At 41.7% G+C, this 144,179-nt stretch overlaps 1 long non-coding RNA gene across 1 annotated transcript; it reads right to left on the bottom strand.

Annotated features, from left to right (window-relative positions):
* Window positions 1-49,254: 49,254 nt before the first annotated feature.
* LOC144379007 (uncharacterized) lies at window positions 49,255-110,522 on the bottom strand. Its single transcript, XR_013440980.1, has 3 exons — window positions 110,494-110,522; window positions 108,701-108,933; window positions 49,255-49,382 (listed from the first exon to the last, which is right to left on the bottom strand). It is a non-coding gene; the product is annotated as an uncharacterized LOC144379007 (long non-coding RNA).
* Between the last annotated feature and the right edge of the window lie 33,657 nt (window positions 110,523-144,179).

Below are 144,179 nucleotides of genomic sequence, written 5' to 3'. Positions count from 1 at the left end.
GGAGCCCCTGGAAAAGGTAGACGGTTTTCATCCCACACCTTCCAATGTGCCGGGAGGCCTCCCCACTGAAAAGGCACAGCTGATGTCAACAAGCCCGTGCGCCCCAACCCGCACGCCCGCGGAGCTCAGCAACGGGCCCCCCCTTTCCCCTCCGGAATGGGAAGGTTGGAAGGGAACCGCGAGAAGGCAGGACCCACCCCTCGTCCTCGGCCAGCTGAAAAGCTCTAATTTGTGAACCTAGAAAACCCTGGGGCATTGCAATCAAAGCGAGGCTCCACCCTAGCCGTACCTCTGATTCGTTTCCCTTCCAGTGGGCAAGCCGAGAAAAGGGAAAATGAGGACAAATGTGTTCAAAACAGAAACACTGCATAACACTAACTTGGTTTTGGGCAAGGACCAGATTATAGGCCCAACACCTCCGTTTCTGTCCAAGTGGAAAGAGAAACTACAGGGTACAACCTTGATCCAGCTGTGTGAACTCTGGTGCCCAGAGGCTCTGACCAGCTCCAGAAGATCAACATAACCCCAAATTGCTCCTCAGTCCCTAGCTGGCCTTTTGTCTTTTTTTTTTTTTTTAAGTTCTTGAGGGTTCTTTTGGTCCTTTTTGGTAAACTGATTCTTTTTAGGCTGTGGTTATAATTACTGTGGAATGGTCTCTTGAGTTTCCAAATGTATGTTCTTGGTGTGAAATGGTTCCGTGTTAAAGAAGATGGTACATGGGTATGAACTTCTCTTTTAAGGAGCCTCTCGAACCCTTCTCAAGGGACTGAAGTGTAACCAAAGAACGTGAATTGGTGAGGAGCTCACAGGTAGCTAGTTAAGAAGAAAACTCCAGATTTTGACAGCATGCACTTAAGACCAATGTCCTAACATGTTGCCCATCAGATAGTAAAATGGTGATGAGCTGCACATTGTGGGCACTAATTCAAGTCCTAACCCATCTCTGAAAGGAAGCACATTAATTGCCTTGAAGGCCCATCTGAATTCTACAGAACTAAAGAAGTTGAATTGCTGTAAAAGGCAAAACATACCAACATAATTTTTTTTTACACTTTTAGCCAAGTTAAAAAAAAATGGTTGGTACAAAAACTGTATTTCTAAAATATATCTAGGTCTCAAACAGATGTTACGTACCTTTGCTATAATTTGGGTCACACCATTTATTTACAACTCCTACACAAAACCATGTTTTTTCTTCCAATTAAGAGAAAATAAGGTAAAATCTAATTAGGCCAACTCCTAATTCCACACAGTGAAATGTAATTTGGAAATCTGATTCTTTCTTCAGACTCTTCTCCATTTCTAGGACTATCTAAGCATAAATGGGGGATAGGGACAGGAGAGAATCAAGTAAGAGCTGGGAATGCCTAACTCTTATGAACTGCAATTTCCTAAGTAGAGCCAAGGCAATGAGATTTTTTTTTTTTTAAAGATTTATTTGAGAGAGAGAGAGTGCGCGCGCCAGCATGCGTACTCGCATAAGCAGGGGTGGGGGCAGAGAGAGAGGGAGAAGCAGGCTCCCCGCTGAGCAGGAAGTCAAATGCGGGTCTGGATCCCAGGACCCCGGGATCATGACCTGAGCTGAAGGCAGATGCTTAACCAACTGAGCCACCCAGGCGTCCCCAAGCAGTGGGATTTAATAGCTGATTGGGAGCTTGTCAAATAGACCATTCCAGGAATCAAACAGCTTATTTTTTTCAGTTTTGATGGTAGAACTGAACCAAGTTGTGGGAGATGTACCTACACACATGCTCAGAGAGCCCTCCCTCTCCCTGCCCTAGGCGTGGCTCAGTGTTCGCTCACCCCGTCATCACTTACAAGGAATTATTTGCAACCCAACAAGAATACTTATGAACATAATCTGAATTCTGTGTGCCGCCTTTCTGCAAAAGGAGAATACAGAATTCTTGGATCTCAGTGAGCCCCCAGATCAGGAGACATGAACCTGACCCCCTCCCCCACAAAACAAAGATTCCCAAAGAGGTGAGGACCAGGTGTTTCCACATCTTGCTATAGAGTTGCAGTCATGTAGCCTTCATGCGCCAAGAGCCACAGGATTCCTATCTGAAGTTCAAACACTGCTTATCCATTGGATTAGATTCATCAATAAAAATACTTCTGATTGATCTTTTCTAAAATTGACATAGCTGTAAGAGCCATAGGCAGCCAATCAGAAACCTCTATTTAAAGTCAATATTCTTAAAATGAGAGTCAATATTCTTGCTCACTTAAAACTGTGATTCACTCCATCTGACCACAAACCATTTACAGTATCCGCAGCAACTATAAATCCAACCTGCAACAACCAAGCAATCAATTGAGTAGTATCACGTTCTCCTGAATGCAGACAACTTCTTAAGCACCTGGTATTGAATGGGGAAGGTCCTAAGAATTTATATCCTAACCCCGGAAAAAAAACAGTTCTGTGAAGATCAGACCACGCAAAGTACTTTAGGAGAGAAAGGGGAAACGAAACCGAAGTTCTAGACATACAAAGTTAAATAGGATTATTCAAGGAACCGCAAGGTATATGCTCCATCACTCAAGAGTTACTGAAGAATTTCCTACGCTCTAATGGAGTTTCATGTTTGTAAAGGTAGGACGGCTACCTCTTTGCTCCGTCCAGATACAGAGTGGTCCTCTACCCTGTCGGCCTCTTTGCAGGAACAGACTCGGAAATAGTTATCTAGAAGGGCCTGCTCACCTCCATCTCTGGGCCTGTCCAGAGACCTGTGGTTCTTTCAAGAATGGCTAAGTGCCTCTAGCGTACGTTTCTGAGGACAGAAAAACATAAAAGCAATATAGGGGAAGAGCAGAATCATATGCTGCCTCCCTCAATTCCATGTTAACTGAAGCCATCAGACTCTCAGGCACCATTTTAATGTTAACTTTTTTTAAAACTGCTGAAGTACACCACACCTCCGGCTGCTGCCATTTCGGATGGAGTGTTGGGGTTCCCTCGGTTACCCCGTAGCTTCTCCACTTGGCCACAACGTGCCCCGCGTTCATACCATTAACACAAGGAAATCTCAATATTAGTCTGCCCCTCTCATAAAGTTATGGGAAAAAATGAGCACAATCTTAAAAATGCTTACACTGAAAAACGCTGCTGGGAAATGACCATGTTTAAGTCTCTTACAGCGTGATAATGGCTACGAGCACGAAAAGGGATTATTCTTAACCGAAATAGAAAATTAAGGAGCTAAACTCCAGGTAAGACAAAATACAAACCAAGGTGGCAGCATTTCTCTCCCTGAGAAGCACTCATCAATCATTCTGGCTGTCTCGTGATAATGCTCCAGCAAACCCACCAGTGAAATTAGATTCTTGCCAATTCCTATGCATTTTAAAAGAGGACAAATATGTCACACTATGCAAAACATATGATCAGAAAGACATTTAATTTTGAAGCAGGACGATAAACGTCAGCTAATACTTCGGAGTTCAGTGCCTCTGAAACATACCCTTTAGGATGTTCCTGAAATACAGTTTATGCACTCAACCAATTTTCGTTTCTTCTATAGTTTCCATTTGCAAAGGGACTTGAGATGTACCAAAGACATGTGAGTGACATCATGCTTGGGCATGAAACTCAGGGAATAAAAGACACATCAATTAAGAGGAAAGAAAAACAAAAAAAAGATGCAGCAATGCATTTTGCAGGACTTCCCTAGAGAGACAGCCACCACATCATATCAAATCAAAAGCTTTTGCCTATGGGAACTTTTATTACAGCTCCTATCAAAAGGACAGGAAAAAAACAGCTTTCCGGTTTTCACAGGAAAAGAATGATTTCCAAATTACGACTTTTGAGAGCTCAAGAGAAGGAATGACTTATTCGTAGTAAATGTGAAACACATGGTTTTCTCCGAGCGTTTCTGTCTGCCCTGCAGTTATTTCTCTTATATGAAAGAGATAAATTATTAAGATTTAAACACAATACCCCTTAGAAGGTACCGTACATTTCTGTGTAAAGCCTGAGGGTCGAGACTTTAAATCACCGTTCCAAGGGTAAGTAGGAAAACATCACACTCCTCACGCCGGAGACAAGCTGAGCAGTTGCGTCCTACACACCATGGAAACACAAGTTGCGGGGAGACAGCGGCCAACAGGACATCTGCCCCGTGGACCCACTGCTGGAATGTGAAGTGAGCAATGGCCTCCCTGGGAAATATGGGGATCCACCCACCCAACATAGAGTGGGATTCTGCTTTGCCCTTTTGTCATTTTGTTCAGGGTGATTTCTCTCGATCCCAGAGGCTCTTAACCCCCAGCTGCACAGTAAAATCATTTGGAAGATTTAAAAAAAAAAAAAAAGTGAGCTAGTACGCTCGTAGAGGGGAGAACCACTGTCCCATCCCCATCTGATTTCAACCTCACTAATACAGCATTCAACTCTATCGTTTAGACTCTTAATGAAAACTGCCAGGCAAGCTCTCCTTTATCTTTTTTTGAGAAGTGCAAGAGGCTCTCAACGGAATATTAGGACATTTTCCACGGTGTGCCAAGTGTGGTCTCTGTTGCTATGTGCAGAGTGCCCCTAAGGGTGGAAGAAATTCCGCAGCTCACACCCCTAGAGCCTCTGGCTCTCCACCCCACCCCCCTACTGCCTTTCTCACGGGTGCCACAGATTGTCCGGAGGGAAGGTGTGGGATAGAATTTCTCAGGAGGCTCTATCCAATTTCCTAGCAATCTGTAACACAGGAAAGAACTCTCCACAGTCTGTCACTGTGACACAAACCCTTCTCACAGATACCTCCTCGGCCTCACCCTAAACAAACAAACATCCCGCTAAGCAGAGCTAAGCACAATCCCCGAACAATTCCAATAATGTGAATGCAAATGGCAAAGCCGGTGATTGCACCCAATTATCTTTTACTGTTGCAAAAGCTGCCTACCCTGAGCACCCTCGCCCCCCACCACACCTACACACCCACGGCAGCTACTTGCCTTTCTACTGGACCACTTCTTGGGTAATGAACAGGCCCATGGATCTATAGAAGATTAGATTACCAGAACCATAGGAAGATCTAAACCACAAAAAGTCCTTCCTATACTATCAATACAAATTACTGATTTCTAGAAAATCTGCTCATTCACAGATTTAAAAACAAAAACCACCTCTGAGGAAAAAAATGGCTACCTTCAACAATACAGGCAACTTTAATGATAAAAAAAAAAACTGTATGGGTAAAAGGACATTCTAAGTTTAAAAAATTAAATCGCTGTATTGCTACATGAATGTTATCAATAGTATGTTGTTTTGCACATAGCACAATCCTGATATTTACTTATAATTTGGTATTTATAAGTGGGAAGTCCATAAAATAAAGACCCATGTGTAATAGTTGTTTGTTAAATGACTGGTATGTACCAGTCACTGCGTTGTGTGCTTTGCATGTTTTTATTCCAGTTAATTCCTTCAACACAATGGAGAAATCACCAGGGTCTCCATTTTATAGAGGAGTACATGAAGCTTCAATACATAAATCAACACATCCACCATCTGCAAAGCTAGAGGATGGATGAGCTGGGATTTGGACAGAAGTCTGGCTGACTCCAAAGCCTTTAACCATTTTTATAAACTAGTACAGTATAGATCTTCCATAAATAATATCCTGGAATACTACTCCTACAGCCATTTATTTAAAAAAGAAAAAAAAAAGGCAGGGAATCTGAATTCTTTGACTTTTAACCCAAGGAAAGCAAAGCATTCATCATGGAGTCGTGGTGAGAGTTGTGGGTTTGGAATCTTGTCTGATATCAACTGACCAGAGGCAAGTTACTAAAGCTCTGAGCACTTTCATTCTCTTCTGTAAAATGAGAAGGGCAATGTCAACCTCAAGGTTGCTGGGCAGCCTAAATCAAAGGTCTTATTAGACTCAGTGACTGTTAGCTTTCTTCCCTCTCTGAGCCAGTTTCCTACTCTGTCAACTAGGCATAATAAACTCTATCATGCCACTATGACAGAGAGCCTGGGAGGGGAGGGGGGGGGGATTATAAAAATGGAAACACTCTGAAAAGTGATGCTTTTAAAAAGCTGTTTCTGATCATTAGCACTTTTAATGGAGTCCTAAAAGAAATGATAAATTGTCACTTAATTCACATTGAGGAGTTCCTATTTAAGAGAAAGTCTGAATTTGGTTATTTCATAAAGCAAATGATCCTGACTCATCTGTTTTTCAACTCTGAATCTTCTATTTGTCTTGGCTTTGTTTCGGTTTTTGACTCCTGCATTTCCACAAGTCATTATTAAGTACCCATTAAGCACTCAGGCCAATAGGGAATAAAAATATTTGAAAATACGATTCTTACCCTTGAGAAAAGTAGAATATATGGTTGGGTTTTCTTAAAGTAGGCATACATAAGATGTGTGGATTGACCAGCAGATGCTAGTGGTTAGGACTGGGAGTAAGGTAGCACTATTAAAAAGTAACAGAGAGTAGTTGCTTTATGGGAAGGGAACAGCTGTTCTTTGTTTGGTTTTAAAGATTTTATTTGAGCCCAACACAGGGCTTGATCTCACAACCCTAAGATCATGACCTGAGCCAAAATCAAGAGCCTCACAGGTGCCCCATGGTTTTAAAGATTTTCTATTTAAGTAATCTCCACACCTGACATGGGGCTTGAACTCACCACCTCAAGATGAAGAGTCACATTCTCCACCAACTGAGCCAGCCAGGTGCCCCAGGAAGGGAACAGTTCTGCAACTTGACCACAGTGATGGTTGCTCGAATACACAAGGCTGATAACATTTCATAGAAATGCACGCCTCCCTCCAAAAAAGAATGCATCTAAAACCTGGTAAAATGCACAGAGTGCAGTATCTCAGTTAATAGTGTTGTACCAATGTCAATTTCCTGGTTTTGACAACACACTAAGATACTACAAACTAGGGGAATAGGAGTCAAGAGGACAGGAGAACTCTGTACTGTTACTGTAAGTTCTTAGGAGTCACACTATCCAAATAAAAAGTAGTACTTAAGAAAAAAAGCATATGAGGAAGTTCCCTATAAACAGATATGGAAAGAGGTCTAATCTGTATGGGTAAGTATAAAACAGGAAGGTGTTACACAATGTGTATAATATGCTACCTTTTGTGTAAAAGCAGGAAGTATAGAATGGATACTCCTATTTCCTCGTAGAACAGCAGAAAGGGACTATGGAAGGGCCATAGAAGAAACTATAAATAGTGGTTTCCGTGGGGGCTGAAAAGGAGGAACTTGATAGCTGAGGCTCAAACAGGGAAGATTTTTTATATTTGGGGGGTTTTGAACCATGCAAATGTAATACTATTCAAAACAAAGAGACAAATGAAAAGGATAGCGACATAATAAATGATAGTATCAATGCAGAAACCTCTATGTCAGGTTTACTGAAGAGTTTACATACATTATTTTTAATCCTCAAAACAAAGAGCAAGTGATTGATATATCTTGACAAAGGATAAGCCAAGACTCAAAGGTAATTTTAAAATCTTTTGCCTAAACCCATGCTTTTTCTACTTTAATTTAACTCCTTATTCAGGGATCTGCAGAACACAATCTGCTGCTTCTTACCTCAATACCCTTGTTTCTGGCTTTTCCTCTGCCTGAGACCACTCACCTCCCCACCACCACCACCTACTCTGAGGACACCTGGTCAACCTGAAAATCCAAGCTTCTGCCCAGTTAGATTTTCTTCAAACCACTTTCCTCAACAGAATAATTCTCCTGTCTTACCTCTGTATCTCATGCTAAGTTAAACCCATCTTAACCATTATTTCTTAACAGTCTTTAAATCCACAGCATCTAGCAAAATGCCTGACAACTATGACTTTTGCTCACAGAATGTTCCTTCAGCTACAAAGGACTCTTTAATCCTCACCATGAGCATTCAGAAAAAAATAAGATCTCATTAAGAGGGAACGTTCACTTGCTAACAGGTATAAATAATGATTCTTGGATATTTTAGAATAAAAGTGGCTACAAGTACTTCTGAGAACACCAATATCTTAAGAGGGATCGCTCTTCATTTTAACTGGACATAAGTAGGTCTTCCTTACAAACTCTAATACCAAATTTCTGAGTGACATTTATTCCTAATACTTCTGGTAAATTCTTTACAAAGTATAAATTCTCAGAGTAGTAACACTTTCATAAAAATATATTAATTTTTCTTTAATTCCCAACCATGGCCTTTCTGAATTTCCTTTTCCAGGAAATGTGTTTACCTTTAAAAGGGGGAAATAAAAGGCACGGTGTTCAGAAGAAAGCTTGGTCCTTTGTTGCTAAGTGTTTAAAATACTTGGTGATCATTTAATATGGTGTGAGTTTCTAGACAGGCACACAGAACTGACTTTTTCTCCTCAGAATCTGTCCTCCAAAGAATGTTGCCCACATAGCTTATAAATTAAGTATGGCATAGTGGTCATGGTTTCACAACCTGAAGTCAGACGCCTGAGTTCAAGTCTTGGCTCTGACAATTCCTGTCTCCTAGAAGCTCCTTGTAGCTACTATTTATTGAGCATGAATTCTATATTAGGGTTAGGATATTATTAGTAGTTAACGTTCATCCAATCCTTGGCATGGTGGGCATGTTCATCCAATCCTTAGCATGGTGGGTTGTAAGCTCTTTGTGTCATGATTTATTTAAACTTCCCAATATCCCAATGTGTTTGATACCAGTATAACTTGATTTCACAAATGAGACAGATGTTCACTTGACCAAGGACACAGTTCTTTGGGTGGTATGTGCTAGCAGGAGGAGCTGTTATGCTACTTTCCAAGAGATAAACCTCACTCTCTAGGGGGAGACATACAGTCCAAATCCCAGATTATCTTCTGCTTTGAGAATTTTGGTTAACCGGAATTTTGGTTAATTTTGGAAGTCACTTTAATTTTTCCAGATGTCATACAAGATTTCTTCTTAATGAGGATTCTAAAACGTAGGTCTTTATAACATAACAGACTTTGTATAAAAAAAAAAAAAGTCTATCCCAACAGGTATTTACCAGAGAAAGTGTAGTCTAGTATGTTCTAAAAGGATCTTCAGTGCCATGTGTTTATCTGTCCCCATAGGCCTTTGGGGACCTTCATAACATACCCAACATACTAATACTCATGAGGCTACATAACAGGCTTTGTTACAAACAATACTAAAGTCACCTAATCAGTATCAAAACCAGCATTTGGGTATCTTACGCAATTGGAAAAAGACACTTATCATGGGGAAGCAATTCAAAAATATTGATACTCAAACAGATATTTGTACATCCATGTTCTTACTAGCATGATTCATAACAGCCAAAGGTTGGAAGAAACCCATTCATGCTGTTGATAAATGAACAAAATGGCCTATGCAGACAATGGAATATGGTCTTAAAAACTGACACACGCCACAACATGGATGAACCTTGAGAACATTATGCTAATTGAAATAAACCAGTCACCAAAAAAAAAAAAATACTCTGATTCTACTAATCAAATACCTACAAGAGTCAAATTCATAGAAACAGGTAGAATGCTGACTGCCAGCGCCTGAGAAGGCAGAATGGGGAGTTAGTGTTTAACGGGTACGATTCCAGTTTGGGAAGAAAAGTTGTAGAGATGGATAGTGGGGATGGTTGTGCAAGCATGTACTCAGTACCACTCAACTATACATTTCACACAGCTAGAATGGTAAATTTTAGGTTTTACCACAAGATAAAAAATATCAGTACCTACAACACATACAAAAGAAAAGCGGGTAGTTATCAATGAACTTGGGCTGAAGAAACAGTTCATCTAGATAACTGAGCAAAAGAGACCCTCAGGGACTATCAATATAGCCTTAATTCTCTTTAGTAAAAAAAAAAAAAAAAAAGAAAAGAAAAAACAACTCCCCTTTGTTTTAGCTAAATACTTCACCTTCATATGAAAATTAGTCTTCCCAAAAAATTAAAGGGAAAAGCATTCAAACTCTACTCCTATTCCAAGTATCAGTCATGTAATACACACACACATTTGATCACTCTGCTCTCTTCAGCAGAGCCGCGGTAACAAAAATGACAGGACCCAAAGCTACAATCTCAAAATGGAACTTGAGCCATCCATAATCTTTACTGTCAAAGCAATGCCTAATAAACTTCAGTTAGGTTAATCCCATTAAGATCTAACATTGTTATCCTTTTTAAGTGAAAACATTTAATTAGATCACTGGAATGAACGAAGAGGCAGTCTGGTTCTGCCATTTCAGTATCCGTTTCTGAGGTCCTATGGACAGGATCTGAGCATGGATAGGACTATTTGCTTCTGGTACTTTCTCTCTTCCTCTTTGCCTTTCCCTGTAGCCTTACTGAAATTTGATAATACCTACCTACCTACCAAAGAGCTTTCAAGGGGAGAGTAGGAAGATGAGAAGACACTTTCCCCATCACTACCACATCCTCATCCCACACCTTCAGGGACAGAAGCTTTCAGGAAGGAGCCCTTCTGCTACATATCTGACTCTCCATTAATTCTAAACCACTCACAAGCTAACTGGGCAGCCCATCTTTAATCCTAGAAAAGAGTAGGAATATACATTGTAAATTTGATCTCAGGATTGAAGAACAACAGAAAATGATTTCGTGAGCTATAAGACGGGACAGGATGGTTGGAAATCTGGACTGGTTTTGACAAAGCAGGAGGTTTTAGTCTGTCAGGTTACAAATAGTCACTTTTGTAATAAATAGAAAACAAAAGGTAATACGATCTACACTTGTTAAATTTAGGGAGTGCTACAAACCTGAATGATCAAAATCCACTCATGGGAACTGTCTAGCAGATATGTAACTCAATTCATGTGTCTGGATGAAACATTACCTCTACTTAGGAGAGAGTCAACCTCTAGGCATTGGTGTATTCATTTGACTTAGTACCATCTGGAAGGATAAACACAAAAGGTATATTAATTTGAATTATTTTTCCGATTTTTTTTTTAAGATTTTATTTTTATTTACTTGAGATAGAGAGTGAGAGAGCACAAGCAGGGGGGCAGAGGGAGAGGGAGAAGCAGACCCCCACTCCCCCGCTGAGCAGGGCTCGATCCCAGGATGCCGGGATCATAACCTGAGCCAAAGGCAGACGCTCAACCAACTGAGCCACCCAGGTGCCCCTGTTTTTCTGATTTTTCAGATGTTTATTTCATTCTGATTATAGGTTTTGCTAGAATTAAAAACAGGTGGCGTATGAATATTTGGTATTTCTGGCAGCAAATTTGCGTGTCAACAGTAAACATTTTTTAATCACGTAACTCATTGTAATCACATGAAAAATAGTTTTCATTTTTCTCTTGGTGAGAAAAAAAATTTTAGAAGGTCTAAGAATCAGAAATCCTCAAGGCCAACACTTCAACCTGCTATGTAGTGATGAGTCCACAGAACAGTCTGAGCTATACATGTGTATTTTCCTAAAAGGCACGTTAAACCGTTGACCGTGACCGATCAGGTTTTAAATGTCTGATGTCAATTAAGAATAAATTCCTGGGGCGCCTGGGTGGCTCAGATGATGATTCCACGGTCCTGGGATCGAGCCCCGCATCGGGCTTTCTGCTCAGCAGGGAGCCTGCTTCTCCCTCTCCCTCTGTCTCCCCCCTGCTCATGCTCTCTCTCTCTCTCCGTATCTCTGTGTCTCAAATGAATAAATAAAATCTTTAAAAAAAAAAAAAAAAGAATAAATTCCTGAATAATTTTTTTCCCCATTTTGGAAAATGAAATTGGGTCTTATTTCTGCCACATCTACCATCAGCAAGGAGAAAGGGGATGAAATAAAATAAGCACTGGCGTCAAGAAAAAGCTTACCTCCTCCCATTTTTTATTGGAAAAATAAAATTTGTTTTCCAGTAAGATATTTCATTTTTTAAAAAATCTGTTTCTACTCAAAGCTAGAGTTCTATTTATTTTTAAATGAGGCACATGAAACCTCCCAAGTGCAACTCAGATTTACATCTGGCTAATCCTCCAAATGTGACCGACCAAGTTCATGCTGTTTATTTCTGAGTTCTGTGATTTTTGGATAACACGTGTGAGAGATAGCAAATTAACTACTGCTAGTCAGCAGCAAGCCAGAAGATGTCTTGGGAAGCAAGTGGGAGCAAATCCTGCAAGTCAATTTCTAATCACACTTGCCAGAAACTTGGGGGGGAAAGGTGACCAATCCTGCCAAGAAAAATCAGTGGTGGAACTTGTTTCCCTTTTTCCATGGAATATTTCAACACTCCACTAACAAATACAGCTCAATCTTTCCTTTCTGTAACTTCGGGACTGCAAGGAAGGCTCTGGTCTCATTGATAGCCTTAGAAACATTAAAACGGCCCACACTGCAAAACATCAGTCTCTCTGAGTCCCTTTCCTGGAGCAATCTCCACTTACATGAAGGGGGCCTGCAGAGGTTCAGAGAGGGCTGGGGTTACCAGCAGGGTACAGAAACATGCATTCTCCCCTCCCCGCCACCAAGACACCTACAGGTGCATAGAAAAAGCATAGTGGAATCTCCTTACCTAGAACTGGCCAGGAATATTGTGGAACGGGTCAGCCTCCACTGAAAATAGAACTGATGGCTTAAAGAACCACAGTTTGAAAAGCACCTATTCATTTGAAGAGTAAGACCCCCAGGGGTACACTCTTGCCATGTATTTTCATCTTGTTCCTTTTTAAGATTTTATTTGAGAGAGAGAGAGAGAGAGAGAGAGAGAGAGAGCGCGCGCGCGCATGAGCCGGGGGAGGGTGGGAAGGGAGCAGAGGCAGAGGAAAAAGCAGGCTCCCCACTGAGCAGGGAGCCAGGGCTCGATCCCAGGACCTTGGGATCATGGCCTGAGCCAAAGGCAGACGCTTAACCGGCTGAGCCACCCAGGCGCCCCTTCATCTTGTTTCCTACCTCAGTCCCAAACCAAATAGATCACTGGTTCTGAACCATGGCCACCAGTACACTCACCTGGAGAGCCTCTAGGCCAGGCTGATGCTGGGACCAAGCCCGTCCCCTCCCCCCCCAACTCCCAATTCCATTGGAACTGGAGTCTCTTGAGGTCAGGACAGGGGACTGGTGTCTTTCTAAAAGCCTCCCGGGTGAGTCTACTCTGTAGCCAGCAGTTGAGAAACCCAGCTTTTAGAAGTACGCTTCTTAAAAAGTTGATTTCTCTACCAAACACAAAGAAATTACAGCTCTAATTTCAGTCTCCGTCTGTCCTGTCACTGTCTCGAGGACCAGAAAGTCCTGGTCATTGGTGGACTGCTGCTGTCGAGCTGGCTTCCCGATATGGGAGCAGGCTAAGCGGGATGCTCTGTGTGGCTAGAGATGGCAGTGGGCTTAGTACAGGCCTCAGAGGGCAATGAAAGGCTTAGACTCCAACCTGGTCATTAGAAAGCACAAACTCCCATTTCCCTCTCCCCACATCCACACTCAAGACACCAAACGTGTGCGTTTTCCTACACCAAGCAATTCTCCGAACCTTGATGGACATGCAGCAGGCAAATTGCAATTCAATTCTGACACTGTCCCAAGTTGCTCAGACCCCGCAAGGGAGGGGCTCCGGCCCACGAGACTGCTCCCCACCTCAAAACGCCAAATGCAAGTCCAGGTCACTGTCCGTCACTCCGACCGACCAGCTATCTAAATCAGGGGTTCCCCCAACTCTTTCCTTGGGCTCCGTAACTTAACTAGAACCACTAGAAGAACTCAGGAAAACAGTTCACTTACCAGATTACCAGTTTATTACGAAGGCTACAATTCAGGAACCGCCAGAAGGAGCAGGTGCCACGGGCGAGGGGCCAACAGGAGGCCACCTGCCAGGCTTAGCTCCCAATACCTCCAATAATTTGAACCCAGAAGCTCCCCAAACCCCTTCTCCTAGGGTAGGCATAATGAACTAAATGATTGGCTACTGGTGTTTAACTCAACCTCCAGCCCCCTTCTCGCCTCCCTGGAGGTCAGGGGGCGGAGCCTGGAAGTACGAGTCCTCTAATCACACGGTGGTTCCCCTGGCAACCAGCCCCCATAATTAGAGGCTTTCCAAGAGTTGCCTTATTAACAGAAACTCAGGTGTGGTTGAAAGGGGCTTGCTTTGAATAACAAAACATATCACTCCAGAGCTGTTTCAGGAGCTGGGAACAATAACCAGATATTAAAACAAATGATGCTTCTATTAGTCTTAGGAAATTACAGGGGTTTCAGGAGCCCTGGCCGGGAGCCAGGGATGAAGACCAAAATATATATTTTTTATTATATCACAGTGACCCAGGTATAAGTGCACCATCTTGTGTATTTTGAGCATCTTGGATATGCTGCTGTGTTAAACACAAATAAAAATAGGGTGTATAGAGAGTAAAACATGCTGGTTTTCTTTAGACCAGTATTTCCCTTAATTCTACCATGCATTAGAATCACCTAGAGCATCACTCCACGCTCCCTTTGATAGCTCAGCTGGTAGAGCTGAGGACTATAGAGAATCACTCCACCCACAGTGTCTCTGATTCAGTCTGGGGCAGATTAATAGTGCAACTATTTGCATTTCTAACAAGTTCCCAGGTGATGCTGATGCTGCCGACCTCAGGACCACCCCTTGAGAACCACCGCTCCAGACTAAATTGGCGCCTCCAGACATACAAAATACCAGAGATATATTTTTATTTTTTTATTTTTCCGCAGTTTTACAAAGATATAATTAACATACACCACTGTTTACATTTAAGCTGTAGAGCATAATGATTTGACTTCCACATATTGTGAAATGATTGCCACAATAAGTTAAGATCCATCATCTCAGATAGGTACAAAAAAAAAAAGAAGAAGAAAGAAAAAGAGGGGAAAAAAGGTTTTTTCCTTGTGATGAGAACTCTTAGGATCTACTCTCTCAACAACTTTCAAATACACTACACAGCAGTGCTGACCGTGGTCATCCTGTTGTGTGTGACATCCCTAAGATTTGTTATAGTATCTGTGCAGTGGGTCTACTGAACAGACTGGATATTTCATATAAAAGAATTATTGGTGGGGCGCCCGGGTGGCTCAGCCGTTAAGCGTCTGCCTTCGGCTCAGGTCATGATCCCAGGGTCCTGGGATCGAGCCCCGCATCGGGCTCCCTGCTCCGCGGGAAGCCTGCTTCTCCCTCTCCCACGCCCCCTGCTTGTGTTCCCTCTCTCGCTGTGTCTCTCTCTGTCAAATAAATAAATAAAATCTTTTTAAAAAATTAAAAAAAAGAATTATTGGTGGGGCGCCCGGGTGGCTCAGTCTTGGTTAAGCATCTACCTCTTGATTTCGGCTCAGGTCATGATCCTCATGGGTTGTGAGATCAAACCCCGCATCGAGCCCAGAGTCTGGCTCCGTGCTCAACACAGTGTGCTTGAGATTCTTTCTCCCTCTCCATCTGCCCCTCACCCCGGAAATAAATAAATAAATAAATAAATAAATAAATAAAATCTTTTTAAAAAATTATTGTTAACAATTGTCTTAGGTGTGAAAACAGTATTGTATCTATGTTTAAAAAAACAAAGTTCTTATCTTTATGAGTTATGCATTGAAAAAGGTTTTAAGTTGCCATCTGCCTTGTACCCAAACTCTCTCCTCATGGTAGGGTTTACCATTCCCAAGCATGTTTTCTCTCACAACATGCATGTATGAGTAGATAAAAATAAAACCAAAAATATAATAAAGTAATAGCATATATAAGAAACTAAAATAAAAGCAAAAGGAAAACCACCAGAGGGATGGTGGCCATTAGGATGTTTAGGGCAGCCCAAGAAAGAGCAAGAACCAGGCCACAGCCACAAAGCGAATCAGTATGACCCTTTATCTGGAAATCTTCCCCACCCGAAAAGTCTCTTACCTGAGCATGCAGGGTGCTAACGCTTCCGTAGTCCCCTGAGAGTACTAGGAGAGAAAGGGAAACTGAGTCAAAAGTTGTAAGAGTAAACAGAAGGACAAAGCAGAGTGACATTTCAGTACACATTTTGGTCTACCTTGAAGGTTTCTAGAGGAACATTTGGATAGTTGATTGTTTATTAAACACATAAGATTGGCCTTGGACTTGCCTGCTCTGGGGCCATTCTATGCCAGGGACTCACTCCAGAGGGCTAAGCCCTCCTTCTACCTGGAGCAAAAGCTGGAAGCACCCGATAACCTAGTTTTAGCAGCAGCTCTGCTACTCCTATCGTAAGGCAATGCAAACACGGCTCTCCCCCTTTCTGGGGCTAGACTTCATTATCTGAAAAATGAAGGGTTTTAGATGTTCATAGTGCCTACCAAAGCTAACAGTGCATTACTACTCATGAAAAAATACTGGCCCTGGCATGTAATCAGAAGCAAAGAAAGAAAGCTAACACACATATATATGCTAGACCCGATTGTCTATTGCTTATTTCATTTACCCTCTAAAACCATTTTTGTGGGAGCCTGGGTGGCTCAGTCGTTAAGCGTCTGCTTTCAGCTCAGGTCATGGTCCCAGGGTCCTGGGATCGAGCCCCACATCGGGCTCCCTGCTTGGCGGGAAGCCTGCTTCTCCCTCTCCCTCTCCCCCTGCTTGTGTTCCCTCTCTCGCTGTGTCTCTCTCTGTCAAATAAATAAATAAAATCTTTAAAAATAAATGAATAAAAAATAAAACCATTTTTGTAAGGGTAGTCTCGATAGCAACAGAAGGCTCTGGACAGAGAGACCGGCTGAGAGTATACAGTAACTTGCCCAAGGTCATAGAACCAGCACTCGCAGAGCCATAGATCAAAACCAGGAGCAGCTGACCCCAGAAGGACGTTCTTCCCACTACACCATGGGCGGTTTACTGAGCGCCATCCTGTTGCTGGTAGAATCACATCAAAGCCACGGTGACCTCTGACTCCGGGACTTACAAAGACGTGCAAGGTTATATCAAGGGTGAAGTCTGTTTTCTGTGCCCAGACTTATCTTTCTAAAAAATCTGCTATTTTGTAAGAATCTATTTGATTATAGAAATAATTACCCGATATCTGATACAATTAGCTTACGATGTTTCTAATTTTTTTATTCAAAATATTTATACTTTCCTTTCTCTAATATTCTTCATTAAAAAAAAAAGCACAGTTTATAAGAGCAGGTTATGTCTGGATACAACAAGGGGAAGAGGCTTGGAGGTTTTTCCCTCCCTTAAAATTTTTAGAGGCTATCCCCCGCCCAAACTACTTATTTTCTAAGCATCTGGTTCCACAAGCAAAGTTACTGGCAAGTCATGAAAGAACTAACTATTTCACATAGTGGCTCCTTTTTTTTTTCTTTTTAAAGAAAATAAAATTCTAGAGATTAGAAATACACCAGGTTTCCTATTCGGCCAAGACAACAAAACAGCTCCAGTGGATGAACACACTGCATAAAGCAACTATCTGGCTCTCTGGGGCTAAAGGTCATTTTTCACTCCATACAGGGATTCACATAATTGGCTACGCACGTTCGTCCATTGAATCAGGTGGCAAGAGAACCTATTAGATCAGTGGTCTGATGTAGGACACAGCTGCTCTTGCCCCCTCCAGGCTTAAAATAATTCAGCACCATCAACCTCCCCCATTAAGTACAATTAATTTTATGAAACGGAGAAAATAAGCATTTTATTTAAAATGGCTGACACACGCTACGCACAGGAGAAAATGCCAACTGTGCACACGACAGCAGCGTCCCTCAGTTCCCACTGACCTCGAGGTGCTAATGAGGGAGTTCTGCAAAGACTGCATTAAAAAGGATCCTACATTTAGCCAGCCCTGACCCCAATCCAAACTTTTCTCCCACACCACAGCAGGAGGGCCTTACTAATTGGAATGTGCAGAACACGTGGCCCGAAACATGTTTCACTAGCACGCACCCACGGAGCATCCTCAACAACACACACGTGTGCAAACACACACACGCGTGCACACACCACTCCGATTCCTTCGCCTTAAGAAAAAATTTGCACAATAAATGTGGGTTTAAAAATTAAAGCGTGTGTGTGTGTTTTACAAATACACACACACACACACGTGGAAATGGTTTTCGTGAGCACAGATCTCCCCCTAAGACGGGTGGTATTGACCAGACGTAGAAACAACAAAGATCCCGGGTGAAAAGAGACCCTCTAATCACATTAGCTTGTAGTTCTAAAGGAAGATGGTTGCTCTGGATTTCCCTTTATACATAGCAACTTCAAAAAATCCCCATTTTCTTAGTACATCTTTATGTAGGGAAGCCTGCGTGCCTTTGAAGCCTCAACACAAAACAAACAAGAGTCTTTACAAGTCCTGTCTGACCACCCAGGGAGAATCAAATAGTATTTTTTCTCCAGTAGGCCACCCCAGGATACTGCGAATAAAAAGGAAAAGGAGGAACTCATCATGTAACCGGGATGTATTTTTCTAGTGTCGTTATACACTGTTTTAATCTAAATATTATGGTATATTTTTCACTAGCAAAGCCAAAGCAGATCTAATTATTCATTTATTAATAGAAGAAGTTTTGAAAGAGCAGGAAATAGGTTAAAACCACGGAACAGCAGAGAGGAGGCTGGGGGGGGGGGGAGATTAAGGAATTTTCTTCTCAAAATCCCAAGCATCAAGCAGGGATTTTTTTAAAAGTGCTGACGGTGGAGAGGGGGCCGGCTGTTCCTTAGGACAAAAGCCCTGGGATGAAACCTCTCAAGGGCCAGACTGCAGGAGACACCAGGGGAGGGAGTTTCTGGGCACCACACTGAAGAGCTTAGTTACATGCAAGTATTTTAGAATCATGAGAAGGTCTTAGAGTCATAAACATCCTAAAATGCACTCCTCTAATCATGTTGTATCCCTGCACCAAATCTCCATGTGGGTCGAATGAAAACCAGATCCTGTAGCCAGACATTAGGGAAGTCCAACCAGCTTCCCATGCCTGGTTTCTACTGCTACCATTGGGGTCCCATGGTGCTCCAGGCAGGGACCAGGCAGGAGGAGGTCCCTGCTGTTCCTCACGTACGCAGGGCACTTCTACCTGGTCACGCCCGCACAGAGGGTCTTTTCTTCTCCTGAAATGCCCTGCTGGCCTCATCTCCCTCCTGACTCAAACTTTAGGACAGAATGGAAAGACGTTAATAGACCTCCTCCTGAATCACAGCTCTGTCCCTCAACAGCCTGCCTGGTAGCTTCGGGCAAATTACTTAATCCTATTCTTTGCCTCACTTTCTCCATCTGTGAAATGGGGACATGAAAGCCTGTCTCACTGTTAGGAACCAAAATGAACTACAAGGGAGGATGGTAATCAACTGATGCTCATCAACTTCATAAGTCTTATTTCCCTGCACTCACGTAAATGCCCCCTTCGCCCCACTCCAGCCAGTCTTCCTTAACACCCGCAGCCAAAAACATCTCCCTCTTCTCTGAATTCCTATCCCAATCTCACTACAACAGTGTCTGGTACCTGATCACTCTCCACATGCACTATGACTACCCATCTATCGTCATCTCACCCACCAGACTGTGTGCTCTTTGGAGGTAGGACCCATGTTTAATTCATATTTATATTCTTTCCAATGTCTCGTACATAATCAAATATAACCACCTCAGGATTCTAATATTAACAGTTCCCTTTAAATATTCTAGACATAGCCCATTATTCTCTAACTAAGAAAACTGAGTCCATGTGAGATGAATAACCACACTACTAGTAAGTAATAGTACCTCCTCCTACAGGACCAACTTGAATGGGTGGATGGAGAGGTGGGTTAAGGAACAGATAGATGGATGGACAAAGAGACATAGGGACAAACCCACCAGCAATCAGCTACAACATCCAAGATATCGTCAGCAATTCAAACCCTGGGGGATTGCGGACTGACCCACGATTTAACGGCCACCTCACCACTCCTGCTTTCTTCGTCTACTGAACATTTTTAAATGTCATTCCTTTAAGATTCCTCATGAAACCCAGATCGAGAAAATTCACCATGCGAAAGGATTTAAACAGTATTCTCCTTCAACAGGAGGATCTCTTCATTAATTTAATGTATAATCGTGTTCAAAACTTTGCAAATAAACAGCAGCTCACCTTCCCCTTGTGTAGCTCATTCATGCCACCCCTTTTACCAAAAGCCAATACCAGGCGCCAGTCATGTGCTTGTCCCCACAGGAAGCCCACAGGTGGGCCGTCCCTGTGAAGAGCTCCAGCTCCATATCCTCTCTTGTTCTCCTCCAACTCTGCCGTCTCCATCTGTCCCTCCATTTATTCAGTAAAGTGCAGTGGCAGCACGATAAACCCCATCACAGAGACAATGAGAGGGGATTATGGAAAGGCAGATTGCAAAGCACTTGGCAAACACGTCAGTCTGAAGGTTTTGGATCTAGGAGCCCATTTCCCTTCCCTCTCTAAGGTTCAGGAAACGTTGCAAACCTCTCAGATGGCAGGAAGCTCCAACCTAGGATCTGGGATGTAGAAAGAATTTTCCAGAACGCCTGCCTCCGGAGCCACATGAGGGACAGGAGACAGCCCGGGAAACATTCTGGAGCATTGCTGCGCCCCGTTCAAAAATGCCCTCCTCTCTCCATCCCTCTCTGAACTCTTAAACTCACTGGAAGTGCGATGCAGGTAATACACCAAGTGGAAAACTCATGGTGTGAGACAACTGAAGACAACACACACAAAACAAATGGCTGCAGCATTGTGCCAATCACTGTCCTTTCCCTTGTGAGGTTCCAGGGTACTCCAGGGGCATCCAAAGTCATTAACCAAGGCATTGCCTCGTGCACAGGACCCATCTGATGTAACTCTGGCGACAGTTCCAATGGCCACCCCATTGAAGATAGCCCTTCTGGCAACATCTCTATCCCCACACTCTGCTTTCTTTGTTTACAGCATTTATTATCACGTGACATTAAATTGTGCCTTTTCTTTTTTCATTGTCGCCAGTCCCTCCCACCAAAACAAAAGCTTCTTTACGGCAATGACTGTTTTCTTCACTTCCATATTCCCAGTATCCAGAACTGTATCTATATTCCCAGTATCTAGAAAGATGGTGAGTGAATATCTAAGTGGAATGATATCCACTTCCCAGATCAGAAACCTGTTAATGTAGACCCAGTGTTACTAAGTTCCTGACAACATGGTTTCTCTTTTGTTTCAAGTAACACCCGATTCGAACCTGGCTTCTCTCCACCAATACCTGAGGTTAACTCAGGAATAAGGCCAGAGAAGGAAGGAGGTGCTTCTAATTACTCTACTGGGATAGCAGGTGCACAAGAGAGGGTCCTGGGCGAGCTGGAGTGTAGAAGTCACTTTAACCCTGAAGCAAAACCAGATTTGAGGAGGGTCACCACTGAGCACAGTCACTGGACTAGTCCAGATGCAAAGGGCAATAAGGAACCTGCGAGGGATGGTATTTTCTGTCTGTGGATTTACCGGGGGCCCCACCACCATCCAGAGTGTAAGAAAAAGTAACAATCTTCCTAAGAAAGAGTACACTGGGAACGGAGGCAAAAATCAGGTTGGAGGCCTTCGCATTATTAGAAAATATGCTTGTTGATCAATATACAAAGTAAAAAGTTCTTGCTGCACAGAGCTGCAGAAGCAAATGAAAAAGAATTAAAAATACCTAATTTTAGTTAATTAATTAAGAACACCTGAAATCACAGTAATTTTTGCACCCCTAACAAACTATATATACATTGTATTTTTTTTCTTCCTTCCATGATAAATCACCTTTTAGGCAGGGGCACCTGGCTGGCTGGGTCTGCAGAGCATACAACTCTTGGTCTTGGGGTTGTAAATTTAAGCCCCACATGGGGCGTGGAGCCTACTTTAAAATAAATAAACAAACCGTCCTTTAGGCAAAAGCTAGAACTGCATTAACTATTAACTTGGCAATATACAAGTTTTTCTATTCTAAATTACCTTAACTCTTCACAAGCACATCTGTGCGGAGAAGAATTTCAGTGCACCTGCAGCCTGAGAGAAACACACCTTTTTTCTTGCTACTTCGAGAATAACTCAACGACATAACAATTGCATACTGGTTCTGCTCTTCATCCTTTCCGCCAAACTAAGAAATTCTCTCAACAAAATTACTTTAAAGGGACACATTGTATACAATAATGATACATTGCAATGCCATCTAATGTTTATACTGATCCCATAGAGGCAACGGTCTATTTGTATGCTTTTCCACCATAGGTACAAGAAAACCCAATAAGCACACTAGAAAATGTTGTAAGACCTCCCCCTTCTGTACATAAGCAAGCCTCAACTCGCTCACACATAAAAATGCTGATTTGGTAGATGTCCACTGTCCCCGAACCAGTCTCTAGATACAGGAAGGAAAAGAGTGAGATCTTTGCAGCCTAGGAGAGAAGCAAACCTCAATAAGTAGTTGAGGAAGAAAGGGAGAGAGGAGGAGAGGCAGGGGGAAGGGACTGGAGTAAAAGATTAGGCAGGGTGGACAGCCAGCCAAGCCCCGAGAGAATGCAGTCACAAATGACCTTCTGCACCCAAATCACACTGAACGTCTCCGACGCCTCCAAACCAGGAATGAATTTCCTAGCAGGGGGCCAGGACACTTCTGGAGGAGAATCTGAGCCATTTTTCCTCTTTCTTAAAAAACAGCAGTAGAATCTGCCAACCTAGGTCCTGGACTGCCCATCCATCTTCTTCCTCCTTGCCTACAGAGTTCCCCTTCGATCTCTCACGGTAAACAAACCCCTTTACTCCTCACTGGATTCTCAGTTTCAATCATCATCAACAACAACAAAGACATTTGTGAGGGCTTGTCTATGCATGGCCCCTGCTAGACATTGTACAAACCCAAGTTAACAGACTCGGTCCCGCCTTTGAGGCTCTTCCCAAAGAGATTATTGTTTGGTTTTGTACATTTTACCACCAGAAAAACTCCGGGTGCATGTCCTATTAACAGCAGGTCTGTGACTTGGGGTACAAAGAGCAGTACATTTTATAAGTCCCTGTAAATCAAAGTGAGCTCTCTCACACTCAAGCACTGTCCGCCCGTGCAAGCCACAAAATGGATTTCTAAACCGTGAAACCCACTCTTTTTGAGGAATGTCCTCCTTTCTTCTTCTTCCAATGCCTCGGAGTTGTTTTTGCAATCGTGAAATAGCATGGTCTCATTCAGGGCACGGCCAAGCAGAGCTCAATAAATATCTGAACCGTGTCTTACTGACACACATTAAATAATTATATCCCAGGATAATTACGCTGGATATACCCCTTCACCTATGGAAATGTTAAGGTGCAAAAAATATATAAAATGGAAAACAGAAAGGGGGTACTACAATGTCTGCTTTTCAAGGGTAGGGTTGAGTCTTCTTTTCAGTAAATCCATGTTGAAAGTTAAATTTTCTTTAAGGCGCTTCTATGCTCATGTTTTAAGATACCATCAGCTCTGAACTACTTTCGCCCAGAAAATAAAAATTCCTGGGATTTTCTTGTAGGGAAGTTCAAATGGTAGAAGAACATTTGATATTTTCAGTTTTCCTAAAGATCAGAAGGACTTTCAGAATAATGCATTTTTCCCTCAACAAAGGGCATCTGCAAAGCTTAGTCTGCTGAAAAAAATCATTCTGACAGTCTTAATGTATTCTTTTCAGGAAAGCTCTGTTCAGAGAATTCCACAAAAAAAAAAAAAAAAAAAAATCAGTACCCCAGGAAAGCACCAATCTAAATCACTATAGCTTCTTGTAAATAGATGAGGCCAAAGTATTTTCAATATATTCTAGATGTTAGATTGTGGGGAGGGAGGGAAATAAGAATAATAATCTCTAATATTACATACTTTTTACATTCCCTCGATGGACCAATACTAAAACAAATATTTGAACAAGTTGCCAGTCTTTCAAAGAACATCTTTTGGAATCCAGCTGGAAGACAAAAACATCCCTAAGGTAGGAAATATAAAATTGCATCATTGTTGTAACTGAAAACAACAACCCCAACAAGAAAAATTATAGTACGATATTAATATAACAAGGCTCCTCTCATCCAGGACTCAGAATACTTTGCAAACACTCTCTGTTGCTGGGATGATACTACTAGGGAATTCAAATATGAGGAATTTTAATGACTTGTCTCAGGTCACTGGTCATCTCAAGTGGTAGACCAAAATGTAAATACTTGATTGTGGTCTCCTGATTTAAAGACTCAACCACGTAATCTTCAATTAATAATTTAGAGAATCCTATTTCAGAGCCATTTTCAGGGAGACCCATATTAGTCTTTCCACTAAATTCTGATTTTCGCCTTTTTATTCTGTTTCCATTACTTCCATCACAGCCCAGGCAAGGTGTAGGATAACCGGGGTTGCCCCTCAGTGGTCTCCCTAAGAAGCCATCAGTATCTCCCCCCACCTCCTACATCCCAGGCTAGAGCCCAGGATAGTAAGCAAAACTCCCTCATGCACCTGTTTTATCATATCCTGCCCCAGGACAGGAAGCAAGACGTTCCCCCTTGCCTGTCAGAATGTTCAAAGTTCTCGATCAGTGATCTCATACTTTTGTCATTCCTACAACACAAACACACACAGGACCCGGGGACATCCCCGTTCTCCTTGTTCCCTGTTTGTTCGTGCTATAGTGACCTTTGCCCAGAAGGCTACCATCATTTCTAGGGGCCTTGGTTTCCTAAACAGACACCCAGTGAAGAACATATTTGAGTTGAAAGAAACCTTGGAGCCCACTTAGTCCAACCCTGCCACCCTATCCACACAAGCCAGCATGGTTGACGGCCAACTTCTCCTTCACATTTTCAGGAATGAAAAGTTCACTGCTCTGAAGAACAGTGCTCTGTCAGGCATTTTAATTGGGAGAAAACTCTTGTCTGAGCTGAATTCTTGTATGGTCACTGGGACGTCCACCCAACAGGCTTGGGTCTGCACCCCAGACTGATAACAAGTGAACTTGCTCTGCAACAAGATGGCCTTTGCAATGTTTGAAAACAACTGTTATGTTTATCCTTAATCTTCTCAGCTCCAAGTGCGTTTGGCGAGGCCCTTCAATCTTCCTCAGGAGTCCTGGTTATCTAGCTCCTTTGCCATCCCAAAACTCCTCTGATTCGGCGTTGCCTAACGAACCACTCTTGTCATGCATGCCAGAGAAGATGATCCTGTCTGAACAGCATGCTGGGAAGAGAGGCAAGGCCATGGGGCAGGGCTGGGGGGATGGAGCTCTAGCCTAGAAACCGCGTGTGGTTCCCAGATGGAAAGCACTGTGCTGACTTCACTGGTTACTCTTTTTAAAGTCTGGCACCCAAAATTGAACACACTCTGCGCAGATCATCTCCAATCCAATTTATTCCATTAAATGTCCCCCCAGGAGCTAAAGCCAACACTCATTTGTCTTCTTCCTGATCACTAAGTGCATAGTATCTGCTTGAGCAGGCTTTGACATTTGACATCAGGACTTTGGACTCTTCTTTCCTTCGGGATTTTCCTGAATGAGCCTCTAATTTCATGTGTCGGATTCACTTTCGCAGCGTGACTACAACATCACCAGGGGCTGGGTGTCACTGTCATGATCACCACGCCCATAGGTTTGCCATAGAGGACTGGGCACACAGTAGGGCCTCCTACAAACAATGTGCAGAGCTGATACAGCCTCTGGCCAGGAGGGCATGGCTTACGGGCTACGGCCTGGTTCAAAAGATACAAACCGCACCTGAAGAGGAAGTTTATCGTTCTGTCTGTTTATTCAGGCCGAATCTAAACAATGACACAGACTTGCAGACTGGAAAACTTCGTACAAATAAACGCTTCCAGACAGGTCCAGATTGGGAAGGAGGGCCGTGGAATTCCATCTCCTATCTGGGTTATGAGGCCCAGACATTCGTCCCTCAAGTTATAAACACGATTAAATGATGTTGCATCGTTTTCTTTAAAGCTATGTTTGCTTTCAGATTAGACTTTAACATTTAATAAGTTTCCCATCAGAATATGGTCGGAGTGGAGAGTATTTTGATTTAAGCTTTATTTCAAGTATGAAACTCAAGCTGTGCTAGTTAAAACAGGCTCTAGTTATAATTCAGCCTCACAGTAAGGTCAAGACTCTTGGATTCCCCTAATCCTCTTCCTCTAGAGCTGAAATGCCTGGGAATCCAGTGAATTTACATATTCTTCTTTGGCCACGAAGCTAAGTCACAGAGTCCCAGCCAAACTCTTTGTCTCAGGCCTCTGGATTCAGGCTGACTTACTCCTAGACTGTTCGGCCCAAAATTCAACCTTGGGAGGGCAAACTTTAAGGTACCAATCCTGCCATAGGAAGTGCCCTTCTTTCCTGGAGATGAGACCTCCCTCTCCTTCTCTTCCTCTCCCACTGCTCTCGCTGAAGCCTGTACATTTGAAACTCCAACAGATTAATGAGAAGTCGGCACTGGTCCCTCTGGACATGATCCATTTTTATGCGAGCTATGAGAACTTGGACACTTTACAGATCCTGGAGGAATGAAATACGAGGAGAGAAAAGGAAGTTTGACACATGCAGAGAGACTGCTCTCCAGGGTGGGGAGAAGCTAAGAGAGGGGAAAACACTAAGACAGGATGAGTAACACAAACTTAACAGACCCATCGCGCCACCGAACAATAAAGACCAGCTTCTCCACTAAAGTTTGGAAGTAGAGCTGCTACTATGAGCTTGTAATTCCATGCAAAAAAAAGCTCGTGGCTGAGGACGAGGACCTTAGCGCTGGCCCTGCATTCACCTTCCCATTCTCACTGCTGGTCTTGTCTACCCAAGGCAGTTGCAGAAAGAGGGCAAAAGTGATTTTACATGGAAGGTGAGATAGGGTAAAAATAGGTGCAAAACAGACTAAGTTTGCCCTTCTTACTCTTTAGAATCCCAAGCAAGAAAAAAAAAAATTGTGATGATTCTGGGATGACCCTAGGATAAGGGCAGAGGAGGCCGGAGGCAAATTTTCAAAGCAGAGCTACAGGGGAAAATTAAATCCCAACCCTGATTCTACCTCTGAAAAGGACATTTCCATACAAATCTGTTCATTAGAAGCCAACATTATTCTCAAGTGCCACCAATCCAGGAGCTCAGCCCCTACGGAGAAACTATTAATTTTAATTCTATACCAGGACCTTTAAAAGTCTGAAGGGAGGGGCACCTGGCTGGCTCAGTCAGAAGAGCATGCGACCCTTAATCTCAGGGCTGTGAGTTCAAGCCCCAAGTTGGCTGTAGAGATTACTTAAAAATAAATAAATAAACTTAAGAAAAAAGTCTGAAGGGAGGATGATGGCTTAAGGATAGCAGCAAACAACTTAGTTCAGTCTACCTTAATATAAGCAGCAAACAACTAGTAAAGAAAACAAAAAAATCTCCATTCTAATCTACATTAATATCCATTTTTTAAAAATCCGTAAATAAGACAATGAAGGAAATGACAATAATGTCAGATTAACACCTAATTCAGCGCTAGACACTTGATAGATGCTCCGTAAATTATTTCACGAACAACTGACTGACTGACTGCTTACAAACATCAGAATTTACCAACTAAAAACAATAAATTGAAGATTGCCTTCTCATGGGCAAGGAATGTAGAAAAGAGAAATCAGAATGATGTTACTGTTTAAATCTCCAAAAGGACCATGACCAAAGGAAATGAGAATTTAAAAAAAAAAGTAATGAAAGCATTTCGTGATTGACAGTACTTATGCTGCATCTCTTTCAAATTAACTGATTCTGTAATCAGTTGCATCATCCCTATGAAATGAATATGACACAGAAAGACTAAGACATGGTGTGAGCTGAACCAAGACTGTTACGAGGCTAAAGTTCTTTTGAGACAGGGAGTGTAAATGCTATTCAACAATTACAAGAAATACTTTCAATCAGGCTGCCTCAGTATGAACAATTGTCCAAGAGCGTTTTTCTAAATGTACATTAATTCTTACATTTTCTCCACTCTTTACCATGACTAAGATGAGCTCTGTCTTCTTGGCTTTCTACAATCTGTTTTTTGCTGACTATTGTCTTATGGGTAAGGTATAATATTTTTTTCATTATTTTCTAGAGATTTCCTATTTCATGAGTCTATCTTTGTGGGGATATCATTTTATATTTTGAAATAAACCAATCCATTCTAAATTACTTAGCTACAAATGCATGGAAATATCTCAGTTTGGGCAAATACTTGATAGTTTTCTCAGGTTCCTCTATGTAAAAGAAATTACACATTTATCTTCTCACTGACCCATTTTAATTTTTTTTAAGGAATGGGGGTCATGCTATATAAAGGTACTTTGTGCTGCCCAATGATGTGAAGCCAATTGGACTTCAGACAAAAGTATCAGACTTCACTTGAGTTTTAAGCAAAAAAGAACTGTCTCCCAGTAAAAATAATTTGAAAGGTAAGATTAATTCTGTATATCTCTGGAAGGCTTTATTTCTCAAATTACACAAGTGACTACCCTTGGTAAACTAAATAGATTCTATACAGCACATTTCTTCTCTGCAATGCTTGCATTTGACTGCCCAGTAAATCCATTTTGTGAAAACACTTATTCATCTCAACTTTGAGGGCAAAATTCAGGATATGATATATTGTTCTTTATTGCATGAAAAACAATCTTCAAATTACTTTTACCTACTGATGTTTATGTAGACTTGAATAGATGAAACTGACATTTTGGATTCTTCTAGGTAAAATAAAATAAAATAGTATCCTGGGATTCAGACAGACCAAACAATCAAGGTGTTCATATGAGCAAGCAAGGACTGGGTACTCTCTGAAAACAGGACTGTGTCTTCTACCAAACCTTACAGAAGAGGGACTCTGGTTCAACTCAAACTAAAACAGCAAATTAGGTCGTGAATACAAGAGACCTCGGTGGGAAGACTTGCGCAGATCTTAAGGACACCCAAGCATATGCAGGAAGCCTGCTGACTCTGAGAAGCTCGGGAGAGAGGTGGTCCTTCCAAGAATACGCAGAACAGTTAGGGAGGAAACGCCCCACCAGAATATACCCAGAGATGAAGAGCAATGGAACCATCAAAAGCAGATTCCTCTTGAAGGAGAATGGGGGTCAGCCCCAGCTGCAGAAGACTTTAGTACATCCCATGTAATGCTTTGTCTTGTTGCTGTTTGTGGACCAGGAAAGACAATGTATTTTGTTCTTGTGGTGAGCACTGGATGGTATAGGACTTCTCAATCGCTACGTTGTACACCTGAAACTAATGTAATATTGTGCGTCAACTACACTTCAATTAAAAAAAAAAAAGGAATGTATTTTGTCCTTTAAGCGGTGATTTTTAGCTATGGATTTTCTATTTGAAAAATTTTACATGCCGTATCTAATTCGCACACACAAGACCCCCTAGGGATTGTAGGATTCTTTAAATAAATCAAATATTACATACTTTCTCTAACTCTGATTTCATTATGAGAACTGATAAGTTTTGCTGCATTTTTTAAAAGAAACTCCTTGAATAAATTACGGTGCATCCGTTGCATTCCATCAAATGCGATGCTGCCATTCATAGGAACGAGGAAGATGCCGATGTCTGGGCTTGGAATAATGATCATACTCTGTGGACATGTGGGGGGAAAGGCCAGTGGTACAAGAAGTACAGCCACTCAAGTGGAGCCCGGGTGCTTTACCTGGTAAGTAGGTGTAAAACAATGAAAGTCTGGTCGGCTGGCAGGCTGGCTGGCTGGATGGATGGATGGATGAATGGATAAATGGATGGAAAATGTTTATAATGGCTCCTTTATGAATTAAATAACTCGTTCTTGTGTGAACAACTTCAAGTTTCAGATTTGGTCAATAATGAGAGAGAAATACCATGACTACGCACTGCGCTGCAAGCCTTCACGAACAAGTTCAACCTGGGTCTCAGGTCTAAGAGTGCATTTCTCTAGAGCTATCAAAATGAATCTCCAGTTTTGACTTACTTCACTGATTAAAATGACGAAAGTAGAAGACTTAGGTTTGTCATCGTCCTCCCCACCCCCGCTCCTGGCCCCTCTACACTATAACTCTTGGGCAACTTGCCCACACAAACTGATTTTCAGTGTTCCCGAGGAGAATTTATTCAGACGAGCACATTCAAGAAAGAACCAACAAGATTTAGGAAATTTAGTCAAGCTTCTTTCGAGGGATTTAAAATAGTCCTGGTCCCATAGCCCAAATCAACTCAAAAATTACAGTTTTATGTCATCTCTATGATGGACCCTAAAGCAATTCTGAGAAGAAAAGGAAAATAAATAAGCCCTAAGCGAGTTCCTCAGAGTTGGGGTTGGGAAGGGAAATGGACAACCTTTATCACTCTTCCATCGGTCCGAAATTGTAATATGTCTAACGACAACTGTCACAACAGCAGCAAAACTGTTTCCCTTCAATAAAGGTGTTGGCTGTGAATAAATAAAATATTTACAGGGTCTTAAAAATGGATATTATTCCTATTTTTGCGCTCTTGATAGGCAACAATTTTGAGACATTTATTCTTCATTATAGGAACAATAACTACCCATCTGAACAGCTAACACACAATCCTTTGCCAATATTTAGTGAATAAATTATGCTGGATCATTTTACACTAGAATTATGCCAACATCTTTGATCATTCCTTCATGGCGCTCTCTCTTTCATTAAAACAAAATTTTACTTAGAAAAACTCTTGGTTTTAACGTTTACCTATTCTCTGGGAGGTATTTTATTTCTTTTAAGATTTTATTTATTTATTCATGAGAGACAGAGAGAGAGAGAGAGAGGCAGAGGGAGAAGCAGGCTCCCTACGGAACAGGGAGCCCGATGCAGGACTCGATCCCAGGATCCTGGGATCATGACCTGAGCAGAAGGCAAACACTTAACTGACTAAGCCACCCAGGAGCCCAGGTATTTTATTTTAAAACAAGCCCTTTCTTATACTAAAACTGCATTCTGCCAGAATCTATAGTTGTAGTGTTCTCTTGCTTCTAGCTCTTCTGCATCTTACCCATCTTTCAAAGAGCAGCTTAAATTATATCTTACCCCTAACAACGCTCCCTCACCTGAATACTCTTTTTGAAGAATTCCTGTTTCACTATTGTTACCTATTATTTTGATACCTATTAACTCTTTTAAACTTAACTTTAAGGCTTCAAATATCCAAGAACTGTCTGTCTATTGGACTTTATGTTCTATAGCTCCTAGAAGGAGCAACTATGACATACTTTTTTCCCTTTCTCGCCTTAACCACCACATACCAGGCATTCAGCCAATAGTTCTTGAATGAATGAGTGAATGAAAAAAATGAATGATCGCACACCATGCACTTTCAAAATGAGCTTTGGAATTAACCACCCATGTGTTAAGGTGATTTTCCCACAGATGTTCCAAAGCCCCCTTGAATTTTCCAGCTAATTAAAAGGAGCAATGAGTAGAATGTTAAAGTAACAATAAACACAAAAGACCGTTATACGTTACATCTTATTAGAGTACATTTGGAAATATGACTTAATCAAATATAATCTAGTAATGCTAATGTGGTAGGGTAGGCTTTTGGTTTTGTAATTTCAGAGTTCTACATTAGAAGTAATACAACGTAATGTATGTTTAATTATGTATAAAAAAATACACATTTCCTTGAAGTATCACAACAAGTTCCAAACAGGTACTCTTGGCCCAAATAGATGAGAAGCTGGTTTGATTTACCTTGGCTTGAGGAAGGCTACCGTTTTCCAGAGCTTCCCAAAAGGTGGCTGTGAGATCTTACTGGTGTGCTTCCATATTGATCTCCACAGTCCTGGGTTGGCTGGATGGAGGCTGCATGTCCAGAGCCCTGGGAACAGCTGAAGCCCCGGAGCCAGTCATCTTTGGACACATGCAACCTTCTCCATTAACTCTAGCACGTGTGCCTTACAAATATTTCAGGTGTGAGGACACCTGAGTGGCTTAGTCGGCTGGGCGTCTGCCTCCAGCTCAGGTCATGATCCCAGGTCCCGGGATCGAGTCCCACATCAGGCTCCCTGCTCAGTGGGGAGCCTGCTTCTCCCACTGCCTGCCATTCCCCCTGCTTGTGCTCTCTTTCTCTCTCTTTTATAAATAAATAAATAAAATCTTTAAAAAAAACATTCCAGGTGTGCCAGAATGCAGGAAAGCAGGAGAAACAGTCAGGATGACCCCCCTTCTCCGCCACTGGATTGGTGAATACCAGTGCTTTTCCTCCGTTGCACAGATGGTTGAAGGAATCAAAACCCACTATCGTACGAAACAAAAAATCCGCAGATAGGCTGCAAGATAGAGAAACAGGGAGGGAAAAATCGCTATTGGGCTTACAATTTGGGAATATCTTGCATAATAAGTGTATCTGTTGGGGGGAAAATAAGTATTGTCCTAACAGCTGATCCCAAAGTCTGTCCTGGGGAGGCAACTGTCTTTATTTGGGAAAACATCTTTATGGGTCACTTGAGAGCAAGGGAAGACAGGAAAGAAAGAAGATAGTGTGGCTAAACCTCTATGTAAAAATATTGCAGAAATTTGAGGACAAGGAAGAGAGAGATGAGAAGAAAGAGGGGTGTGAAAAGGATCAGTGATTTGCAAAATCCCGGAGTCTGTGGAGAAAGAATGGCCACAAGATATTGAACAACAAGGATGTCTACCATAAATTTTAAGTTCTTGGTATTACTACCAGTCTAAACACCCTCAGTATTACCAAATTTTCATTAAAATCTCTACACTCGGGGCACCTGGGTGGCTCAGTTGTTAAGCGTCTGCCTTTGGCTCAGGTCATGATCCCAGGGTCCTGGGATGGAGCCCCGCATTGGGCTCCCTGTTTAGTGGGAAGTCTGCTTCTCCCTTTCCCATTCCCCCTGCTTGTGTTCCTGCTCTCGCTATCTCTCTGTCGAATAAATAAATAAAATCTTTTTAAAAAATTTAAAAAAAATAAAAATAAAATCTCTACACTCATAATACATTGCTTTTTCTGCAAAAATCATGAGAAAGAGCTTGAAGCTCATGTTTCAATTTGTGCAGAGTGAAGAGAAAGGGACAGCTCTGCAGGTGGAGAAAGGAGATTAAGAGTTCAAATGGAAAAGGAACTCAAGAAAAGAAATAGCCAGACAATCCCTAAAAATTCAAAGAAATCTTGACAGGGGCTGGTGAGGAAAGTGGGTTCAAACTTTGCAAAATCTATGGAGAGAGGATATGAGGACATCTTAAGAGGCAAATCAACAGCTACATTCTGGGAGATACAGAGTAATAGATAAAGATTTGATAAAGATGGTGTGTAATAAGAGATGTGATTGGCAATAAATAATCTTCCTATCATGAATATCAGTGTGCATGTTATTAAAAATAGGTTGAATTTAGTTTCATGTAACCTCCTTTTAAATAGGCTCCCTTAGATCCTCAAATTTAAAAAGTCCTAAAGGCCAGAGGTGACTTTGTTGTATGTGTTTGCTGCAAGGTCACCAATCACTCAGACACTGACCCTCAGAGTTCTATTTAAAAACCCAAACTACTGAGTTTGCATGTCTACCAACATAATGACAAATATCTAGACACTTCTGTTTGTCAAAGCTGCAATATTTCCATAAAATTATCACATGATTAATAAATTCTAAATGGCTTTGCTTTCATGCATATAGGGTTACTATATTGATTTGGTCTCATTATTATGAAGCTACTATTAGTGACCTGTATATTCTGAGCTGTATTTCCCATCATTAGAGTTGTATGTGGCACTGAATTATTCCCATTTTCTCAACAAAAACCATGTGTTCCATGGGGGACATGTGGTAGACTGCTGCCCAAGGATGGAGCCACAGCTCCCTGTCTCATGCAGGATCCCAAGCTATGCCCATCAGACAGGGGCACTGCTGTGTTCTGAATCTTCTTGAAAGCGTGAAGCTGTTCACAAAGACACGCACCGCACCAACTTATTCATCCTGGTTTTCATAGGAACTGGACTTTTTCTTCTGGGTTTTAAACCAAGGTAAACACCAGTCAAGGTATTTTCCAGAATCAAAATGTAGCGCTTGTGTAAAAGGACAACATTTTCACAAAACTGCTTCTTAGTATCTGCATTTTTAGAGTTCTCAAAAAAATATCTTTTGCTGAATTAGTCTATTATCTGATCCAACTAAACTCAACCACAGCTGATGATGTCAAAAGCCAGCAATGAAGCAAAGCTCCACTTCTGCCCTTAATTATGTTTAAAATGAATTTCAGCCTGCAGACTTCATGCCTTCACAGACTATGGAATAATCCACAGGTACCAGAACCACTAGTTCCCAAGTGACACAGAACCACTAGTTCCCAAGTGACGATTATATTTTCATAGTTTAGTAAAAACAAACATACAACATGGGGGGGGATTATATAAATTTATGATTAAAGAAATCAACTGAGATCTGTTTGGAACACATTTTTTTCCTTCTAGAAATCGCTCGTCCTCACATTTGGCAACTCAATGGTGATTTGTAATGCACTGAAACATTTGCAAACTCTTCCCAAAGACAGAAACCCATGTCTTCATGGTGACATGTTCCTTCTTAGATAAACATGTCACAGTTATATTATGCAATGTACTAGATTCCACAGCTTTTCAGTTAGAAAAAAAGAAAAAGAAGTCATATTTAAATCTGGAACGGTAAGCTGACAAATGGAAGCCATCTTGTAAAGTAAAAGAAATAAATAACTTTTGTAGAAAAAAAAAACTACAGAACAGTTAGGCTCAAAACAATAGCTATCGGCAGAAAACATGACAAGACATATAGCAGCTCATTAAAAATTCAGAGGATATTGGGAAAGTCAAATTTAATTTGCCCACCTTCACCAAATATGCTGAAGGACGTTTGACAAACTCAACAACACACAGTTCTATGAAATTTAAAAACTTGCAAGTTCTATCATCCTCAGTCTCTGCTTCTCAATGGAAGCAAGAGACTGAATGCAACTCGTTTTCTAAAAGCTTACCTCCCAGGGATTAAAGGGAATGTAGATAAATAGGGGAAACAAACCATTGGTTAATGGGGCATCAAGGGCTCAAAGCAGCACTTCTGAGTTATGGACATGCCAAAAGGTAGAGAAGAACACTATCTTCATGTTGACCTTGCCACATTCCCCAAGGGTTAGAGCAAGCTAAACTGCTCTGTGACCATCATGCATAGATATTAAGAATTATCAATGACCTTAAATGTTCTTCTGTTCCGGTCCTGTTTCCTGGCAGATACTGCTATTCCTCGTTCAGAGAAAATGCAGACCTACAGCATTTTGGTAACTTTCATTCTCATAAACGCTGCCCACTACCCCCTTCCCCACCACTCAGCCCCCCACACCCAGCCAACTCTAATGCCATCAGCCATTCACATTTGATTCTCATTCATAATGGTCACAGGGTGAAGAAAAGGTTACAGCACCAGAATACAAAAGCTCAGTGTCATTCAACACATATAGCAGCTACTGTGTCTAGGGTATCAAGAGAGAATAAAGAAGCAAAAATGGCCCCTACCCTGACAGAGTGTGGCTGGGAAAATTACAAAGACAAATACACCAAGAATCACTAATGGAGGACAAGTGGAGTAAATAAAGGTGCTCAGGAAACGTGGAACAAAGCCATGGTTGGGATCAGGTGCTTCTGACAAGGGAAGGACTCCCTGGCCAGGGACTGCTGGACAAGCAAGGAAGGGCACCCACTGGGTGAGCAAAGACTTGTGCAAGGGTGGAATTGGGAAACATGGAATTTTCCAGGGCACACGTTAAATAGCTCATGTAATCAGGACATTGTTACAGTTCCTCTAAGCTTCCCAGGCAGCCCCCAAACTGAGCTATGTAGTGCTGACATTGTTATCCATCTGGTATGTCCCACTGCACTTGGAATCAAATACACACACACACACACACACACACACACACACACACACACACCATTCGCCAGCTCATGAAGCCCAAGTCACCAGGCAGGCACCTGCCAGTCCCACTCCCAGCCCCGCGCTTCCTGACTCCACAGCCGGACCCCCTGCTTGGGGTTCCTCACACCAAAATCCTTCCTGACCCAAGGCCTCTGCTCAGCCTGTTCCCCCCACCTCAAATGCCCTTCCCCCATCATCAGAGGACAGACTCCTTCCGTAATTCAGATCTCAGTTTAGAGGAGGCCCCTTCAAAGACCTCCCCCACCAGATCACCCCACCAGCAGCCCCCACACTGCCAACTTCATCTCACCCTGCTTTAATTCTCTGCAGAGCAACACCTGATATTTCTCTTGGTTATTATTCTTATCACTGAAATTAGTACAGCCAAACTTCAGTAGGCACAGATTTTCTACTTACAAACTTGCCTACCTGGCTAAACTTTATTTGTAACCCCCAAATCAATACCCTCCACACTTTCACGTCATTCACAAACAAGCACAGAGCAGTGAGAATTTTGAGTTTCCCAAAGCACGTGTTCCCAGCTGAGGGCCAACAAGGTGAAAGGTGATGCTCTGCCTTCTTAGTTCAGCTCTCACTCACTGTAAACAAGAGTGCTTCCTGCGGTCCATTTAGTGCCCATTTTTTGCATTCTTGTGTGTTTTTGTTGGTGATTTTGCTTTTTAGACTGCCCCCCACATGTGGTGCTGAAGTGCTGTTTGGTGTCCCCCAGTGCAAAAAGACTGGTGTGCTGCCCAAGAACATGTACGCGTGTGATGGGCTCTGTTCTGGCACGAGTTGCAGGGCTGTTGGCCATGAGTTCAACTTTAATGAATCAACAATATATATTAAGTAAGGTGTCTTGAACCAGAAACACACATAAAACAAGGTTATGTGTTGCTGAGTTGAAGAAAATGTTATGAGCAGGGGCTCGCAGGAACCTAATCCTTGTATTTCCCCTAGGAGCAATGGTCCTGCGATTGTTAATTTGGTGTTCATGGGGACTTTAAACAGTATAACTACTGTGTAAAACAAGAACTGAATGCATTTATTTTTAATATGTGTATTTTTGGAGTTCTCCAAAGAAAGACATTTTTCTGAGTAGTCTATTTTGCTCCTGCTAAACCAGATGACAGCTGGTGGTAACACAAGTAGCAGAGAAATGGTTAAAAGTTCTACTTTTGTCCTTAATTAGGTTTCAAACACATTGTTGCATAGAGATGAAGTGGGTTTACACAGCTATGGCATAATTTATTTTCCCCTGCAAGCAGGGACCGTGTCTGTCTTGTTCAGGGCGATGGATCAACCAGGTCTAGCACAAAGTAGGCTCTCATTAAAAGTCTAATGAATGAATGAAATACTCACTTCATGCCAAATAAAAACCCTATTTCTTATACTTACTTCCCTTGCAAAATTATATACCAAGTCTAAGGTACTAAATTCTTGCCCCCACTTAACTTGGATGGGATAAAAAATTTGAATCAACTGGGCACCTGGGTGGCTCAGTCAGCTAAGCGTCAGACTCTTGGTTTCAGCTCAGGTCATGATCTCAGGGATGGAGCCCCACATCCAGCTCCATGCACAACGGGGAGTCTGCTTCTCTCCTTCTCTCTCTCCCTCTCCCTCTGCCCCTCTCCCTGCTCACACACTCTCTCTCTCTAAAATAAATAAATAAAAATTTAAAAATTTTTTAACCAATTATGTTATAATGAGAGGGTCAAGAACTTCAACAACAGAGACCTGGGTTTGGATTCTAATTCTAAACTGCCATGTGTGTGAACTTAGTTTATTTTACCTCTCAGAGCCTCACTTTTCCCGTAGATTAAATAGGGAGAATACCACCTCCAGCACAGGACCGCAATACACAAATGTGATCATGTAAGTGCAAGTTTTAGGATATTGCCTCACACATTACAGATATTGAATAAATAGCATCCCTCCGAGCTTACGTAGAACCATGAGTCATTCCAAGTAGTCTGGCTGGAGTGACAGGAATGAAGTGCTCTTTTGACGTGGAAGAAAAAAAGAGGGTTTGGGCAGCCTCTAGCAGGCACGCCAATTTTGATGTTCACAACTTTGACCGACAATCCTCTCAGCTCTGCCTTCAAAAGAGATGCCTGTCCTCAGGAGTTGGGAGCTCCTCTGAGAAAAGGCACAAAAGTAACACTCATTAAAACCTACCTTTCCTCACACCCACAGCCTACATTTTTTTTCCATTTATTTGCATGTTTTTAATTGTGGCAAAATATATATAACATCAAATTCACCCTTTTAACCATTTTTAAGTACACCCCGTTTCCTACATGCAATCACCAACGGGCTACACGAAATTTGGCTGTCAGAATATTATGAAATTGGACAGAACACATCTACACTTAGATTAATGATCCCTAACCCCTTTCCCACCACTTTCTAATGAATGCCTCACTGGGGAAATAGACATTCTTCTGAAATTTAGCCTGTCTTCCTCATTCTTAAAACTTCAACACTTTCTGATAGCAAAAAGAAAAATTTTTATGAATAGTTTTGTTAAATCAATAATTAGCCACTAAAACATTTTGTGGGTGAGTCTCTATTTTACAAGATCTACCTAGATGTCCTAGTTGCTGAGACTGCAATAAGTCTCTTCCTCTGTCTGTTTCTTTTTGTATATAGTAAGAGAGCTGGGGTGCCTCGCTGGCTCAATCGGTAAAGCATGAGACTCTTAATCTTGGGGTCCTGAGAGCAAATCTCACATTGGGCATGGAGCCTAATATAAAAATAAAATAAAATACATTTATATGGTAAAGGAGTTGGAGGATGTGTAAGACCCATTTCGGATCACACACATTATCATTCTATTATTAAAACCCCAGGAATGATGAATTACCGCACTATCTACACACAGACTAGAACGTCACATCAGGAAGTACAGCTCCTAAAAGTGTATGCTTACGGTATCGCAGATTCCCAAACAAAGCGTATCAAGCAGTATATAACTGTCCCTGAGATAGTTGCAAGAAAAACAAACACCATTTCAGTGACCTCACACAACCTCATTTTATAAACATTCTGAAAACCCCTCTACACTAAACTGTTTAAAGCAGCAAGACTTGGTTTGACTTATAAAGCTTTCTAATGTCATTTCGATTACTTTTTCTTAAGAGTTTTGCTGAATTTATAGGCAGATTAATGTGGGAAAGTTGAGCAACAAGACTCCTTTCATTTGATGAATGAAGTGAGCGATGGGTTTGGGTCTCTTGCCTGGGACCTCTGATGTGAGGATCATTTGATCATGGACCTGTTGAGCTACCCACAGATGTTCCTCTAAATTCCAATCTTAACATATTACCCATCACTTGTCTCACTTGGTCTTCAAAGGTAAGTATCACATTCAATTATTTGGTATTTTCCAGTATATTTGTCTGATTCTATGGCATTTCAAGAGCCACCTTATTAGCAAACAATGTCACCCACTGAATGTGGCTCAGTATTACAAACTCACACTTCATATTTTTCACTATATGAGTGATATCCAAACCCATTCCATCAGAAACACTTTATTCCAGATATCCACCACACAGCTGGTGATTCCAGTACCGAAAAGAATCCTCCACTTGTCCACATGATAGAAATGTCATTAAAATTTTAATATATTGTATTTCTACTTTTATGTATGAGGTATTAAATAGAACAGGAAAAACAAGAAGAAGAAGAAGAGGAGGAGGAGGAGGGGGAGGGGGAGGAGAGAGGAAGAGGATAAGGGGAAGGGGAGAAAGAAGAAAGAAAATAAGAAAACTAGAAAATAAATGAGATGGTGGATTTAAATCCCATCATGTCAATAATTACATTAAATACAAATGAACTAAACATTGCAATTAAAAGTGCATCTAAGAAAAACCTACAAGTAATATCATACTTAATTGTGAAGGACTTAATGCTTTCTTCTGATTTCATCTGTTCACCAAAAGCATTCATAAGAAAGTGAGCCAAGGGGCACCTAGCTGGTTCAGTCGGTAGAGCATGTAACGCTTGATCTTGGGGTTTTAAGTTCGAGCCCTGTGTTGGATGTAGAGATTACTTAAAAATAAAACCTTTTTTAAAAATGAGCTGAAATGTCCACAATAGCCAAACTGTGGAAAGAGCCGAGATGCCCTTCAACAGATGAATGGATAAAGAAGATGTGGTTCATATATACAATGGAATATTATTTAGCCATCAGAAAGGATGAATACCTACCATTTGCATCGACGTGGAAGGAACTGGAGGGGATTATGCTAAGTGAAATAAGTCAAGTAGAGAAAGACAGTTATCATATGGTTTCACTCATATGTGGAACATGAGGAATAGCGTGGAGGACCACAGGAGAAGGGAGGGAAAACTGAATGGGAAGAAATCAGAGATGGAGACAAACCATGAGAGACTCTGGACTTTGGGAAACAAACTGAGGGTTACAGAAGGGAGGGGGGTGGGGGATGGGATGATGGGTATTAAGGAGGGCACATGTGGTGATGAACACTGGGTGTTATATGCAACTAATGAATCGTTGAACACTACATCAAAAACTAATGATGTACTATACGTAGGTTAACTGAACATAATAATAAAAAAAGTGAGCTGAAAAGACAAACTGGGAGAGGCTATCTCTAAAGTACATAAACATTATAGCTAGAATATATAAAGAGCTCCTACAAAGAAAAACTATAGGCCAACAGAAAAAGTGACAAAAGATATACATACGTGTTTTACTGAAGAGAAACACGATGGCCAATAATATATGTAAAGATGCACAATCTCATTAATTCTTCAGGAATGCAAATTAAAACCATAAGAAGCTACTTTATGCTCACCACAAAACCAAAGGTAAATTAACAATGATGCTGAATAATAGCAATATTTATTCACAACTCATGAGTGTGATCTAGTCATTCTACTTGGGAATACATCCCAAAGAAAGACTTGCTCTGTGTACTAGGACCCATGTTCAAGAATGTCCACAACAGTATTAACTTGCAATGACCAAAACTGCAAACAACCAGTCTTACTTAACTTCTCTCAGAAGCAGACCCTGAGGGAAGATGGAGGTCATTTAGAAGGAAAAACAAACAGGAAAACGCTTAGAGGTGTGGACAAGTAATTCATGCAAGGAAAGACAGCCACTAACGGGTATATAATTAAACCAGTCATTATGTGGGTGACTGCAGTATCATCTCATGGGGAAGCTATGGGAACGGGAATCATCTGAGGAGTTGACGTGTTCCTATCCCAAGCTGCTTCCAAGGGCACGTCCGGCCAGCCTCCGGCACTGGGGGCATGGCTTTCTGCTGCGCCTTGGGGAAGAGCCCTCAGGCACAGATGCAGGTAACTGGGTCTGGAAGGTGGTAGGAGCACCAAGAAAGATCCAACGGTCACAGGTGAGGCCCTGACAGAATCTGCTACACAAAGAAACCCAAATACCCGCTGACAGGAACTGGATAAACTGTGGTCTCTTCATTCAAAGTAATACAGTAGTGAAAATAAATGTACTACAACCACACACATCACAAGACATGTAATATGGGGCACCTGGGTGGCTCAGTCGTTAAGTGTCTGCCTTCAGCTCAGGTCATGATCCCGGGGTCCTGGGATCGAGCCCCGTATCAGGCTCCCTGCTCAGCGGGAAGCCTGCTTCTCCCTCTCCCACTCCCCATGCTTGTGTTCCCTCTCTCGTTGTGTCTCTGTCAAATAAGTAAACAAAATCTTTAAAAAAAAAAGTAATATGAGTAATAGGGAAAAGTAAGTGGCAATAGAATACAGTACAGTTCCATTTATTCAAAGATGTAAAACATACAAAAAATATATTATTTAGGAACATACACAGGTGTGGTAGAACTATTAAGGAACACTAGAAAATGACCAACACAGAATCCAGGATACTGAATTATTTAAAATATATTGATACTCCTGACACCAATATGATATTACATGTTAACTAACTAGAGTGTAAATTAAAAATTGATACAAAAACGAAAAGCAAAGAAATAAAATATATTGAGACTTGATGTGTTTATCATAATCATGATAACATGTTTTATTTTGAAAGACAAACTTAACTGAACAGGGGAAAACCGCATCTGGGCACAGTGAGGAGGCATGACTGGGGATTAAAACAGGATGGCTTCCCTTCTGGTAGAGCCGGATGGCGGTGCACAGGTAGGGAGTGAATTACTCCTTATGACAGAAATATATACACTTTCTACCTATAAAATATTTCAGGGGCGCCTGGCCGTCTCAGTCAGTTAGGCATCCAACTCTTGATCTCAGCTCGGGTCTTGATCTCAGGGTCATGAGTTCAAGACCCGTATTGGGCTCCACGCTGGGCATGGAGCCTACTTAAAAAATTTTTTTCAAAAACAATAAAAGTCCAAAATAAAAGATATCAAATGCTCACATAAGTATCTCTGAGTGAAGAACAATGGGTTTTCCTTTCTTCTTTTTATGTTTCTGTATTTTCTATAGTAAATATGCATTCCTTTTATATTAATAAAACAATATAAAGTCAGTCGAGTCCCCATTAAACCCCCCTATTTTCCCAGTCCTAGCTCTACCACCTTATACACACAGCCAATCTAGAGAAGGAGAGAAATCAGCTACTTGATTCCCTATTGTAGTTATTAACTTACACAGAGATCGCTGGTTTGCTAATTCAGCTGCAAATTCACATTTGCCCACAGGCACTGAAGACAAAAAAAAAAAGTGGGCCAATTCTAAAATAAATCATCCAGTGGGCAATCAAAAACTTGATAAAAATTGAAGAGAAGAGAGAATCAGAACACTACAGGTTAAATCCTATTGTAACAAATTTCATATGATTGTTTCTATTCTCTCATGAAAGGATTTTGAGTTGGATTCAGATTATATCAAACAGTGTGTTACATTAAGAGACCCAATATATTTATATTAATCACAATTTTTATTTTGAAAGACAAAACTGAAAAGAAGGCAAAACAACTGATAACATATAAAGCTTCTGAATATGAAAGACCGAAGCTCCAAAACGCTTGAAATAACCAACTTGTGTATTCATCAAATGCCTTGTATACTTTTTGTCGAACCATAAAAACTAAAATCACTTCTTCTGCTCTCAGAGGTTATATCTACCACACAATACTGGTTCCACCATTTGAATGCAAATTTACAATCCGTACCAACCATTCTCTCCAAATTAAAACGGAATAAATGTTCTCCAACTGTTGCGAAAACTCACCACGACGTTCACTGCTAGAATCGAGTGTATTTGTGATACTCGACAACGTATCTGTTCATTCGATTAGCAGAAACGTGTTTTGATGACGCTCTAGTTGTTATGTCTTCCTCTAGGACTCCAAAATCATTAAGGTTTATGTTTTCATAATCTGAGAGGCCTAAGTGAATAGGCTTGAGGGCCCCAGGAGCACTTAAAAGCTAGTTGGGAAGAAAAGTGCCTGCCCAAATGGCTTTTGCAGAGCGGCGGACCGTGAACCTCCTTTGTGAGCTCAGAGCAGCTTGGACTGAAGTGGGCTCCCATAAACTCCTGCTAACCCAAACTGCAATCTCTGCCTCGTCAAGTTTCTGGCCTTGACCCCTGACAGCCCATTCCATTTGCCCTGTTCTTTTAGCGTGACTGCCTATAACAAAGGTTGTGCAGGAATGTCCCGTGACCTACAACGTTTATCTCAATCCAAAGCTCTCTTAACAACCAAGCCTGGGAGCCGCAGGAAGGCTTTTGCTCCAAAGGGGAAACACCGAGGGGAGTGAAGAGAAGAGGCCCTCAGATTTTGAGGCTTGGCAGGGTCCACTTGGTAACTACATATAATTGACAAAAAGCATCATACGTGGCTGTGCTAAGAATCTGAATTCAGAGAAATCCTGCAACCGACAAAGGCTGAGAGATGAAAAGCTGAGTCAGTCACAGAAATAACCAGTGTATTTCTTCTATACCGTTTTGCTGAACCTTGGGTCCATGTATTGCTTTCTGTTTAATAAAAGAAGGAAAGAAAAATATTTTCTGGTTTTCCAATATAAAAAGCCAACTTCAAAGGAGCTTTATAAGTACCAAAAGGTAGTATTGTCACCCAGGCAATTTCAAAAGGCCTTTCAAACCACTCTCAGATAACTAATCTGTTATCTGGCAACTCTTATGAGAAAACATCTTTTAAGAGTCCATAAACAATCATTATCTTCAAACAGCATCCTTAAAAACTAAAATCCCTGGATAACATAGGTTTGTTTTTCATTTTTACCTCCCTCAGACTCTACTTCAGAACACCCTTCTTAACCTTTCTAATTTATAAAAAAAAAAAAATTCTTTAATTCAAAAGCTAACAGAACAGCTATTACAACAGATTGTGTAAAAATTCACCTTGCAGAAATGGGTTTGAAATAAAATCTGTCTTTGAATTTAGAGAAAAGGCAAACAATAAAAGGATATAAGCTTAAATGAGGAAAAATCTTTACATAATCATTTACTTTTCCATTTTAATTAAACTTGAATTTCAAACGATGCTGAGTTTATTAACAAGATAATTCTTTGTAAGGCGCTCCTGAGCAGGCTCTACAAGAATTTTATGGTTTGTCAATATCAAATGGTAGAGAGTGATCTAAGAATTTGGTTAAGTCAATAAAATAAAAGGCAATCACAATACACCCACTCGGTCATCTGAGAACTCCTTTGCAGACAAAAAGCGGGGTTTGGGGGTGGGCAAGTCACTTCCAACATCACCAATTAAATCAAAGCTTCTGCTCTGAATATTCCATTTCCTCCCCAGTGTACCCCGTTCCCCCTTCCCCGATCAACAGACAGCTCCCTTATGCTCAGGATGTATTTTGAGAGATGGAATTTGAACTTTTATAGCTGGAAAATATTTACAGATCACACAAATACTGATCCGTCTCACTGAAATAAATTTTGAATCACCAAAATTCACCGTGTACTAGTTTACTGTGTACCTATTGTGAGTGAGCTCTATTGACTGCATGCTATTCATAAGGCTGTCTTCATGTCCAGGCGAAGACCTTTACTAAAACCCAACGTAAGGAAAAGTCTTGAAACAAATGTCCTATTGAGGTTAAGTGTAAATGAGTGAGTGTGTGCTTGTGTATAGATAAGCAGGAAAAGGGTTGAGGAGAAAGAAGCAGAGTATGTATGTTGAGAGGAAATTCTTCCAAATTCAACATGAGAAAATTGGTAATCCACGGTGCTCTTCAATCTGGTACGAAGTATCGCTTAAGTAAGAAGGCTTATCTTAGAATTCTCCATATTCCTCAATAAAAGATAACTTTAAGAAGACAGAAATTAGGGCGCCTGGGTGGCTCAGTTGGTTAAGCAACTGCCTTCGGCTCAGGTCATGATCCCAGGGTCCTGGGTTCGAGTCCCACATCAGGCTCCTTGCTCGGCAGGGAGCCTGCTTCTCCCTCTCCCTCTGCCTGCCACTCTGCCTACTTGTGCTCTCTCTCTGTCAAACAAATAAATAAAAAATCTTTAAAAAAAAAAAGAAGAAGACAGAAATCAAACAGTCCAAGCATTATAACCCAATTTTTGGTTCCGCAGAGCAGGGCCACGTTTCACGTTTTTCTAGCAATACGTTATTTTAATTTAATACGTATCAAAAAGGAAAGCCAACTAAATGGCGTAACTCAAAAGTCGGATATGTTATACGGAGGAACATTTCTGTCCAATAGGAAAACAGCCCTCCCTGGCTCCTTCTCTTCTGAAATTGCATTGTTATTGACCTCTCCTATGGAGGAAGTTTCCCCATAAAAGGAGGCCAGCATGGCATTCGCCGCATATGTGAACAATTCCCACAGCAGGAGCATTAATGATATCTGGCAACTGCTACCAGCAGTTTTGTACATACCCTCTTACAGAACTGCCATTACTTGTGCTAAAGACTCAGCTGTCACGTCTACATTTTTGTCCAAGATAAGAATCTGCTAGTAGAGTCACCGAAGGGCCATGGCAGAAAAACCAAATGTGGAAAGCACTGAGGGTTGAATAAGCCATTGTCTGTTTTGGAACAAGAGGGCTGTATTCACGATGAAACCCGAGCAAAAACCAGATTAGAACAAAGCCTTAAAATTCAGAAAGGAGTCAAAAGTAGCTGAAAACTCACCCACATTTTTTTAAAACTACAATTTCCATGCTTGGCATCATTGTGTATGTTTCCATTACAACACAAAAATGTGGAGATGATATAAATTTATAAGGGAAGCACTTTGATATAAAAAGAGCTTTGTTGGGTTTTTTTTGTTTTTTTTTTTTTTCAATTTCTCCTAAACATTTAAAGTGCTTTTTGGGGAAACAGAATACCCTTCGTATTTTAAAAACCTCTAGACTGAATTGAAGATTAATCAACCATTTAACCATTCAATTTTATGTTTGGGCCAAAGATCTAAGTCATAGCAAACGAATATCATTATTTTGTACTTCTATCTCTCCATACCTTTTATTCAACAGTTTCACAAATCACCTTATGTAATCCTTACAACAACACCATGAGGCAGGTATGACTGGTCCATCATCCAGATGAGAACACTGGTCTCAGTATAGAAGATATTAGTCATGTTTCTGGCTGATCAGCACCTTTGGAACAGCCTTAATGTGGTTGGCTGATTTTTGGCTTGCTGAGTGCCGCTTTCTGAGTATAGAACTTAGGAAACCCAGTTCTCCAGATTCCTTTGCAGCTAGGGTGACTTCAGTACCACCGATGAGATTCGTCCTTGCAAAACTGGGATTCACATGTGAGTAACGTGAGGAAGGACACGACCTACTGGTATGGATGTGATTTGCTTGTACTGGCCAGGACGGCAATCAGGGTGTCCAGTGTGGGGGGCCAAGTCTTACTGCAAGGCTGAGCCCCCAACACAGAGCAGCCCTGCTCCTGGCAGGAGCTGTAATCAGGAGGATTTCCTGGCAGCAGTGCAAACCACAGCACCTGGTGCTCGGTGAGGCAAAACAGGCAGCAGCCAGTACTCTTTAGCCATTTCTGTTGCTTGCACTTAGGGACCCTGACTCATTTACTGAGGTTGTTGTGCAACACTGATTCTTTCTGGGTAAGTCCTCTCTGGGCAAGTGACTATAAGGGTGAGTCCTAAAGGATGTATAAGATTCAACCAAGCAAAACTATGGGGAAAAGGGGAGGAATGGCATTCTAGGCAGAGGGCCCATCAGTGCAAAGGTCCTGGGGTAGAGAAGAACACCAGTGAGTCATGAATGGGGCTGGGGAGAACTTAATGAAATGATGCCAATAGGTGGGCAGAGGCCAGGGCACCTCTGGCCTTGCATATCAGAAAAAAATTTCCTTATTAAGCCAAATAAATGTAGACATAAGCAACATACATTCAAAATTTCACTCTGAAAAATTTCAGAGTAAGACTAATTAATACTCCAGTTACAGGATAGGCTTTCAAACGTGATAAAATAGTGGTCATCTTTTCCACACTGAAATAGTCCCAGGTTCTTCACCTGTCTAAGTAATATCCCAGCTATATTAGTCTAGCAGTGAACACAATGGATTTGAACTGAAGAAACTTGGATTTGAGCCCTGATGCTAGTTACTCAATCTTAGGGAAATCATTATTATCTGGGAAGGTTGCCCACATCCATAATATACGGAAGAATCTGCGGCCCTCCATATCTCATAGAATTATTGTAAGGTTCAAATGAGCCAGGAGATGTGGGATGTGGGAGCTCTATAGAACACTAGGTATTGTGGGGAGAGAGATCGTGATGATGGTAACAATGGTGATTATTGCTATAGTACGGTTTCCTAAAGCATAAATAGGGATGTCAAGATACTGTAGCTGTCGGGGCGCCTGGGTGACTCATCGGTTAAGCGTTTGCTTAAAAAAGATACTGTAGCTGTCAATATTCCCAAATGGGTCCAGAACTAAATACAATATTTTTAAAGTAATTTGTCATAAGAAAAAAAATGCTGTGTGAGGTGATGGATGTTAACTAAACTTATTGTGGTGATCATTTTGCAACATATGCATCTATCAGATCCTTACGGTGTACACCTTCACAGTATACAATGTTCTGTGCCAGTTACATCTTAATAAAACTGGTGCAAAAACTCAGCAATGTCAACCTTTTAGCATGATGCTCTAACCCCTTTTTGGGCCTCCTAACTAAAGACATACTTTTCTTTTCTTTTTTTTTTAAAGATTGTATTTATTTATTTGACAGAGACAGACACAGCGAGAGAGGGAACACAAGCAGGGGGAGTGGGAGAGGGAGAAGCAGGCTTCCCGCTGAGCAGGGAGCCCGATGCGGGGCTCGATCCCAGGACCCTGGGATCATGACCTGAGCCGAAGGCAGACGCTTAATGACTGAGCCACCCAGGCGCCCCAAGACATACTTTTCAATGAAAAGTCATTCAGAGAGCCACGTTGAAAACAAATGGCCTGATGAGAGTACTTGGATTTATTAAGAGTTTTCTATGTGTCAGATACTGTACTAAGAGCTAATAAAAAAATTTTAAATAAAAGGCGTTTTATCAATGCAAAGCACTTTGTGATTTATCTTTCTAATCCTAAACTATTTCAGGATAAGGTGACATGAATTTTCTGGTTCCCATGGTTTTGACGTCAAATGAACTCACAATCTAGAAGATGTAAATGAATATATTACAGCATGATACATTGTTATAAAAGGTAGACCATCATTTTTAGAAGGACAGAGACCTTGCCTCAGTCATCTCTGTTATCTGCAAAATCTAGCACCAGTGCCTGAAACACAGTAGGCAAGAAATAAATTTTTTTTAAGAAATAAATTTTGGGGGACACCTGCGTGGCTCAGTCAGTTAAGCATCTGCCTCCAGCTCAGGTCATGATCCCAGGGTCCTGGGATCCAGCCTTGTGTGGGCCTCCCTGCTCAGTGGGGAGTCTGCTTCTCCCTACCCTTCTGCCCCTCCACCCCCCAGCTCATGCTCTCTCTCTCTTGCTCTCTCTCAAATAAATAAAATCCTTTAAAAAAAAAGGAAAAAATTTTATGACTACTTGAACACATGTATGATGTATGAATTACCATATAAGAGTACAGAGAATATAAAAATAAATACTTTTATTATGAAATCAAAATATAATTAAATATAAAAATAAATATTTCTATTATAAATATTGAAAATAATAATAATGATAGCTAACATTTATAAATACACTTACATGGTCCTAGACACTATGCTTAATGCTTCACATGGAGTGACTCAGGTAGTTACTAATGCCCGACCACGTGGATGGGAGTGGGGTAAATATAACAGGAAAATTTTGAGTTTTTAAGGATGACTTGGCCATCACAATTAAAACAAGGTATCTTCACGTGCATCTAGCCAAATCCTTCCCCAGTTTGAATGCTAAGGATAACCTGATAAATTACACTGTGAATTCTTAGAAACCCATCTAGTTTGGCTATCTACATGACCAAATCAACACATGAAAATCCATCACATTCTGAAAAAAATTAGTAATAACTTACATGACATTCCACAGCCCACCGCTGAAGGACATTCTAATGTTTTACAACTTTCCCAGTCAGACCGTGAGGAAAGCAATTTTGACCCGAAGTCAAAGAGGTGGGCATGAGTTCCCAGATAGCAAAGTAATCTGTAAGTTAAAAGAGAACGTTGAGCCAATACTCGAAAGTTGAAGTAGAAAGGGGTATTAAGAAATGACAGCATTACTAAGACTTACTGTCAGAAAAGGAAGCACTTCCAAGAACTGTTTAATCCATTAAACTGTTGCCCGACTATTCAAGTATATTCAGAACTTCATTTGATCATGCCCTAATCTTCCCTTACATTTTAATTAAGATTAGTTGGGCATATAAGTGAGTTTTGAGCCTAACATCCTAGGTTGAATAAGAATGGAAAGAATAGAAATAGGTCCATCACAGAAGGAAATGTGGGGAAAGGCAATCCTTGGGGATTCTTTGATCCTCAAGGGGAGGGCACCAGCAAGGTGACTAGGGTTGGTGGCATTAAGAAGTCATCTGGAAACACTTTGCACTTAGACTCTTCCTCAGAAGTGTGCCCATTCAGGGCAAAGCAAAGGATATGCCACGCGGGCAACACTTTAATGTGAACGGTGTTCTTCTCAATTGTCATCTGCAGTCTTATTTCTGCATCCTGGTATCATGCCTTCAAAAAGACAAAAAAAACCTAATGATACGTCTTGACTCACACTCTATCTAGAATATCCATATATTATATTTTGCCTAACTTGCATAACACTTGTCATTCACCACCTTATAATCTTTTCAGTTGCGTTCTTCCCTGTTTATTCTGTCCTTCCCTCAGCCTTGTATACTGTATGTGAATGCGTGTGTGTATAAAGTTATTATACCATGTGTATATACAAGCAGCCTAAACCTGAATCTTATGCTAGTGGTTTAAAGTTAGCGAAACTCAACATGAAGGACCAGATCTGCAGGATACTGCACTAAAATATTTTTCCTACTTTGGTCTCTAAGTTTTCACAATTGTGACTGTTGTCAAATTTTAAATATCCTTAATTTTCCAGGATTTTTTCCCCCCAAAGTCATTATTTCCTCCCACCCTCACAGCACAGGTATAAGTCACAGGCTCCCACACCTGCAAATCAAATCATCCATAGGCTATTGATCTCTAACAATACCTTCAGTTAATATTTATTTTATTCATCAGTTAAGGTGGTAGAGCGGAGGTAGGATGCTCAGAACCCAAGCTCTGCAATCTGCAGAGAAAACGATTTCACATCCATACAATTGCTTCCTGCCAGTGGACAGCGGGAGTACAGCCTTGGGAATTTAAATGACCGATTTACCCAGGGAAAGAAAGCTTATTTTTAGTAAGTGGAGGGGAAAAAAATGTTGACTTAATTTATTTTACTGCCTGTGAATCTACTTTGGAAAGGAGAAGCAGAGTTTGATTAATTAGATTAGCAAATTCAGTAAGTTGTTTATTCAGTTGGGTGAATCAATGTTTCCCTGAATTTACTTTAGCTTTATTTTATGCTTTCAAATCTATCTAGTAGGTAAGATGTTGAAAGCCAAAAGCCTTTCTATCCCACAGCTCTTTCAAATATCTTTTCACATGTTAATTAGATCTCTTTGTGATTGGAGGCAGACATAGTTCACAGCCCCTCCCCCCTCCCCTCCCATCCCCCCAGCCGGCATCGGGCAACACGCATATAGAAGGCAGAAAATTACAGATAATGGAAAACTGACTACATCCCCCTTTTTCATGCGTCTCAGTTTTTAGCATTTCTCCTTTCCTGCTGACTCTAGTTTTAAATGTTATTTCCACCCAGTATTAAAACTTAAATGAAATAAAATAAGAAGCTTTCTCTATTAATGACAGCATATTTTAAGATCGTTAGAAAAGAATTATTAGAGTACACTGCTTTATTTTGTTTTAAATAGTTGCTAAATTTCTCAAATATTTGCTAGTTTTTCTTCCTTCTTTTAACGATCTGTCTTTCTTAGGAAGTTCCTTTCATCTGACTTGCTACACAAAATCATTCCTCATTCATTTGTTACTGAGATTTATAGGAGTACAGCTGTTCAAACAAGGACTTGCCTATGAAAGCCTGAGAAAATTGGGAAATATAATCAAATTAAAATTCCAGCTATACATTCTTTTAACAGAGTGCAGACAATTTTTATATTTTATATTTAAAACATATTAAAATAAAAAGGACAAGCCCGGCAGCCACCATAGACTACATTTTTCCATTAACGACCTGGATGACACGTTCAAAAGGAGAAAAACATTAATTCAGCAACAAATCAAATGTGCCTTTCTAGAAGAGATTTTTTTTTTTTTAATTTAAAAAAAAAATTGAAGATCCAAGAGAATGGGAGCTGGAGATCCTAGCAGTTGGGGACCATTAGAGATTATTTGGCTCAAAGTGACAGGCATAAAATATGAGTGCTGGTGACCTGGACATTAGAGCGTTGAGTGGCTTCTGATAAACACCAGACACCATTGATTTTCAGCTAAAGGTGGAACTGAAGTGCTTTTATTCAAAGGCTGCAAAAATCACCTTCTCCAAGGAAGTATACATCTCTCTCATTCTCTGAAAATGAAACAGATTATAGGATCACAGTCTCCCTCAAATTAATGAGGCATATTCAACTGGCCTTGAAATTCCAAAGTGGAGAGAAAAATCAGAATTGGAGCAGTCACCCTTCTGAATTTATTCCTTCCCTCTCTCCAGTGCATCTGTCCATTGGCTGAGCTAGCCAAGAATGGAAAGGGTTTTTCCATCAGTTTGTATTCATTCTTTTTGAATTACACTGAAAATAATGCCCACCTCCATAGATAAGTACTGTGTTTCCTAGTGATTAGAACAGCACCCTCTTCCCAGAGCTGCTCAAGATCGTGCAATCACCAAGTCCTATTTAGAACCTACCTAACGAAAATCTTCCCACTCCAGCCATTTTACTGCATTCCTACAGCCCCGCCCCTCAGAGGGCTACTGTTCTCTCCCAACCAGATTAAGGCAGAATCTGTCTGGTCTGTCTTCAGGTTCACCCCAGCCACTCTTCACACACAGGCTACCCTGATCTTTCCAGGAAGCAAATCTCTTACTGGCTTTAGGGTGAATCCCCAACACCTGAACGGAGCTCCAAGCACCATCAGGCTCCACACCAGGCTCCCTCCCGCTCCCCCTGCTTCTACCCCACACCTCACAGTACTGCCAGGCTAAGCCGGTTTAATTCTCCTCGCTTGCACACTGGTGCGCACATGCACACACACACACACTCACACTCACCCTGGGCTCTGCCACACCATCCCGGTGCCATCCTTCTCCTCCTTTCCCTTCCTTTGGTTGACTTGCTCTTCATCAATTCTCTACTTAGACATACTTGCTCCAAGAAGTCTTTTATCTAAGTCTGGGGCAGATAACCCACCTGAAACTCTCTCCCGAATTTATCCCATCAGAGCATTTCCCACACTACATTCCAACGCTGTTGCTATTTGTACATCTCTCCCCCAAACGCAAACTCCATTAAGACAAGGGCTGAGTCTACAAAGTTCAACATGCAATTCCCAACACCAGTCCCCAGTGGAGGGCCTGGCACTTTGTTAGTGATCAAGATAAATATCTATTGAATAAATAAATAGATTAATTAATGACAAAGTTTTCACTCACATGGTCCGGGAAGTCTCCATGTAAGTACTGTCCTAGACATGGGCTGCAAAGAGGGCCTCTTTTTCGGAAGTTTCCTAAAATTTAACCTCTTAGCCTAGCACTTAGGTGTTCAATAAATATGTGTTACTGGATGAAGAAACCAACAGGGCAACAATGCTACTAAGTACATGACAAAGTGGAATTGTTTTTACTTTTTTAGGGAGGCTCTGTGCTAGGCCAGGGCTTGAACCCATGATTCTGAGATCAAGACCTGAGCTGAGATCAAGAGTCGGACATTTAACTGACTGAGCCACCCAGGCGCCCCCTGGAGTTGTTTTTATTAAAACTACTCGCCAGACACCGACTAGGGGGCCAGAACATGTCAATCCAGTTATGCCGGTTGTACCAGGTCTAAGTACTTGTCTTACACCACGAAGCACCAAACAACCTAGATTCAGTATTTTGAATATTTGCTGTTGCCCCTATTTTGTTAACACCGCTGGTCCTACTCTTCGGACATCGGTCCCAGGGAAAGCCAACTTAAGAAGGACAGCACTCATAACAATGTTGGTCTTTCTTAGATCCCCAAGTCAAAATGCCAAAATGAGAAACACGTCAAGTTCACCTTTGTTTCTCTTAATTCTAAGCAAACAAATAAATAACCTTATATTCAGGAGGAGCTCCTCACTTTCTAAAATGGTTCTGCGCTAATGTGGCAGCAGTCACCATGCCCTACGCTAAATTTTCGTGGAGCTTCCCTCACAATTTGTTGGAGTGGATGAAATAGCTCCTCTGGCCAATTATGGTCCCCATTACTGTTTACCTCAGGCCAGAACCCAGATCTAGGTGTAGATATTTACTATAAAAAAAAGTGGTAGTCATGGGGCACCTGGGTGGCTCAGTAGCTTGAGCATCCAACTCCTGGTTTTGGCTCAGGTCATGATCTCGGGGTCCTGGGATAGAGCCCTGCATCCAGCTCTGCACTCAGTCAGGAGTCTGCTTGTCCCTCTCCCTCTGCCCCTCCCCCTGCTCACGTTCCGTCCTCTCTCTCTCTCTCTCTCTCTAATAAATAGATAAAATCTTAAAAAAAAAAAAAGTAGTAGTCAGAACCTGCTTTCACCCATTCAAAAGCACCCAGTATGCACAAGAGAAAATCCAAACTACTTTGAATGGCAGCTTTAAAAACCTGGTGCTTTCTTTCCTTACCTCTTTTAGGCCACTAAACACATTAGTTATTGTGATTACTACTCATGTATCTATCTGCCCTACCAACCTGAGAGCTGCTTATAAGCAGAAAACCACTTCTCATTCATATTTTTATCTTAGTGTATAAAATAATACCTAGCATATGATAGTCAATGAATTTAGATTTATTTATTTATTTGAGAAGGAGAGAGAGAATGAGCAGTGGGGAGGGGCAGAGGGAGAGAGGGAGAAGCAGACTCCCTGCTGAGCAGGGAGCCTGATGAGGGGCTCGATCCCAGGACCCGGAGATCATGACCTGAGCCGAAGGCAGACGCTTAACCGACTGAGCCATCCAGGCACACCGATAGTCAATGAATTTAAATTTAATGAAGGAATCTGTTTGATCCCTGCCAACAACTGAAGCCATACAATAAAATTACCAGAATATGACTGTAAGTCCACCCATCATGATTCTATGCATCATAAACATCAATGGAAAACCAAAAATGCAAATACTATAGTTTACTTGCAATGTAGACTTAGGATAAGTTACAAGACTAACTCATCATAATAGCAAATCGATGGCTCAGCCTCTGACAATATAACCTGAATCATTGTTCCAACTTGGTGAGGAGTCATAAACAGGTAAGAAGGGAATGCTTAGAGATTTTAAAGGACACTAGCTATCTGGCCTTTTTAATATTTGCTCAGCAGCTATTTGCTGAATACCAGCAACATGCTTGGCTGCTTTGGTAGTAAAAGGACTACTGAGTTGTGTTAGACAAAGACCCCTGACCTAATTTAAGAGTTTTTCAGTCTGGTATATGAACTAGGGCAACGATAAGGTGTGATTGATAGATGTCATGTGAGTATAAAGAAGGGATTATTGGAATTTACAGGAGGATGAAGTCAAGTTTGTCATTGTTTTGTGGCCTTTTGTTACATATTGCTAGTAGGGTGGACATGTGGTCTAAGGTGACAGTTTGGGCTCCTTGTAGGCCAAGATTTGCACACAGTTTGTTCATTGCAGGACTCTCCAACAGCAGTTCAGGAACTGAGGAGTAAGGGGCCCCTTCCTCCCATGAGGAGAAAGGAGGGCAGAAAGGTCTTGAAGCTTTTCTGGACTTTCCTCCTGTGCTGGGTGGTTTATCGCTCGGAAGTAAGATTCAAGATGAAGCTTCAACCCAAAACTTATCTTCTCCCAGAAGATGTCTAATGAGGATTGGCCTCTACCTACCGCACCCAGAGCCCATACTTAAACATATATGGGAGTTCCTCCAACTTACATCACTAGGATATGGTCCTGCCTTCAAGGATCACTCTGTCCTTCATGCTCAGAGTCCAACGTAGCTGTAAATATTTACCTTTATTCGTTTTCACTGCATTTGTTATTGTAAATCATGTTTAGTGTATGTTCCTAGTTAAAAAAAAAACTAAGCCATGAATTATGCTAATATTTCTCTGGTCCCATTTCTCACCAATCCAACATCCCCATGAAACACACTCTCAAACTCAAGTTCTCTCTCTATAACATGTGGCCCATGGTGCATGTGCATGAAATCTAGAAATCTAGAAATCCGTATCTCCTACTGTCTCAAACAACCTCAAAGGACACCTTTCTCTGAGGACCACACAAATAGCCAGTTCCCAAAGCCAAGTATATTCAAAATGACTTTTGGTCATTCAGAACAAAGAACTCATAACCAAGAGTTCAGGAATGAATCCACCATTGAAATTATTGAAAAAAAAAATCATATGTGAATGTATGGATTTCTTCTTGGAGCAAAGATCCACTGCTTTCAAAAGTTCTCATAATGGGCCAGTGAGGGGGGGCCTGGGTGGCTCAGTTGGTTAAGCATCTGACTTCAGCTCAAGTCATGATCCCAGGATCCTGGGATCAAGCCCCACATTGGGCTCCCTGCTCAGCGGGAGCCTGCTTCTCTCCCTCCTCCCCACTTGTACTCTCCTACTTTCTCTGTCACTATCTGCCTCTCTCTCAAATAAATAAATAAAATGTTTAAAAAAAATAAAATAAAATGAAATGTGATTCAAAGATCCACATTAGCAGGTGAGTGCCAGAGCACAAAGATCCCTTGAGAAGAGGCAGCAAAGAAAAGGAGAAAAAGCACCCAAGTAATATATGCCTGAAAAACTTAAATCATGAAAAGATAAGCAAAAAAAAAGTAGGTCATTGTGACTTGACATTCAGAAATAAGCAGCAACACTTCATTCCTACTGACCTATAAAGCGCCCTGCAGTGGGGGATTTCACCACTACCCTACAAAAGGTTACTGAGCCACCTCAGTGTTTCCGAAACACGACATCATAGCTAGAGAACATGATGCGCCCACCATATCATCTCTTAAAACTAACATTGGGAAACAATATGAAGAACAAAATGACTACATTTCATTCCCAAAACTAACAAGGGGAATTTGTGCCTAACAATAAAGTGGTATGACATTCTGTGGAAAGGAGTGTTTGGGTTTTTAAAAGAAAGTAAACATACAAGGCTAAAATAGGTCTGTTCCTACAACACAATGTATATGGCATAGGGTGTCTCAAAATGGGAATAGGTATGTGAAGGGTCCCTTTTAAATGTGGTCCTGCATTTTGATCTGACAAAACTAGGGGTGATGTATCTGCTTTGGTCGTTCGAGCTTACAGACATCTTTTTCTGAATGGATCCAGAAGGCAGTGTCTCTCTTCTGGTTCCCTTACGGCTGCTAAGATTCAGCCCTCTTTTATCCTGGACACCCAGTACCTTCATTTCTTCACACTCCCTGGTCTCTTCTCAGCTGTTCCACGTGGAGATCTCCGGGTAGCTTCGAGCATATCCAACTTCTCTCTGATTATTTACATTGGTGACAAACTCTTTCTCGCCAACTGTCTAGGGTCACTGCGAGACACTTGATTTGTAACAGCATTCCATTCCCCATCCAATATTTTGGTAGCTCGACAGCTCCCCACTTCAGCTCTTCCAGTGTTAGCACTTCGTTGAGCAGAACTGCATTCTCACATTTGATCTGACATTGCCTTTAACGTCCATATGCTCGCCTTGCTTCCACATGAGTTCTCAAATCCAAAGAACATTAACATCAGCCACAATCCTGCAAAAACGCATGTTGCTTTTTTCAAATCCTGAGCACTTACATCACAGAATGGACACAATCCCGGATCTGGCATGTATTACCAGTGTGACCTCTGAGCAAGTTTCTTATCCTCACCTGAATCTCACTTTCCTCGTCTGTGAAATGGGGAGAATACTGCCTTCCTCACAGGGTTGCAGTTACACAGGACGATGTATGTGAAAGCCTCAGCAGAGGCACCATCCCAAAGCAGGTGCTCACAGCTGTCAGGAATTTATTTATTCTGAAAGCAGAGTGTCTCAATTATCTCTGGATAGGAGTGAACGTTAGCATAAAACTGTTGTGCATTTTTTTTAGGGGAATGGAAATGATTTACATTTTAAGAGCAAGCAAGCATTCCTGTTCAGAAATGTCAAGGTCAGGGCACTCTGCTGGTGCAGTCCTTAAAGCAGGTGACTCCTGATCTTGGGGTTGTGAGTTTGAGCCCCACGTGGGGTGTAGAGATAACTTACAATACAGAAAATAAACAAACAAACAAACACACAAATAAATAAATGTCAAGCTCCTGGTCTGGAGGGACACTGAACTCTTCTGTCTCATTCCTTGTCCCAATTTGTGTTTTCTTCCTTCTCTCTGCAAATGAAAATAGCACACGGGAGACTCTTCTGTAAACAGGACAGCAAAGGCAAAAGCAACTGATAAGACCATATATGAAGTCCTTGGGCAAACTGGTGACAGCGCCCAGCCCCCTTCAACGGGCTGATTAAAGATTTAAACTGTGGCAGCCATGTGGGAGACTCACATGCGGTTTTAAAATATCTGAATTCCATTGTGCTGTTCTTGGTAAAATCCGCACCGACCAAGGGAGCTGACACATTCAATAGAACACATGGGCCTCCATTGTATCTAAAACCCCTCCAGGTATCTTAAGCACCAACCTCAAAATACACAAATAAAAAATAAAACAAAATCCCACTATCTGTCCATGCTCCATCTTGCCAAAAAGAAAAAAATAGATTGTTGGGTTTTGCTTTTTTTTTTTTAGATAGGTCTGTTGGAGGATGATTGTGGACTTATGTAGCCCATTCAGCAGGATTTTTCCACTAAGCTACAAGGCAAAAGATTTATTTTGTCATTGTCCAACACAAACAATTGAAGAAACTCAGCCTAGTGCAAAATCCCCAGGAGAAACAATCTGCAATTTAATTAGTGAATAATGGAAGCAATTTAAATACAATTCCAGGCATTTTTTAAAGTAATATTTGAATAGACATCTGCTTCATCTAGTCAGTGTTTAGGCAAAGCACAATAATCCCTGATCTGATGAGATGCCCAAGGTTATGAACAAGACTGTCTATTGTTAGAGCAAGACCTGTAATTTAAAACAAATGCCACAAATCCACCCTCTCAACACCTACCCCAGCCCCAGCGCCATCAAATAAAGAGATAGGATAGACGGATAAAGAAAGAAAATATTAGTCATAGTCTTTGGAAGTGCAGAATAATGGAAACAGAAAGGATTTCAGGGCAAGAGCACTGAGCTGGAATTCTGACTCCATCGTTACGTCTCCCCTCATACCAGTTCAATTTCTTCCTTTATAAAATGGGAACATGAATGTCTACCTCTCATGAGTTCTGAATGTTAAACGAGAATATGTATAGCAAAACACCATATAAATGTTGGTTGAAGATGGAGAAGTGTTGACGTGGCGAATACAAATCAAAATAGTGTCACATCGGAAGTGCCTGGGTGGTTCTGTCCGTGGGATCAAGTCCCACATCCCGCTCCTTGCTCAGGGAGGAGCCTGCTTCTTCTTCTGTCTGCCACTCCCCCTGCTTGTGCTCTCTCTCTCTCTCTCTGACAAATAAATAAATAAATAAATAAATAAATAAATAAATATCAATCCACATATGATTACAAGCCCAGAAATAACTAGGGACAGTAGCAGGGAGACTGAAAGGAATCCCCAGTAGTCCCAGCTCTGTTACCACCAAGTGGGTTACCCCTTGAAATCACCAGAACCTTCCAGGCTTCAGTCTTTGCATTTGGGAGGTGGCTGGGTAGGACTGGCTGTGAAGTCCCCTCTTGGTTTTAGCTCTCTGTGACTCTTTGCTCTATTCTAAGCTTTGTCAGTGAGGTCGAATAACATGTGCTCTCGAAATTCCTATGTTAAAACCTAATCCCCAGTGGGATGGTATTTGGAAGTGGGGCCTCTGGGAGGTGATTAGGTCATGAGGGTAGAACCTTCTTGAATGGGATTAGTGCCCTTATTAAAGGGACCCCAGAAAGCTCCCTTGCCCCTTCCACCTTCCACCGCAGGGAGACAGATCAAGAAGACAGCCTTCCATGAACCAGGAAGCAGGCCCTCACCAGACACCAAATCAGCCGATGCCTTGATCTTGGACTTGCCAGTCCGCAGAACTGTGAGAAGTAAATTTCTGTTGGTTCAGTCACCTAGTCTACAGTATTTTGTTCTTGTAACCTGAGACGCATGCCCTATGCATTCAAGGAAAAGAAAGAACATGAGGAACAACTATCCACAAAAGGGTGCCAGGGAGATAGCAAAGAGGAACCCCAATGAGCAAGGCGGGGCCCCAACAGCTCCAACAAATACCACCAAAAGGCACCCGTGATAAAGGTATACAGCCCAGGCCCCCCCCAGTGCAACACTAAACAACACAGACAGACTCAGCCTCTGGCTGCAGATGCAAAACTCGAACTCATCCTGCCGCCCGGCGCTGTCTCCACACTCAGCAAAAACCTCACCAGCCATGAGAGCCTGGGTCAGAACCGGCTCTTAGCCCTGGAAACTCTGCGGACGACCTCCTCTCTGGAACCAGAGCTGACAGGGGCACGAATTCAAAGGAATGGGGTGGGGGGGGCGGGCTGCGGCGGGAGAACACACGCTCTAGTAAAGGTCTGAATTACAAAACGATTTCTCATGAATCCACATTTCTTGACATACACTTGAGTTGTAAACGAAGATGCTGAATAACACTGGAATTATTTTGATTCAGTTCAAAATGGGACATCCCATAATACTAAAGAGGACTATTGAATCCTTTACAATCACACAACTGAGACGCTCAAAAGTTGACACTAAACTGAAAGGCTCTTTCATCTTAAACGGGACGCTTTCTAATTTTATATTTCCTTTACGTTAAATTTCAAACTCAGTCGGTAGGAAAGACACTGTTTTAAGTTGGGTGGAACCCCCATCAACGTCTGCATGATCACAAACTTGCAAATTGGTGAAATCATCCTTTATAAAAATTTCAAGGTTTCGGATGAAATGGTCTAATAGTAAAATGTCTCAGACTTTTCACTCCCAGTTTCCTATAAATACCTGTGAAAACATATGAGATGGGGTAAATTTCATCATGGGGAACAAAGACAGGAAGCAGGCATGATCATAATCTGAAGACATTTTCTACCCTCCCACGGATTGTGGCTAGATTCAGAAACACCTTTTTGCAATCTCCCTCCTGAGCTACAACGTGGGCCATGAAAGCGAGGGGTCTTCATAAGCCTTTACAGATGGCACCAGAGCAAGAAACTACACTATCCCAAGAAAATGCAGAGCCTGCCAGATCAGTGACCCACCTTCTCATCCTACACGTCTCCTTTCTTCTCCACACCTAATAATACTATTAGAAACTCCCCAGCAGATTGTTTCCAGAGCTCAAGAACCTACTTCTTGCAAGGAGAGCCACACAAGAGAGAAAAATGGTAGATAAAGGCAAAAGAGCAATCTTATTTCAAACTAAAACATGCTGCCTGGAAGTGGATGTCAGAGGCAAGATGAGGGGCCCAGCAAAAAGCCTTCCTTGAACACTCTTTTTATCTTAGTAGGCCTCAAGAATATTTTGCCTTGGTGCCCAATTTTCAAAGGTGCAATGTCACTGCAAAGAACACCCCATTCCTGCACATAACCTAGGTCTGGACTGAGATGAACATCCATGCATTAGAGAAATAGCATTTACCAAACACATTGCCAGACATCATACACGGAGCTCATCACTATGCAAATCCAGCTGCCCTGCAATATCAGAGAAGAAAGAGGGGACCTGCCAGAGTCCACAGAAAAATGCAAGGGAATTGGGGAATCCCAGACTAAGCCAGGAGAGTGCCGGAGTTCCAATGGGGGACAAGATGAGATGTCAGCGGCCAGATGTGGAAGGAGCAAGGAAAGCCTTTGCTGCCATCATCCCTCCACTGGGCTGAAGATCCTAGGGCAGGCACCTCAGAGACCTTTCCTTCTTGCAAAAACTGCTGGGAGAAGAAAGCATGCGAGGTTATAAGAATTCAGATCTAGCTAGGGGTGCCTGAGTGGTCAGTCGGTTGAGCGGCCAACTCCTGGTTTCAGCTCAAGTCATGATCTCACGGTCATGGGATCGAGCCCCACATGGGGCTCTACGCTCAGCAGAGTCAGCTTCATATTCCTTCTCCCTCTCCCTCTGTTCTCCCAAGCTCACACTCACTCTCTCTCTCTAAAATAAATAAAAATCTTAAAAAAAAAAAGAGAAGGAATTCAGACCTAGCTAAACCTTGACTTTAAGATCTCAAAAGTCCTGACGGGACTACGTTTCAAAGTGCCATGAGGTAGAAAGTGAATAATACCCCATTGTAGAAGATTTAGCCCCAGGAAGAACAGCTACACCAGCAGTTAAATTGTGGAAAGACATCTTCTGAAATGAAGACTGTGGGAAGGCCATGGCTGTCAAGACTAGGCAGAATCACATCTCTGCAGATTCATGTAAATCCTGGAGAAATGCTTCTTGTCCAAGAAAGGATAGGGACTGTAGGGTTCCAAAAACTACTCCATCAAGATATCTGCGCTTGAGCAGTTGTTTGTAAGTGATCGGACACAGAGACACAGAGGTCTAGAGAGAAGCTTTGGAAGCCCCATTTTATGCGCTGATGGAAGAAAGACTTATTGGTGAAGCTCCACCGAGATGATTCTGTGGATGTCCTACCTAATCAATCCAGACTTGAGGCACACTACTAAAGTGCTTCTTAATCTTTGGAGAGATGCCAGACCACTTTAACAATCTGATGAAGGCTGTGGATCTGCCCCCCTGCCCCCCCAAAAAAAGGCCTCCACCCACAAAACTGCACACAGCTTCCTGGGACTCACAGGTTATTCAAAGCTGTGGACACAAAGCTAAACACTGAGGCACCACTCTACTATGTGGTTGTTTGGCTAGAGCTATAGGTTAAGCTAATAACACTCCAGGTCAGTTGTGATGTGTCCTTTGAGAGAGATAAGTATTCTTTCCATCAGTCATCCTGGGAAGAGGTAGATCCTGAAGGAGGAAATAAAGGAAGAAAGGACCTAGGCTGAGAAAGAAATTCGCTTTTTCTCCCTAATTCTAGTGGGATGTTGTCCTGAACCCTCAGGAGTCTAGATTCACTTACAGGTGCCCATGAATGGTGGGGAATGCTGACTTCCACCCCCATGGAAGACAGCTACCACCTGGTGACACTCAACCCAAATATAAACCCTTGCAGATGACCTGGGCCCATGGATCCCCAAAATAATCATATCTCACAACTCTTGGCAAGCTATTCTCTGTGCTCTGATCCTCTCCTGATACCCTAAACTTATAAAAAGTCACAGTATCTGGTTCAGCCTCAATTTAGAAATCTTTGAGGAACTCCGGAAAGGGTCTATATCCAAGCTTGACTAGAGGGGAACAGGGGAGAACAGCCCCTCAGAGAAGAGGCTGGGCGCCTTCTGTTCCCAGGGCAGAGCGTCAAGCCAGAGGGCTGTAGGTTAATCTGTGAACATGGTCCTACCTTCTAGCAGAATGGGGGCCCCTGGAACACAACAGGGCAGCTGGAGGAGAACAAAAAAATAAAGATCACGTTGGAAGGTAAACAGAAAACCAAAAAGCATTAGAATAAATAAATGAACCCAGAAGCTGGATTTTGTGGGGGAAGAATATGGAAACCTAATCAAGAAAAATAGAAAACACAAATGAATTTAAAACAACTATGTGCTTAAAATTTTATCAATTAAGGTTGTCTAATCTATGATTTCATGGTAAAATTTTTTTTCCAGTTTTATCGAGATATAACTAACATCTAACATTGTGTAAATTTAAGATGTACAACATAATGATTTGATACATATATATTGTAAAATGATTCACAATAAAATTTTAAAATCTCAAAACTGATGGGTGTATAGATTTCAATTCTCAAAAGTAAAACAATAACACAGAAGAAATTAAGAAATGGATAAAGTAATTTACACCAACAAAAAGCCTAAATGCGCATTTGGTTTTATTGGCCAATTATTTTAAGTTTCAAGGACCGGTAATTTCCATGCTATATAAGCCGCTTCAGAACATTAAAAAAAAAAAAAGAAATCTCTAAAAAAGACACAAGAGCTGCACATAATTTATACCTATACCTATAAAACAGTGCAAAATGCAACCAGAAATATGAAGGGTAAGACCATGCTTTGGTTCCTCTACGTTGCCTAGTGACCATTATAACTTAATTTGACATTGTGGGATGGAATTTAAAAAAACAAATCTCTACATCCGACCTTAATGTCTACATTTCTTCACCGCTCATGAATCCACCTCATTCTGTAGTGCACTTGAGGATAGAGTAACTGAACCACAACCAGGCCCTGGACACAGCAGCTGACCCCTATCTCTACCACATCCCATCCTTGGACTCTACCTCAGTCTGCTGTGCATATCTGCTTCCAAAGTCTTTGACAAAATGCTTTGCCATTCAATATTTTAAATGTAAATAAACTACTGCATCATGTATTGATTTTATTTCAGATGCAATTTCTCCAATGCCTTAAGAATAGTAAAGTCTGTATTACATGTCATCCTCTTAAAGATCATTTTTGTGGAGAGGAAAAAGTAGTCAAAAGCGTGATGGATTTTCTTCTTCTGATGAATATGGGGAAACTCACCAGTCTAACAACTGCTGTGATAGATCTATATAGCTGAAGCATTCTCAAGTGAAAGAAATAATAATGGGACATCATAACTTGCCACATTGTGGTTATAACAAGGTTTGGATTGGCAGAGGCTAGGCTGGGAAAAACAGCCCAGTGACTGATAACCTGATTTCTGCTTCTTTGTAAGTGACTTGAACTTTCGTTCCCATAAATATTATAAATTCCTCACGAGTTCTATAGGAAAGAATTACAAAATTTAAAGCTACAAAGAATCTTCAATGCATCTCTTGATTTCACAGATCACACAACGGAGGACCAAGAGACTGATGACTTTTATTCTGTCTACTGAATTTATCAGGGCCATAAGAGCTATCTAGTAGTGGTTGTAAAAATGCCTAGAACGTTCCATTTCCTCCATGCTGTCTGCTTTAGACCCCAAAAGAGGAACAACTGGTAAAAGGATCCACAAATAATTCAGTTTCAAAATACAGCAGCATATACACCACAGGCAGGAAACGTACCCTAGTTTCACATGATTAATAATTTAGGGCTCAATTCAGAAAGATTTTAGATCCAAACACTTAAAGAAATCTTTACGGGTTTCTGATGAAGCTGATACAATGAAATAAATTATTTATCCACTCTCACCAGCTCAACATCAATGGGCATTAGAGGCAGAAAGGAAGGTGACGGTTGGACTGGGAAAGGCATGAGCTCACCCTGAACTCCCCCCGGAACTCTCCAGTAATATCTGGGAAGGCCAACAAGCTGATTTCTAAGCATCTGTTCTTGGACCCAGGAGACTGCCTCCTGGCCTCACAGAAAACTACCTAACCTTAGTGAGCCTTCCACTTGCTTCAGAAAGAAGGGACTCTCACAGGACATGTTAAAAGGCAATGCTACTGTAGCTTTACTTCTTACATTTGCAATTCTGGATATTTTGCAATTGCAAACCTCAGTGTCTCACCAATTATTAGATGAGGTAAAAAAAAAAAAAATATCAAGCATGCAGGGCTTTATCACACAAAACCAGTTGAACACAAATGCTGTGAACCAGCTCTTGAACAAATATATCAAAATGCCAGGCCTTATTTAATTCACCTTCATAATTAATAAAGATTCACGGGAAATGTAGAGAAAAGTGAATTGAAAAGCCACAAAAAGGAAAAATCTTATTCAAAAATGATATACTGTGTTTCACAAGAATATTAACTATGTGTTAGTACAATATCTCCCTAAGATTAATAATATTCACTGTATAAATTTAGCAAGTTCATAGTAAATTGCTCTATTTTAAAATACAAATGTATATCCACGAATACTCACGTACACACATGCACACGTCAAAAGAATTAGGTAGACGTTTCTAGAACTCAGAATATGGTTTTCCCATAAAATAAAGAGGAAGCTTCTTTGACGTCATTAAGCACAATCTGTGTGCCACAGATTTTCAACCTAAAGATTTCTATTTATCCTCTTGCCATAACTATTGCCTCTCTCCACCACAGAATTGTGCTAAGCAATGTCGTTTTCATGCACTTTTATCACTTTCTACACACCTGTCAGGGGAGACACCTTTAGGGTCCTCTCAGCCTGCCATTCTTGCTAATACAAATTTTCAGTCTTTCTGGTCACACACTCTTGGTCTGTGCTAGACGCGTAGGAATATGATGAAGTGAGTGACCTTCCTCCCATTGTCTAAGCTGTTCTAATGATAAAAGACCAGAGTGGGTATGTGGGGGAGGTAGAAGGAGAAAGAAAAAGGCAGAAGAAAGAGGGAGAGGCTTGAGAAGAAGAGCAGGAGGCAAAGGAGGGGGAAGGCACGTGGAAAGGGGTGAGTTATTCAAATATAGGAGATGGCAAGAATGGGAATGGGGTTCATCCCAGCAAGAAGAGGGAAGGAAGGGGAGAGAAAAGCAGCCCACACGAGTAGGACTGAGCAGTTCAGAGGGAGGAGGGCCTCCCAGCCAGTCAGGCTGCTGGGGTAGACCAGCACCGTGGGAGAAGGCAGAGAAGGTGCCGGCAAAGAGAGAGGTGTCTAAGACCACACAGGGATTCAGAAGGGTTTTCAGATGTTTCCACAGGAGCAGTGAGGATGAGCTTGAAGGGTGGGGAGAGTGGTTTTAGGTTCTACAGCGAGAAAGGCCTGGGAGTGTCCTAGGGCTGGAAACCACAAGAAAACATTATGAAGGCAAATCAATGGATGAATAGAAAAGACTTGAAGGACATGGGGGTGAGGGAGGGAGTAATGGATGAATACAAGATGGGTCCTATTCTTACTGCTGGAATCAGTTCAATCCATTCCTCCGGGGCAAAACCCAGGGAGTTTTCTTGGTTGTGAAAAGAAGCATAATAATGCATCCTGTAAAAGGAAATGAGCCCTGATCTGCACTTTAGCACCCACTGCACAGAGACGCACTCCCTGAAAGGATGCGGTAAGTGGTCCAAGAGCTGAATTTCCCCATTTCTGCCCTGAGTTCACCAGCCTACAGTCACCGTCACCGTCACCAGCCTAAGATGGAGGAAGGGGAAGCTCAGTACACTCCAGGCCTAGCCTCCAACCCACATCCAAAGCCCAAATCATGATGGAGAGCTGGCCCATGAGGTGGGCTCACCCATCCATCTAGATCCGGTCACCATCAGTCCCAAACCCACACAATCTCGCAAGGTCAAGCAATTTTTACCGCCACTCTTCATTCAATTTAGAACACATGCCCTAAACATTTCCATCTCTTCCCAAGAAAGGCTCCCACACAACTTCTTAAACACAGGCTCTATTTTTTTCTCTAAACTTGAAATGCATTGGCAAAAGGCAAGAACACCCCTCTCCCCCTCCATACACACACATGCACACAAAAAGTGGTGTCTATTAGAAATCAACCAAGGCATTACAAATGCTAGCAGCACACAGAAACATAGGAAATTACCCTCCAGATTTATTTCCTTGGTCAAAAGACCAATTGTGTGTTGGTGAGGATGTGGAGAAAGGGAAACCCTCCTACACTGTTGGTGGGAATGCAAGCTGGTGCAACCACTCTGGAAAACAGTACGGAGGTTCCTCAAAAAGTTGAAAATAGAGCTATCATATGACCCAGCAATTGCACTCCTGGGTATTTACCCCAAAGATACAAATGTAGTGATCCAAAGGGGCACCTGCACCCCAATGTTTATAGCAGCAATGTCCACAATAGCCAAACTATGGAAAGAGCCTAGATGTCCATCAACAGATGAATGGATAAAGATGTGAGATACACACACACACACACACACACACACACACACACACACACACAATGGAATATTATGCAGCCATCAAAAATGAAATCTTGCCATTTGCAATGACATGGATGAAACTAGAGGGTATTATGCTAAGTGAAATAAGTCAATCAGAGAAAGACAATTATCATATGATTTCACTGATATGAGGAATTTGAGAAACAAGACAGAGGATCATAGGGGAAGGGAGGGAAAAATGAAACAAGATGAAACCAGAGAGGGAGACAAACCATAAGAGACTCTTGATCTCAGGAAACAAACTGAGGGTTGCTGGAGTGGAGGGGGGTGGGAGGGATGGGGTGGCTGGGTGATGGACATTGGGGAGGGTACGTGCTCTCGTGAGCACTGTGAATTGTGTAAGACTGATGAATCACAGACCTTTATCCCTGAAACAAATAATACATTGTATGTTAATAAAAAGAAAAAAAAAACAATCTGTGACCTTAAGTCATCCTTGTGTGAAGCCTACCACTCCAACATTTAGGTGAAGTTGAACCTTGAGAATTCTAGACTTTTATTGATGGCCAAACACATCTTTCCTGATATCCACCTAGAAATAAGCCTCTGCTTCTAAAATCCTCTGATATTCCTTCACATGTGATGCTTAAAAAAGGCAATAGGGAAGGAAAGTGAAGACCCAGGACTCTGGGAGCTACATTAACCCCCATGTGGGCAGCAGACTTCTTCCCCAAGCCCCAGGTCCTCCCCTGTAAACTGGTGGCATGGGCTGGCTGAGTCAACACTGAGAAGTGTAGGCAGGTAGAGTTGTTCTTCCATCAAATAACTAGATGGCCTAGTTATTTGGAAGACCACCCCGTTGGGAGAACTCGAACTCCCACTGCTTTTTCCAGACACAGTTTTCCAGCCATCGCCTCTCTGAAATGAAAATGTAACAGCTTGCAACCACTGCAATATCCTTAAGATGTAATAATGGAAAATGAGAGGTTATTGATTGGAGAGGGACAGCAAGTAACCACAATGGTGTCATCAAGTCAGAGAAAGAAAATTAACAGATGCATTCTCCAAGAGGGGGATGTTGCCTCCCTCTACAGATGGCAGAGTTCTGGGCAGGAGTCCCCAGACAGAGCAAGCTGTACGCTTAATACGGGAGACAGTCCCCAAAAGAAGAGTGCACATCCTCTCACTCATTGGGGAATTCCACATGCTAGAGTACACGGCAGCAAGAAACTTATGTGTTCAATCTATTCTGTTCTGCAGTAATACACACACACACACACACATTCTGCGGTGTCTTGCAATTGTGTGTGAGTGAGACAGTTTCCTTTTCTCTTCCAATAAAACACTCAAAGTGTACCATGGAGCCACAATGTTTTTGTTTTTTTTTAATGTGCTTAAGTAAAACAGTGCATTTCTAAAGGAGGAAGTAATAAGAAACGTGGCATGTCATGCCGTCAAGGGGAAGACACTCAAGTTTTACTATATTATAAATGAAGCACCTCTCTGTTCCCCAACTTTGCACCCAAAGAGTAGGAATGTAGTCTTTCCCTACGAGCAGAGGAGTAGGAATGGGGACTACTCCCTTGGTAGGTGTGTTCTGCTAGTAAGCTTGTCATTTCATTAGTTTGGCAAAACATGCGATTTATCGAGCTTTTAGCTAGCTATACGATGCATTAAAGAAGTGCAGTAATATCAAACTTTGAATTCTTAAAAAAAAAAGAACATAAGGGAAGAGAGGAAACAAAACAAGCCGAAATCAGAGGGAGACAAACCATGAGAGACTCTTAATCACAGGAAACAAACTGAGGGCTGCTGGAGGGGAGGTAGGTGGGGGGATGGAGTAACAGGGTGATGGGCATTAAGGAGGCCATGTGATGTAATGAGCACTGGGTGTTATATAAGACTGAGGAATCACTGATCTCCACCTCTGAAACTAATAATACATTCTATGTTAATTAATTGGAATTTAAATCTTAAAAAATTTTAAAAGGACCTTGAGTAGATATGATTACTAAAAATTATCTCATTCCTTTAAAGCAAATTTTAAGTTTCAAGGTTTTCTTCCCAGAATAAAATATGTATCTTTTCTTGACACCAGGCTACTATGTTTGTAGCTATGAAAAATTACTTACAGTTGAGCAGGAACGCAAGAAAATAAAGATTTTTTTTTTTCCCCAGACAAGAGAGCATCATGGCCCAGGCAAGTGTGTATCCAATCATTCCAGAAAGTAGAAAATGGTGGTAGGGATGGACTTTGTTTCAGAGAATTTTTAAATTCTGCTATCTCAGTTCTTCCCCTCCCTGAGAGCTTAGTAGGACCGACCCCATTTGCATCTTCTGGGAGCATAGCCTATAAGAAGCAGCAGGTAGCCACTTGGTTTGTACTAAAGAGCATTTGGTAGAGTCAAGGTGACCTGGGGCTAACCTTGACTCTGGCTTTGGGCCATGGACAGGTTATCCAAACCCCCAAAGGCAGAGTTCCCACATCTATAAAATCTTTCTCACAGGGTTATTCTAAGCAGTAAGTGGAATGAGTGCCTTGCACAACCTGGACAAAAATACAAAATACCTGGCACAGAGAGTAGGCAAAAGAAAAAAAAAAAAAAAAAGTAATTCATAAATGTAGTGTCTTCTCATAAGCACCCTTCCTTTGGAAAAGCATCAGTTAATTCTGTGAGCACTCTCAGGGGTGGGCAGCTACCTTATTCCTACCCACAGCCCCCAAACCCCAGAAAAGTGCCTAACATATAATTGGGGTTCAGTGGAGGTTTGCTGAATTGTGCATAAATGTGTCCGAAATGTCCTGTCTCCAGTTTTCCCATAATGTGCTCAGATCTCTATGACTAAGCCAATCCATTTAAGGTTGAACAACTGGAAAGGTAAGCCAGAAGGATCTGAAGGCCCCTCTGCCACCATGGGGGTTTCCAATGGTCTCCCTGAAGGAGCACTTCCTCTCCTAACTGTGTCCCCAGGCTGGAAATATTTCCTGTACCACCATCCTGGCTTCCAAAAGCGTGGGTGTGCCAGGCCTTGGAAAAAGAGACTAGGTTAACCGAGGCCAATATCAACACGAGCAAATTTAGTGTGCAGAATTAGAGACTACGATATTTTTAAAATACAGAAGAGAGTGTCTGGTGCCAATGAGTAGTTTTAGCCTAGGAGGAAGTGACTATGACCAAAAGCACTTTGCTATCTTTGTCTAACCTAGACGTGGGCAAGTGCCGGCCTTTTGGTCACCCAGGTAGAGTCCTCTTTACGGGCAACTTCAAAAGGCACTTTGAAATGCATTTAAGCACAAAAAGAAAATCCCAACTATGGAAAGTGACTCCAGTACCTTTCCAATAAGACAGACCCCTTTCTGGAAGCAGGCTTCACTCTAGAAAGCAAGTTGTCACTCTCGAGGTGAGGCACTCCACATAACACAGAAAAAGTTGAATGCTCCTCCTGGGAAATGCACATAGCACATAATGCCCTAAAGACTGTCACCAGGCTTTCACTCAACAGCTAGGCATTAAGCAATTACTGTATGCCGGGGATGTTTTAGATAATGGGATACTGCAATACACAAACCCAGCATCTGCCACACCTCACCTCTTCACCCCTGCCCCATTCCATTTTCCACAAAGATGTCTTTTCCTTAAATGGATCCCTCCATCATTCACAATCTGACCTCCCCATATTAGACTCTGGAATGTGCTGTTTGCCAAAGCACAAAAGACGCCCTTCTGTTCACTAAAATATAGTCTGGAATTCTGTGATGAGAAGCTTCCTTCCGGGGCTTTGCCCGGAACCAGGCATGACCTCCCAGGACCACCCCCACACCGGTGGAGGCATGTCCACCTCACCAGCCTGCAGACGCCTCTTTGGCCCCAAGGCTTGACTTTCCCTGTTCTCTCTTTAACCTCTGCCCTTCTTTCTCTTGTGCCAATTGACAAGAATTTCTTCTTTGTATCATCTATACATTCCCAGGTTCCTTTCAATGAGGGTAAACAGCGGAACACGGATGCGCAAAGAGCTCAGGAACCTGAAATGGAGGGGGGACTTTCATTTTTTGCCCCCTCGTTCAACAAACATTTGAAGGTCAGCTCAATTCATTTGGCCACAGCCATGTCATGCTTTAGTAGAAGGCACTGTTTCACAGATAACGCAGAGGTGGCTAGAACACAGTGCATTTCCTGAAATAGCATTAATGGTTGGAGTGACGGCATACTAAGCACTCTAAGAGCATGTACCTCTGGCATCAAAGTAGCTGCTCCATATTACTTTCAAGTAGGCTCCACGCCCAGCTTGGAGCCCAATGCAGGGCTTGAACTCACCACCCTGAGATCCAGACCTGAGCTGAGATCAAGAGCCAGAAGCTTAACTGACTGAGCCGCCCAGGCATCCCGAGTCGCTGTTGTTCATAGCCAGCAGATGAAACACAAAAAACCATGTGGATTATCACAGACGGTAATAAAAAAAACAATGCCCATGCTGACATTACATACCTAAGTTTTGGTAAATAAGCACATATGAACGGGGTATCCGATATCTTAGGCTAGGGATCCTAATAAATTGAAAAATACAAATGCAGAAAGTGTACAACAGTATATTCCCATAAAATGCAAAATTTCTTACCAAAAATACAAATAATATACAGTCTTTAAAATCAATTCCAGAAGTAAAGTGAAGTCAATACCAAAGAAAACTGTTATTCTATCCCATCCGCCTTTTGCAGTCAAATTTGGTCCCAAGTTCTACAAATTCATGACTTGTGCATTATCTTAAACATGTTAGAAAAAATTTTTTTATTATGTTATGTTAATCACCATACATTACATCATTAGTTTTTGATGTAGTGTTCCATGATTCATTGTTTGCATATAACACCCAGTGCTCCATGCAGAACGTGCCCTCCTTAATACCCATCACCAGGCTTACCCATCCCCCCACCCCCCTCCCCTCTAGAACCCTCAGTTTGTTTCTCAGAGTCCATAGTCTCTCATGGTTCATCTCCCCCTCCTATTCCCCCCCCCTTCGTTTCTCCCTTCCTGCTATCTTCATCTTTTTTTTTTTTTTAACATATAATGTATTATTTGTTTCAGAGGTACATGTTAGAAAATTTATCTCACTCTCCAAACCTACCTCTTGGCCCCCTCAATATTACAGTACACTTAATAAGTAGAATTTAAACATCAAAAGAAATAGGTTATTCTAGAATTGCTTTTATGGCATTTTAGTAAATGTGAACTTGCAAGCCCAGAAAACCATGGTGGGTACTTTGAGTGCCATAGGAAGGGAGTCTTATGATGCCCCACATAACTCTGCATCTCACTGGAGTGAACGTCAGTAAAGGACAGTCCTTAGTATCTGCACCCATTTTAATGGTCACTCTTTTACCACTGCAGATAATTCTCCCACAGCATTTGTGGTTTGCTGATGGGAGTGATTTTATCCACTCAAAGTCAATTTTCATTCCCAATGACATCCTTACTTTAGCTAGAACTACCCATATATTAGTCTTTCATTATAAAATAATGCCCTGCTTTCAGACTCTCACTCTATTTTGGTACATCCTTTTAAAGTAAAATGCATGCCATTAAAATACATTTGTTCCATTGAGTCAGATTTTTAGACTCATTATGATGCTCATTGTTGACACAATAGCTCCTTCAGATACACAACAATCTGTCATAAAAGACCCATACTTGGATGGGTGACAAAAGTGTTTTTGCAAAGGCTGTCTTCTCAATGCAGTTGCTGTCAAAGACATATATTAATATCGTCCTAGTTAAAGAGTACTTATTCTACAAAGTGCAGACCATTTAAATAGAAAATGACTTCATGAGCTATTTCTGCAAGTTCAGTTACTTCTCAGAACACAGTGTTGTTAGATGCCCAGTGGGAGAAATGAAGAGCAACCAAGAGAAGGTCATAATCCTGAGGACCCCACCAGTAGCATATTTTCTGCCCATGGCACGCATTTCCAAAGTCATTAATTTTCTACTCTTTTCCATAATCAATAAGCATTTCAGGTTTCAACTTAAGTGAACTCTTTTCTTGTATCATTAGAATGCAAATTGCCAATGTGAAAATGCAACCAGATTCAAAATACTGAAGTTGGGTCATTTGTTATAAAAGTAAACCCCAAAATAAAAACGTGTTCTCCCTCTCAGAAGTGTTAAAACTAGCATCTGAAATGAAGGGGTGACATAATTCTTCGGAGTGAGGTCATGTTTATTCTTAATCATGCTTGGTAGACTTAGGACACAAAGGCAATATTCTGAGCAATTAAAATGCCAAAATGAGCCTATACCAAGTACACAGAATGAGGAGGAAATACAGAATATTTTTCACAATTTCACTTCTATAACATTTTATTTGCAGTGCTGCCATTGAAATTGATTCTTCTCTCTAATACACAAAGTATGAGACTGACATATTTTGAGGGTCTTTTACGTAGTTAGAAATAAAGATCTGGAAAGAACCTTAGGGAAAAAACAAAGTCCAGAAATAAGGGGTTTGCCTATATTAAAAACAAGAGACAACAAATCCAACATGGAGTCACTTATGCTAAGCCCTATATCACCAAAACAAGACTTAATTACAGTTTTGGCTCTGCCAGGTGTGGAATCTTAAACCAGTCAATCAGGAATCACCTGATCAGCACTAAATCAGTAATCTGCCTGATAGACCCTGCAGTCCCCTAAGGGAGAGTATCCTTGCAATCACCAACTTCCTTGTTCTTGCTCCCTCTGCCTGTAAAAGTCTTTCATGTTGTACAGTTCCTCAGACCTCCTTTCTATCTTTAAAGTAGATGCTGCCCAATTTGAAGCAATTTTTGCTTAAACTCTTAAAAATTTTAATATGCCTCAGTTTATCTTTTAATACCTAAGATCACACAGCCAGTTGATGACAGAGCAGAGACCTGAGTTTAATGTTTACTTATGCCTAATTCAGAGATCTCCATGTTACATAATCCTGTTTCTTGTCTTAAAAGATAGTATGTAACAATAGGTGGGCAGAATCACCTTGAAAAAGACAAAACAGAAAACTAAAAGTAGTATTAAGGTTGTATGTGTGCCAAGTAGTTAGATCAGCTTTGAAAGTGAACCAAAAAGTGGTAAGTAAATTGTATCTCAATAAAACTGTTATATTTTTGTGATCCCAAACATAATAACATCCTCAAGTATAAAATATCTAGGAATGAAAAAGAAAAATGCAAAGCCTATACAAAAATTTATCGGAAAAACATAAAAGAACACTGAACATTATTTGTTACTGGATGAGAAGAACAAATAATGTGAAAATATCAAAACTCTCCCAAATAGGTCTGATGTCATCCCATTCAAAATCCCAAGTCCTATTAGACCTTAACAGGAGTGAAAAAGCCATCTGAAAGATTAAAAGGGTTGGGGGAAGGCCAAGACATTTATTTTCTTTTTTTCTTTTTTTTTAATTTTATTTATTTATTTGTCAGAGAGAGAGAGAGAGCAAGCGAGCACAAGCAGAGGGAGCAGAAGGCTGAGGGAGAAGCAGGCTTCCTGCTGAGCAAGGAGCCTGATGTGGGACTCAATCCCAGAACCCTGGGATCATGACCTGAGCCTAAGGCAGACGCTTAACCGACTGAGCCACCCAGGCATCCCAAGACATTTCTTTTTAGTGGGATAAAAGTAAAAAAGAGACAGAAATTGATATTTTACGTTAAAACAATTTATGAACTTGCAAGTCTTAAAATACTATTATACTCGCACAGGATTGGATAGAATGGCATTGAGAGAGTATACAAGGCCCGTGTATAAAAGACCTTAATGTATGAGAGAGGTAGTAATAATTCAAATCAGAGAAAGAATTGTTCAATATCTGGAATAAATGGTCACTACTAGAAAAACAATGTTAATCCCTACTCTAAACAATGTAACAAAATAACAATACAACAATATAGCAAAATAAGGTCTATGCGAATTAGACTCAAATGTAAGAGAAACAAAACAATAGGGAAAAAACAGGAGAAACAGCAATTTTGAAATAGAAAAGCACATCTGGGTGGCTCAGTCGTTAGGCATCGGGTCCTGGGATCGAGCCCCACATCGGGCTCCCTGCTCCGCGGGAAGCCTGCTTCTCCCTCTCCCACTCCCCCTGCTTGTGTTCCTGCTCTTGCTATCTCTCTGTCAAATAAATAAATAAAATCCTTAAAAAAAAAAAAGCCAGCTTTAAAAAAAAACAAACAGGAAATCTATCATATAATCAGTTTTATGATTAAAATTATATTTAGTATGTATATATCCCTTAATGAGACTGAATACCCAAAAACTATTAATGGTAGCTCTCTCCAGAATGGTGGGATTATCAGTGCTATTTATTGTCTTTATTAGACTTCTCCCAAATATCCAAATTTTACATAATTAACAGTATTAATTTTCCAAAAGATTAATCATTCCAATGGGCATTAAAATATACCAATATTCAAGATACTAAAATCAAAATATTCCAATATAGTAATCCATTAAAATGTGATCACCTGGGGCACCTGGGTGGCTCAGTCGTTAAGTGTCTGCCTTCGGCTCAGGTCATGATCTCAGGGTCCTGGGATCAAGCCCCGCATCGGGCTCCCTGCTCAGCAGGAAGCCTGCTTCTCCCTCTCCCACTCCCCTGCTTCTGTTCCCTCTCTCGCTGTGTCTCTCTCTGTCAAATAAATAAATAAAATCTTTAAAAAATAAAAATAAAATAAATAAAATGTGATCACCTGATAAAATTTCAACTTGAACACATCAAGGATTTGGAGCTTGAGGAAAAAAGTCATAGCCAGGGTGATCTCTTTTTTTTTTTCCCTTATAATTTTCCAAAACTTTTAATACTAGAAAATGTTGAGCATAAACAAGAGTAGAAAGAAAAGTAAAATGAACTCCCATTGACCCATAACCCAGGTTCAACCTCCATCCACTTTTACTCCCCCATGGAAGCAAATCCGAGACATCACATCATTCCTTTCATAAATATTTCAGTATGTATCTGTAAAAGAGAGGAACTCTTTCTGTTGTTGCTCTTTAAACATAATCAAAATAACATTATTATACAAGAATAATTCATAATAATCCCTCAATATCACTAAATATCCAGCCAGTGTTCAAATTATCCCAATTATCTCATAAATGCTGTTTTGTTTTACAGTTAGCGTGTTCAAATCAGAATCCAAATAGGGTGTATACATGTATGTATATCTTTTAATCTACAGTTTTTAATCCCTAGGTCCCCCCCCATACTCCCGCCCTTTGCAATTTCTTTGTTGAAATAATCAGGGTTGTATGTGCTGTAGAGAGCTTCCCAGGATCAGGATTTTGCTTCCTGCATCTCCGTGGTGATGTGGGTAACATATTCCTCTGTCCCCCCATATTTCCTGGAAATCATGCTAGTCAGGTCTAGAAGCTTGGTCAGATCCAGGTTTGATTTTTCAACAATTCTACCAAAGGATGGTAGTCTATAGATTCGGGAATCATGTCATGTCCGCTTGTCTCTCTTTTCCTAATGTTAACAGCTATTGGTAATTATTGCCTAGACACCTAATTCATTACGGATTACAAAATGGTGGTATCCTTCCATTCCTTTTCATGTATCAGCTGGAACACTTCTATAGAGAAACTTCTCTTGGTAAGCTATTAAGTTGCTTTGAGATATAAATTATACAGCAAAGTAAGGATAAATATTTGATTCTTCCCCTTTCTTTACATTTTCAAAGTAATAAGCTAGTTCCTGGCACAAGGTGATCCTATAAAATGCAAATCTGCTCCTATACCTTCCCATACAACCTTTAAAAGGCAAACCGTTGCTCTTAAAGAACAGTATATTCAGTGGACCTCCTAGCCCATGAATAGCCTAACTGGCTTTTCTTTTCTGGAAATGTCTGTGATCCAGTACACACATGTGCCCTCCCACCACAGAGCCTCCCCCTCTGCCTCTGTCGCTTCACCCCCAACTCGAAGCCTCCTAGGGCCGTCGGCATGTCTCTCTGGGCCACACTGACCCAGCCCAGTGCCTAGCTGGGTGCCAGATTCATTACAGTCTCTCAGGAATTACGTGTGGAAAGAAAGAAAGAATGAGTTAGTGTGTGCGCTTGGGTTCTGTTATTTGCTTATCCTACTTCATTCAAAAGGCATTTACTGACCAGAACAGCTAACTCGAACTGGGCATCAAGCCAGCTGCCGGGAATTTGACGTTGATCACAATCTAATCTAGGAGGTGGACAAGTAAACAGACAATTCCAAGACAGGGTTTATGGTTCAATCACACAGGGGAGTGAGCATAGAGTAAGAGCTAAGCACCAGGGCAGATGCGACAACAGGACACGTTTAAATTACAACAGTATTCTCTGCTGGGGAAGAGGCAGGATTAGATTGCCTTTTTAACACAGCTGGATACAACTGAATGAGGACATAGGGACCAGAATGATTTTTTTAAGACATGATTTCAACTCATTAAGACAAGTTTCTCTGACCATAACTCAAGGGCTTAAGGCTTGTGCCCACAACATGAGTTCTAGGAAGCTGCTGACAGAATTCTCTAACCATAAATACACAACACAGATTAAGATCTTGAGACAAATGCAGTGCCAAAAGGGGTATTTTTTAACTACTGCCTTCACAAAGGTAGAGGAAATCACACAGTGAATTCTCTCAGTGATTCAGACCAAATACAATTGCTAAGTCACTATTAAGTCACTATTAGTTGCATAAAATATATCATAAATCCTCAACACAAGCTATTAGGTATAACAAATCATTTCATTAGCATAGATATTCTTCTTGCAGAAATCTAGCTCCGTTAGAATTGAGAGTTATGATTACAGGGCTATGGTTAAATCAGGTAAAACAGTTCAATAATCTGTTTCTTCCGCAATACTTAGGACCTTGGGGGTGGGGATGCCTTGTATATATCTTTATTTCCTGAGTGTTCATCACACCAGTGGAATAGAGTAGGAGCGCAACAATGATAGAATAAATGAACAAGTGATTTTGGATAGAAAAGCTTTAAACAGTGCAGAAAAGATGACGGGTGTAAACAGGGTGACCATAATTTTATTGTCCAATGAGGATTCAGTTAATAAAGTATAAACCTAGACTGCCCCAAGAAAACCAACTCCTTCACCCTAGAAATAAGAAAACAAAATTTGAAAAAAGATCAATACATTATTTATCTACTTAAGAATTAGAAGACTTGAGGGAAGTTGAGGAATAATTCAGTGGCTATGATTACCTTAAACAGCTTCACAAATGCTTTTGAAAAATAGAAATGGAAGGAAAACTTTCAAACTCATTCTATGAAGCCAGCATTACCTTGATCCCAAAACCAAACAAAGACGCCACCAAAAAGAACTACAGACCAATATCCCTGATAAACATGGATGCAAAAATTCTCACCAAGATACTAGCAAATATGATCTAACATTACATTAAAAGGATTATTCACCTGAGATTAAGAATGCCTCATATCAGTGAGGTCATATGTCTTTCTCTGATTGACTTATTTTGCTCAGCATAATACCCCCAGTTCCATCCACGTCATTGCAAATGGCAAGGTTTCATTCCTTTTGATGGCTGCATAATATTCCATTGTATATATATACCACATCTTCTTTATCCATTCATCTGTCGATGGACATCTTGGCTCTTTCCATAGTTTGGCTATTGTGGACATTGCTGCTATAAACATTGGGGTGCACGTACCCCTTCAGATCCCTACATTTGTATCTTGGGAGGGTATGTGCTATGGTGAGCACTGTGAATTGTGTAAGACCTTTGAATCACAGATCTGTACCTCTGAAACAAATAATACATTATATGTTAAAAAAAAAAGATAGCAGGAAGGAAGAATGAAGGGGGGGAAATCAGAGGGGCAGACGAACCATGAGAGATGATGGACTCTGAAAAACAAACTGAGGGTTCTGGGGGGGGGATGGGTTAGCCCGGTGATGGGTATTAAAGAGGGCACGTATTGAATGGAGCACTGGGTGTTATACGCAAACAATGAATCATGGAACACTACATCAAAAACTAATGATGTAATGTATGGTGATTAACATAACATAATAAAAAAAAAAAGTTAAAAAAAAAAAAGGATTATTCACCATGACCAAGTGGGATTTATTCCTGGGCTGCAAGGGTGGTTCAACATCCACAAATCAATTGATGTGATACAACACATTAATAAAAGAAAGGACAGGACGCCTGGGTGGCTCAGTCGTTAAGCATCTGCCTTCAGCTCAGGTCATGATCCCAGGGTCCTGGGATCGAGTCCCACATTGGGCTCCCTGGTCGGCAGGAAGCCTGCTTCTCCCTCTCCCACTCCCTCTGCTTGTGTTCCTGCTCTCGCTATCTCTCTCTGTCAAATAAATAAAATCTTTAAAAAAATAAAATAAAATAAAATAAAGGACAAGGGGGCGCCTGGGTGGCTCAGTCGTTAAGCGTCTGCCTTCGGCTCAGGTCATGATCTCGGGGTCCTGGGATCGAGCCCCGCATCGGACTCCCTGCTCCACGGGAAGCCTGCTTCTCCCTCTCCCATTCCCCCTGCTTGTGTTCCCTCTCTCGCTGTGTCTCTCTCTGTTAAATAAATAAAATCTTAAAAAAAAATTAAAAAATAAAAAATAAAAAAGACATATTTGTTAATAAATAAATAAATAAATAAATAAATAAAAGGACAAGAACCATACAATTCCTCTCAATAGATGCAGAAAAACCATTTGACAAAATACAGCATCCTTTCTTGATTAAAACTCTCCCTAGTGTAGGAATAAAGAGAACAAACCTTAATATCATAAAAGCCACATATGAAAAACCCACAGCAAATATCATCCTCAATGGGGAAAAACTGAGAGCTTTTCCCCTGAGGTCAGGAACACAACAGGGATGTCCACTCTACCACTGTTGTTCAACATAGTACTAGAAGCCGTAACCTCAGCAATCAGAAAACAAAAAGAAATAAAAGGCATCCAGATCGGCAAAGAAGTAGTCAAACTTCCACTCTTCACAGATAACATGACACTCTATGTTGAAAATCCAAGGGGCACCTGGGTGGCTCAGATGGTTAAGCTTCTGCCTTCAGCTCAGGTCATGATCTCAGGGTCCTGGGATTGAGCCCCATGTCAGGCTCCCAGCTTAATGGGGAGTCTGCTTCTCCCTCTCCCTCTGCCTCTGCCTCTCCCCCTGCTTGTGCTCTCTCTCTCTCTCAAATGAATAAATAAAATCTTAAAAAAAAAAAGAAAGAAAGAAAGAAACCTCAAAAGACTCCACTCAAAAATTGTTAGATCTCATACAGAAATTCAGCAAAGTGGCAGGATCACAAATCAATGCCCAGAAGTCAGGTGCATTTCTATACACTAACAATGAGACAGAAGAAAGAGAAATTAAGGAACCAATCCCATTTACAATTGCACCAAAAACCATAAGATAGCTAGAAATAAACCTAACCCAAGAGGTAAAGAACCTATACTCTGAAAACTATAAAACACTTATGAAAGAAATTGAGGAAGACATAAAGAAATGGAAAAACATTCCATGCTCATGGATTGGAAGAACAAATACTGTTAAAATGTCTATGCTACCCAAAGCAATCACACATTCAATGCAATCCCTATCAAAATACCATCAACATTTTTCACAGAGCTGGAACAAATAATCCTAAAATTTATATGGAACCTGAAAAGACCCCAAATAGCCAAAGGAATGTTGAAAAAGAAAACCAAAGCTGTTGACAAAACAATTCCAGACTTCAAGTTATATTACAAAGCTGTCATCATCAAGACAGTATGGTACTGGCACAAAAACAGACACACAGATCAATGGAACAGAATAGAGAGCCCAGAAATGGACCCTCAACTCTATGGTCAACTATTGACAAAGCAGGAAAGACTATCCAATGGGAAAAAGACAGTCTCTTCAACAAATGGTATTGGGAAACTTGGACAGCCACATGCCAAAGAATGAAAGTGGACCATTCTCTTATACCATACACAAAAATAAACTTAAAGTGGATAAAAGACCTAAATGTGAGACAGGAATCCATCAGAATCCTAGAGGAGGGGCACCTGGGTGGCTCAGTTGGTTAAGCGTCTGCCTTCAGCTCAGGTCATGATCCCAGGGTTCTGGGATGGAGCCCCACGTCAGGATCTCTGCCAGGGAGGGAGCCTGCTTCTCCCTCTCCCTCTGCTGCTCACCCTGCTTGTGCTCTCTCTCTCTGTCAAATAAATAAATAAAATCTTAAAAAAAAAAAAAAATCTGGGCGCCTCGGTGGCTCAGTTGGTTAAGTGACTGCCTTCAGCTCAGGTCATGATCCTGGAGTCCCAGAATCGAGTCCCGCATTGGGCTCCCTGCTTGGCAGGGAGTCTGCTTCTCCCTCTGACCATTCCCCTCTCATGCTCTCTCTCTCTCTGTCTCAAATAAATAAATAAAATATTAAAAAAAAAATCCTAGAGGAGAACACAGGCAGCAACCTCTTTGACCTCGGCCACTGCAACTTCTTGCTAGACACGTCTTCAAAGGCAAGGGGAAAAAAAAGCAAAAATGGACTATTGGGACTTCATCAAGATAAAAAGCTTTTTTGCACAGCAAAGGAAACAGTCGACAAAATTAAAAGACAACCTACAGAATGGGAGAAGATATTTGCAAGTGTCTTATCAGATAAAGGGCTAGTATCCAAAATCTATAAAGAACTTATGAAACTCAACACCCTAAAAACAAATAATCCAGTCAAGAAATGGGCAGAAGGCATGAACAGACATTTCTTTAAAGAAGACATACAAATGACTAACAGACACATGAAAAAGTGCTCAACATCACTGGGCATTGGGGAAATACAAATCAAAACCACAATGAGATACCACCTCACACCAGTCAGGATGGCTAAAATTAACAACTCAGGAAACAACAGATGTTGGTGAGGATACAGAGAAAGGGGAACCCTCTTACACTGTTGGTGGGAATGCAAGCTGAGGCAGCCACTGTGGAAAGCAGTATGGAGGTTCCTCAAAAAGTTAAAAACAGAGCTACCCTACGACGACCCAGCAATTGCACAACTAGTATTTATCCAAAGGATACAAACATAGTGTATCGGAGGGGCACCTGTACCTCAATGTTTATAGCAGCAATGTCCACAAAGAAAATGAAATCTTACTATTTGCAAGGACATGGATGGAACTAGAGGGTACTATGCTAAGCAAAATAAGTCAATCAGAGAAAGACATTTATATGATTTCACTCATATGTGGCACTTAAGAAACAAAACAGAGGATCATAGGGGAAGGGAGGGAAAAAATAAAATAAGATGAAATCAGAGAAGGCGACAAACCATAAGAGACTCTTAACTCTAGGAACAAACTGAGGGTTGCTGGAGGGGAGGTGTGTGGGGGATGGGGAGCTGAGTGTCGGGCATTAAGGAGGGCACTGGATGTAATGAGCACTGGATGTTATATGCAACTGATGAATCACTGAATTCTACCTCTGAAACTAGAAAAAAAAAAATCTTCACAAACGAAGATATTTTAATGATCAAAACAGATGAAAAGATAAACTCATTTGTCATCAGGGAAATTTAAAATAAAATCACAATGAGATTCCACTACGTAACGAAGAGAATGCCTACAATCTAAAACTTGATGATAATATCAAGCACTAGCAAAGCTGTGGTAACCGGAACTCTCATATATTACTGGTGGAAGTGTAAATTGGTAAAAGTACTTTTAGAAAACTCTTTGACAGTATATACTAAAACTCAATATACACCCTATGATCCATCAACTCCATCTCACAAAACAAATGCATACATACGTTTAACAAGTAACATTTACGAGAATGTTCAGAGCAGCACTATTCATAACAGTCAAAACGGCAGGAACAGTAGAATGAATAAACATGGTGTGGCATATTCAAACAATCGAAAATTGTACAGCCACAAAAAAAACAAACTATTGCTACACTCAACAACATGACTGACTTTCACAGACAGAATGCTGAGCAAAAGAAGACAAACACAATAGAGTACAAAGTGGACAACTGCATTTAGATTAATGGAAATCTGTTTAAAACTTCCATCTAGGGAGCCTGGGTGGCTCAGTCATTAAGTGTCTGCCTTCGGCTCAGGTCATGATCTCAGGTCCTGGGATCGAGCCCCGCATCGGGCTCCCTGCTCCGCGGGAAGCCTGCTTCTCCCTCTCCCACTCCCCCTGCTTGTGTTCCCTCTCTCGCTGTGTCTCTCTCTGTCAAATAAATAAATAAAATCTTAAAAAAAATAAAATAAAATAAAACTTCTATCTATGGTGATGAAAATCTTGACAGTAGTTACCCTTGGGAGGAACAGTAACTGAAAGGGACAGAATTAGAGCTATCAACATCCTTAATCTAAAGAATTCACTTTGTGATAATTCACTAAAGTATACACTTTAGTGATATACTTTTTATGTATATTATCTTTAATAAAAAGTTTATGAAAAAATACCCAAGAAGTTATATTCTCATACCTTCTTTTTCTCCCAAAAGCTCTTAACTCAGCAGACATATTGGGAAAAAAAAACAAAACACACTCCATTCACTTCAGAACTATCTAAAAGGGCTCACATGGTAGGTATTCGTTCTCTAAATGTTTGATGATCATGATGGTCTTCATAAGAATCAACCCAACATTTTCTCCTTCAAATGTTTTATTTTTCCTACCTTTTATTCACTGTTTTATTCAATACCAGACCAATAAAGACTACCAGAAAATGAGAAATGAGAAGCCACCAAATTTGACCCACTGATGAGGGCTAATATAGAACTTCAGGGGCGCCTGGCTGGCTCAGTCAGAAGAGCATGATCCCAGGGTCGTGAGTGAGCCCCACATTGGGTGAAGAGATTATTTAAATAAATAAATACTTGTTTTAAAAACTCTAAAATTCGGGCGCCTGGGTGGCTCAGTTGGTTAAGCGACTGCCTTCAGCTCAGGTCATGATCCTGGAGTCCCGGGATCGAGTCCCACATCGGGCTCCCTGCTCAGCAGGGGGTCTGCTTCTCCCTCTGCCCTCTTCCCTCTCGTGCCCTCTGTCTCTCATTCTCTCTCTCTCTCAAATAAATAAATAAAAATCTAAAAAAATAAAAATAAAAATAAAAATAAAAAAAAAAATAAAAACTCTAAAATTCATTGGGAAACTCTCAAAGCAATTTCTAGATTATTAGCACAGAACAATCTAAGAGAAACCACGAAATTTAAAATTCTGACTTCTTTTATACTCAAAAGAACAAAAGAAATGAGAAAAGAAGTATGAGTATTAGTGTGGAGGGATATCTACAACCTCCAAAATTCCTATGTGGAAATCTTAGCTCTCAGTACCTCAGAATGTGACCAGATCTGGAGATAGTCTTTTAAAGAGGTAATTAGGTACATCTGGCTGGCTCAGTGGGCACAGCATGTGACTCTTGGCCTCAGAGCTGTGAGTTCAAGCCCTACGATGTCAGGAGTAGAGATACTTAAAAATAAAATTTTTTTTTTAATTAAAAAATAATTAAGTAAAAAGGGTCATTAGGGTGGGCCCTCATCGGATATGACTGGTGCCCTTATAGGAAGAGGACATTTGGACACACACCCAACAAAGAAAAGACAATATGAAGAGATACAGGGGGAGGGTGGTCATCTACAAGCCAGGGAGAGAGGCAAGGAATAGATCCCTCCCTTATGGCCCTCGGAAGAAACCCTATGACACCTTGATCTTGGACTTCTAGCCTCCAGAACTGTGAAAAAGTAAGTTTCTGTTATTTAAACCATCCAGTCTGTGGTACTTTGTTATGGCAACCCTAGCAGACTAAGGCGAACTATTCATTGAGGGAAGTTCAGAAATGTCAGTGTGCTTACTCGTGAGTGGCTGTTACATCCTATTACGCACATGGGTCTCGGAGTATAAGCTCCTTTAAGGCAGGGGCGGCTGCGCCTACTGAATTTATGTGTTCCGTATATCAAACCATCTCCTGCAGGTATGTGCTCAATGCCTTTTTTTGTTTTAACTTCCGCGCACTAATTTATATTCCTCTCCCAAGGCCCATTTTTGTTTCATCCTCTCTTTGCATCTGTGTGACCCGGGGACCACAGAAATGAAAAAGTCCTCCTGCTTCTGGAAAAAATGAATATGAGAAGTACCTATCATGAGAACACAAAGAATATTTCTTTACAGAAGATAAAGGAATAGGGGTTTTACCTTCCCATTAAAAAGAGGAAATCAAAAGGGGAAAAAGTCACAAAGACAGAACAAAAAAGGATTACCCTAGAAAGTAGAGTGTAGCAATCAAGAGTATTAAAACTCTAATTCCACCTTTTGTGAACATCATTTATCTGCACAGTAGGGCAAAGACCCTGCTCCCACTGTGAGCATCTCCAGTCTTGGACTTCTACTTTGAACACACAAGATGCACTAAATCTTTCCTAAAATATACATCTGGCTACGTTTAGTATGGAATTAATTCAACCACACCTGTAGCAGACCTTCCAGAAATAATTGACAATAATTCGTCAGGATTAACGTTTTGATAAAAGATAAATTTGTCCAAATTTAAAGCACTTGAAAGAGGTGTGGAGGTCCACCTTTATTACATGAATGCTATATCGGCAAATTGATGGAGGCAAAAAATCCTGGTGCTGAGAATAGCAACAACCCTCTTGGATTAATCTTCAGTGCTGGGAGCTGGAAGCCTGGCATTCCAGCACGGGACCACGTGATTCACAACCAACTCTATGTCTATCTTCCTTGGTTAGTCCTGGAAATGTCAAGCCATGTCATTAAGGAGGAACACTTGCCGGCCCACACACTCAGTACGTAATGACAAATGAGAAGTCTCTATCACAGCATGTAAAAAATATTTTTTAAGTTTATTATTATTTTTTAGTAATCTCTATACCCAATGTGGGACTGGAACCCATGACCCCGAGATCAAGAGTAGCACACTTTTCTGACTGAGCCAGCCAGGTGCCCCTCTAGCACAGCATTTTAAAATGCTTGCAGGCATATGTTTTTAAAAATTTTTTTTTTTAAGATTTTATTTATTTATTTGACAGAGACACAGTGAGAGAGGGAACACAAGCCGGGGGGAGTGGGAGAGGGAGAAGCAGGCTTCCCGCTGAGCAGGGAGCCCGACGCGGGGCTCGATCCCAGGACCCTGGGATCATGACCTGAGCCGAAGGCAGACGTTTAACGACTGAGCCACCCAGGCGCCCCCATATGTTTTTAATATTCAAAAACCGCCTCTGCAGAATTTGAGAATATCAGACATTCCGAAAAACCATCCAGTGTATCAGTGTAACATGGAAGATTCCAAATTGCCTAGGGGATAAATTTCAGTGTTGGAAGCAGTGAATGTATACTCAATTACTTTCAAACACTAGCCAATAGCCCACACCCATACTCTCATTTCTTCACAAGGAGGTGGAGGGGTAAAATCACCATGTTATTCTGGATATTTCCAGAGACGTAACTTTACCAATGTGTTTTGTTAATTAAAAAGATAATTAAGCTATATGCATCCATTACAGATGTATACATCATGTCTAACCAAATATTAACCAAGATTAATCCAGTGCTCTTGCTACAGAATTCCTATTTCAGGAACACAGACAGTCTAAGGCAGACAAGAACAGCATTACAATGCTGACAGTCATCTTCCAGAAGTCAGGACCTTCCTGAAGGCAATCCCATGCCTGGTGGTGGCTCTTTGATGTGTGCAAGAAACCCTAATAATTAAAGGAGTTTGAGTGCTTTCCTTTCCTGCAGGCAGCAGTAACTACAAAAACTTCAGCATATCATGACACATAATATTTATAGACTATTCAATATTTGCAAGCCATCTTACTGTAAGTCTCTGGTGCTCAAAAAGGTAGACACCTGACCAACTCTTCCATGATAAAATGTAGAGGAAACAATTCAAATAATAAAAAATATTCCTGGGGTGCCTGGGTGGCTCAGTCAGTTAAGTGTCCAACTCTTGATCTCAGCTCAGGTTTTGATCTCAGGGTTGTGAGTTCAAGCCCCACGTTGGGCTCTGTGCTGAGCGTGGAGCCTACTTAAATATACACACACACACACATATATAAAATATCATAAATTATATTTATATACAATATAAATTATATATTTATAATATTATAAAATATAACATATACTATATAATATTTATTATGTAATTATTTTATATTATTTATAATTATACCATATACAAGTTATATATAATATATTACTTATATATCATTTATATATAAATATTTTTATATATAAAAATATATATTTGTGTGCAATATAAATTACATATTTATATTATAAAATATATATTATATATAATATACTATAAAACTAATAATATTAATATATGTATATTATATAATATATGTAATTTACAATATATTATGTAAAGATATATCTATATTCCTTATTTTATATATACATATACCTTTTTTTTTTTTTAATTTTTTTTATTGTTATGTTAATCCCCATACATTACATCATTAGTTTTAGATATAGTGTTCCATGATTCATTGTTTGTGCATAACACCCAGTGCTCCATGCAGAACGTGCCCTCCTCAATACCCATCACCAGGCTAACCCATCCTCCCAACCCCCTCCCCTCTGGAACCCTCAGTTTGTTTTTCAGAGTCCATTGTCTCTCATGGTTCTTCTCCCCCTCCGATTTCCCCCCCTTCATTCTTCCCCTGCTGCTACATTCTTCTTCTTCTTTTTTTCTTTCTTAACATATATTGCATTATTTGTTTCAGAGGTACAGATCTGAGATTCAACAGTCTTGCACAATTCACAGCGCTTACCAGAACACATACCCTCCCCAGTGTCCATCACCCAGTCACCCCATCCCTCCCACCCCACCCCCCACTCCAGCAACCCTCAGTTTGTTTCCTGAGATTAAGAATTCCTCATATCAGTGAGGTCATATGATACATGTCTTTCTCTGTTTGACTTATTTCGCTCAGCATAATACCCTCCAGTTCCATCCACGTCGTTGCAAATGGCAAGATCTTATTCCTTTTGATGGCTGCATAATATTCCATTGTATATTATTTTATATATACATATACCTTAAAAGTGAATACACTTTCCCTTGGCTGACCACCTGACTCATAAAGGCAAGCAGGAGCACTGTCCACACAGCAGGGGAAGGCTCTAGCTCAAGCCCTGTAACTTTCCTCTTGGGCAAGTCACTCAGCTTTGGGGGAAAGAACCACTCTCCCTTTCCCCTCTTTCACAATCCAAGGACCTGTTCCAGAATGAAGCATTTCTGAGAGCGTCAAGCAATGTTAAAAACATCAGCTGAAATGCTTTCACAGCTCATAGACAATAAGAAAATCAGCCCTTGCCTCATTTCAAAAAAAGATATCTGAAATCTGTGTTAAATATATTGTCATCCACACGACTGTCAGGAATCTCGAACCAAACTTTTAAGAGCAAGTAAATAAAACTTTATTGGCTCAGTAAAGACTGATATCCAGGGCTCTCCACTCAGTTACTGTTGAGAACGGAAATGTTAACTTAGGATATGAATGAAGTTCCCCTAAGCTAAAAACCTATTTGACAGCATAATCATTTACTATAAAAAAGTGAGTCTGAAATCCAGGAGCAGAAATCAGAAAATGAAAACAGGAAATGCCCTATGGAAAAGTAACTGAGACACAGTCTCTCATTACCCTGAGGGAAATTATCTTATGCCAGGATCCTGTGAACCTATCAGTTGAACAACCTTTCAGATAGTAAATATTCCCTGGGTTTGAAAATACTAGCTAGACCTGCCTCTTGGCTCTGCTGACCGTGACAGGTTTCTTAGCAAATGTTTAACAGAGTTCAGCTCCAAGGAGGGAAATCACTCTACTGTGACCCCCCTTATCCATGGGGGCCGGTTCCCAGGCCCCCAGTGGGTGCCTGAACTCGCTGAGAATATGGAACCCTCTAGACACTATGTTTCTTTCTGATATGTACATGCCTACGATAGACTTTAATTTACAAATAGGCATGGTAAGAGATCAACAGTAACTAATAACAGAATAGAATAATTGTAACAATGTACCGTAATAAAAGTTATGGGAATGTGGTCTCTCTTTCTCCAAGTATCATCTTGTCCTGTACTCGCCCTTCTTGTGATGATAGGAGATGACCAAATGCCTCTGTGATGAGATGAAGTGAGGTGAGTGACGTGAGGTCAGGCTACTGTTGACCTTCACCCCTTACGACATTACATCAGAAGGAGGATCATCTGCTTCCCGTCCCCGGGGTTGGCCGGGTAATTGAAACTAGGGAGAACCACAGATAAGGAGGAACTACTGTATTCCCAACCACTGTCATTACAAAACTGAAGCAAAGGTTTAAAAAAGCACAATCACGGGGCACCTGGGTGGCTCAGTCGGTTAAACATCCGACCCTTGATTTAGGCTCAGGTCCTGATCTCAAGGTTGTGAGATGGGGTCCCGAGTCAGGGCTCTGCACTGGGTGTGGAGCCTGCCTGAGATTCTCTCTCTTACCCTCTGCCCCTCACCCCCTCTCCCTCCCTCTCTAAAAATTAATTAATTAATTAATTAATTAATTAAAAAGTACAATCATAGGATAAAGAGGTGGTTCACACCCATTAGGTTTCTCTACAAACAAAATAAAGGGAAAACCAGATTTGGGTGTAGATCCAGAAAAACAAATATTTCTCCTTTCAAACCACCAGCTCCTTTCTTCTTCCCCGCACTCCCCGCTGCCGCCAAATAAACTACCTCATTTTTCTGAAGCTGGATGTGATATCTATAGCTCGGTAACTGCTTCCTGACTCACAGGAAAACTGCAGGGTGATTATCTTATTTCCACAGGAGGGAAAATAAGCACCCATCTCAGGCACCCCTTCAATACCACAGGGATGAAACGCTTTCTAGAAGTTCTGCAGGGATGGCCCCCCTGCTCCGAACATTCTACACTGAGAAGGTGCAGTGCAAAACCAGACAGCATTTATTCTCTCTCAGAGAAGAGTTTCCCACATTTCCAGCAAGGTGAGCTGTGTCAAAGAAAAGATCAGAGAAGAGGCCAAATACCCTTGACCTCATAGCAAAAAGGACCCTCCCGTAGATCTCCCTCAAAGAAAATACATTAGATTTGCCACCTTTCACCGATTCAAAAACAAGCCAAAGGCATGGTTTTTACAACCAGTAATTCAGAGAAAAGGCAAACCATTACATTCATAGTGATCTAGACATACCCAGATATTTTAACAGTAAGATTTTAAAGGAAAGCTAACAGTTGTTCTATTTTCTCCATTTCAATGAATGCCTATTTCAACTGAAGTTATCCATGTCGTGCAACATACAAGGGCTGGCTCACTTGGTAGAGCATGCAACTCTTGATCTCAGGGTTTTAAGTTCGATCCCCACATTGGGTGTAGAGATTACTTAAAAGTAAATTCTTTATGAGTGCCTGGCTGGCTCAGGCATTCGGCTCTCAATCTTAGGGTCTTGAGATCGAGCCCCGCACTGGGTGTAGAGATTGCTTCAATAAATAAACTTAAAAATATATATTTAAAAAAGAAAATACAAGGCCAGCTTTGTGTATTTTTTCAGTTCACATAAATATGAAGAGCAAAACACGTGTATGTATTTATTAGATTCACTCAATAAAATATCATATTTAGCAAAGGTAGGTTGCTTTTACTAAGACATTTTAGAGCCCTGTTTTTAACCGTGGAGTTAGCAATTCTTTTCCAAAGTCCAGCTGTGTCCTTAGGAAGGTTTGACACTAACCAAACATTTTTTTTTTTAATTAAAAATAGAAGAATCTTAACACCGACCTCAAAAATCATACTATTCTCCCTAAGTCTGTGAGGGGTTTGTCAAGTGTTGTTGAAATGATAAATTTTTTCCTTGATAAGTGTTTTTCCACATACACCTGAAGGAGGATCAGAACACTGATTAACTATTGATGAAAGCAATAGCAAACTGACAACTGATTCCCAAGAGCAGATGCCTGGTGGCCACCCAGCCTTTATCATGAAGATCATCTTACTTAGAATTACAATCAATGACTACATCTAAATAAAGGAACTGAAGTTATGCAAAAATTCTTAGGAAGTGCCAGAGGAAGTGCAATACTCCAGACATATTTACATCATTTAAAAACAGAGGGGGAAAAAAAAAAAAAGGAAAAAAAGTATTTGACTAAGCTATGTGAGTTTTGGTAGGATACTAAAAGAAATGTTAGCTAATGTCTCCAAGTAATTTCTTATTATTTGTTTCACCCTTACCCAAAACAAGGTAAACAAACTATGGCTAAAAACAGTTTCCGATCGGGGCGCCTGGGTGGCTCAGTCGTTAAGTGTCTGCCTTCAGCTCAGGTCATGATCCCAGGGCCCTGGGATCGAGCCCCGCATCGGGCTCCCTGCTCCGCGGGAAGCCTGCTTCTCCCTCTCCCACTTCCCTCCGCTTGCGTTCCCTCTCTCACTGTGTCTCTCTCTGTCAAATAAATAAATAAAATCTTTAAAAAAAAAAAAAAACAGTTTCCGATCATATATTTCATTCACCCCCCAAATTCATAACATCAGAATAGAGCAGAGGGAGAAATAGGCTTTACATAGAATGAACAGTCTAGATACATGTGTAATCAATTCTCCATCATATCACCTTTCCCCACTAGATAATAGATTTTGGCTTGATATGGGTATGTTTAATGGAAATGCGTTAATGGAGTCTCCAAATTCAGTTCAATTCTTCAAGAAAGTTAACGAAGGGGCCCTGGAGTTTTCCCAGCTGTAAATGCCAGTCCTGTGCTTTCTACCCAGCCCCCGGTACAGAAAGTACCTGGAGCAGCCCACGGGGAACCCATTTAAACAAAGTGTCAATTATGTTATTTTCATCAAATCATCACATCAAGTCCTTGCCACAATGGGGAGCTGACTCTGGAAAAAACCACTATGAAAAGATTAGCAAATATAGGGGAGAAATCACCCATGTTTTTCCGGAGTTTTGTGCGCAAAAGAAAAAACTAAGCAAGGATTAATGTGAGTACTCAAGGCCTCAGCCTTAAAACCTTTGCAAACATTATGGCTACACTTGGATGCAAATATTATCCCCATTTTACAAAAGAGAAAACAGAGGTTTAATGAAAGTTAAGTAACTTGCCCCACAAGAGCACAAGGGAAAATCTGAATCTCAGAGCAATGGAAACTTGGTCATCCACCCTAAAACTTAGAGGAAATTACATCTTTTACAAAATCTCTAAATGATATGGGGTTTTTTGGTTTTGGAGTTTGTTTTTTTTGTTGTTGTTTTTTTGGTAAATTTTGTTTGGGTTGCACAGCTGATACAACTTTTGTTATCAGTTCATTGACAGGACTATACATGTATCCCACTCAATAGCTTATGAATTCCGAATTTTACATCTAGTTAGCAAGAATAATTACTTAAAATAGGAGCCTCCAGATGGTAAAAACATGCGCTATCCAATATGGTAGCCACTAGCCATATGTGGTTTTTGAGCACTTAAAATGAGGCAAGGCCAAATTGAGATGTACTGTTAGTACGAAATATATATAGGATTTTAAAAACCAAAGAATATAAAATATCTCATTAATAACTTTTATTTTGATTACATGTTGGAATTATATTTTTCATATATTGAGTCAAACAAAATATATTACTAAAAATCATTTCACTTGTTTCTTTTCCTTTTGTAATGTGGCTACTAGAAAATTTTAAATGACATATGTGGGCTCGTATTTGTGGCTCACATTATAGTTTTCTTGGGCAGCACTGGATAAACTGTTAAGAATACTCTTCGATGCTCATCTTCACCACATCAGTTACAAGATTCATCTGTGAGCCCAGACACCGAAATTGCTAGTTAAGGCTTTGCTGACCCCAAAACTTGTGGATTTTAATCATTATTCAAACATTATTTCATTTGTCATATAATTATTTGTTGAGCAACTGCTATGTCCTAGGCAAAAATAATACAATGTATTGTATTGTTTCATACATGGACTTGTCTCTAGGGCATTTCATAAGGAACCTTTCAAACAAGGTCCCAGTTACAATAGTTGATACTTTGGTAATACAGCTGTAACTATTAGTAGTAATAACTAAATGGCGTATTTGAAGTATATTTAAAGTATGGCAAGAGACAGGAATGCCAATAACAATCCAAGGAATTAATTGGACATGAGAGGTGGATTAACTCTTTTTTGTTTGTTTTATTTTATTTCTTTTAAGTAATCACTACACCCAACCTGGGGGCTCGAACTCCCAACTCCAAGATCAAGCATCGCATGCTCTATTGACCGAGCCAGCCAGCCAGGCGCCCCAGGTGAGTTAACTTAAAGCGAAAACTCTCTAATGTCAATTTCAACCTGAATCTGAAGATAAGGTAATTCTGCAATTCTGCAAATATCAGCTAGACTTTATTACTAAAAACAATGAAGGTGACTAAATCTTGCAAAATCTAGTAGCGTAATCTTATTTCTATGTGGCATCAGGCAATGCTTCAGAAAAATCAATCTCACAGTAAATCTGTAAAGAAGCCACTACCGGGGAGCCTGGCTGGCTCAGTCAGTGGAGCATGCAACTCTAGATCTCGGGGTGGTGAGTTTGAGCCCCACATTGTGTCTAGAGATTACTTAAAAAAAAAAAAGGAAGGAAGGAAACCACTACGTAGGCTCTTATAGCAACAAAAACAAAATTGTCAACACGGTAACCACAATGCTGCATGGTTTGCAATTTGCCTTTTCTTTGCCATTAGTTTGAGAATATTTGGTAAAATGTTCTAGCAATTTATTTTAACTCCTATGTGGCTTTACTACATAACTGAGATTCTAGAGGAATGGTTTAGAGAAGACCTTGTCTCCCTACAGGACAAAAACAAAATGCCTATGAGAGATGTCATACTACTGGAAAGGATAATATTCACCACCAGGCCAGTCTACTGAGCCGAGATTCCAGATTTTTTTCTGTAGCTTCCCTATGTGTAAAAACAAACTGTTTATATTCCCCCAAGAACATGATCTTGCAGTTCCCATTCAGGCAAAGTCCCAGTAAATAAATACACTAGGGTTCTGCCTGAGTAAGAACCAAGCTCATAAGTTCCAAATTGCATTTCATGGAAGATTTGAGCAGAAGACATTTTATGTTTGATCTAGAAATCCCAGACCACTGTCATTTCAATATTGTCAGTGCAAAAAGAAGAGAAAGCAAGCACCAAGGTAGTAGTTAATTAAGATGTCAAACCATTCCCTGGAATGACTCGCTTTTCTTGTTCTGCTAGATGAAGTCTCCTTGGTGGTATTATTAATACTGCAGCATAGCAAAGGAATTGCTACACTAAAAGGTGGTGTAAATCCAACTTCCAGATGCAATAAACTCATAAGAGACTAAGCCTTGGGGGCATTAATTTCTTCTTTTGCAAATCAAATCTTGCTGGTCTCACTTCCCTTCCAATAAAATTTTAAACACGAATCTTCAGGCCCTGAATTGCTTAACCAATGAAGAAGTCCATCCAGTATTCAAGTGTTTAAGTGTCTGTGAAGGTCAGAACTCTCTGTATGCTGGACGAGGCCAAGTACCGAGGAGAGACGACATCGCCCTGCCCTCAGAGTTTGTAACCCCTATTCATGTCCTAGGGCTGCTTTTACAAATCATCACAAACGCCATGGCTTGAAAACAACAGAAGTTCGTTCTCTCATGATCTGGAGGTCAGATATCCAAGATCAAGGTGTCGACAGTGCCATGCTCCCTTTGAAGACCCCAGAGGAGAATCCATCCCTTGTGTCTTCTGGCTTGTGGTGGCTGTTGGCATTCCTCAGCATGGGGCCACATCACCCCAATCTCTGCCACCACCTTCACACCACCTTCTGCTCTGCTCTGCTCTGCTCTGGAGGAGACAGTCTCTTTCTGCCTGTCTCCAATAAGGACACCTATGATTGGATTTAGGGCCACTCGGATAACCCAGGAAAATCTCCCCATGTCAAGATCCTTAACTTAATTGCACTTGCAAAGACCATTTTCCTTACAAGGTAACATTTACAGTTTCCAGATATTGGGATCCCATCTCTTGCAGGGGATTGGGGGGTGGGGGAGAGCATTATCCAGCCAAAGCTACCCAGCCTCTGTGGAATCAAACTGAAATGCCTGAAAACCTAAGCGTAAGTAGGGGTAAAACTGTGGGGTATCAAAAAAGTTTCTGCCCTGAGTTCAGGGAATGTGGTGCATGTTGCCTCACTCAGCTACTAGGATGGTTCTCCTGGGCCTGGATGAGGCTGCTTCTCTTCTCTCAGATGTTCTCAAATGATCCTACGAACTTCGGAAGGGCCACACTCGGACCACAGTCCTTATCATTCTAGATGTTCTTAATGGTGTCCTACTTATATCCTCTTTATTTTACTGTACACCTTCACATTTTTGTTCTACTCCATTATGATCTCACATAGTCTTTTTGTTTCTGTTTTTGTTGTTGTTGTGTCTTGGGGTCAGTCTTTTCTGAGCAACTACCTTTTTATATGACCTGAGAGACACAGAAACCCTGCCCCAAATTATTGCACGACAGGACACATCACCGTGCCTAAAATTCCTCACATTTCTCCTCTGGACTAAAGCAAGTATTATTTTGTTGTGGTTTACACATTAAACTGTGAAGTTACTGAGTTTTCATAAAACATACTTCAGTCATTATTTCCAAAATGTATGTTTGTCAAAAGATTAATTCTGTGGGGTTTTGTTAATGAATATTTTGTGAGTTTTAAAAAAACAAAAACAAACAAAATAAAAAAAAACAGAGGAAATCACAATTCCATAGAAAGTTAGGTTCAAGAAGTTACTTTTTTTTAAAAAAGCAAAATTTGAACCACCAGACATATCAGGGCATTTAGTGAGGGACATACACCTAGTGTGTAGAGTTCCTCAAATGTCTTTTATACACAGACACCTCTCTTCCTCTTAAGGAAGGAAGGTGGCAGGAACCATGTCCAGCTTTGCTGAACTTTGTGTCCCCAGCATCTAGTCCAGTTCTGACCCATAATAGGTATTCAGTGATAACTAAATGAGGGCCTGCAAGGTGGGCGCTTGGTGCATGGATGGATGGAGTAACATCTTGAGACCCTCAGCCGCTCTAGATGAACAAGAAAAAGGAAAGAGGACAAAAGGAAGGATGGATACAGCAAGGGGAGAGAAGGCGATTGAGAAGATGGGAACTGTAAATAGTAGCAATCACATTTCCCCTGCATGATAACTTTGCTCAAGGCCAGTTCTGCTAGTGAGCTGATGCTAGAGAATATTTACAGATCCCTTATCATACATGCTTGTTGAGGGGGACTGCATGTTTTTGTCTCCCCCCAAATTCATTCAAATTGACATCCTAATCTCCAACGCAATGGTATCTGAAGATAAGACCCTTGGGAGGTCATTGGGTTTGAATGAGGTCATGAGGATGGGGTCCCCATGATGGCATTGGTGCCCTTATAAGGGGATGAAGAGACTGGAGCTCTCCCTCCCTGCCACATGAGGATACAGCAAGAAGGGAGTGATCCGTGCACCAGGAAGAGGACCCTCACCAGACACTGAACCTGCCTATCCCTTGATGTTGGACTTCCCAGCCTTCAGAACTGAGAGAAAGAAATGTCTGTTGTTTAAGCCACCTTGTCAGCACTGTTTTGTTGTAACAGCCCAAGCTGACTAAGACGGGCATCATGGCACAGTGCTCTGCATTCAGACACACGTGGGGCCAACCCCCAGCTCTACCATTAACAACTTCCATTTCCTCACTTGTAAAAAGTGGGTAACAATGCCTACTTTATGGGGTTGTTGACAGGTTTAAAGATCATTTCCCTGAAGACCAGCAGACAGGAATCTCTGAAGACTTCCTTTAACTATATACTTTTACATCCCAAGAGCTTCGCAAAGTACTTTAGATAAGCATATGACTTGAAAATATGACTTAATTGATGTATTAATCTCTATCATTAGTAGTTTCTTTCCTCTCTCCCTCCTTCCTCTTCTTTCCTTTCATCCTCCTTTCCTTTCATCCTGGGTAAAATGTAGTCACATAGTTTAAAATGCAAAAGATACAAAAGAGTATACTGTGAAAATTTTCCCTCCTTCCACTGGACCACGCATCCAGTTCCCCCACTCGGAAACATCCAATCAGCTAGCAACAGCGTTTCAGTCAACAACCTCTTGTAAATTAAGCTCAGAATTAAAAATTCCTAGGCACCTGAGTGGTTCCGTTGGTTAAATGTCCAACTCTTTATTTTGGCTCAGGTCACGATCTCACGGTTGTGAGATCCAGCCCCGCGTCGGGCTCTGCGCTGGGTGTGGAGCCTGCTTGAGATTCTCTCTCTCCCTCTGCCCCTCCCCTCCCACTCGTGCACTGACTCTCTCTCTAAAAAAAAAAAGAATTAAATATTGCTCATTCTGGGTTTAAGCAACTCAAAACACTACGATACATTTGATAAACATGGTACTCAGCCCAACTTCATTCTCTTTAGATGATTGAGAGGCTCTGTATTTCACCGAACTTTAGGCATGTCAGCATCTTAATAACATGTTCTTTATTCATGGCTCTGTCCCCTATTCTGGGCTATCCGCTTTGGATACCCTGCCCTAGAGAGTAAAGGGCAGACAGGATAACACCAAATGGAGATTTCTGATTTGGGAAATATATTGTACGACTTTTTTTTTAGCAACATGTCCAAGATGATTCCATAAAAACAGGAGGTAGAACCTGAGCCAGGACCCACTGAAACTGACCAGCTCTAAGGACTGAGATATAAAGATGAGAACCAAGGACAAGCAATAATAGCAGGGAAGGACCAAGCCCTATTAAGGCCGGTAACAAAACCACCAGGAACACCAAAGACCAGGATATGCAAAGATCAACCATTTGAATCTGTACATGAAGTGCCTGAATTTGCGTCACTAAGTTGATCAGTAGGTAAATACTGACAAACTGATGCAGAGCCCAGACATCAGAAACATGCACGGGGAACACCAGATGCCCGACACTATAGACCCCTTTCCTAAGTGCCTGGGTTGACTCCTACATTCCAAAGGTGCTCTAATAAGCCAGCACTCGTCAAAACCATCCCTGGCTTTGGAGTTCTGAGGTCACACCACAGAGCAATTACGTGGCATTGTGGTGCGAGCTAGGTAGACAGAATGAGGGGTGCAGAGACAGGGTCACCACACAGATCCAGAGAGCCAAGAACTGCCCACGTTCGGGTGCTCTCAAGTTTTTAGACAACTTCTTTCTTCTACATCTTATTGTATCCCAATGAGAGGAGATGGAAGGGTTCTCAGTTTTTCACTCCAATAGCCTCGTTCACTCCCTGGTATTCATTTTTCCAACCTAAAAAGGAGCTGTGAGGATGTAGGTCCAGTCCTAAATGAGTCTCAGAGACACAAAATAAAAGCCACAAAAAGTACAGGTAATGGACCTGCTGATGCGCAGCGTTGAGGGAGGTTCAAGTTCACTTCTTCTTTCCAAGGCAGTCTGGAAAAGCAGGGGCTCAGGTAGCCTACCAAACCCACACCAGTGGAAGGCCACGTTCAAGCAGGGTATACCCATACCCAGGAAAAAGGAAGCAAAGCATGTGTAGCTAGGCCTCGTTGTGCTCCAGGCTTTTAGAGAAGACATCCTATTCCCCCTAATGGAGTGGTAATATCCAGGGAACTAGTAAGACCCAATCCTGGGACGGGGAAGGAGGGCATGGAGCAGGTCACAGGGGCCCCATGGAAAAGGACAAGAAGTCTCCCGAGAGGCTCATCAAAATCCAGAGCAGATGCTCACCAAAGTGGATAGCCCAGAATAGGGGACAGAACGATGAATAAAGAGCATGTTAATGCACAGAATCCCCTTGCATACATATGTAGGTGGAGGTGGAGATGGGGGTGGGGGAGCGGAACAAAGAGAGGGAAAGGAGGAGACCTAAGTTCAGGGGGACAAAGCAAAGTGAAGCCATAGGGAGCTCATCTATGTGTTTTTGATTCAGTTACTCTAAGCCTGCCCAAAGCGCTTCCCTCTTCCTTGGACATCTGACTTGAAGAAGAAATGAGATGAACAGATGATCCAAAAACTGTTTGGGTTTTTTGTGGGGTTTTTTGGGGTTTTTTGTTTGTTTGTTTTGGGGGGGACTTTTTTGCTACAGAATGGGGATTCTAGGAATATTGTTATGTATCATCTCTGGGACATTCATGACCAATAATGACACCATCCCATTAAAATCTAATAAATAAAACTCTCGAACGCTACTACTTTCACCAACATGCTAGCTTCTCAACTACAGCTTGTAGAACAATCTTTCGGGAATTTAAAAGCACCATCAGAGCAGACCATCCTCCCTTTAAGCCTGATTAAATGTCTGGGTCTCAAAATATATTCACAGTATTTGCAGAATAAATCACGTCAGGGGCGCCTGGGTGGCTCAGTTGGTTGAGCATCCAACTCTTGATTTTGACTCAGGTCATGATCTCAGGGTCATGGGATCGAGCCCAATGTCGGCTTGGTAGTAGGCATGGAGCCTGCTTAAGATTCTCTTTCTCCCTCTCCCTCTGCCCCTCCTCCCCTCTCTCCCTCCCTCTCCTCTTAAGAAAAAAAAAAAAAAAAAAAAGAGTAAATCATGTCAATGTGAAACCAGAAAAATTATCTGGGGATCTCTCCAGGGGATATTCTTTCTTCTCCTTGTTTACACTGCTGATCTCTAATTAATTTACATTCACCTTGTTCTATTTACTAGTTTGGTTATTGAGGCTAGATACTTCTCTGGGCCCCAACTTCTTCACCTGTAAAATGAGAATGTTACTAACACCTACTCCATGGGATTTGAGAGACAATCAAATACAAGGATGTATAAGATACTGGGGTGCCTGGCCGGCTCAGTTGGTATAACATGTGACTCTTGATCTCGGGGTTGTGAGTTCGAGCCCCATGTTGCTGTACAGATTATTCAAATAAATAAATAAATCTTTTTTTTTTAAGAGGATAAATAGGGGCGCCTGGGTGGCTCAGTCATTAAGCGTTTGCCTTCGGCTCAGGTCATGATCCAGGGTCCTGGGATCCAGCCCCGCATCGGGCTCCCTGCTCCGCGGGAAACCTGCTTCTCCCTCTCCCACTCCCCCTGCTTGTGTTCCCTCTCTCGCTGTGTCTCTCTGTGTCAAATAAATAAATAAAAATCTTAAAAAAAAAAAAAAAAGAGGATAGATAAAATACTGCTGCACAAACATCCCAGGTTTCCGTAATGGTTATTCCTCCTCTGAGAAATAGCACACTAAACTATACACTTTAAGATGTATACTTCATACCCACTAAGACCAATAATTAAGAAACTTACATTTCTCTTCCTGGCTTTCTCCATCTCTAGAATCAATTACCCAGAATGAGAGAGCTACTGGGATTGTTTGGATTCTTGTTAAGTAGAGACTGTATGATTCAACATGTTAGTACTAAGACCACAGTTACAAAATTCTAGGGGTCACAGTTTATACTGGGACCTACTTTAAAGATTTGAAGAGAAAAAACAAAAAATAATTTTAAAGGAAGGAGCGTCACAGAAATCAATGTCAAACATAATTTATCTACAGCTTTGCCTAAGTCATCTGAATTATTGATCGATGCATTCAAATTAGCAAAATTTTTGCTTTTCAGATTTTCAGGGACTTGCACGCATGAATCACTTGACATTCCATCATTCCACGGAAATAACCGTGGGGCCCGCGTGCTGTGGATGTTGACAGAGAGGACGGCACCAATACCCTACACAGACAGTGGGTTTACCTATCCTGATTGCATGCTAAAACTCACAATAGAAAACAGATTTTAAAGGAACTAATAAAAGAATAATGCAGACTTTGAAAATACCATCTTGGGTTTGGTTTTGTTTTGTTTTGTTTTTTCCATCCTAGCTCGGTTGCTGCCAAGTTGTCCAACACTGAACACAGTCTAAATATCTTTCTATATCTTAAGCCAAGGATTGGGGTGGCTGTTAACTTACACTTAACCAAGATTATAAAAAACTGTTACTGAAATGCCAAAAAAAATTACACGGTACTTCATAGGAAAGGAATGCAGGGGCTTAGCAACAGCCCACAGAGTCACTCACCAAGACTGTGCCTGCTTTGTGATTCGTTCCGACAGGTTCATTTTCATAAATTCTTACTGTGATAGGCAGAGACTAACCTGAATTGCCATAGAATGTATTATTTCTGTTTGAGTTTGTGGCTACCTTTTCAATCGTAATTGTCATATCAACACAGCACTTGGCTCTGCTTTGTATGCTTATACCAATAATACGTCTTTAGCCTGGCACACGGACATATGGCTGAGTCTCACGGTCACCTACACACAAGCCGTCCCCCAACAGTTCTGTTCTGACACTGGACGCGGACGTATGTCATGAGTCTCTTTCCGAGGCCTGGGTGTTCCTGGATCAGCCCACGCCTCCCAGAATAATCCCAGGCCCCTTTTCAGTGACTAGTTTTTGTCATGGGCTTCTGTCGGTGCCCTGGGAAATCGTCTCAACTTCTTCGGAAGTTTCCCTCATTCCTAAAAAGATATAAAAGTCCAGGATGTGGAGAAACTGGAACTCTGATACCTTGCTGGTTAATCCTCAAACCTGTCAAATGATACCCCTTATTTTGTAAGTCAGTTTGGCAGTTCCCTAAAAAGTTGGATATAAATTTGCCATACACTACAGCAAGTCAAGTCCCACCTATCCACCCAAGAGAAATGAAAATGTGTGTGCATGAAAACCTTATGCATAAACGTACACAGCAGCAGCATTTGTGATAGCTAAGAAGCTGAAACCACCCACGTGTCCATCACCTGGTGAGCAGAAAAACAAATGTGGAATATCCATGCAATGGAACAGTACTCAGCGATAAAAAGGAACAAGTTACTGATGCAGGTAACAATAGGGACAGACCTCAAAAACTTTATGGTAAGCAAGGGGCGCCTGGGTGGCTCGGTCGTTTAAGCATCCGACTCTGGGTTTCAGCTCAGGTCATGACCTTGGGGTCCTGGGACCGAGCCCTGCATCAGGCTCTGTGCTCAGCAGAAGGGAGCCTGCTTGAGGAATCTCTCTCCCTCTCCCTCTGCCCCTCCCCCAGCTCTCTCACTCTCTCTAAAATAAGGAAGTAAATAAATCTAAAAACAAAAACTTTATGGTAAGCAAAAGAAGCCAAACAAAAAGACTACTAATTGTGTAATTCCATTTAAGTATGCAATGTCCAGAAAAGGCAAATCTATAGAGACAGCAAGTACATTAACGGTTGCCTGAGACCAATGGGTGGGAAGAGAAATTGACGGCAAATGGGCACAGAGGGTATTTCAGGCATGATATAAAGTTCTAAAAATGGGGTGTGTGTGTGTGTGTGTGTGTGTGAGCCTGTGTGTGTGTGTGTGTGTACATATATCTTAGGTTCCCAAATGGGGACATGATGCTTAACACTATAACAACTCAGAACCAAAAGGAAAAAGTCAGCTAACCAGAAAACATAGTATTTTTTTTTTAAGATTTTATTTATTTGACAGAGAGAGACACAGCGAGAGAGGGAACACAAGCAGGGGGAGAGGGAGAGGGAGAAGCAGGCTTCCCGCAGAGCAGGGAGCCCGATGTGGGCTCGATCCCAGGACCCTGGGATCATGACCTGAGCCGAAGGCAGATGCTTAACGACTGAGCCACCCAGGCGCCCCCAGAAAACATAGTATTGCTGAGCTGCAAAATTAGCTAAATTAGCCAGTCCTGCAATAGCCCTACTCCAAATTTCTTTAATGTAAAACCAAAAAGTAAAATAAAATAAAAACCCTTACTTTTTAACCCACTTCTGGTTAAGTATTTTCTTACTTGAAGCCAAAAGCGTCCTGATTGATATAGACTAGAGTCACCCAGTCCTCTTCAGTAGTGTAGGATTCAGAGATATTTCATTTTGAAGGATGAATACCATTTTGAAAATATACATGCTGTACACTGAATGCTTGTATCCCCGCTCCCACCAAAAAAATTCCTATGTTGAAACCTAATGCCCAATGTGGTGATATTTGGAGATGCAGCCTGTGGACAGTGATTAGGTCATGTGAGTGGCACTCTCATGAATGGGATTAGTGTTCTTAGAAAAGAGATCCCAGGGAGACCCTTTGCCCCTTCCACCATGTGAGGGCACTGCAAAAATATAGCCATCTATGAACCAGGAAGCCAGCCCTCCCCAGACACTGAATCTGCTGGTGCCTTTAACTTGGGCTCCTCAGCCTCCAGGACTGCCAGAAATAAGTCCCTGTTGTCCATAAGCCACCCAGTCTGTGGGACTTGGTTATAGCAGCCAGAAGAGACTAAGACAGTGCATTTGTGGTGATGTACATATGTTCAGGCATTTCTAACTAGGTTGTGTAGAGCTACCTTGCATGGCATGAGGCACATTTAAGATGGCACTGAGGGGCGCCTGGCTGGCTCAGTGGGTAGAATGTGCAGCTCTTGATATCAGGGTCGTGAGTTCAAGCCCCACACTGGGTATAGAGATTGCTTAAATAAATAAACTTTAAAAAAACAAGATGGTACCTAAGAGTTGTTTTATTTAAAACCATATTTCAATTCAAGCTTGAACGAGCCCTTGCTATATCACTCCACCCTACCTCCCATCCACTCTCCTTCATGTCAGGGTGAATCAAACAGCGAAAGCATCCCAAATGCATTCCAGTTGTCATCTCATGTTTCATCCCTCCGCGTTTTTGCACATCCTATTTCCCAAGCCTCCAATGTTCTTCCCCTTTGCCCAGATGCAAAAATGCTATGCATCTTTTAAATCCCAACTGGAGAAAGTCTTCTCTGACCCCAAAAGATAATCACTTCCTCTCTGATTTAATTCAATACTTGGTACCTACTGCTATTACCACCTCTGTCAAGAGTATAGTGGACTTTGTTTTATTATTACTATCTCCCCTACTGTGAATGGCAAAGGGTTTGCAGTTAAAAGATAGCTCTATCATATATTTGGGTGAATTTGGACAAATCACTTTACTTTCGAGTCTCGATGTTTTCTTCTGTACTAGAAACATAGACATTACCTTCCCATCTCCCTCAGGCTGCTATGAGACTTCACTAAGATGACCTATGTGAAAGCATTTTATCAACTATAAAGTACTGACAAATTCTAGTTGGAACAGAGGAGATGTTTTAAGTTATGTAATGGACCACACAAATAGGGAAAAAGATGTGACCTCTCACCATTTACCGAAACTGCTCTTAGCCAAGACTACCAACGAGCAATGACCTCCCAAATGCCAAACCCAAAGCCCTATTCTCAACTGTCACCTTGCTCAATCTGTTGGCAGCACTTGAAACAGATGATCTTGCCTTTCTGCTGGAGACCCTTTCTTCACTGGGCTTCCACCTCGATGGTAGCCCCTCCTCACTCTCCTTTACTTGACCTTCCCTTCTTCTCCACTCCTAAATCTGGAGGGCTCAGTAACTAGACCTCTTTTCTTCCTATATTTACTCTCCTGGTGATCTCATCCAGTATTGTGGCTTTAAATGGCATTTCATGCCTTCCAACTCACAAATTTGCTTCTTGAGATTCCTTCCCTGAAAACCAGACTTGTGTATCAAACTGCCTAGATGCTCAAAACATGTCTCCATGGGTCCAAACTAAGCTCCTGGTCTCCCTGACCCCAAGCCCACACTTCATTTCAGTTCATGGACATTTGGTCCATTCATGTGCTCAAGTCAAAAAATCTCAGAATCATACTTGACTCCTCTCTTTCTCTCATACCTCCTATCCAATCCACCAGACAATCCTCCAACCCAAATATCTTCAGAATTCGACCTCTTCTCACCACACCACTTGTACCAAGCGGACATCACCTCTTAAAACCTGAAAAAGCTTCCTAAATAGTCTGTCTCCCTGTTTCTACCCTTTGCCCCACCTTGGGTCTCCACTCACCCGAGTCATTCTGCTGCAACATTAGTTATAGCAGGTCAATCATTGTTTAAAACCCCTCCGTGGTATCTCATCCCTGGCCATGAAAAATCCAAAGTCCTCACAATGGCCTGTAAGAACCATGTGATCTGCCCACCATATTCCTATTTCCTCTCTGACCTCATCTACACCACCATTCAGCTGCGTATGCCCTCCTCGCTTTTGTTGATTAACCAGGCACTTGTCATGCCACTGCCCAAATGTTCCTCTACCCACCATCACACAGCTCATTCCTTCACTTCCTTCAAATCATTCCTCAAAGGTCACCTTCGCCATGAGGTCATCCTTGGCCAATCAACTGAAAGTAGCAACCTCCCCTCTCCCACTCCCTATCTCTCTTTTCTGGTTTAGTTTTCTCAACAACAGTCACCACCTTTTAACATCTGTCTTATTGTCATTGCGAAAAGGTCCAAGAGTGCAGGATTTTTATTTCTTATATCCTCGAGGCTTAGAACAATGCCTGGCACATAGAAGGGACTAAATAAATACTACTTAAAAGAATGAATAAGTTAAGAATGGGTGGCCAAAGTAGGTTTCATAGGTTCATGATAGATATATTTTTAAACACCTGTATCTTCAACAATGAGCAGAAATACCATCAAAGTTCTTAGAAATGGCTGGCATTTAAAAATCAGCCAATGTGAGGCCATAAAGAAGAAACCAAAGTAAATTTGGGAGCACCTAATATACCTAAAGAAACTCATAGCAAATAAATACGTAGAAACAGTACTCAAAACACAACAAAATATGCAGGCAATCACCCCTAGACTTATTATAAAGTTCAAAGCTAAATAAATACTTTACTTATAAGATGCTTAGTATGTATTGTATTCATCATTTTTAGAAGGCAGAGCTGACTGTTTAGATTTTCTTACTAAGCAAGTTTATTGTGAATACCTTGGTATATTGCTCTGGTTTCAATAATTGGAACTAGTCCACATCAACGGTTTCAAATAACCAAGACTATAAAGTTTGATACTTCTCGTAAAGTTATTAAGTATATTTGGCTATAATTTAAGAATTAACATTGTATAGAAAATATAAAGGAATTTATCATTTTAAACTCTGTTTAAAGTTTTCCAAGTCACTAAGGGTAAATGGATATAATCTTCCTCAAACTAAACCATCACTCAGAAAAAGCAGTATGTCTTGCTAAATCTCAGATCTAGAAAATGAAAATCCAGGACTTTAAACTTTATTGTACATGATATGCTATTCTTCTAAGTGTTGTTTATACTAACTTTTTTATTTAAGTAAGGACCATTCTATAAAAACTAATATCAGAAAATGGGCTAGAGTTTTTAATGTCCTCGTCAAGAAACCACTGGACCATCACTTTATATTATAGCTGAAAAGTGAATGAACAACAATATTAAAACTATATCTAAGTCTACTCATCACGGTTAGCATTGAAAATAAAGAATTTGAGTAAATCAACTCTAGAAACTTGCTATTATCTCAATTTACAGAAAGTTGTGTGAGGAAATGGAAGGACCACATACTCCCAAGTTGAAGCCAAAACCTTCAGGAATATGCTTACACACGTAAGACTTATAAAGGAAAGTTTGTTGAAGTGGATTAATCCACACTTAACTGGATAAAAGAAGTGAATAGAACATATTTTTAGAGGCAAAAATATTTGAATATGTAAAAACTTCTATCCAACTGGACTGAATATTTCAGTGACTATTTTTGGTTAATGTGGCTTGAAACTTGTACGGCAGTCAACAAAGAAAGTTGGAAGTAGTAAGACATCACTAATTCATTGTGAAAGGTAATAATAGTACCTCTTACTATATGTTTATAGATCTTTATCCCTATATTAAGTTTTTTTCTTACACATACGCATTTTAAAAATATATTCCCCACAATGACCCCATTGGATAAGTATTATGATCCCCACTTACAAGTGAGAAAACTGAGACCCAAGGAAATCAATATGCCTAGGCTGGGATTCAAACTCAGGTCTGTTTCATTCCAAGCCCATGTCTGAGCCCCACTCTGGGTGGCCATTGGAACAAATCCAAACACACTCAGTTCAGACAGTTGTAGGTAAAACACCTTCTGGGAAATAACACTGCACTCTCTACCCCCAAAAAAATATTCCAGTGGGTAACTTTTGTTGAAAACACATGAGGAAATCTGGCATTTCCATACAGTACACTTTCCTGAAAGTATACTTTACAAAAAATTTAGAACATATTTCCTGAATACTCCCTGAGCTAAGCATTCATATGAAATAACTATTATTAATATATATGAAGTTTTCCAAGTCACTAAGTCTATTGTTCAACAATTTAAAAACAAACTTCACAAGAGAGGATGCACCTTAATTACAAGAGCAATCAACAAATCACAAAATCTTAAAGTCAAAAGTTTCTTAAAATTTCTTTAGCCTAACCTTCATTTTATGGACAATGAAGTCCAAGAAGGTTAAGTAGCTTGCCCAAGTTTATACAACTGGAAAGAAGCAAATCACAATATTTTTTTCGACCTACAGCAGGATAAAAATATTTCCAATTCCCAATTATCATCTTTGACCAGACCTTAACATTTCCCAAAACCATACTATACCAATGATATTCTCCATCTGTAGGATTTTAAACCACCTTGAACTTGAATCATTTTTGAGGATGAGATCCGACAACTTAAATCATTTCAAATCAACCTATTTTAAACAAAGGAAACTCTCACTTTCCATGGCAAACAACTGCTAGACAAGGAAAGTAAATGCTGTATCAAAATACTTTTGTATTACCGGCAGTATTTATGTGAACTTTTAACTGCTTCCTCACAGAAATTAATAAAAACGAATTGTAAGGACTTAAAAGAGGGACTATAAGACTCTTAATGAACACTATAAAAACTTGATGTATACTATAAAAATTAAATAAATTTACAGCCTCTCTTGTTATACACAGTCAAGTTTTCCTTCTGATAGAACTTGTTGTACTTTATAGTGGCCCCCATTATTAGGAATTCATTTATTTCTGGCCACTTTTGGATTTTGTTTACCAAAATGCAATATCAAAAGTAAAAAAAAAAAATTAATGCAAACCACAAAAGTTCTGCAAATACATAAACATCCACTGCCAGATTTAAAAACAAAATGAATCAGAAATAAAATAAGACATGTGCTCATTGGACCCATCATTGTTATATAACTTTCCTTAGTGACTTTATAATCCACATTCATTATGCGCACTAATGTTGAGGGACCTAGTGTAAAATTAGTAAAGTTTCATCAGAAGTACGCAAATCATCATTCCATATGAAAATGAACTTACAAAAACCGGTTCAAAACAAGGAAACCCAACGTCATAAATCATTTTCATCAGGCAACAGCTAGACAATTCTCAAATGGCATAAGCACCAGCCCCAAAACGAATGCTTACAGGGTATTGAAAAAGAAACGTACCTTCATTGAGGTAGAGAATTCCCAGTAACCAAACTGTAGTAATCCACATAAGGAAGGCATCATCAAAAATCCCAACATCCTAATGTTTAAGTAATTCCAAACGAAGAAGTTTGAAAACTTTCCATCCAGGAAGGACTTGATGCTATATTGGTACTTCCATAATGTTCATTGATAGGAAGATCCAGTAAGAACAATGCATGATGCTTTCTAGATGCTGATAATAATAATTGCACCTATACAATTGAAATTAATTAACGTTAGCTTCCAAGTCATTCTACACACTCAGTTTCTTTTAAAAAAAAAAAAATCAGTAACCATAGCCATAATAGATTTCATATACATAGTTCTGGCACTTGAATCATTTCTAGCTGCAAGTCTTAAATCATGGATACTCTATACGATACTATACAAAATCATAACTTTAAGAAGTTAAAACAGACTGTTTGGGTGTTTCCCCCAGTAAGCAGCCGCATATTCAGTCTGCTACTTCATTTATCATGTCCAAATGAAAAGGCGGGTGACTAAGTCCAAGGGGGTGAGGAAAGCCTCTAGCTCAGGGGTGGGGACAGGAGAGGAAAGTGGAGAAGGTGATAAATTACCTTGGTATTTGGAAGGATCCCATAAAACATACCTGAAGATAATGACCTAAATTTGCATTGTTGAATGCGAGAAGCCACTCCTAATATTTGAGCACATGATAACAGCTAGAGCCAACTACATTTGTCCACTTTCCACAAACTCCCAACTTTGTCCCTAAATGTCTATTCACCAAGTGATGGGACAGATAAACAACTTTTGTGGGAAAGTGGGAAAGCACCGAGAGAAATTTCATGGTAAGTGGACATGTTTACTAGTTGTGGAGGGGTCCAGCTTGAGCAAGAACCCACCTAGAAAGACTGCAAAGTGAAGCTACTTGGGGGAGCAGTTTCGGGAGGTTCCCTTTGCCTATAAATAAGGAGGGAATCGGGCAGCCTCGCCACCCCGCAGAAGCAGCCAGGGCCATCCCCCTTTTGGGCGGGCGTGGCAGATAGAAACAAAAGGTTAAAACACAAAAGGCGGGGCGGACCGCTGGGTCTGAGGAGCTCCTGGGGCTCTCGATCCCCTTTCTATTCAAACACAATGAAATGGGGGGTGGCGGGGAGGAGGGGGTTCCGTGAGAGAGGTGGTAGTGGATCTCGAGGATTGCATAGGCTATTCTGGGTGGGTCGCGAAACTGGAAGGGGCGGTCAGGATGGCCGACTCCTAACTAGTGGTCCAGGCCCCATCCCTCCATCCCTGCATCTCTGACAGTCGGAAACCTGTGGCTTCCTCCACCCTACCCCAGCCCCAAAGAAAACTTTCTGAACTCTTACCTGTTTGCTCTAATCCCCCTTGACCACAAACTCAACAGTCCACTCCCCTGCAACCCAAACCTCTTCTGCGTTCTATTGTTGCAGCTTTGCTATTGTGCGTTGGTTCCGCAGAGCGCTCCGCAGACAATTAACTTCTAAAACCCCCACCTCCGTATCTCTTTCTTTCGCATGATCAAAGTCGGGGCGGGGTGGGGGTGAGACTGGCCTTGTCCCCATCCATTTCAGCAAGTTCTCTCCAGTATGGGCGCAGCTGGGAGAAAGCCAGGCAATGCCCCCCTGAGATACCCGTGCCCCCATCTCCCCCAGCTCCTCCTGTAATAAGGCACTTGAGAGAAATGCCTTGTCTGGCTGTTGCCTAATAAAAACCAACAAATAAAACAATCTGTGCAAGTTCGTTAAAGAACAAAAGAGAAGGAAACAGGGAAAGGAGGTACAACTTACCAGCCAAACTTCGCCACCGGACTACGCCTCCGTCCTCCGAAGGGCGGGGAGTCGGGAGCGTTCAGGGGGAGAGAGGTAAACAAGACAACAATTTCCACTCACCTCTTCCCCCACCTCGTCGCACTTTTAAGGGCCATTTCCCTCGCTGCCGTCTGCGAGGTGCTCGGACACTTTCGTGTGGCCTGACAGCGGAGAAAGTCGCGGCGGCAAAGTTGCGAGAGGGAGATACCCGGGCGTCCGGGGGAGAGGGGAGGAGAGAGTTCATCAGAGTTCCCCCTTTTGTTCCAAGTCCCGGAGCAGACAAAGAGGCGGCGAGCGGCGGCAGGTTTCTCCCTCTCACCCCTTCTTCCTCTCTCCCTCCCCTCCCCTCCCCGCCCCCTCCCTCTCCCCGCATCTCCCGCCCGGCTCGGGAACCTCCGAGGCGGCCCGGGCGGCTCAGTTCCCAGTTCCACGCAACTCTGCCCCGACCCTCTCCTCCCGCGACCTCACTCGAAACTTTCCCCAGGAGATGCCCGTCCTGGTCCCCTCCCGCCCACCACCCTTTTATCCCCCGCCTCCCCAACGCGCACGAGTCTCCGGGGGGGAAATCTCCAAAATCATTGTTTCCGGGAGATGCACCTCTTTGTTTGCACTTTCCCTGCCAATCAATGTGAACAGTCCACTTTGGCATCGAGTTTCTGTCAGTTTCCCATCATCCCGGGAGACGATATGCTAAGGGTAGGGGGTCAACCCCATAAGATAAAGGCATTACGCAATCCGAGGTGGTGGCTCTCCATCCTCTTTCCTACACTCAGATTCACCGTCCTCCACCCACCCAACACACCAAAACAACTCAAAGGGGGCTCCAAGTGTTGTTTTTTTTTTAGTCCTCCTCCCCCACCCACCCACCCCAGCGCAGTCCCTTGGGAGAGCACTCTAATCTGCCGGACAAAGCCAGCTCGGGGGCCAACCGGAGCCTCCACCCCTCGGGGCTACCTGTTGCTGCCGGCGCTGCACTACTCGGTCCAGGGACTCCGAGGGCGGCTTCCCACCTCGAGCACCGCGCCCACCTCTCACACCCCGAACTTCCCTAACCTCAAACCGCGACGGCTACGCTCTCGACCGCGCTCCCGGAGACCCTGGAGCCCAGGGCTGCGCGCCCGCTCGCTCGCCCGCTCCCTTCCCTCCACCACCCGAAGGTCTGACTCGGGGCCCCTCGCCGCCTCCCCATCTTCTACCCCCTGGCGCGGCGTGTGCCGTCCGAGCATCCCCTCTTTCCGTGCCCTCACCCACTGCCTTGCCCAGAGCAAATCAGGTGTCTCGGACCCGGAACAATTCCAGACCCTTCCCCAGGCCTTTTACCAGTCGTTCCCCGACCTCCAGAGTCGGGGACCCCATCCTCACCTCGCCCCATCCCTAGACCCTCATCCCTACTCGGGGCCACTGCACTGGCTCTCTGAGGGACTGCGAGCAGCGCTCATTTTTCTCCTAGATTTAACTAGAATTGAAGAGGAGGAGAGCCGGGAGGTGGGGGAAATGGAGAGAATGGGGGGCCGCGTGGGGAGGCAGCTTCTAGGGCGAAGGAACAAAACCCAAGCCTTCCAAAGCAAACACCCACCCCTTGGGAGGTATCCGGCCCGTGGCGCCCCTTCTCCTGCACCCTCTTTCTTCCCCCACCCCAGACTTTGGATCGTTGCGCGTAGGTGAAGTTTGGGCTAGGGAAGGAGGCTTGGGGACTTGGAGGCACTGTCGCGGTGGGGTTGGGGGGTGAGGGGCGGCCTGAAGGAGGAGGTCGGGAGCAAAGAGCCCCTGCTGGGTCCGGAATGTCGCGGCTGGCGGTCCCAGTGCGCGCCCGGCGACTCCCTGCCAGGTCTTTCCCCCGGAGCAGAACAAAGACGCCGCGAGGAGCGCTTGTCCTCGCCTCCCGGCGTCCGCACCCCGCCCCGCGCTTCGCTCGCACGAGCCCACGCCGCTCTCGGAAACTTTGCAACAACTTCCCCCAGAGTTAGCGCGCGGCGCGGGGAGCAGCCGGAGAAACGGGGACCGTCGCCTCAGGGGCCCAGCATCCCCTCTCCCCGTCCCCTCCCGCAGGAGGAGCAGCACTCGTCGCGCCGCCGCTCCCAGCCCGCGCGCTGGGCTGCCCACGGGGCCGGGGCGGCAGGAGCACGCGCTCCCCGCCCCCCGCGGCCTGCAGAGAACGGGACGAGTTTCTCTAGGTCGGGTGCGGGCAGTGCTGGGCCGCGGGGCCGGAGGAAGGAGGGGGCCCCTCGAGGCGCGGGCGGCGGCCGGGGCGGCTGCGGGAGGCCGAGCGCGCGCGAGCGAGCGCCGCTGGGAGTGCCCGCGGCCCCGTCCCGCCCGGCCGTGGCGGCCCGCAGCCCGAGGCCGCAGACGCGGGACCCCGGGCCCGGCGCGCGGGCCTCCCCCGCCGCCCAACGGCCCCGCACCTGTGCGGCCCCCTCCCCGGGCCCCGCGTCTCGCGGCCAGCCCCTCGCCCACCGCAAAAGCTCGGAAGCCTCATCCTGGGTCGGGAACCCCGAAGGCACCGCGACCAGCCACAAAGAGAAAGCAGCCCCCACCCGCTCCAGTCTGGCACATTGTCCTCTTTGTTGAAGATGATGACTTCCAGAATTCTCCTTTTAGGAGAAGTCTACCCTCCCCCTCCCCACCCCGCGCCCCAAGACAAACCCTTACCTTTTGCTATCATCAGGGATCTGCTTGGAAAATAATGAGAAAGTCAGTACTTGGAGACAATTCTCTTCTGCCGCCTTTCAGAAATACTTGTTAGAGGGTCCATCAACGAAGACGTTCTCTAACTTCTAAGGAACACCCAGTCCCCCACTTGCTGTTATAGTGTACTAATTGAACCTATTAAAACATTACCAATCGTTTGAAAATATCTATTTGTTTCTCTCTTTGCTCAAGGACTGAGGAGTAAGGGTCATTTGCCAGGTGAAAAGTCAATATGGCCTTCAGAAGGCCTTCTCCGTGCTTTATGAAACACTCCTGTCAGCCGTTTGAGGTAGCTCTCTTTCCCGACCTGCTTATGAACAAAGTGATTTCGGGGCGCCTGGGTGGCTCAGTTGGTTAAGGGGCAGACTCTTGATTTCTGGCTCTGGTCATGATCTCAGGGTCCTGCAGTGGAATCTGCTTGAGGATTTTCTCTCTCCCTCTGTCTCTGCCCCTCCCCCACTCTCTAAAATAAGTAAATAAATCTTTTTTTTTTAAGATTTTATTTGCGAAAGAGAGAGAGAGAGAGAGAGAGAGCACCAGCAAGTGCATGAGCTGGGGTGAAGGGCAGAGGGAGAAGGAGACGCAGACTCCCCGCTGAGCAGGGAGCTAGAGGGGGCTCTACCCCAGGACCCAAGGTCATGACCTGAGGGGAAGGCAGGCTCTTAACCCAGTGAGCCACCCAGGTGCCCCAATAAATCTTTTTTTTTTTTTAAGTGAATTCTCCAGAGATTCTGGCACCTTAATAGGTCAGAGTTCCCCCATCTCTATAATAAGGCCCACACCTGGGCCACACTGTGTATGACCCAGCCGACTGCCACCTTTTAAAAAAGATGCCATCTTTTCTCACAGGCCACCACATTTTTAATATTTTTTTAAAAGTTAATTAGCATCTCGGGTCAAAGATGGCTGTCTCGGCAAATGGGCTCAGAAACCCAAGTATCCTCTCTCTACTGGCAGTGTTGCAGCTCCATCTGGGGCCACACCCCTATGTCACCGGCTTCCTATTGGCACCCCAGCATCATACTGCGATTCTCTGCCCTCTCTGCTTCTCTGTTCAGAGGCTTCCTCTGGCTGCCAGACCCCACTTTGCCAGTGCAGGGGGACAGGCCAGAAGTGTCAGGCAGTTAATAGTCCTTAGAGTAGCCCTCGAGGAATCAGGGAGTCAGTATAAAAATACCCCAGTGTGGAGGTAGGACTATACTGAGTTGTGTTATTCTACACTGTCTCCCAGAGGTCCCCAACTTTGAACTTCTGTTGCCCACAGCAATAACCTGCTCTTTAAGGAAACCTATGTTGGTTTCCTTCCTTCCTTCCTTCCTCCCTTCCTTCCTTCCTTCCTTCCTTGTCTCTCCCTACCAGTACTTTCTGAGATCACACCCCAAATAAACCACAGTACTTATCCTTGAATCCTGGTCTCAGGGTCCGCTTCTGGAAGAACTTGACCTAACCTCTCCTTGCATGTGCTTTCCAAAAGGAGGAATCTGTTCTTTTTGGAGAACGAAGCCACAAGATCAGATTTTCCCTGGAATAGAGCTTATTTCAGTAATGAAAAATGTTTGAGTTATCTAGTTCATTTTTTATGTAATAGTTTATTTATTTTTTTGAAGATTTTATTTATTTGACAGAGAGAGACACAGCAAGAGAGGGAACACAAGCAGGGGGAGTGGAAGAGGGAGAAGCAGGCTACCCCGCGGAGCAGGGAGCCGATGTGGGGCTCAATCCCAGGACTCTGGGATCATGACCTGAGCCGAAGGCAGACGCTTAACGACTGAGCCACCCAGGTGCTCCTATGTAATGGTTTAAAATTAGATATTCTGGGGCGCCTGGGTGGCTCAGTCATTAGGCGTCTGCCTTCGGCTCGGGTCATGGTCCCAGGGTCCTGGGATCGAGCCCCGCATCGGGCTCCCTGCTCAGCGGGAAGCCTGCTTCTCCGTCTCCCACTCCCCCTGCTTGTGTTCCCTCTCTCGCTGTGTCTCTCTCTGTCAAATAAATAAATAAAATCTTAAAATAAATAAATGAATAAAATTAGGTATTCTACTGAAGATAGTATAGGAACAGTGATATGTAGAATCATAACTCATGTGTGAAATGTTTGTACATAGATTCATAAGAAAAGAAGTTCCTTAAGCTTAATGCCAGCAGATAGCCATGCAATAGGAAAAACCATTAGAATCACTTAAAAAAAAAAAAATTGGAAGTAACATGAAGGGCTTTGACTGAGCTTCTGACGACGGCAGAGGACAATGATTAACACATACACTACTATGCCTTAGTGTGACCTCGTCAGTAATATGTCCAGTGAGAGATCCTACGGAATTTTTCAGCAAACTTCTCACAGCATAAATTGGTCAACTACTGCAACACATTTTATAAAAATTTTGTATTAAACCCTATTCTCCTCTTAGGCACCATTAATGAATAAGTCATCAAGTGTCCACATAATTATAAGGACCAGTGCCATTCCTCACTCCACAACTTTCCTCTTCTGAGGTGTTTTTCACCTCTATTTTTCTTTTCTTTCTTTCTTCCTTTCTTTCTTGTTTTTTTGTTTGTTTGTTTTTTAAAGTAAGCTCTATGCCCAAGGTGGGGCTTGAACTCACGACCCTGAGATCAGGAGTCGCGTGCTCTACCAACTGAGCCAGCCAGGTACCCCTGCTCACTGCTATTTTTCTTAAGATTTCACCATGGTTGTCCTTAAATGCTGTTCACCAAAATTTTGGTTATCCCCTCTGGGCACGTGGTAGGAATGAAATTTCCTATTCTGCTTGAATCAGGTGTGGCCATGTGACTTGTTCTGGCCGATGACATGTGAGCGGAAATTACATGCTTCTCCTCCAGGTGTAAGTTTTACCAGCCAGGTGCGATGGCGTGTGCTCGTTTTCCATATGCTTCGGGGCTGGGTAGGGTGGCTGCCTGAGTCTGCATACCAGGGCAAGCCCCTCAGCCAAACCTCAGTGGTCATTGTGCATGAGCAAAACGTAACCCTCTCCTCCTAAGCCCCTGAGATGTTAACGTTGCTCATAATCACAGCATAGCCAGCTCATCATCACTTGTGCAGATACTCAGTCAATGGTCTTCGCAAAATTACACCACTGCTTTCTTTACGGGTTTTAGATCTTGGAAAGTTTACGCAGTAGCTCACATGAACTTCCCATAGTATTTTCTAGCTGGACTTCCAGTTTAATGGTGCTGTGTTGGGTAAATTATTTTCTTTATGAAAGGTTAGTTTATCTTTTTTCTTAAAAAAAGAAAAAAGAAAAAAAAAGCCTACCAACAAATTACTAAGAATGGGATAGGATTTTGTGGAGTCTGATACACTTCATTTTTGCATCTGCCCACAGAAGGAGTTACCTCTCCCTAATCTTTGTTGCTGGTTTAGCAACTTTCAGGGACTGGTCAACCAGTACTATAAACTCATTGAGTCTTCATCATAGTATGTTTTAAACTCAATTTCTTTGGACAAGTCAGGTCACCTTTGGTGAAGTTTTATTGATTTTATTTACCTAATAAAACTGAGACGTCATCCCCTACTTCATGGGGTTGTTAAAAGGATTAAATGAGATAGTAATTTAAAGTCCTTAATCTAGGGGCTACACATAATAATGGCTACTACTCAATTTCAAATACTTCATAGTTCGCCTAAGTACGGTCGGAAAGGACGCTCACTTGTTCTGAAATTTCTTTCATTTTCTTTCTTTTTTTTTTTAAAGATTTTATTTATTTATTTGATAGAGAGAGACACAGCGAGAGAAGGAACACAAACAGGGGGAGTGGGAGAGGGAGAAGAATATTCCCTGCTGAGCAGGGAGCCCGATGCGGGGCTCGATCCCAGGACCCTGGGACCATGACCTGAGCGGAAGGCAGACGCTTAACGACTGAGCCACCCAGGCACCCATGTCTTTCATTTTCTTAATATCCAAACAATAATCACTATATTGCAAAATGTTTTTAAGACTCACAGCCAAAGACATCTAAAAAAATTAAAACCCTACTTATTTTCTTTGTAACTCTTTAAAAAATTTTAAGTAAACTCCAAGCAAACATGGGGTTCGAACTCACTACCCTGAGATCAGGAGTGGCATGCTGTACTGACTGAGCCAGCTAGGCACCCCTGAAATCCTATTTTATTTCTGAGCCCTCCCAATTATTGGTTTTACTCGTACTCTTGTTGTTCCTACTGTTATTGTTTGTAATCATTTCCATTTCCTAGGGTAAAATCCAATCACCATAGTCTAGCATATAAAGTCCTCCACAGAAGGATTCCCCTCCTTCTCAATCTGTGTTTCCCATCCAACTGACTCACACCGTATGATCTGACGATACTAAACTACTTTAACAATACTGCGTGAGACGTACATGATTTTACGCATGTACCTTTTCCCTATTTCTAATTCTTACTTACCTTTCAGATTCTTCTGCACCACCATCTCCCATAGGAAATCCTTCCAGAACCCCCAGGATGGACTAAGTGTCCCTCTTCAGCTTATCTCCATACTTTCAGGAGGTAGTGGGATTTTTTTATTGAAAATATGATTTTGGGGGGTGCCTGGGTGGCTCAGTCATTAACTGTCTGCCTTCAGCTCAGGTCATGATCCCAGGGTCGGGCTCCTTGCTCAGCGGGAAGCCTGCTTCTCCCTCCCCCACTCCCCCTGCTTGTGTTCCCTCTCTCGCTGTGTCTCTCTCTGTCAAATAAATAAGATCTTTTAAAAAAATAAAAATATGGGGCTCCTGGGTGGCTCAGTCATTAAGAGTCTGCCTTCAGCTCAGGTCATGATCCCGGGGTCCTGGGATCCAGCCCCGCATCGGGCTCCCTGCTCAGCGGGAAGCCGGCTTCTCCCTCGCCCACTCCCCCTGCTTGTGATCCTGCTCTCACTATCTCTGTTTCTGTCAAATAAATAAATAAATAAATAAATAAATAAATAAATAAATAATCTTTAAAAAATATAAATATAAATATAAAAATAAACAAGTGAAAGTGTGTATATTCAAGTTGGCCAAAACCCTTTAAAAAACAATTTTATTAAAATGAAACAAGATGAAACCAGAGAGGGAGACAAACCATAAGAGACTCTTAATCTCAGGAAACAAACTGAGGGTTGCTGGAGTGGTGGGGGGTGGGAGGGATGGGGTGGCTGGGTGATGGACACTGGGGAGGGTATGTGCTATGGGTGAGCGCTGTGAAATGTGTAAGACTGATAAATCACAGACCTGTACCCCTGAAACAAATAATACATTTTATGTTAATAAAAAAAACCAATTTTATTGGGGTGCACCTGGGTGGCTCAGTCAGTTAAGTGTCAGACTCTTGATATTGGCTCAGGTCATGATCTCGGGGTCCAGGGATGGAGCTCTGTGCCAGGCTCCACACTCAGTGGGGAATCTGCTTGAGATTCTCTCTCTCTCCCTCTGCCCCTCCCTCCTGCTCTCTCTCTCTCTCTAAAGAATAAATAAATATTTTTAAATAAATCAGGTAAAATCTTAAAAATAAAATGTAAAGTCTTCACATATAAACCTGACAATAATAAAAACAGGTGGCATTTACTGAGTGCTTATTCCTTCCAGTAGATGTGAAGAAAGTTAAAGTAGTAAAATAATGGATGGTAAATTTCATTTTGATTCTCAGCTTTTCTTCTCAGAGTAAAACGTCTGGAGCTGCAGTAAATAATCTACCTTAAGGATGATGGGCATTGAAAACAAAAGCTACCCAAACTCTCCAGAGACTGCTATGCTAGGCAAGGTATACCAGAAACCTGATTTCCTGATCAACAGTGCTCTGGTCTTTCTGTCAATATGTATGGGCCCCAGTAGACTGTTGGAAGGTTCAGAAAGAGCAAGGAGGCTAATGTATTGTATCTCCTCCAGGCCATGGTCAATTTTGAGAAAATCTCTGCTCTGTATACTGTATGGGACTAAATAATAAAAGGTAATTTCCCATTTTCCCAATAAGATTGTTTTTAATTTTTTTAAGATTTATTTGAGAGAGAGAGAGCAGGGAGAGGGGCGGAGGGAGAGACAGAATCTCAAGCAGACTCCCCACTGAGCATGGATCCCATGTGGGGCTCAATCCCATGACCCATTAGATCATGACCAGAGTGGAAACCAAAAGTCAGACATGTAACTGACTGAGCCACCCAGGCACTCCCCAATAAGATTATTTTAAAGGGTTTTTGGCCAACTTGAATATACACACTGTTATTTATTTATTTTTTAAGATTTCTTTATTTTTTTTCTTTTTTTTCTTTTTTTTTTAAGTAATCTCTACACCCAATGTGGAGCTCGAACTCAGGACCCGGAGATCAAGAGTCACACGCTTCACTGACTGAGCCAGCCAGGCACCCGTACATGCTTTTAGATCATATTTCTGCTTATTTAACATGATAACATATTTTGGTTACATTAATAAGTTTAGAAATAGTAACTTAGAAATATTTCTCTTTTTTTTGGCCAGTCACAGTTCATGAAACAATTCTGTTTCCTCTTCACACACACCTTCATCATCCCCATAGCTGTTATGAATAATTTATCTCCCTTTCTGAGCTCATCATCTTTATTTCTTTTTAAATTGTTTAAAACATAGCTCTTTTTGGGGCATCTGGCTGGCTCAGTCGGGGGAGCATGTGACTCCTGATCTCAGGGTTGTGAGTTCGAGCCCCACATTGGGGGTAGAGATTGTTTTAAAAAATGTAAAAAAATAAAACACAAAAAATAAAACATAGCTCTTCTTGAGCATGTGGTACTGACATTGGAAACTTTATCCCATCTCACAAATAGTCATTCACATAACATTAGCAAAATTATTCATCCTTCCTATAGATGTGTAGCTGAGTGAACCACAACATGACACTTACTTTGCCTTTAAGAGATTTGTTTCCAGGGGCACCTGGGTGGCTCAATCGTTAAGCGCCTGCCTTTGGCTCAGGTCATGATTCCGGGGTCCTGGAATCGAGCCCCGCATCGAGCCCCGCATCGAGCCCCACATTGGGCTCCCTGCTCCGCGGGAAGCCTCCTTCTTCCTCTCCCACTCCCCCCGCTTGTGTTCCCTCTCTCGCTGCATCTCTCTCTCTCTCTGTCAAATAAATAAATAAATAAATCTTAAAAAAAAAAGAGATTTGTTTACAAAGACAGCAAAACTTGATGATTATGAGATCATATCTCTAGGAACAAATTCTTTAAAAAAAATAAGTTGAGGGGCATCTAACTGGCTCAGTCTGTAGAGTGTGTGACTCTTGATCTCAGGGTTATAGGTTCGAGCCCCACTTTGGATGTAGAGATTACTTAAAAAATAAAATCTTAAAAAAATTGATATATAATACCTTTAGCATCCTTTATTTCTAGTTTGTGAGGTGACCTCTAGAAGCACTGTAAACTAGCTTGAGCGCAGATGATTGAGGGTACTGTGGTTCCCCCAGTACAATTTGCTGTACAAAATAAAGTGAGAAATCGAGACATTGTATCATAAGGACTTTTATGTAAAGGAAACTCCTTTTTTGGAGGGTAGATTGGACAGAAATAACTTACCTTACATGTAGGAATACACTGGTATAATTCTGTCTCATCACATTTGTCCCATGTAGCACTTTCCCACATTAGTGCAAGAGAGATCCCAATAATTCCACCCTTGGATTATCTCCAAGACGATCCATCAGTGTCTCTTGCAGTTCTTACTTTACAACTCCTTACCTTCTTCCCATCTGAACCAAGGATCATTTCCATGCCATTACTGTAGAAGATTCTAAAACAGCCTATCTTTTTTTAATTTTTATTTTTAAGCAATCTCTACACCCAATGTGGGGCTCAAACTCACAACCTGGAGATCAAGAGTTGGGTGCTCCACAGACTGAGCCAGACAGGTGCCCACACATTTCCCTCTGTTGAGGTGTATTTCATGTTCTCCCCAGCACCTTTGCCCATTCAGTGTTTGCTGTTACAATGTATGCTTCCCAGTGGAATCAGGTTTCCATCCATTATAGTTTCTCTGAAGCCTTCTGCATTAATTAGATGGGTGGTACTTTTTCTAGTACAATGTACATCACAACGTCTGATTGCAACTCATGTTCCTGGCTGATTACCCTATATATAAAGCAGTCCTTCAAGCTCACATGATTATGCCACGGCAATATCTTGAACTTCGGGGGGCGGGGGGAGAGAAACTTGATGCTGTTCCACGTTAAATAGCAAAATTTTTGGTTTTAATTTCAGATTTTCTGTTTCATAACATTCATCCCTTATATCTAACTTAGATAAAATCTTTAACCCAAAGGCAGTACACTTGAATGGAAATGGTCTTACGTGTTGTCTTTCGATTTTATAATATTTTTATGCTCCAAAATACGTGCAATTTTGCCATTGCTTTTGATTTCCTGTGGAAATACTTATTTGTGGTGATAATAGCTTTCAACAAGAACAGAACTGATAAATATTTTGCTTTGTAGAGAAAGACATTATTAGACTTTCTCCTCTGGACTAAAAAAAAAAAAAAAAAATCAAGGTCATCCAAGTCTTAGAAGCTTCTCAGAGAGACATTTCTATTATAGCTTTGACTCACTCAACCCAGGAAGCCTATCACTAATAGATACAATTAAAAAGCATGAGGGATAAACAAGGTGGCTTCTTCCCCAGAAACTGGCTTTCTATCCCACACTTTCTATTATATTGTCCTGTATACCAATGTAACACTGATTACACACTCTCTACCATGATTTGGAATAGGTGATCTCTTAACCCTTTTTTTTTTTTTTAAAGATCTTATTTATTTATTTGACAGAGAGAGAGACAGCGAGAGAGGGAACACAAGCAGAGAAGTGGGAGAGGGAGAAGCAGGCTTCCCGCTGAGCAGGGAGCCCGATGTGGGGCTTGATCCAGGACCCTGGGATCATGACCTGAGCCTAAGGCAGACGCTTAACGACCGAGCCACCCAGGCGCCCCAACCCTTTTTTTAAGTAAGTTCTATGCCCAACGTGGGGCTTGAACTCAGAAACCCGGAGATCAAGAGTCTCATGTTCTACTGACTGCGCCAGCCAGGTGCCCCCCATGAACTTTTCACTTCGAATGCATTATCACCTGTTTTCGGATGGTAGACTCTATACACTTAGGCTTGATATTCATTTTTCATTTCAGTGTATGTTAATTCATAAGAGATTTCCTTCCGTCTTGCAGTAGTTTCTTTTCTCATTATTTATTTACTTTCCTTTTTATTTGCAGGCAAGCTTAGCCCTCATAAAGAGGGCTGGAGACAGAGCCCTTGATCCAGAGCATTGGCAGGAACCCTTTCCACCCTATAAGAGGAACCATTTGGCACCCATAACAACCCAATCACAGTTGGCCTTGTTAATGGCTGCCGGTAGCCCTCAAAGCACAGACCTTGTCTCTAGGGAACGATGCTAGGGCCATCATCCTATTTAAACTAGGGCAAAGAGGCAACCATTTGTCTTCTCCTCCAGAGCCAGCAATTTTTCCCTATAATAAATGACTTCATTCTGCAGCTGGAGTTACACAGGTTAAATTTACAGCTAAGTACAATCCTTTACTCATTACAGCACCTTCCAGAGGAGTCTCTCCTTTATTAGCAAAAAATATCACTTTGAGTCAGCAGTAAAGGTGAGGATGTGCTCATACAAAATTACTAAGAATAAGGGTGAGAATCAGATGTGGAAAAATATAAATTATTAAACCAAAAGTATTCCTGTATTTTTTTTTCTTCCTCAACTTAAAATGAAGTAATAAGATGTTTAGCAATAGTTTTCAGTGTTTCCATGCCGTTTCCTCCCAAAAATCAACCCTTGGTCCTCTCGTCTTCTTGTTCTACACCTGACTATCCATGCTGACCCTATCCACTATGGCTTTGAGTGGTGACAGCCCCATCCCCATACCTCCAGCCCACATTGTTCTTCCTTGAAGCAAACACCAAACTGCTCCCTGGACATTTGCCCCCACGCACCCCACAGATACCTCATACTTAGAGTATCTTAAACTCATTTTACCTGATTTGTCTTAAAATCAGATTTCCCCACAATCCTTATTCTCATCAGCAGTAACCATCTTGTGATGGTTTAATTCTGTGTCGACTTCACTCCACTAAGAGATGCCCAGATAGGTGATAAAACATTATTTCCAGGTGTGTCTGAGGATGTTTCTGGAAGAGATTAGCATTTGAATAGGTAGACTGAGTAAAGAAGATGGCCCTCACCAATGTAGACGGGCATCATCCAATATATCGAGGGCCTCCATGGAGCAAGAAGGCAGAAGAAGGATGAATTTGCTTTCTGTTGACCTGGGACATCCATTGTCTCCTGCCCTCAGATATTGGTGCTCCCGGATCTCAGAACTTCGGATCCAGGTTGAATTATACAACTGGCTTTCTTGGTTCTCTAGCGTACAGTCAGCAGAGCATAGGACATCTTGCTGGCCCCTATAACTATGAAGGCCATGAAGTCCCAAGGTTCTCAAGAGGAACAGAACCAACAGCTACACAGACCCATAGGATATCTGTATCTACATCTATCTGTTGCTCTGGAGAACACTGACCAGTACACTAGTAAAGGGAAAAACAACCAAATCACGTGGGAGTCACCCTATGCTCTTCTTCCCCCTCATTCCACCTAAGCAGCCACAAAGAACGGCCAATCTTATCTCCTGTCTCTGACATCCTTCCCCTCCTGCCCCTTGGCTACTACTCAATTCATGCCCTCATCATCTTTTAACTGAACAACTCTAACAGTCTCTGCTATGGACTGAATATTTGTGTCTCCCAAAACTCGTATGTTGAAGCCCTACCCCGCAGAGTGGCTGTATTTCAAGTTGGAACCTCTAAGCAAGTAATTAAGGTTGGATGAGGTCATAAGGGTGGGGTCTTGATCTGATAGGGTTAAGTGCCCTTACAGGAGAAGAGCACCGGAGAGCTCTCTCCCTCTCTTTCTCCACAGGCACACAGCAGAAAGCCAATGTGAGGACATGGAGGGGAGTCAGGAGGAGAATCCTCATGGGGAATGCAACCGGCCAGCACCTGATCTAGGACTTGAAGCCCTCAGAACTGTGAGAAGATAAGTGTCCTGCTGGTTAAGCCCCCTAGTCTGTTATTTTGTTATGGCAGAGGAGCTGACGAAGAGAGTCTCCAAACTGGTATCCACCATTATCACCCTAGCACCATGTTCAAATGATTTGAAGCACTGTTCGCATAGTGACCTTTATAAAAACGCCATTTTGACCCCATTACCCCTTTCCTTAGTAAAATAAAAATTTATCAGTGATTCCCTCAATTGCCAGAGTTTAAACTCCATTTCCTCTGTGATTTGGCCTTACCTGTCGTCTCTCCTCTCCACACATCCGCATCTCCAGCCACACTGTAAATCACTGTAAGCCCCTGGATATGCCCCTCTTGCACCTTTCTCTCTCTGCATTACCCCTACCTTCTACCCACACCCCAGGCCCAGCACTAGGAAAGATCTATTCTTTAGCTTGGGTTCTCCTTCTTATTGGAGCCTCCCCTGATCCTGCAAGGACCTAAATACTCGCTATGCTTCCTGAAAACATTGTACTTACTTTTTTTTTTAATTAAAAGAAACTTTTTTTTTAAAGTAAGCTCTAGGGGCACCTCAGTGGCTCAGTCGGTAAAGCATCTGCCGTGGGAGGAAGGATATTAAAAATCTCCCTCTATGTTGATATCAGTTCATTATCTAATTACTTTCACATTTCACCTGCTTACTTGTCCACTGAATTCTAATCCACTATAACTTTCTTCCTTCCTTCCTTTCTTTTCTTTCTTTCTTTCTTTCAAGATTTTATTTATTTACTGTGAGAGAGAGAGAGAGCACGGAGGAAGAGGAAGAGGAAGAAGCAGACTCCCCACTGAGCAGGGAGCCCGATCCCAGGACCCCGAGATCATGACCCAACCCGGAACCAGACACTTAACCAACTGAGTCACCCAGGCGCCCCTATAACTTTCTTTCTTAAACCATATCCACCTAAGGGTAAACCCGGTCCCTGGAACATCCCACCCATTATGTTGTGCTTTAATAGGTAAGGTTATTGCTTCTTCTCCACCCCCTTCCTTACAGATTCTGACATACATCGGTTTGTAATCTGCATACACTTGGGATTTGGTAAAGTTTACTATGACCACTTTAAGCATTTTTGATAGACTTTGAAATTGCATTTGAGCTCAAATTGTGTTAGATTTCCATTATTTTTACTACATGTGGACTTGAGACTTCAGAACAGATTGTCAGTGACCCTTGGTAGAACATGCTTTGGTGCCATGCTAAAGGATGCCTCTACTAAAGGATATCAAAGAACCTGCGACAGGAAAGCCAGTTTTGTGTCTATTGTAAATGTTGCTAAGGACATTTTTGACTATATCATACCATGTATTCTTCATGTAAATCTACAGGGAAAATATTTCACAGGTTTTAAGATCAGAAAATGTGTTTCATTTATAGTTTGGCTTTAATCTTATGCATAACTCCTGTAATTAAGCGAGTTCCCTCGTTGCTTTGTTCCTCAGAATGTTCTTCAGAAACACTGCTCTTCTTTAGGACCTACTCAAGGGGAAAATGAAACATGTTTGTGTAATCTTAGCCCTTGCTTTATTAATTTAGACTTTCTACCTGTCTTTTCTACCCAACCAAGTTACTTTTAAAAAACTCGGTTTTTATCTTTCTGCATTTCTGTAAAATGTAGCACACGAATCAGGGCATAAATAATTTTTTTTAAGATTTTATTTTTAAGTAATCTTCTATACCCAATGTGGACCTTGAACTTACAACCCCAGGATCAAGAGTCTCATGCTCCACCAACTGAGCAAGCCAGGCACTCCAAGACATATATAATTTTGTCTCTTTTTACAAAAATGGAATTTGAATGCCCTGATAAGGTAACAAGATTAGGTAAAGGTGCTTTGGGAATGAATAAGCCAATGATACCTAACATTTCAAACTAACTTTTTTTTTTTTTTTTTTTAAAGAGAGGGAGAGAGAGAATCTTAAGCAGGCTCCACGCCCAGCACAGAGCCCAATGCGGGGCTCGATCTCATGACCCTGAGATCATGACCAGAGCTGAAATCAAGTCAGACGCTTAACCAACTGAGCCACCCAGGCGTCCCTCAGACTAACCATTTGCATTCACTAGCTCTAATCACAAGTACAGACTGGTTTAAAATTATTTTGATCCAACATTTGATTGAATTCTTTTTATATTCCAGGTATAACTACACAATGCCAAAACATTTGGGTAGAAAGTAAAAAGTTCAGCTATCTTGGTGTTGGTCCTACTTATCACTGCTTTCTTCCAGAGAAGGCAATCATTCATGTGGTCGGTGACTCTTCTCACTCATCAGAGTTCTAGCATCGATCTGTGGAAGCGAAGTCCAAATACCGTGAATCCACAGAAGGTTAACTCAGTCCGCTGGAGGCCCCGGTTCCAGTCTCCCTTACACTGAGACCAGAGTGAGACCTTAGCATCTCTGTATTTCCATTTCCTCAAATCCCTGAAACAAAGCTTATGCCTCCTGGGTTCTGCAGATCAATTGAGATAATCCTTGTCCAAGGGGGTGAGTAACACCCATGACTCCTCCACTATCAAAGAATGACTCTGAGTCTGAGAGCTCATCATTATGGTCCACACACAACAATACTTTACATACAAAGCTTCTGACTTCTCTGAAGGGAAGCAGCTCAGAGGAAGCATAAACAAACATCCAAGTGAGGGTTCACAAGTTTAAAAAAAAAAAAAAGAAGTGCAGTGCCTTAGCATTTTAGCCATAGAAATAAGGAAGTGAGGGGCACCTGGGTGGTTCAGTCGTTAAGCGTCTGCCTTTGGCTCAGGTCATGATCCCGGGGTCCTGGGATCGAGCCCCACATTGGGCTCCCTGCTCCGCGGGAAGCCTGCTTCTCCCTCTCCCACTCCCCCTGCTTGTGTTCCCTCTCTTGCTGTGTCTCTCTCTGTCAAATAAATAAATAAAATCTTAAAAAAAAAAAAAAAGAAAGCAAGAAGGAAGCGAAATGGCCTCCCAGAGAACCCCCCAGATTCAACCAGCCAACTTCTACTTTCTTGGGGGGGGGTGTGTGTGTGTGTAATATCTGCATTGTGCTTATTAATTTATTTTTATTGTGGTACAAAAAGATAATACAAAATATGTCATTTGAACCATTTTTAAGTGTACAAGTCAATGGCGTTAAATATAGTCATGGTGGGGGGCACCTGGGTGGTACAGTTGGTTACGTGTCCTACTCTCTCTCTCTTTTTTTTTAAAGATTTTATTTATTTACCTGAGAGAGAGAGAATGAGAGAGAGGGAGAGCGTGAGAGTCAGAGGGAGAAGCAGACTCCCCGCTGAGCAGGGAGCCCAGCGTGGGACTCGATCCTGGGACTCCAGTATCATGACCTGAGCCAAAGGCAGTCCCTTAACCAACTGAGCCACCCAGGTGCCCCCAAGCATCTGACTCTTGATTTTGGCTCAGGTCATGATCTCAGGGTCATGAGACTGAGCTTGGGGTGGGCTCTGGTCTCAGCATGGAGTCTGCCGGAGAGCCTCTCCCTCTGCCCCTCCCCCCACACGCATGCACTCTCTCTCTAAATAAATAAAATCTTTAAAAAAAAATAAATACAAGGGGGTGCCTGGGTGGCTCAGTCATTAAGCACCTGCCTTCGGCTCAGGTCATGATCGCAGGGTCCTGGGATCGAGCCCCACATCGGGCTCCCTGCTCAGCGGGAAGCCTGCTTCTCCTTCTCTCACTCCCCCTGCTTGTGTTCCCTCTCTCACTGTGTCTCTCTCCGTCCAATAAATAAATAAAATCTTTAAAAAAATAAAAAATAAAATAAAATAAAATAAAAAAATAAAAAATAAATACAGGGGTGCCTGGGTGGCTCAGTCAGTTGGGCGTCTGCCTTTGGCTCAGGTCATGATCTCACGGTCCTGGGATCAAACCCCAAATTGGGCTATCTGCTCAGCGGGGAGCCTGCTTCTCGCTCTCTCTTTCTCTCTCAAATAAATAAATATTAAAATAAAATAAAATAAAATAAAATAAAATAAAATAGGGGCACCTGGGTGGCTCAGATGGTTAAGCATCTGCCTTCGGCTCAGGTCATGGTCCCTGAGTCCTGGGATCGAGTCCCGCATCGGGCTCCCTGCTCTGCAGGAAGCCTGCTTCTCCCTCTGACCCTCTCCCCTCTCATGCTGTTTCTCACTCTCTCTCAAATAAATAAATAAATTAAATCTTTAAATAAATAAATAAAATAAATACAGTCATAAATACAATCACGTTATTGTACAACCATCACCACGATCCCTTTCTATGACATTTTCATCATCCCAGACAGAAACTCTGTACCCATTAAACACTAATTCCCCATCCAACTCCCACTTTTGAAAGTTCCACCTACTGGTCTTTGGCCACACACATGGCGTTTCTAGCCACCACGTATACAGGGTTAAACTTCTTCCTGTGCGGGCTTCTCCTTTTACCTTCCTAGAAAAGTTGTTCTTCATCCCGGTAATGGGTTATTTTTGTCCTCTGCTAATTGTTTGTAATGTCTCAATCTAAAAAAAAATTTTTTTTTTAAAGATTTTATTTATTTATTTGCGAGAGAGACCATGACCGAGAGGGAGACACAGACTCCCCGCCGAGCAGGGAGACCGAAGTGGGGCTCGATCCCAGGACCCCGGGATCGTGACTCAAGCTGAAGGCAGACGCTTAACCAACTGAGCCACCCAGGCACCTCTAAAAAATGGGGTTTTTGCTTGCTTTGCTGTTTGGACAGAAGTGAGAAGGTAGGGTCAGACTTTCGTCCCTAGTTCGTCGGCCTGTTCACAGGCCCTGCGGGTGAACTATTCTCATGGTCTTGACTACTGGCACCCCAGGCGGGCAATGGCCTTGCTCCTTCCACATTGAGACTCTGTTTCTGACTGGTTCCTGTCCACTCGGAAGTATATGTGACCTGGGTCACCCAGGGGACAACGTGAAACACGATGTGGGTAAATCAATACAAACCCACTTGAAACCCAAGTTCATTTATGAAGGCTAATACACTAAAGAGAGACAAAACAATTTCAGGCACAGTCCATTCCTTGAGAACGTGTGGTATTTACTCTGGTGGAGCATTGTATGGGCAGATAATAAGTACCTATTAAATGTCTGTTGAAAGAAATTCAGAATAAAATTCTTTTCCTGGACAGATTTTACAGTAATATCTAAATGTATAAGAAAGCTAGGAACTATGTTGGAATAATGAGGAATTTGTCAGATGACTGCACTGTCTTAATGGTCATGATTTCATTTTGTCCTCACATTAACCCAGAAAGGTAGGCCTTATCTGTCATGTCTACTACTTGGACAGGCTAAACGATTCGTTCAAGCTCACTGGGTAGTAAACGGACAAAAGTAGAATTTAAACCCACATGTAGCTCACTTGAATTTCCATCTATTTTCCATTTCTATACTGAGATCACAAAAACTAGTCTCAAGTATGAGACAACAGTCTGCTATTCAATCGTTTTCTTTTCTGCAAATGGCTAGTTGAACTTTGAGCTCTAGACTGTAATCTGTGTAATAAAAGGTGTAGGAAAGTGAGGGGCTCCTGGCTGGCTCTGTAGGACAGCATGAAACACTTGATCTCAGGGTTGTGACTTCAAGCCCCATGTTGGGCAGAAAGTTTACTTATAAAAACAAACAAACAAACAAAAAACAAAAGATGTAGGAAAGTGAGAGGCATGGATGGTGGATTTGAAATCGGGAAGTGATTCGAGATGCTCTAATCAGATACCACTCCTATATCCTGCTGAATCACCATAACTTATGCTTGACATACTTCAACTTCCCCATTCTAGGAAATTATTTATGAACCCTTAACATTATAAGTCAACATTTATTAACATTTAATATTGGTGCTAGACCCTGTGCTGGTGTCTTCCACAATTTCCTTCAACATGACCAATAAACAACTCATAGATTCTAGGGCAAAATAATCCCTCAGTCTTTGGAATTTATAATGCAAGATTATTAACAGGACTTACTAAGACCTGGAAGTTATAACGTTGTCATAATTGGAGTTATAACATTGTCATAATTTATATATACCCACCTCTAAAAGAGGCTGGGGATAAAAAATATTAGCATATAAAGTAGAGTATGGAACATGGGGCATAAAGTATGTTAAGAAACAAATCAGTGTTGGGGCGCCCAAGTGGTTCAGTTGTTGGGCGTCTGCCTTCGGCTCGGGTCATGGTCCCAGGGTCCTGGGATCAAGCCCCGCATCGGGCTCCCTGCTCAGTGGGAAGCCTGCTTCTCCCTCTCCCACTCCCCCTGCTTGTGTTCCCTCTCTTGCTGTGTTTCTCTCTGTCAAATAAATAAATAAAATATTTAAAAAAAAAAAAAAACAAGTCAGTGTTGAATTTTTAAAACATATATGTTTTAGAAAGCCATTATTTAAAATATACATTATTTGAAAAAAACCAGAAGAGTGCATTAAGTATCTATTGTCATTATTACATCAATTGAAAACATCTGGACTCACCAGAAAATTTAAAAATATAACATTAACATATAACCATAGAAATTTATGAGCTTAAGGACAGTGAATACATACATTTTTAAATATTTTATTTATTTACTTGAGAGAGAGAGAGAGAAGGAGCCAGCTCAAGCAGGGGGGAGGACCACAGGGAGAGAGAGAAGCAGGTTCCACACTGAGCAGGGAGCCCAATGTGGGGCTCTGGGGCTCGATCCCAGGATCCTGGGACCATGACATGAGCCTAAGGCAGATGCTTAACTGACTGAGCCACCCAGGCGCCCCAAGGACAGTGAATACATTTTGCTCAGAAAATCTTAGACCAGGACATCTGGCTGGCTCAGCTGGTGGAGCATGTGACTCTTTTTTTTTTTTTAAAGATTTTATTTATTTATTTGACAGAGAGAGACACAGTTAGAGAGGGAACACAAGCAGGGGGAGTGGGAGAGGGAGAAGCAGGCTTCCCGCGGAGCAGGGAGCCCGATGTGGGGCTCGATCCCAGGACCCTGGGACCGTGACCTGAGCCGAAGGCAGATGCTTAACCGACTGAGCCACCCAGGCGCCCCAGAGCATCTGACTCTTGATCTCAGGGTTTGGGTGTAGAGATTACTTAAAAAAAAAAAAAAAAAAACTTAAAAATCTTACACCAAAAATCAGAATTAATCAGTATGCTTGTGGTTTCGTACAACACAAAAAAAATCTTCATGTAAGTTTTTTAAAATGATATTCGTGTTTACAAGAAAATCGTTGTGGATATGCAGTTAGTGGTATATCAAATATAACCTATCTTTTGTTGTATTTGCAGAAACCAAAAAGAAAGACTAATCAACTACAGCCCTTTTTAAAAAGACCTATTGTTGTGCCTCGCTTGCTTTGCTGAATCATTTTCTTTCTTTCTTTCTTTCTTTCTTTTTTTTTTTTTTTTGAGAGAGAGCGAGCATGCATGTGGGGGCAGGGGGAGGAGCAGAGGGAGAGAGAGAATCTTAAGCTGACTCCATGCTGAGCATACAGCCCGACCAGGGGGCTCGATCTCACCATCCTGAGATCATAACCTGAGCTGAAATCAAGAATTGGATGCTTAACCAACTGAGCCACCCAGGTGCTCCATTTTTCTTTTCTTTTTTCTCTATTTTTCTTTATTTATTTTTAATTGGCTCCATGCCCAGCATGGAGCCCAATGCAGGGCTTGATCTCCTGACCCCGAGATCAAGACCTGAGCTGAGATCAAGAGTGAGACACCCAACCGATGAAGTCACCCAGTCGCCCCGAATCGTTTCTTTTAAATTGTAAATCTGAAATTCCTCCTCCTCAGAGATGAAATGTCTTTGTTCTACTAAAATTCTCAGATTCTAGGGCACCTGGGTGGCTCATCAGTTAAGCATCTGCCCTCGGCTGGGGTCATGATCCCAGGGTCCTGGGATCGAGTCCCACATCGGGCTCGCTGCTCAGAGGGGAGCCTGCTTCTCCCTCTGCCTGCCACCCACCCTGCTCGTGCTCTCTCTTTCTCTCTGTCAAATAAATAAATAAAATCTTAAAAAATAAAATTCTCAGATTTTAAACACATCCTTTTTTCCATTCATTGTAATCCACACCTCTATGTCTGCATGGCATGGATTGGATCACTTAGGACAGTACCATGACTTCAGCCTCCCACAGCTCAGTGGATTACACAAGCACCATGCTCAAGGCACCAGGGAAAACCACCCCAAAGTGGCTACTCAGGCAATCTGTTTGTCAAATAGAGGATCTCAAAATTCCAACAATATGGCCGATTGGGAGACCCAGCTGATGTGCGTGCCCGTCTCCCATCACCATTGCAACAACAACAAAAAAAACAAAAAAAAAAGAAGCAGAAGAAGAAGAAAAGAAGTATCACACACACTCACACACACACACACACACACACCTGAAAGAATAAAAGAGGAGCTCGAAAGTGCCAGAGAGAAGAGAGAACTTCAAACAGAGTAGTGAAAACATAACTCCAGGACGCAGAGACTCAAAGCGGCAGCAGTAACCAAATGAGGCCCTAGTCCGTGGGGCTTTCTGTGCTTTGACAAGAGATGTGATCTTGACCATGCATTAGTGTAACTACAGCTGAGATCTCCGTATGCGGCCGCCCAACTATTAGAGGAGCCAGAAGAACTCCAACCCCCTCTTGAGGGACACACCAGAGAGGCTTTTCACCAGTCTACAGATCTGATGCATAAAAAATCTCATGAAAAACCAAAATGCCAAGACTGCACTGTAGGGAGATAGAGTCCACATTTCTTTTCTTTTCTTTTTTTTTTTTTAAGATTTTATTTATTATTATTTGAGAGCGTGAGCAGGGGCAGAGGGAGAGGAGAAGCAGACTCCCGCGGAGCAGGGAGCCCGACGCGGGACTCAATCTCAGGACCCTGGGATCATGACCTGAGCCGAAGGCAGATGCTGAACTGACTGAGCCACCCAGGTGCCCCAGGAGTCCACATTTCTATTACCCATTGTCTAGTCATTTGGGGGCTGCTATAAGAAGATTACCATAGACTGGGTGGCTCAAACAACAAACATTTATTTCTCTCATGGTTCTGGAAGTCCAAGATCAAGGAACCTGTGGCTGGGTGTTCTTGATGTTCCATCCTAAGATATTTTTACTTTCTTGATTAAATTTCTCTGCTTGATCACAAAAAAATCAGTTAAGACTTGTACACATGGTAGTGCCTTCTGGAAGTGATTTTTTTTTTTTTAATGGAACTTAAAAAAAAAAAGAACAAATTTTCTATCTGGCTCAACATGATGCAGAACAGGGAAAACATAAGAATGGACAGTCTCAAATCTAAAATAAATCCACAGAAAAAGGAGCCCAGAACCACGGAAGATCGTGACAACCTAAGTCCTCTGTGAAGTCATAAAAATTTGGTGCATTACATGGCAGGGAATAGGAGTTATAGCAATTTTGTGGAGCAATTAGAAAACCATGGTGCTGTAGTATTAGAAGATCCTAGAAAAAGAATTGCAAAGTGAATATAAAGAACTTTTTGGATCTGATTGCTACCAGTTGTGAAGTTGATGACTTAGATATTCTGTTGCTAGGCTACACGGACACCACGAAGAAGAAAAGTTTTGAAACATCTTTAAAGGATTTCACTAGAAATTCACATATAGAGAAAGTTGTTATTTTCTCTTATGCTTTTGAAATAGTTCCTCTGAGTGGAAAACTGTCTAGAGGATATGAGATATAAAAAAAAAAAAAAAGAAAACAATTTCTTTGGGGACTTCTCATTTCTCAGTGACTAAATATTTGAGATGAGAATACCTGCACAGTCAAACTAATGTCAAGGTATAAATTAGTTATCTTAAAAAGTGAATCCCACAGGAGTCGTTTAGAATGAACACAGAATAATTTAGGGACATTAATATGAACTAGAAACAGTTCTCATTATGGTCAGAAGGGACTATTACTGTTTTGTTTCTATTTTTAGCATTCAAATCTCATAATTCTATAAGGTTAGATTATAAGAGTAGAAACATCATCTCAAGGCAAATTAGCTTTAGCAATATAAATGCTGTGGAGCTACAAGTGTTTAAGTAAATTGCTTGTTAAATCATTGCCAAAATATGGGGATATTCTCATTCCCTAAGATGTGTTCCTATTATTTATGAAATCTGGTCACTTACTAATATAACTTGCATGCCCTTTTCCTGTTTATACTTGCCTAATTTCTCTGCCAAGGTTGTACTGGGTTTTTTGCAACAAACAGCATTGCTACATCAATAGTTCATTGCCTTTTTTTTTTTTAATTTTATTTTTAAGTAATCTCTACACCCAATGTGGGGACTCAAGCCCACAACTCTGAGATCAAGTGTCATACGCTCTACTGACTGAGCCAGCCAGGCACCCCCAAAATTCATTGCTTTTTATCATATTTTTTACACTATAAAACAGAATGTTTAGTCAAATAGCCAAGGCTTCTTGGTATGTCATTGCAGCTGTATTCCAGAACATTCCTAATACAGTTGGAAAAGAATTTCTTCCATGAAAGGCAGATATTAGAAGTTATCCCATTCCTCCCATCACAGGTAAACCACTAATTTAGTCACAGTTTCTGTACAAACACTTTTTAAAAAATTTTTTAAATTAACATATAATGTATTAATTGTTTCAGGGGTAAAACACTCTTTTCAATAAAAATGGTTATTCCATGAAGCAGGGACTCACATAGAATAAATACCTTATCATGGTCAGGAGGTTACTTTTATATAAATGCCTTAAATGCGGTATTGTTGTTTATTATTATTATTACTATTATTACTATTATTTCCATGCTCCTCCCACCACCATTACCGTTGTTTCTTAGATGAGCAAGCAGTATTTTCTAGCATAAGAAATTTCAGTAACTAGTTTCCTCTCTCATCTCTTCCGCATGAAGTCAACTGAGTAGCACATGAAAGACTTCCCAGCCCCCAATCAGGATCAAGGATAACAATAACCTTGATGTTGTAACATGCTCCTGACTTTAAATCAGTGTTCACGATAGACGAAAGATCCCAATATCCATTCAAATCGCAAAACATTTGTCATCACCATCAAGGCCATGATATTTTCCTACTTTTCTCCACATCCTCATTGAGGATCTATCATCGTACATTTCCAATCCTCCTGAGACCCCAAATCGCCTTCAGTTCACTGGCTCCTCCCCCACCATCTTACAAGACAGGCCTTCAAGGGTATCTCTTGCTGCCCAGCAGGTCCACAAAAAAATACAGAAAACCTAGAGTTATTGGACTTCCCACAAGAATATGTGGCAAGTTAAACTCATTCAGGAAAACAACACAAAACCAAAATGCACCTACAGGAACACAGGTTCAAACTGACGGGAGGCAAGGACTTTGCTCCCCGGAATTTCCAAATCCTTTCCCCCCCACTTCTGCTTGGATGCCCTCAGGTTGACACCGTACTTCCGACTTCTTATCTCAGACCAGTAATCATGGTGTCATGCAATCCGCTTCACTCCCGCCTTCCTCCTTAGGGTAGCAGGCAAACAACAGACTCACTCCCGGAACCGGGACAGACAACCCTTTCAAAATAACTGGATGAATCATGCCTACTTCATATCCTGGACAAATCTAGGTCCAATTCCAACAGCCTACCAACAATTACCAGAAAATACATGTACAACTAGCTCTATCAAGAGCCCTCTTGTTAACTGTTTCAATCTCAGAGGACTCTAAGTTAAATTCCATGCCAATGAAATAGATCCAATTAAAAAAAAACAAACACTTAAATCTCTAGCTTTGTAGCAAAACTTTTAGAAGACTTCCAAAATACACAAAATTAGAAAGAAGAGTGAGCTGTTTAATGTTTGCATTCATTCTCCTTTTACAGATCCTTTCTTCTAGAGCGCCATTATGAACTCCTACTCATTCCGTCCTCTCCGTTCCTATTCCCTTAGTTCCAGCCCTCCCTTATGAACTGAGTATAGATGTAGAGTCTTGAAAAGTGTTGTTTCTCATCAAGTTGTTAAAAAAAATGAGGCCTCTAAAATTTGCTAAGAAATTACCTGTGGGCTATTGAACATACTGCCCTCTATATCATCGAAAAATCTCTTTGAAGATGGCTCTGTAAAAATTTTCCTTTGGAAGGGCACCTGGCTGGCTCAGTTGGTAGAGCATGCCACTCTTGATCTTGGTGTCATGAGTTCAAGCCCTATGTTCAGGGTAGAGTTTACTCTTTTTCCTAAGATTTAAACTCTTTCTCGTTGACTTGAATAGAAGTGAAATACTGAAAAAGTAGTCATCCCTTTGATTGTCCAATGGCTGTTCCTTTTCTCAGTTTGGAGATTCATAATGGTAAAAAATGCAAACCTATGTAAGAGGAGGGAGAACTGAGTGTCAGTATAATTACTGTAGTATATATTAAATCTATCCCTGAACTTCCCGGCAAAACAAAGTACCCATAAGGTTTATACACCCAGGATGTGTTATGTAACCCTTACTGTCTGATTGGAGTGTAAAAACAAAAAACAAAAAACATAGCGTTTCCTAAGAAGAAAACATTTTCCTGGCACTAAATTCCAAAGGAAGACTTTTTAAAAATATTTATTTATTTATTTACTTATTTATTTATTTGAGTAAAATTTTTACAGAGCCATCTTCAAAGAGATTTTTCGATGATACACAGGGCAGTATGTTCAATAGTCCACAGGTAATTTCTTAGCAAATTTTAGAGGCCTCATTTTTTTAACAACTTGATGAGAAACAACACTTTTCAAGACTCTACATCTATACTCAGTTCATAAGGGAGGGCTGGAACTAAGGGAATAGGAACGGAGAGGACGGAATGAGTAGGAGTTCATAATGGCACTCTAGAAGAAAGGATCTGTAAAAGGAGACATTGGAATTACCTTTCCTCTATCCCACCCTTAACTACGGACCTTTCTCTGGTCTGTTCCCTTTCTCTTGGCCAATGTCACTCAAGGTGCAGTCGGGGAATCAACCTCCCATCTGCAAGCTCTTACCAGTATGCAAGGAGGTCAGTTCTGAAATTGACAGCAAATGTTTAACACTTTTATAGCAATTTGGCATAATTATTTTACAAATGTTGAATCTAGTAATTTAAAATGTTAGCTTATCCTTTTAATGTCTTTCTTTTTTTTTTTTTACTTTTATTTTTCTAAAAATTAATTGTTATTGGACTTTATAAAAGTAGCATCCCGCCCAGGTGCCTGGCTGGCTCAGTTGGAAGGGCATGCAATTCTTGATCTCGAGATTGTGAGTTCAAGCCGTATTTGGGTGTAGAGATGACTAAAAACAAACAAACAAACAAACTTAAAAAAAATATTAGCATCCTGCAATGGATTGAAAATTTTAAAAAACAAAACTAGTCCTTTACCACAGATTGAAATTCTACTATAGGACCCTGTTTCTCAAACTTCAGTGGCCATATACTATCCTCAGGATTTTGCCATATCTGTACATTGACTTTATCATTTATTCAATAAATGGGGTGCCTGGGTGTCTCAGCCGGGAGTCTGCTTCTCCCTCTACCCCTCCCCCTGCTCATGCTCTCTCTCTCTTTCTCTCTCTCAAATAAATAAACCTTTTTAAAAAGTTAAAAAATAACTTTCTTTAAAGAAAATCACTTTTATTTAAATACATTTATTTTTATTTATTTTTTTAAAGATTTTATTTTTAAGTGAACTCTATCCCAACATGGGGCTCAAACTCACAACCTTGAGATCAGGAGTCACATGCTCTTCCGCGACAGCCAGGCACACCAATAAATTTATTTTTAAATGATAATATATCATCGTCACAAGCACTGTATCACTTTTGTAAATGAAAAATAACTACAGACACTATGAAAGCAAAGGAACACTCCTAAATTAAAAAATAATCGTAAAATAACAATTTTCAAGGAATGACAAAGCTAACTGGTTTGCTAAAGGGCATGCCTGAAAATAAGAAAAAAGCTCTTTTTTTTTTTTTTTTTTTTCATTCTTACCGGTCAATTGAAAATGAACATCAGCTCAATGTTTTTTAGTTCGAGACAAAGATGAGCCGAATATCTGAAAGATATTTAGTGGACTTCTTAGGTAAGGTTGGATACTGATCATTAATTCCTACTCAAAATGATGTCCAACAAATTTCATTGTCCCCATTGACTTCCGAAGTGAACTCCCTAATCCTCTGAATGGGTCAGGTTATTTGGTGAAACTAGAACAGCGATTTACAGAGGATTTCCTTTTCCCGCACCGTTGCCATCTGCGCTGAGAAAACATTTACAAAAACCTTTTGTCAAGTGGCCTTCTCATAATTTTGAAAGTGTGTTCAGCAAGTTCTTCAGATGAAATCTCTGAAGAAACTACAAGTTTTTCAACAAGCGTCGTCAGCAGAATGAACGTACGTTTCAGAATTTGTCCCCAGGATCCCAAGGTTATCATGTCTTACACACGGAAAATACAACGGCTACCATTTACCGCGCTCATTTTTCAACTTAAAAAAAATTCTATTTATTTATTTATTTATTTGAGAGAGAGAGAGAGAGAGAGAGTGAGCGAGCGGGAGGGGGTCCCCAGAATCTTAAGCAGACTTGGCACTGAGTGCAGAGCCTGATGTGGGGCTCAATCTCACGACCCTGAGGTCATGACCTGAGCCGAAATCAAGAGTCAGACATGTAACCAACTGAGCCACCCAGGCGCCCCTTTACTTATTTATTTTTTAAAGATTTTCTTTTTTTTTTTAAGATTTTATTTATTTATTTGACAGAGAGAGAGAAAGCATGAGCAGGGGGAGTGGCAGAGCGAGAGGGAGAAGCAGGCTCCCCGCGGAGCAGGGAGCCCGATGCGGGACTCGATCCCAGGACCCTGGGACCATGACCTGAGCCGAAGGCAGACACTTAACCATCTGAACGACCCAGGCGCCCCTAAAGATTTTCCTTTTTAAGTAATTTCTATACCCAACATGGGGCTTGACCTCACAACCCCAAGATCAAGAGTCGCATGTTCCACTGACTGAGCCAGCCAGGTGCCCCAACTGCATTCTTACTATGGGCCAGGCACTTTGCTAAGTGGCTAGTAGAAAAAGAATAGACAAGGAGGGGCGCCTGGGTGGCTCAGTCGGTTAAGCGTCTGCCTTCCGCTCAGGTCATGGTCCCGGGGTCCTGGGATCAAGCCCCACATCGGGCTCCCTGCTCCGCGGGAAGCCTGCTTCTCCCTCTCCCACTCCCTCTGCTTGTGTTCCCTCTCTTGCTGTGTCTCTCTGTCAAATAAATAAATAAAATCTTAAAAAAAAATAGAGAAAGAGCGGCATCTCTATATTATATAATGTCATTTTATGCATATGTTATATATAACGAGATTTTACATATTACCTATAGATATATAAAATGAGATTATATATTATATAGTAAATGCTATAATATATATGTGATCCATTTAAAAAATCTCATTTAATTCTCTCTCAGTGAACACTCTAGGCTCAAAGAGAGGTACTGACCTCGTTCATTCAATAGTCAACATTTACTGATCACTGGCTGCTTACTGTGTGCCAGGCACCACCCAGGGTTTGAGATAACAGAAGTGCACAGGACAGGCCTAGTCAGGTCATTTGTGTTGAGTGACGGTTGTGGGAAGAGAGGAGAATAAACAAGATAATTTCTGATAGTCACAAGCCTTGAAGAAAGTAAGTTATGTACCAGAGATGTGTTGGGGGACAGCAGGGGACTGAGGCGCAGGGGCTGCTTACGAAGTCTTGCCTGAGAAGGAACAATTAAGCTGGGACTGAATGATGAGAAGCAATCAGCCTTCTGAAGACTGGGAAGGAGCATTCCAGGCGTAAAAAAACAGCTACTGCAAAGCCCCTAAGACAAGAACAAACTTAGCATGTTGAGGGAAAACAAAGAATGTATGGCTAGAAGCGACTGAGTGATGGGGAACATTATATCCAGTGTTACATAAGGCCTTGTAGCTATGTTGAGGAGTTTGGAAGTTATTCTCGGCAACGAAAAACATTTGGAAGGTTTTAATTAGGGGAGCAACATAATCTGATTTCATTTCAAAAATATCCTTCGGGTGCCGTGTGAAGAATAACGTGTAAAGGGCAAAAGAAGGAAAAGACACAAAGTTAAAAGCTTGTCTATTGGTCCAGCAAGATGCGACGGCGGGCTGAACCAGAAGGGGGTGGATCTGGGGATGGAGTGGACTGGACGGAAGATTCAGGGAGAGGCAGAAGAGACAGGAAAGACGCCTTGGTTTTGGTATGAGCAAGTTTCCTCTGGTTTCATAGCTAGTAAGTGGCAGAAGCTAAATTAAACCCAAGGTCTGGTTCAAAGCTACTCTTTGCCCTGTTCTTTTTTCTGGTGGCTGCTGAATTGAAACCCAATGCTACAGCAGCCCATCACCCCCAACCACTTAATCCCAAACTCCCAGTTGTTGGGCCTTGGTAGAGCCCGGACCCTCCTCGAGCCCTGGGACCTCGGGCTGACCCAGGTACAGACGTCAGAGAGACCAGAGAGAAGGAAGTCTGGCGCTGGTGTTGGAGGATATGAAAAGGTGGCCAGCCCTGGAGGCCTGGGGTCAGAGACCTCTATCCTTGCTAATCCTCATTCTTATTTCCCTACAATTCTCACCATGTAACCCCACCCTCCTTCCCATCCTTTGAGGTCTCCCTGGGCAGGGTCTGCCTCTGTCTGGGCCCAGGTACTATCTCAGGGGCCACCAGGTGCATACTCACCACTTTGGAGCTCATGGCTCGAGGCCATTCCTTCCACTTCCAGGGGAAGCAACAGAGATTGGTATTAGAGAAGGAGAAGAGAAAGTTTCAAATGCAAGAGAATAGTTTCTGGTGTTAACCATGACAGAGAGGTCCAGTGGTCAGGGAACTGAAACAGGTCACTGAATTTGGCTAATGGGAGAGATGCTTCGGGAAGGTAGACAGGCAAAACCGTTTTGCAGGGATGAAGAGGTTACAAAGGCCAAGCAGCCAGACGTGAGTATAAATGAGACTTTCGGGCAATCTGGAAGGTAGATCTGTAGCTCAAGGGGAAAGCAGGACTAAGAAGAATTGTCATATAGGGCATCTATGAAAGCACTTTTAAAGTGTTATACGAATAGAAGGGTTATTACTATTTGACCTTATCATATGCTATCTTTCACTTCTTTTTACTTCAATGCCCTATTTCCCTAAGCAAATTTTTTTTTTTTAATATTTTGTTCTTAAGTAATCTCTACCCCCAACATGGGGCTCGACCCCACAACCTCAACATTCAGAGTCATGCGCTCCACCGACTCAGCTTGCCAGGAATCCCTCCCTAAGCAAACTCCAAGTGAAATAATAAATCATGTTTAATACTTCTTGGTGTCACCAACACAATATCCTACACAGAAAAATCAGTGAAAACTTATTTATTTATTTACTTATTAAGTAGGCTCTATGCCCAGCACAGAGCCCAACGCAGGGCTCGAACTTACAACCCTGAGATCATGACCTGAGCTGAGATCAAGAGTCAGACACTCAACTGACTGAGCCACCCAGGTGCCCCAGATCAGCAAAAACTTATAAAGTCAAAATACACGGAAGTGTCTAGGACATTGTCATGCACACATACACATTTCTCAATTAATTTGTTTACTACACTGTATATATATTATTGGAAAATAGTCACTTGAGAATAGATACTAAGTCCCATGCTTCTTTGTATTTCTCATACTTACCCCAGAGCCTTGAACATAATAGGTACTCAATTAATACTTGTTAATAGATTTCAGTTACTTATATGAGCTAACCTCACTTCAGAAGGCAGTTCTCACTTCAAATGGCAAATCATCTTTTGGCAATAACCAAAATTACAATGTAATTACATTAAATTGCATTCAAATATATGGATTATTTCACCCCTTTCCGAATGCAATCCAGATGTGCGACTTCACCCAATTAAACTACCCCTTTATCAAAGTTCCATTAATCTCCTGGAGGTACCACTATGCTCATTAACTAAATGTCAGGTAGGTACAGAAGCTACTTTGGATTTCACTTAATAAACCAGAGCAATTTAAAGTAATTACTCATATCTTGTGAAAAGAAGCTAATGTGTAGCCAGTTTAACCTGCTGGAGATCCGTGGGTGAAAAGAGCCCAGAAAGTGAGGGGATTAGGAATAGGAATCTATTTCTTTTGCCAAGGGAATTAAGGGAATCCAGCAATTATTTACCCTAAAAAAAGGACAGAGTTGACTTTAGGAAAACTTTAAAAAGACACTTCAGGGGCGCCTGGCTGGCTCAGTCAGAAGAGCATGTGACTCTTGATCTTGGGGTTGTGAGTTCAAGCTCCACCTTGGATGTAGAGATTACTTAAAAATAAAATCTTAAAATAAATAAATAAATCGCCATTTCAAAAGTTTGCAGGATGTTTAAAAAATGTGAAATTGCTCAATTTACTGCCTAGATTTAGCTTATTTATCTGAAAACTTATCTTAGTTAACTATCTGAACTATAGTCCCCCTTTGAATCCAGTTTGCCACATTAACATGATTTACTTCCCAGAGTTATTAGCAGTGGCTTTATGACATTTGCAATAATAGAGAAATAAATTATAAAATGTATGTCTTTCCACATAGCAATTTTCAATATATGGATTAACATTTGGACTTATTTTAACTCTGCATACTTATACATTATTTGATAGATTTAAAAATGCTTTCAAGAAAGGAGTGAAATTAGGCTATTTTTGTTAACATGCTAGTCAATATCATAGACTAGTTATTATGATAATCAGGACAATTACAGGTACTTCTATATTACACAAAAATAATGTATATAAATTAATGACTACCAAATGAGTTTATTCCACAACTTACAAAGTTATCATAATTGAAGAACTGAACAAATAGGCCAAATTTTTAGGTATTTAGTTTCTATGATCCGTATCATCTGAAGGCCAAATGATGTGTTTCCCTCATCTGAAAATGGCATTATCTGCTAACCTTTAAGCTATTCAAGGAAGGGAAAGCTAATCAATATGTACTTAACACTTATTATATCCAGATACTTTTATTATTTTTTTAAAGTAGGCTCCACACTCAACGTGGGGCTGGAACTCACCACCCGGAGATCAAGAGTCATACGCTCCACAGAACCAGCCAGGTGCCCCCAGGTACTCACTTAAATTTTCACAGCACACGTCTAAGGCAAATACAGCCCTCTTGCAGTTGAGGGAAATGAATTTCCCTAGTGTAAGTAACTCATCCAAGAGCGAGCAGACAACCGGAGGAGTCTTCGTTTGCTGTTTGTTAGGTACCAACGTCCAGGTTGTATCGCCTCAAGGAAGGGTCTTCAATTAAAACAGAAAAAGCAAAACAATGTTTCCACTACAATCAAAAAATCCATATTCCCTACCAATCGATGATTTCAAAAAGTCACTTGTAAATAACTTTAATTTTTTTTTCGAGAAAAAAGTTACTAAACTTATTTTCTGTCTTAGCTAGTTGCCTCACTGATTCAGTGAGCATGTATTAACTAATGGCCGATTCAAGGCAGAGTGCTTTTAAGAATGGCTAAGACACAATGGCTCCCCCCCGAAGATTTTGCGGTGAGCAGGAAAGACAGGCAAACAGATGGCTATGAAATAAGGGCTTTGATAGTGACAGGGTGATAGGGATCACATCAGAGGTGGCCTAAACCAGACTGGTGTGGGGTCCTCCCAAGGAAGAAAGCCCATGCCACCTCCTAAGGCAAGAGGGTTAACCCCGTGAAGAATTAGAGAAAGAGGATATCAGGAAGCCAGAGACCATATATCAGAAGCACAGAAGTGAGAAAGCCTGGTATATTCGGGTAACTGAAAATATAGTAGTACTGCTGGAATATAGAATATTGAGGGGGGGGAGCAAAGGAGGAAGGAGGGGTGGTAATAAATAGCAGCAGAAAGCTAAGTCGGGTCCAGTATCCAAGAGCCCTGTGAACCCCTAGAGCGTCTGAAGCCTCCAGAAGGTGATGGAGGCAGGGAGGAA

Source organism: Halichoerus grypus, chromosome 9, assembly GCF_964656455.1.
Source record: "Halichoerus grypus chromosome 9, mHalGry1.hap1.1, whole genome shotgun sequence".
NCBI classification, from domain to species: Eukaryota; Metazoa; Chordata; class Mammalia; order Carnivora; family Phocidae; genus Halichoerus; species Halichoerus grypus.
Note: the sequence above shows the minus strand (reverse complement) of the source record. Positions and strands in the feature narration are given on the sequence as shown.